At 38.8% G+C, this 121,896-nt stretch overlaps 1 protein-coding gene and 1 long non-coding RNA gene across 2 annotated transcripts; one reads left to right on the plus strand and one right to left on the minus strand.

The window, feature by feature from the left end:
- Window positions 1–32,613: 32,613 nt before the first annotated feature.
- LOC120306620 (heparan sulfate glucosamine 3-O-sulfotransferase 3A1-like) lies at window positions 32,614–121,683 on the plus strand. The gene is made up of 2 exons (XM_039340207.1): window positions 32,614–33,140; window positions 119,069–121,683. Exons 1-2 carry the CDS (start codon window positions 32,743–32,745, stop codon window positions 119,685–119,687), a joined length of 1,017 nt encoding a protein of 338 aa, XP_039196141.1. The 5' UTR covers window positions 32,614–32,742; the 3' UTR covers window positions 119,688–121,683.
- LOC120306621 lies at window positions 83,644–111,254 on the minus strand. The gene is made up of 3 exons (XR_005556359.1): window positions 110,958–111,254; window positions 106,355–106,534; window positions 83,644–84,239 (listed from the first exon to the last, which is right to left on the minus strand). It is a non-coding gene; the product is annotated as an uncharacterized LOC120306621 (long non-coding RNA).
- Window positions 121,684–121,896: the final 213 nt, after the last annotated feature.

A 121,896-nucleotide genomic window follows, 5' to 3' on the forward strand; every position in this document is an offset into this window, starting at 1 on the left:
AAGTATTAGAAGAAAATAAAGTGTCCTTTTATCAAGACCATCTCAAAAGAGCCATTGAATATTTATTTTTAGTTTATCCTAAGGCTATTACTAGGGAAGGTAGAAGAAATCTTCAAATTGTGATCTGTCCACATGGCATATGGCTGGAGAATATGAATATCAGATGAATGCTGTTAGAGGTTTGCATTATCCTTTTCAACTACAAGGATTAAGAGGAGCCCAGCAAAAACCTATCAATAGATAACTGGCTCTGATGACACCTTTATCTAGTTAATCAAATTCAAAATTCTGTGCAAAATGGGAATGAAGAGGCATAGATTTGATTGACGTGTTAATGTGAAGTTTTAATGTGTCTTTGATAAGACAAATTTTGCAACACTTTTTTTTTAAAAAAGGAAATGAAAATGTATGTATTCAGGAAAATGTACAAAGCCATGCTTATTTTGATGAAACTAATATATGAAATGTGTTGTATCAGAGAAACCGCTTCTCAAATTATGCGTAAGGAGATGTGCAAATGGAAATGCAGGTGCACAGAATTACATATGAAACTTTTTTTGTTTTTAAGTGACAGAAGTTGAGCAAAGAACAGAATACCCTTAAAGTTGAAAAATTTGAAAAACCAAAAAAGAAAAAAAAAGAAAATTTGCAGATTTGTATATCCGTAGCAAAACGTTTATGAAAAATCTTCCTTTATCATAAATTGGAGGAAGTAGTTTCTTAAAATATTTCTTTCTTAATGATCAGGGGACACAAGAGGATAGAACAGTGATGAAATGACATGATGCAATAAGAAGATCTGAGAGGAATCACCCATTTTAAAGAGGGATTTATTCAGTTTAAGGCAAGCTAAAGCTATATGAAGACTCAGCATTCTTTATTTCTTAGTTTTGCTGTCTGATTTCACAAGACATCGGAGAGTCAGTGTAGGAGCCATTTGTTTCTAGCAAACTTGAGGGGCTTTGGTGGATTCACATATGGGTCCAGAGGGACACAAAAAGCAAGAACTGGCTAAATTAATATATTCCCAATTTCAGTATTAATTTCATTTCTTTCTTGCTGGCCCACTGGAAAAAGTGAAGAAAGGAAGCTGGAAACTGTAGCTAGTTACTTAGCTAGTTACTTAGGAAATAGGCTCTTATTTCCTACAAATATAACCTGGGCTCACAATAACCTTTCCCTGAGCCCAGGTTATATTTGCAGGAAATAAGAGCCGGCTGATATGACAGCTGTTTCCACCAGGTATATTTCAGCTGTGGGGATCGGTTTATTTGCCTTTTTTTCCCCTTCCCCGGAAGCATCACGGCCGGAGCTGATTATAGCATCGAAGGGGACAGTGTATGTTCTGCAGAGCATATCGCTGTTACAAATATCACAAGCAAAATAGCAAACAGATGTCATCCAAGGGAGTTCATAAATTTTGGATGGTGAGTCATGAGCCATGCAGGGAAAGAAAGACATGGCAGTTGCCTGATGGAGCTACTCATTGGAGCTAATTGACTTGCTAAGAAATACAATAACATTACTGACAGTGGGGTACAGCACAGTCATTAATGCTTTCGTTAGTTTCCTAGTGGGGACCTTGAGCTTTTAAACCTCCTTCACTCAAGAAACATGGGCAGGCAGTATAATTCAGGCATGCTTTTCTTGCCTGCCTTTCCTTATTTGCTGAGAGTATTTATTTATCTATTCTAATAGTATGATCTCCCAGGCTGCTTTTGATGGCCAGATTGAAAACAAAAAACATCAGGACATGTGGATGAAATATGTGATGAAGACTTCTGTTAAGTCTTTGAAAGGGATTCAGTGTGGGATAAACTTTCCTTCAAAACCTTTCCTCCTCTATGACGAAACCTGTATCCAAAACATATCTTAAAATCAACCCATTTGGATATCTTATGTTTAACATGTATGTGTGTCTACTTGCAAGGAATGTTCATCAGTAGCCACAATGGCAGAAGGTTGTACGAAATCTCTTCAAATATCGTTAACTGTCCTAAGGCAGGAAAGAACAAGTGTGTTTAAAGTGTCATCTGCTTCCCCAAAGCCCATAAAGGGATGTCCCTTGGGGAACCTTGTTAACTACCAACTTATATGATTTTGAGAGGTTGAAGAGGATGACTTTAGTTAACCTAAGCCTTTTTATTTAATCAGGTCATTATTTTTCTCAAGGTAGTGTGGTTTTATTTTGATTTTTTGATCCTAAATTGCTTTGAAAGTTCACTAAGCTAGAAGTGAACTTCCTTTCTATAGTTCACCATCATTGGTCCATCCAGCCATCCAGCCATCCAGCCATCCAGCCATCCATCCAGCCAGCCAGCCTGAAAAGTGTGTTTGTGTGGGGGGAGGACTCTGTATTTTCATGAACAAAATGTTTGGGAATTTGCCTCTTGTTAACACATTTTTAAACCTAGAATGGTTCCTGATCACATGATCAACTGTAGGATTTGCTTTCCAAATTGTTGTGATGTGATAAATACATGCAACATTTCCAAGATAAAGTATAATTTTAATTTGGTGCATAAGATTTTCAGAGTTTTTTGGGTACGTAAGGCAGTGTGGAAAGGGGGGGGGGAAGAATGTCTGCTAGAGCACCACTGCATCTCACCATAGCAAAAGCAACATACTTGACGCATGCTGTAAGCTTTTTCTCTGCTGCTTGAGTAAACCATTTAAGTGCTGTTAAGAATTGCTTTATAAACTCAGGACAGGAAAGGGATGATTGATTATTCCCCGCTGGACATGACACGGCTCTCACTCTTCCCTGTATTTATAATATCTCTGTGTATGCTATACCTAGATCCTGCTATTACCAGTCCCACTTTACAGGGCTAAGATTTTGGAACAGGATGACATAGCCTTCATTTTTCTGGGCCACCAAGGGGGAAAGCCATTGTTCTCTCTTGTATTTCATCCCTAACCCTCCCCTTCTGCCCATCAACTTGTCCCCTAGTTACATTATTTCTTTACAAGCCAACTAGAACGGGACAAAATGTTTCACATCTGTTCACATCACCCAACCATTTGCATGAGAATCAACAGCTCACTGGTTGGGGGGGGGGCTGGAACTAGTTGAGGATCGTTCCTCATTCCTATGCCAGATGTGGCCACTTTTTAAACATACACAGACATATGCACATTCAGAGTGGGATGTGGTCTTATTCAGAATAGATTCATTGAGGACAGTGAAATGCTAGGCTGAAGCTATTATGTTTGTGTGTGTGTGTAGAAATACATACATACATACATACATACATACATACATACATACATACATATACACATACATACATGAATTGCCTACCAATCTCTGGTACAAATATTTTAATACTAGATTTTCCTTTCTTTCTTTCTTTCTTCCTTCCTTCCTTCCTTCCTTCCTTCCTTCTTTCCTTCCTTCTCTTTCTCTTTTTATTTCTTCCTTTCCTTTCCCTTTTTCCACTTTTGCTTTATGGATGTAATTCAATGACACCCTCAAAGATTAACAGGACAATGTAATTAATCACTGAAAATCATTTTAATAGTCTAGAATAGATATGATTTGGAAAGATGTTTGTTGAACTCAGATTCTGAACTCTAAAAATCTGATTGTAACAATAAAATAATAGTGCCAACAGGTACATTCCCAAGGTGTCATAATATTCAAGATGACACACATGATCATGTGAGTATGCAACCCAAGCGGTGGGGCTTTAATTGTATGTTGCAGCTGACATCTGGAATTTCTGGATGTTTCCAAATACAAAAATAATGATTCAGACTTATATAATACTTTTTTCCCTTTTTTTGACCCTGTAATCTGTTTTATTGGGGTGGAGTCAGGACAACTGATTGGAGTTGAGAATTTACTGGCTGGATGCCCTTCCTAATGCTTATGCAGAGTTTGCAGCAGATATTTTTTCTTTGTGCCCTGATAAACATCTGTCACTGCCTAGGATTGAATTCTCAATCTTCTGAGTGTCTTCACCTCTAGGTCACTCCTTTATGTAATACTTTATAGCATTGAAAATATCCCATACTGCACAAAATCTCATTCTAATTTCAAATCTATAGATGCTCCACATCCATAGATGAAGATGCTACTTCAATAAATGCTAAGGCTCCAGAATTCTTATATACAGTAAAATACTAGTAAGAGCCCCATCTTTATTAGCTTTTCTTTAATCCACTAGAATCAGCAAAGCTGGATCAAGATTTTTGTAAGCACTGTGCATTCTCCTACTCAGTGACCTTTAAGCTTCTATAGGCATGATCAACCTAAAAGTCCAACACAGCCTTAATGGATCCCACCTACTTCAGTAGGCCTTTACTATTTTTAATTAAAGAACTGTTGTAGTTTTAAATAGCTTTAAGATCACTCAATTTCAGTGAAAAATTAAGCATGTTTAAACTTTCTCCAGAGATGTAAACAGAATATTAACAATGCTTAACACTGGCTAAGCTGTGGACCATTAATCATAACACTATTCACATCTCATCCTGATGATATTAGCTCTAGGATATCTCCTGTATGATTTCCCTTAAAGGTAATGTTTGAGATATGAGTGATATAAAACTAACAACAAACATATCCTCTTCTCTAAAAATTCATGTATTATTAAATTTTTAAAATAGTTGTATAAAATGCAGGACTTTGTCAATCAAAGAATAGCTAATACATTTTCAGCCAAAATGGTAACATGGGTAAATTTTGTCAGAATAGCTGGACACAAAATGATCAGATGGGATCAAAATGAAAGATTCAATCTTCATGACTCATTGGACAGGGAGAAAGAAACAGTTTTGAGTGTAGTGATGTTTGCTATAGTTATGACACCATAGTTCTATTACTTTATATAAATTGTCAATTCACTACAGAGATGGGATGTCAGGTTATGATTTTGTCCCCCCCCCCTCTCTTTTATTTTTACAATCAGTAAAAAAAAGAAGAGATCATCTAAATTGGAAAGAAGTAAAAGTGCGTGTCCTTCTCTTTATACTCTCTCAGTCAAATGGTCTACCTCAGGTGTCTGTCTCCAAGGGACACTGAGTATTCTTCTATTGGGACATTGAATTGCTGCCACAATTTAAATCTTTGGAGAGCAGAGCTTCTCCCAGTCTGCCCCATCTCCAACCTGACATGTCTGGTCTTTAAAAGTGTTACTTGATTGGTATGTGGCTGATCAAAGGGTTGTTATTTGCAAGAGCTGGTAAATTCCCACCCAGACTTTTAGCTGGGATGAAACAACAGTGGGAGGTTTTAATCTGCTATTTATGTCTACTGTATGTTTCGGTCTACATGGTGCCTGAGTTTGTTGTTAACCATTTCAACAAGAGCATCCTGTTTCTCCTGAAAAGAGGAAACAACCTTGAGTTACTCCTTGTCTTTTCAGACACACACACATACACATATATATAATCCTCCCATGTCCTAACTATGTACAAAGTGTTATTGGCACCAAGAAAACAAGGCAAAGTGGGACTTCAGATAAACTCTGAGCTCTGTTCCAGATCAGTTCAGATTTTGAAGAAATTTCCACATGGGTGCATCTTAATATCAAATTTCCACTTCTGTGAACACTTACTTAACTGCTGAAATGGCAGTGTCATGCCTCTGTCCGAGCCTGATTCTGAGGATGACATGAAGTTCCCTGTTGAGGCCCAGGAAGAGGTGTCTGTGGCTTTGGAGGACTGTGGGGAGGAGCAGGCTGAAGCAGGCCAGGGCCCTTCAAGTTTAGAACAGGGAAGGCAGAGCTCAGGGGAGGAGCAAGGCCCCTCCCCACCAGTTCCCAGAGCAAGGAGAGCAGAGAGGAGGAGGGAACAATGGAGGCAGGCTCACTTGCTTGGGAGGAGAGCTTCACACCCCACTCCACAAGGCACACCTGGGGAGTAGGTATTTAAGGAGATGCTGTGGGGTGGGGCATTTGCCGGGAACAAATGTGAACTCTTGTGATATGAGCTCTTGTACCTGGACTCTTTGTATTTTGGATCAAGTTTGTTTCCTGCTGAGTTCTCCTTGCTGTTCTCAGTTTTGCAGTTTGCAGGTTACAGGCAAGCTGGGCGTTGAAAAGATCATACTTTGTTTGTTATCTGTTTTACTTTAAAGAACTGTTTAACTTCATTGACTGTTTTCTTGAAGTTGTGCCAGCATATGTGGGGGCTGTTGGGTGAACATTGGCAGTGCTTACAAAGACAATTGTTCTGACCAGCTAATTGCTTTGCCTCCGTTCGGGGCCCTGGGTCATCACAGGAAGCAGGGAAGCTAGAAAATTAATTTTACCAGAGTGTCTCTAATGTCAAAGTGTCCTCATTCAACAAATGGTAACTCACAACCATTCATGTTGTGACTGTTCAAAGTTATAATGGCACTGAAAAAAGTGACTTACGACCAGTCCTTGCACTTCTGACTGTCAAAGCATCCCACAGTCATGTGATCAAAATTCAGGTGTTTGGAAACCAATATGTATTTATGATGGTTGCCATGTCCTGAGTCACATGATCCTCCTTTGCGACCTTTGCAGCTAGCTTCTGATGGGAAAAGTCAACGGGGGAAGCTGGATTCACTTAGCGACTGTGTGATTCACTCAACAATGTGACAAAAAGAGGTGGTAAAATCAGCTGCAACTCACTTAACAACTGTCTTGCTTAGTGATGGAAATTCTGGTCCTAATTGTGATCGTAAGTCAAGGATTATCTATACAGGACTACAGATCCAGAGACTAAGGAACTATGCTTCCTGACTTCCCTTGTGCTTGTGACTTATGTAGGCCTAATGTAGACTTGCTATTGATTGCTGCTAATCCATACTTCAAAAAGACATTAAAAAGGAATTGAAATGTGGATTTTCCACCCCAATATTAGGCTGAGGCTACTTTCCTTGTTTGTCAAGTCAACAAACCAATATCATTTTTAAAACTAATCTTAGCTGAGTTTCACACAGTTTGCTCATTTCAGATTGGCCCTCCTTACTTTCTGAATACATTCAAAGTTGTTTTTTGAATAACAGCATCCAAGCCAGTGAATTAAAAAAAAATCTATTGTGAATAGATTTATATTTATATTTATCTCTATCTCAGATTATTTCGGTAACCAGAAGATGTTGCTGCTTTTCAAGAACAATCTTTTGTGGCTTAAATATAGAGAGAGCACCTTGCTCTGCCTTTCTGTAATGCTTCCACTATTGTTTCTGTGACTGGATGGGTGTTCATGCGGCTATGTAGCCTCTTAATATACATATTTGATCTAGTCATGACTAATGGGGCCAAATGAAATGTGCATCTGAATGGACATTTCATTAAAAGAAATGAAAAAGAACGATGCTTCATGAATTGAAGATTCTTCCATGAAGCACCATCAGCACTGTTACCATTTATGGGAATGATTCCTATTGTTGCATATTTTCAAGGGTGTTTTTCTTTTGCCTCCTGTACTAGCAACATTAGTAAATTAGTGGCTTTGCTGAAATGTCTTACTGAGAGGCTGTACTGTGAATGCATGGAGTTCCATGAAAGGCAAGAAGGATGGAAAAAAAAAACCCTCTATGGCTCTGCAGCAAACTCTTGTTGTCTGAAGTGCTGCTGTTCACATTGCCAGTCAGCAAACCATGTCCTCTTTCCAATGTTCTGTGCCATCTTTCCCCACCACCTGCTTTTGATTTTGGTGGTGGCTTACCTTCCTCACAAAGTAATGTAACATTCCACAATCAATAAGCATGATTATTAAGCACCCTGTGTGCTGCTTTAAGGGTACTGCTCATTTATTGGAGCAGTACTTCAATGTCAGGAGCCCTCATGGCACAGTGGTTATAATGCAGTATTGCAGGCTAACTCTGCCCACAGCCTGGAGTTCGATCCTGATAGGACTCAAGGTTGACTCAACCTTCCATCTTTCTGAGATTGATAAAATGAGGACCCAGATGGTTGGGGGAAATATGCTGAAATTGTAAACCACCACTATAAAACATATAAATCTACCGTATATTCCGGCGTATAAGGCAACCCGGTGTATAAGATGACCCCCATCTTCGGCGCCGAGTCGCATGCCTAGAAAGTCATCTTATATGCCAGAAGCTACTGTAATTTCCGGCGTATAAGACGACTCGGCGTATAAGATGACCCCCGACTTCAGTGCTGATTTTACCGCTTGCGAAAGTCATCTTATACGCCGGAAAGTATGGTAAGTAAAATTGCAATTGCTATTGCTATTGTCTCCCCACCCCAGCAAGGATTTTTTATCTTTTCCTGAGGATCATCTGAACAAGCTAATCCTATTTTCTTAGTTTTCAATAAACTGATTCTATTTTCACTCAGGAAGGAAGGAAGGAAGGAAGGAAGGAAGGAAGGAAGGAGACGAAGGAAGAAGAGAGGGAGGGGGAAGGAAGGAAACTGCAAAAATAAATTTTGTGCAAATTAAAGAAAAAAGAGAGACGGAAACATCTTTTCATCTCCTTTTTTTTCTGCTATTAGTAACTATGTGTCTGTGGAGCAAGTAACAGACAAGGATGTGTGCTGGGCTGTTGGACAGGGCATCTGCTACATGCTGCACTTCCAACCAGCTTTTTCAGTATCCTAAAGCAGGGAGCTGTGAGCTCTTTAGCACTATGGCACTGGGACTCTCAGTAGAATTAATTACGTTCAAATTGCAGCCTGATAGCAATCCGCTAATCGGCTTCACCAGAAGGATAATGATGTCTGACAAAAATCGAGCTGCCAAAAAAGAAGGCTGGGGGTGGTGGCGAGAAATGTAGCGTATTAAGTTGGAACAAAAGAAAGTGCTTTTTGAAAACAAACATTTAAGCGCTGTGCTGCTTCATTACTCAGTGAATGGGAGAGTCCAACTCCCTCCTCCTCCTGAAAAAGCATCAGTGCCTCTCGGGGTCTGCACAAACAGCCAGCAGCTGCTACAAGATCCAGAGCTAACAGCCTTGCATTATTAGTTCTTCTGCTCTTTGAGGGGTTAGGCTAATGAAGGACTGAAAGTTCCTTGAAGTGCTGGGCAAACACTGCAATTAAGCTGCACACCAAAACCTGGTCCCCTCTAGATGGCTTGGCCTGCCACCGCCATCATTCTCAGCCACTTGAGATTTGCAAATGGATGAGGGGACTTGCAGTATTACACAACTGAAAAAGGGTGAGGGAAGAATGGTCAAAATGTTCTGTAACTTTTCCGAAACTGTGCTGAAATGTCAGCATATTTCAAAATTTGGGCAGAAAGAAGTTTCTTTCATTTGCTTCTCTCATGTTGCTGAATACCATTCTTCTTGTCCCTGAATTCGGTAGGTTCTCCAGTGACTGGCTCCAAAGATTTCTTATTATATCCTATAGGTCTTTGTTACTCTAACTTTTTTGTGGTAGCGAAGTCCAGGCAGCTGTCATAAAAAAATATAGATTGGCAAACGGTACCATTTGATTATGGTACCATACTGATTAGTTTATTATTCAGATTTAGTGAATTAACTCAGATTTCAATATAATGGGGCTGGGGAAATATCAGAAATAATTTTAAATACATATGTGATAGATTTTACTTCTGCCCCAATTTGACTTTTTTTTTCTACATTCAAAATGTTGCAACCTTTCTTCCTAGGGAATGGCATTATCCTCTTAATAATTTTGATTATCCTTTCCTGCACTTTATGAAGAGTGGTGATTTAAAGTATGTATGGTGTGTGAAGAGTAAATGGACCATAATGTGTATAAAGGCCATATCATTCTAATTACTTGCTATCTTTTCCAGATTATTTCTCACCATTCCATGGATTTTGCCTTGTTTATAGCTGCTGTTCATTGAATTAAATTTTACATTTTGCCCTCTGCTACAATCCCAGAAGCTTTTCCTGGTCAGTCACTGCTAGTTCATATATGCCATCATATATGAAAATAGTTTTTTTTTTTTTTTGTTCTAGCATGCATATGTTTGTTCTTTTTTCTTTCATCCACCATTTTAATACACACTTTCTTTGGAAATTTTCATTTTTCTTCTTTCTTTTAAACACTCCATATAATTTTGCTTTATTAGCAAATTTAAGAACTTCTCATCAGATCACTCCCTCTCACTTTTAACTTCATATGTGTTCATTTCGATCATTTATGAACAAGCTGAGCAGTTTTGATCACAATATGTACTCTTGGGGAGACCCATGGATTATTTCCCTCTATTGTGAGTTAGAAAACTAAAACTATCCCATGTGAATATTCAGTAGCATTGGATCTCCACAGTTTGCAAATCTGTGGATTCTCCATAGAGTGAACTTGAATGGTAAGATTAGAATCTTTTAGTGATAGGCCTTGGACTTTTTCAAGTAATGAATTTGGCAGAATGGATATATAATTGTATGATAAACTCCTTTTATTCCACCATATACAAATATAGACATTCTCCTGCTATTTTGCATTAGAAGCATATCAAAAGTCCATTACGATTTATACATTCTGCCTAACGAAGAAGCCACTTACACTGTGTGTATTGCTAGTTCAAAAAGCAAAGTCAGGACTTGAAATAGTAACGATCCATCACTGCTTCTATAACATGAAATGGAAAGGCAGTTATTTTTGTGAACTTTGAGATGGATGGACCAGTGGTTAATTTTGTCCAATTGCTGCTGCAGCCAATTATATGAAGAAAACCTGGTTTAAGCTGCAAGGGAGCTAGTGGCTCCATTAATATTACCCATGCGGTTTTCTTAACTGTTAATAAAGGACAATATTTGTAACTGAGGGTTGAAATGAGGGGTCCTTGGTGCTCTCTGATCTTGATTGTTTCCTGGAAGCATTTCATTATTGCACTGATGATGTTACCTAATTTGGCTAATGAAACATCTGCAAGAAAACAACCAAGCTCCGAGAGCACCAGGGACCCTTTATTTCTCAACTGTCTATATTTGATCGGATGGCAAGGAAAGACCTTGCAAAGGAAATTCTCGTGAGTGAAATGAAATGGAGTTCTGGGATTTGCTTGAGTTACAAAGTCTCTTAATCTTGCAGTCTCTCTAACTTCGTACTTTCAACTCAGGTGCAGTTTTCAATTCAAAATACTGTACATGGCCAGACAGAGAAGCTTCATAAAGAAGGATAACATGCTAACTAGAAGGATCAGCAAGGCCAGAATCCTCTATCATCTTTGAATAATAAAGTAATCTTAATAACACCACATAAACAGAATAAAGTAGAAAAACAGGAATCTTTGAATAGTTGGAAGGGACTTTGGAGGATTTCTAGTAAAGCCCCCTGCTTAGGCAGTAGAACCTATACCATTTCAGACAAGAGACTGTCTAACCCAGTGATGGCAAATCTTTTAGAGGCCAAGTGCTGAAAAACCGGCCATGCCCCCACCCTGTCCCCCAATCCGCCCCCATCCCACCCATAGGGCCACCCACGACCTCCACAGCCTGCCGCAGATTGCCCAGGCGGCCCAGCAGCACCATGGTGTCCACGCCCTCTGCCTATGCCCCACAGCATTAACTGTGTGCGACGGGGCGTGAGGACGGAGTCTTGGCCCCGCTGCCCGGCTGCCATTCCTTGGCTGCACTGTCCACACGGGCCGCGCTCAGGGGTGACTCTCCTCTGGGGGGGGGCTGCTGATGAGGAGGGGAGCAGAGCTGAGGCCACAGTGTGTGCCCATAGAGAGGGCTCTGCCACCTCTGGCACGTGTGCCATAGCTTTGCCACCACTGGTTTAGCCTCTTCTTAAAAATATCCAGTGATGGAACGCCCACGATTTCTGGAGGCAAGCTGCTCCACTGGTTAATTGTCCTCACTATCAGGAAGTTTCTCCTTAATTTCAGGTTGCTTCTTTCTTGGATCAGTTTCCAACCATTGTTTCTTGTCCTGCTCTCTGGTGCTTTGGAGAATAACGTGACCCCCTCTTCTTTGTGGCAGCCCCCCAAATACTAGAACACTGCTATCTTATCTCCCCTATTTTTTCTTTTCTTTAGACTAGCTAAATCTCTTTGAGAAGAGAAGAATTCATGGTATAAAGTAATACACTCCACTGATTTAATTTTATCCCTTGCACATTGACATAGTTTTCAATTTTGTTAAATTTACCCACCAGTCTTGTGAGGATCAGATTCCCTTTTGGCCTTCTGGCTAAAGTCAAGCACACTATGAGCTACCTAAATCTGGTGGTCTGTAGGCAAAAAAAGAGACTCTGCAAGTTACATTTGGTGCATGGGTCAATAGATCCTCACCACAACATAAAATATACAAGGCAATTTAAGTGATACTCTTCCAATACCTTCAATTGTTTTGGTTAAAGGCTTCCTGATAAGCCTTATAAAATTAAAATTATAAAACTGGAAATGGAAAACAAGAACTTGAAATTATTTTAGGAACACATTTTAAAATAATAGCACGAGCTATGGCTCCTACATAATACTAACGTTTGTCCAAAATGTTTCTTATAGTCTAGGCATGCCTATACATCTATGCATGCCTACTGAAAAGACCCACTGAATTTACTAGATCTGACTGTCTCAACTAAATGTGGTAAGAATTACCACTGTAATCATTGTTGTAAAAATATGTGCAGTTGAAGAAGTGCAAGATAGGTGCTTTTAATCTCTGATGAGATCATGTGAGAATGCGCACTTTTAAGAAGGGGGCAAAGGCAGGAGACTAGAAAGCGGAAAGATGGGAAAGCAAATCTTGTGATATGGAAGATTGGGAACAGCTGGAGAAATCATTTGCTACCCAGTCATTCAGCTAAATGCTTGCCCAACCATATAGACACATTATGATTATTGTGATTTTATTTTGTGAAGCAATAAGGACCAGATTTTCAAAACATTCCAGTGTGCAATTGCCTGCACAAATCAACCAATTGAACACAAAGTCATGGATGCTGCATATGCAAATCGGGCGTGAAATTGCATCGACATTTTGTTGCCCTAAACTGTTGAACTACTGGCTGCAGCAGACACCCAGTCCCTTGAAAAGACCATTTAATTGTGGCATGTGTGTTTTCTCTATTGGCAGTGATCAGGAAATCTCATTGCCCTGGGGGGGGGGGGAGAGGAGGTTTGCAAGTTATGAGACAGAGAAACAAACAAAGATCCCATTTTGCTCTGTTTTTTTCCCCTTATAGCTAGTCATACATTTTTAAAATTTATTTGTTATATTTTTTCTTTCCCATAGTTATTACTTTTATAACTAACTCAAGGCAGCAAACAGATATAATATTTCTCCTCCTATTTTTCCCACAACAATAACCCTGTGAGATAGACCAAGCAAAGAGAGAATAACTGGTCCAAGGTTGTTCAGATGGCTGTCATATTTAAGGCAGGACTAATCTCATAATTTCTAGGCCAGCACCTTCACCATTACATCATTACTGGATTTCATACATACCCTTTGCCTTAGGAAAAATTATAAATATCATGGTTAGAATGTACGCTGACATATATATATATATATATATATATATATATATATGAGAGAGGGGGGGGGAGAGAGAGAGAGAGAGAGAGAGAGAGAGAGAGAGAGAGAGAGAGAGCATTTAACATGTTTTAAACAGCATAGAAAAAATAAAATGCAACAGAATAATACAAACAATCCAGTTCTAAACATATACCAGACAGAAGATTTTATCTGCCCTTGTCAGGGAGAAAGAAGTGCAATTTTTTCTATATTTTTTTCTAACATATAATCAGATTTTTGCAAAAAGGAATCCAACGTCATTACTAAAGGAAAACAAAACTTCTTACATTTTTTTGGCAAAATAGTTTCATATAAAGAAATAAGAGAAGGAAGATGATTAATATAGGAAGTAAAATATTGAAATAACACCAAGAACAGCAGTTGTCTCAAGAGTCAAAGAATTGGTGGGTTTTTCATTTCTAAGATCAGAAGAAAAAATGGTGTCAGAGGGGAAAGTCAATATTAAATTCTTCCTCTTCCCCTCCCTGCCTGTGGTAGATTCTTGTTAGGGTCATTAAATCCTTCCTAAAGGTAGAATGGAAGCAGGAGGGGGGAGAACAGCAGATCGAATAAATCCCTTCCTCCCCATCACATCCTCCACTTGGAGATATTGATCCAAATACATTCTTTCCCATTATATGCAGTGTGAGAGAAACAGCTTAATAAATCACCTCAGGAAGAAGATCAAGAGAAGCAGATGTCTCCTTGGCCTTAAATTCTTCCTTCCTGAGAACTGTTGAAGCATCCTAGTGTGACAGAGCATTCCAGATGAAGAATGGATTTCTCTGCCCAAGCTGCAATCAGGAAAAACAAAACAAAACCACCCCCCAAAAAAACCCAAGGAAAAAAATACTTTTGAATATTCACTGTCACAACACTTACAGTTGGGCTTAACGAGATAATCATGGCAAAATGAACACCAGCACTAAAGGGTCTACTGGGTCTTGAGAATTCTCATCACAACTCAGATGACTGAGAAATATGGAGTCATACATCAGATGCTAAGAGATGATAGAGGGAGGTTCATGGTGAAGATTGCTCCAGTACATCTTTCATCCAGAAGGTTCATGAGCCAATAAACAGGACGTATATTTTGAAACCAGTGATTTGGAAGTTGGGTTGCAAAGTCATAGGCAAAAGGACAAACAATTGTTAGAAGCAAAATTCTCAGCAGCAAGAATGACGATTATGAGACTGTAGAACACGACAAATTTAATTAAAATTAAATATTAGCTCTTTTGCACAGTCCTGGAATGTGTAAAACAGCTATAAAGGTAAGATGGCTTAAGAATAAACCAAGTTGTTTTCTCATTCTGTTGGTTAACCCATCCCAAAATGTAGTTATAGGTTTAATTATAATAACGATTGGCAATTATAAACGTACATTGAGCCAATTTAAAATGACATAATTTCTTTCCAGATGTTAAAGACAATAAATGAGTACTTGTTAACATTGAAAACAGCTAATTACGTTTTCTCTCAAGGTTGTGCATCTGTTATGAGAAAAGTGTACAGTGAATGTGCTCTCCTTTATTTCTGGGAAAACATTCAGAACCAAACATTTTTTCTGTGTGCCATTTCAGGATGTACTTAACTTTCATGGTCACTTAGCTTTATTTTCAAAAATAAAAAGTAAATGGGAGTTTCTTCTGCACAGCTTATTTTTCTTTAATCTTTTGAAAGCTGTTTTTTTCCCCCTTCTTCAGAAGAGCTAGAATTGATTTGGCTTCCAAAAGCAATGCACATAAAATTTTATAATACATATATTAATACAATTATAACAACCATAACCTAATTAATATCTTTTTTATATAAATATTTTATTATTTTTCTAGTTTTACAGTCAAATACTTAATAGACAATATGTTGTCTGGATCCATTAATAATTCAGTGGTATATATTAACTTCTTCAGTTTAGATCCAATATTACACCATCAAATGTTTTCCTCTCTTCCTCCAGTAGTACCTGTTTTCCCACACTAGGCAAATACAATTCTTATTGTTATTAATAAATATACAATTGAATATCAACATCTTTGTTACATCTTTCTCATAATATCAATAATGTCAGTTTTAGATAACTTTTCTAACCAAAACATATCTTAATTGTATTTGCACTTAATATCCATATGTTCAATCAGTATCCTGTTTTCACTTTTTTTTAATTTTAATTTCCCATCAGTGTTCAAAATGTCTCTATTGTTTATAACTTCAAAGTAAGTTATATTTGGGTAACCAAAAGCTTCTCTTATTCAAACTTCTTAGCATTTTCTGTTTGCCTTCTCATGCCAAAATCTAATATTCTAATTACAAATCTCATCTTTCTAGTTTTGATATTTCTATTTCTAGCAATTATCTATTCTCCACCATATTCAAACATCTAGTTAATAATATAATATCCCATCTAATGGGTCAAAACCTCTATTTTCTTCAGTCTTACTCTAGCTTTTTTCTTTTGCCAATTAACTTTCCAAGTCAATGCATTTGAATCATCAAGTAATTTTTCCTATGTTTTTGTGTATATTGTTTGGATTAAGAAAAACCATTTGATTAAAGTATTTTTGGAAGAACGAACCCATTGATATTCATTAAACAGCGTCCCTCCTTCTCCAATTCCCCACAGTTCTCCTAACAGCTCTAGGTTCCATTCAATCAGTTCTTCTTCCTTTTCCTCAAATGTGTTCTGAATTCTTGATTGGTAAGATGTCTTTTCCATTTCTGTTATTATCGTTCCATCTTCCAATTCTTCAGTTGTCTGAATCTGTCAATTAGTTCCTTCCTTTAGGTCCTCCATCTTTGGATCTGCTTCCTCTAGTTTCCTTCTATTTTCTGGGTTGCTAGTTTCTTCTTTGTGGTCATGTTCTGAGTTTGTAAATTTAGACTAGAAAATTGTTCTTTTATCTCCTTTGTGTTATTTCTAATCTCATCACGAGCTAAAGCAATAGTCTCTTGTATTGATTTTAACATGGAGAGAATTCCTTTCTGATCTTCATCCATATTTTCTTGGTGGTATATCAAACTGAAGACTTTGCAGAAAGGTGTTAGAGATTTTTTTTTACCATTTAAAGCTGAGTATGGGACATCCATTTCATTTTTTTGTAGGTGGTCTTTATAATAAAAATTGTTCATCAATCAAAGATTTGTAACCCAAAATATCCCATCATCTCAAGCAATGATGGGTGTTTCTCCTTCAGGGAAATAGTTCCACAGCTCTGAAAGTCAGTTAATATTTATATTCATAGTTCAGGCAGGCCAGTTTCAAAGTAGTTCATTGTCTCTGCTCACACCGATAAGCAGCCCAAAAGTTTGGTTTTTTCCCCTTTTCCCAGCTGCAGTCTTCAAAAGTGAAAGTTTCCAAGGACAGCAAGAGTCTTAACTAAATCTGGGCTTCAAGACAAGTTTCCTTTAGGCATAACAAATTGTAGTGCCATAACTCACCATTAGATGTCATTAGCACCATTTTCCAGCTTTTTAAATCCAAACTTATATTACAAGCTTTTCAAATCTCTTTTTTAAAAAAAAAGTCTCAAAAGCACTTTTAGTCCCCAAACTTCAAAGTCATATATGTGTATTAATTCCAAATTAATCTTGTAATTTTCTCTGTTTCCCCCAAGTAATTAGTTCGCCGCTTTTCTTTTCCTGAGGGAATGAGGTGGAAGTTCCCCTTGCCTCTCTCATCGGGGAGGGTGCTTTGGGCTATTTTTTTCAGGAAGAAGTCTTAAAGTCATAAAGAAAGGGTAGAGTCTCACCCAGTTTCCTCCATGTTGCTGAAAGGTTGCTTATTGGTGCTTATTGTCTTCCATTGTCAGCAGCTTCTGATTGGCTACACAAATGTAGCCAGTCTTTCCCCTGCCAGTTTGGAGGGCTTCCTCAGATCAAATGGAAGGGCCACCACCCTCCCACAGTCAATGAGGGTCCCATCCTTGCTTGTCGCCTCTATGGGGCAACTTTTGACCCTTTTCAGGGTCCTCAGCGGGGCAAAATCGAACGCGAAAGACAGAGCCCCGTCTTCCTGCATCTGTTCTGCCACGATTTCCAACCTAATTAATATCTTGATTGTTGTTAATTAGTAGGAGTTGAATTAGAAGAGAACATTCTTACTATCCCATAATTATACTTCATCTGCTTATTTAAGTATGGACTATACATGTAGTCCTTGACTTATGACCATAACTGAGCCCAGAATTTCTGTTGCTAAGTGAGATGTTTGTTAAGTGAGTTTTGCCTCATTTTATGACCTTTCTTGCCACAGTTGTTAAGTGGATCACTGCAGCTGTTAAGTTAATAGAACGGTTGTTAAGTGAATCTGGCTTCTCCATTGACTTTGCTTGTAAGAAGTTTGCAAAAGGGATCACGTGAACCCCCCCCAGGACACTGCAACTGTCTTAAATAAAATTTCCAAGTGGCCAAATTTTGATCACACAACTAGGGAGATGCTACAAAAGTCATAAGTTTGAAAAATGGTCAGAAGTCATTTTTCAGTGCTGTTGTAACTTTGAGCAGTCACTAAATGAACTCTTGTAATTCGAGGACTGCCGGTGTTGGTTTCTGGTTTTTAAATCACAAGTGCATGGGTATAGGGGGGAAGGGGAAGTAGAAATTCAAAGCAGGATTCATCTACTACTATATGTGAACACCCTAATGCAAATTATCGAGATCAAAAGCACACCATTCTTCAAACAAAGCTATGATTTGAATTTTATTTTAACTCTGGAATATTTGTTCACGTCTTACTTTTTCCTTCTCATTTATGTTATTGAAAGAGACAGAGGTAAGGAATATTATGGCAGAAGTTTCACAAATGTGCAATACTTGAAAAAAAAATCCTTTAAGAACTTGATTTCCAAAGGGATTTGTAGCAGGAGCACCATTGTAATCAAGCAAATGGCAAATGATATGAGGAGCATCAACGTTCATCAAAAAACTTGGTAATTTAATTGTCTTAAGTACCTGGTAGGAAAGAATGTTGAATAATATGTTCTTACTATCAAGATAACCTTGCTTTCTCAAGGTACAATTTTGCTTGTATTTTGCTTTTATTATTTGGAGAAGTTGTTAAGCAGTACATAAAGCTTTTATTATTTTTTTAAGATGAAATAGAGGGCAATCACTTAATCCCAAAGATTTGTTACTAAGTGTGGCAAAGGTCCATATGTGTGAGATCTTCATTGACTGCTCTTTATGGCTTGGGTGAGATCTTTTCATATTCTTTGGTCATAATTTAGAGCAGTGATTCTCAACCTTTCTAATGCCGTGACCCCATAATACAGTGCCCCATTTTGTGGTGACCCCCAAGTGGGTGTGGCCACCAATAAGAGGGAGTAGGACAGCTAGGGAAAAGGGAAAAAAATGGCAGACAGCATGGTTTGGTGACCCCCGTGAAATGGTCATTCGACCCCAAATGGGGTCCCGACCCACAGGTTGAGAACCACTGATTTAGAGCAACATATACGGTCACAATTCATTACAACTTTCTTCAATCAATGAAACAAATGGGAAGATAAGCAAGAATCAAGAGAATCCATTAATTTAAGTGGGAATGCATAATAGATATACTATTCTGTTGGATAGCATCCAATATCAAGCAAGCCTGGTATAACAAGAATATACTGTGGCATTTTCTTTCTTTATTCTGATTAATTTCCAAATTCTTGGAATTATGCCTTCATAATTAGAAACTGGGCACTTTAATGACAAGGTTGTTGGTCTAGGAAAGTGTCAAGTTATATGTAAAAGAAACATAGTCTTTAGATGATACTGGAAACTTTCAGGATATTAGACTATAAATCTTCCTGGTTTATATGTCAAAGGGAGTGATTTTCTTGTTTGGTGCATTAGTTTATTAGCACCATAAATTCTTGGTGTTGACTTGTTATGAGAAATTGCACCAGGAGATAGAAAAATAATTGGCCAGAAGCCAAACACAGATGCTTAACATGAAATGGAATGCTCAAGAAACAAAAAGGGTGACCCAGGGAGCCAAATTAATCTTAAGGTAGCCCTTTAAAAAAAAACGGGATTGATATGAATCTGTATTACACTTCAAACCTTCTTCAGATATTTTCCACTATTTTAAAAGAATGCATGGAATGAAGCAACATAGTCCAACAGTCCTGAGGATGGGCTCCAGCATGAGTCTTAAAGCTTGGAAGACTAAATATTTGGTCCCGGTGACTGACTCCGACTGGATCCTGCAATGCTGACAGAATTGAGTGTGAGACATTAAAAAAGGAAAAGATGCTACTAGCATGCTTATGTGAACCCCAGTGTATACAGGAGACAAAATATTTGGGGAAGAATCAAAAAAGAGATCCACTTTACAACCACCATGATAACCCAAAGAAATGCTTATAGTGTTCCAGAGACCCTAGAATGTAGAGTATCACCAGAAAGAAAAACAGAGAAATAAAAAATGAAAAACTGATGTGGAAATGAATTAGCACTTCAACATATTTTCATTATTGAAGAGCTGCTAGTGATTGGGATATAGCACAGTGACATCATGTACTGATACATCCTTCTTGTGCATGGATGATGGCAACTAGAATGCACACTCAATGACACTCTAAGTTGAATATCACATATAAAAGGATTTATGGTAGATATGCAATGCAGCCTAGGTCCTCTATGCCAGGGGTCTCCAATCCCCAGTCTGTGGACTGGCACTGGGCTGCAGCATGCCAGCAACCAGGCCATGCAAACAAGCAAAGCCCCATCCTCAGGATGCAGGCAGTACAGGAAACCACGGCTTCTCTGGTCCGTGGAAAAACCTCTCTCCACGGAACCAGTCCCTGATGCCCAAAGGGTTGGGGACCTCTGCTCTATGCTAGAGAAAAGTCTCTTGTTTACCCAAAGTAAGCAATCAAACTTGTAACCAGATCTGAAAGACATCCTGTTTTTGTGTGGTGCACACAAATTTCAGTTAAAATCAAAATGGACAGGACTAGTCCTACCATAAGGCAGAAGGAGATGAAAGTCTTGCTCAGCAAACTGCTATGAAAGCTTTTTCTGATCATTGCATTTTATTTCTATCAGAGAAAGGGAATTTTCTGCTTAATATCCTAAAACAACTGGGCCAACTTTCTTAATTGGGAAAGGTGGATGCAGATCATTTGCTGTTTGGCATTAGATAGTACAATGTTTCTTTGTTTTGTTTTGTTTTAATTTGGAGCTCAAAAAATATCCTTATTAAAAGAAAAAAATCAACTGCTCAGGACAAAATGCCTTCATTATTTGTGGTCTGAGTTTTTGCAATACAATATTAGGTTAATAGTGGAAAGATAGTTGGGCTTTACCTTGGAATTTTTATGGCAAATAATAAAGTTCTGCATTTCATAGTCTCACTGGGAAACAAAAAGGGTAATGTGTTCCAACTGGCTGGCACTGAAGAAAGAATAAAAACCATCTGGTAACCATCCTCCACCCAGACAGCAGCACCTGAACGTGAATAATTAGAATAGCAAGGAAAGAAAACCTGAATAGGATTCAAAGTCCTTTGTGATCCATGATAGGTATTTTTTTTCCTTGATAAATCTTGCTAAAGTGCATGGTGATGCTATTGATGTAAAGATCAGGGGACCATGTCTTTGATGGGAAGAAATTCCTGAATTGTGGAGGCTCACACACATGACAGAAAATTTAGCTGTATTTCTGAATCATGAGCCGCTATATAACATGAGCAAATGGTTTAAAAGAATTGATTCCTGTAAAGAAAAGCCATAAAATGAAGTCTACTCTACAAACAAACATTGGAATGAAAAGTGAGATAAGGCCAGAAGAACAGCATGGCTAAATATTTTTACAAGATACATCAAATTGAATGATTTGGCTTTTTTAAATATTTTATTTGAAGGAGAACTAGGACGCAGATAACAGGATGGAGCTACCAGAGATCTAATTTCTTCATATATATACATATACATACATATATATACATACATACATACATACATACATACATACATATATATATATAGTGATTTCCCTTATCTACCAAGTTTCAAAGGCTATCAGAAATCAAACTGGTAGTTATGTGGAGCTTCATTAATTCCTTTAGTCCTTTTTCTCTGTAATTTGAGAACTGGGAAGAAGTCAACAGAATGAAACTGCAGAGAAAACTGCTCAACTGCACCTGAAAATGTCAAATCTGGCTCAGTCTCTCAAATTTAAAGCCCAGAGAGATTAGTATCCTCTTTATTTTATTTCAGAATATTCATCAATTATGTTGCAGGTCTATATCAAAATAAAATATAACAAAAGAAATTATGTAACAGGTATGTAGGCCTGTCAAGCTATTGCCTGGTTTCTGCCAGCAACCAGAACTGGAAGTGGCTAATCCCAAGAACATATTTTCCAAGTTCTGATTAGTAAGATTAATTAAAAAGATTGAAGTAAGAACACACGAATTCTGGTATGTATTCTACTTTTGAATGAAAAATCTCTATATAAGCAATTTAGGAGAAGATTTGAACTAAGAATCAGCTCCAAATCAGGAGTCTTCACTCAAAAGTAATATTCCCATTTTCTCTTGCTTATCTAGATATTTGCCCAATTTCAGTGATAGTGAAATTATCTTTATCCTCATCATTCCAAATGTAGAAAGTAAAAGGGACAGATGTATGGAAATTAGTAAATTCTTCCCTACATATCCAAATCCTTGAAATCTGTTCTCCCAGCTTTCTTTTTCTCTCAGTAGAATTGTAAGGGAAGAAGGAAGTTAAGAAGATGAGAGTTATCTCGAAACTTGGTTTTTTAAAAAAAAATTGGTTGCCATTTGTAGCTTTTTAAACAGGATGTGGATATGATGGGCCTCTGTTGCTTTGTTCTCTAGAAACTAGTATCCAAATACATGTTCTCTTTCACTCTGACAGAGTGTTTTTTAAAAAAAATAAAAATAGTATTTTTGGTTGGAAATAAAAATATTAGATACAATGATTGACAGATAAATTAGAGGAATCCTTGAGATGGTCATCTCATTTGTAATCTTTTTCATAGATAGTGAGAACATGGAGGGTCAAACGATGGAGTTATATATTCAGAGTCAAAATCTTGACTAATATGGGCAGCCATAGAAATTGAATAAATAAATAAATATTAATTTTTGTTGCAATCATCCCAGTTACTTAGCTTCTCTTTCCAATGTGTGACTTCTGTATGTAATGGTGCCTGAACTCCTGCTACTGTTTTTTAAAAAAAACAAAAAAACAAAAAAACTCTCCTTGAAATGGTTTATTTATCTAAACTTCCTGGTCGTTTATTTTTCTCCCTTCCTGCAGGTTTTTTTTTTTCTTTTGTTTTAAGTCAATACACTTTTAGAAGTCCTAGTTTATGTAGTTTTTCCCCATCTTAACAATCATTCATTAAGTATTGTACAGTTTCATTTTACTGCATGGAAAATTAATAATCTAATTGTGTTTATCTTCTTCCGTCTTTTTTGTCATGCCAGCAGTATTCCCACCTGCCTGTCCATTTTAATCCTACCCTTAGATGTGTTTGTGTTGGTGTATTATGTAGTGTGATGAGGGCAGTTAAGGATGTGGAGGCTGAATATCAGTCAGAGGAAACGGGAGCTTGTAGAACCTAGATGCCTCAGGAATCTAGATGATGTCATTGAAAGGGATTAACAGACTGTAAGTGAAACTGAAAAATCACAACCCTTTTTGTCTTGCCATTCATCACTTTCACAAAATCATAGAACTTTAGTTATAAGTAATGACAAGCATCATCTAGTCTAGTCTAATTGTCAAGAAGCTACCCAGAGTCACTTTTTAGAGTGAGATGGGCAGCATAAAAGTGTAATAATAAACTAATAGTCTGCAAAAGTATAGACAAATCATTTTAACTATCCACAGAAAGTAACTATCTAAGCTCATCTTTAAAAATCTCCAGACATGGGGAATCCACAGCCTCCATAGCTAGACAAATTAATAATCAAAATGGGTTTCCAACAATTATCTGGTATAAATTAGGAGAATTTTCATCAACATTTCTAGTTTATGTAAAGCAATCCCTTTATCTTTTCTTTGTTATAATGCAATAAACATATTTTGGATTCCTAAAGGACTCTGCTATGGTACAAGTTACAGTAAGTGGCTGTGAAACAGGATTCTGATAGTATTCCTCCATGTGACAACTGATCAGTCCTCTTAAATGCTTTTTTTCCCGTTCATTATTTTAATTTCTACCTATAGTACAATCTGCCAATCATACCAAATATTTTCTCAAAAAGGAAGCTCTAAGCATTGCTTGACCAGCCTAGAACAAAACAAAGTCTCTTATTTTAGATTGGAGGAAGCACCATTAGAGTGATTTAATCTTTTCACAGAAGGAGAAATTTTAGCAAGGTCACCCACCTGATGTTGGTAGAGTTCACATTCACATCTGAATTGTACATTGTACAGTTAGTTTCCAAAAGTGTCTCTTCAAGTTTTGTTTCACCTCTAGAACCTTCTCACATGTGCTAGAAATAACACCAGAGAACCTCTGGGGTGTATTTAGTAATGAGGTTTTGAACCTGAATTTCTTTTGGATGAGGTGATCTGTTTTCCTTTAGGACCTGAGAGTATGAATAGATGCACCATCAGGATGCAAAGAAGAGAGATTTAAGAGGATGCTTCCCACTCCTATAGTCCAAACTTCTTGAATTGACTTCAGACAGCTGCAGTAATATGAACTATATTCTTTTAGCACAGTCAAGAGAGCCTATTTCATCTCTGAGAGAAGGGGAGGGAAAAAAATTGAATCCCCTGCTAGATTTGAAGCAGAAATGCTCAGGAAACTGTCCATTGTAAACAGTGGATATGAATTTTCACTTACTCTTCTGCTGTAGACTTTTGTGTATTGTGTGGCTGTTGGATCTTCTCATTTGCTACTGTTGTTCCCATTTAGTTTGAAAAGCAAAGGAGTTTTTGTTGCATAAACATTAATGTGTCAGATAGCCTCTTGCTTTTCCTCCCCTCTCTGTAATGTCAGTTTCTTTCCCTTTTTACTGCCGCATGAAAACAATGCCATATTTTCTTCTGTTTTTTTTTTCAAATAGAGGTGACTGCCTTTGGCTTTTGACCTTGTAATTGGTTGTAAGGAAGTGTTAGCCTAAGTCCCCTCTCACCAAATTTCACTTTTAACCTCTAGAGCAGTGTTTCTAAACCCTGGCAGCTAGAAGCTGTGGGGATTTCAACCTTCAGAGTTCCCAAGCCAGCATGCTGGCTGGAGCATTCTGTGAGCTGAGAACAGAATTTTCCATCCAGATTTTAGTGATTCAGGTTGACAAACACTACTTTAGATTCCTGTAAAGATCGCTAACTCCAAGAATGCAGTCAGAAAGCCTTGCAGTTTCCAGAGGAGTATGTAAGCCTTCAGCCCATTTGCACCGTTTTTTGCCTAAAGATCCCCTTGCACTGAAGGAGAAGGAATAAGGATCACGGTGCTTTACCATTTCTGTAGCAATGCTCTCTTCTGAGCAAAATAATCAGTGCAATGAGTGCAATAAACTGAACATCTCATTTTTGCCTCTGGTTTTGCGGCCTCCAGGGATTTGGCTCTTCTAAATATTCCAAACCCATGTGCAAAGCCTAAACTGGTGCCCTCCATTCGGGAAAAAGCTGCCAAAATAATAAACTGCCTTTGGGTTAAACAGATTCAGTACATTGATTTTTAATAAAAGGGGCCCCAAGTACAAATAGTTCAGTTTAATAGAACTGCATACAGAGTTTAAAACAACTTGTAGCTGTGCAAATCAATGGGTTAATAGTGGGTCAGGCAGTGAAGTGTGCAAGAGCAAGCAATACAGAACTTTTGCAGGGGAAAATCCCAAATTCTCAAAATAATTAGTGAATTCCATAATTAGAAGAATATGTTATACAAATATGGAGATATGAGTTTAATTCTCATGCAGCATTGCCTGTGTTAATTAGTGCTTCCCTTTCAATTAAAATTCACATTTATAAATCTTGCAGAGGCGAGTGACTACAACCACAGCTGAATTTGCCCCATGATCTTTCTAGTTGATAAAAAGTGCCCCAAATGATCTGAGGAGTCAAGGACAGTGGCAAATGTCTTCTTTGGAGATTACACTGACCCATACAAAGTTGAATATTTTGGTTCTTTGGGGGCATTTTGACTCCAAATTTTCCATGAAGTGTATGAATTATCTAGATTAGAAAGCTGAGGCCACACCCCAACAAATCTTGCCCTCTGGGCAATCCTTCAGTACCATCCTCAAAGTTTCTACAAAAACTGCTCTTAAACTCTAATTCTGACACTGTTAAATTCATGTGCAGTTTTCATACTATTTATATTTATTTCCTTTTCACTAAAATTTTTCCTCACCATTCCCGCTTTAGGAAATTTGGTAGTCTATACAAATTACTAAAAAAACAAGTATAGTACTCACCCCAGAATAAATGTTGTGTTCCTAAATGAGATTAACTTCAGTCTGGCTTTAATTAAAATTATGTTCTCAGATGGTTCTGCTATGGTAGTATTCAGCGACATTGAATACTATCAACTTTGGCATCTTTCCGGTCTCCTTAGTTGAAATGGGAGTTCTAATCCATCATCGTAGGAAAAAATGTGAGAGTGAACAAGTGAGAGAGTGAACATCTTTTCATTGATACCATCAAGCAAGAGTTGGACATCCATCTACAGGGGATGCTTTCAAGACAATCTTGCACTGATCAGACCCAGGGGCCCAAATGGCAGGTCTCTGTGACTCAGGCAAAATCAGATTAAAATTGCTTTATTTAAGAACTGCATTTATTAAATGACTTATTCATTTCACTTGGGAAAGTGTTAGGATTTAATTAAAATTTAATTTAAAATACCAATTTCTGCATGTGTCCGGAATTAATTCAGACAAATCTGATTCAGCTTGACAATTCAAATCAACTTTCTAACCAACTGGAGATTTCCTCAGGTAACCATCAAAACTGCAACAAATATTTACCCTGGTTCTTTCAAACTTCTTGATTCAATGGTTGTACAACCAGAATCAAAGTCAGAAAATAAAATGGAAGGCGATTTCTATTCCTTTTCTTAAATGTTGGCCTACAGCAGGGGTGGAGGAGCTATTTTGGTCCTGAAACATGAAACAACTCTGGGCATGCAATGCCAAGCATACATATGTATATATGATGATTTTATCTGTTATATATCTGTTTTAACTTATTTTTGTTTTTTGTTTTTAATTGCTATGAGCCACCCAGAGTCATTCAGATGAGATGGGTGGCCATTTCAATTGAATACATATAGACAGACATGGGTGCTGTTGCTTTTAAGAGCACACCCCTGTATGCTAAATTGTCTGCATTTGGTCAACACTATCATGTTTCTAGATTGGCCATCCCTCTACAAAATGTGTTCCAAATAATTCCAGATTCTGGAAGATAGCATAAGACCATTCTCTGACCTTGCAGCTTGTTCTCGTCCAGATTGTCACCATGGTAGCTGCATAACTGAGTGACATCATCTACTCAGTACTGCCACTATGAAACCACTATTCCCACATGTAAGAGCCTTGTCACATCCTGCTGTGGCCTACCCTGCACATGTGAAAAAGAATGTGGGTAAAGCCCTCAGGGGGAGAAAGAAGGAAACAAATCACATATTGATAGGTATGCTCAGGATATTTATAGATATTTATAGTTTATAGAAGTAGTAGTTTGGGATTTATAATTTATAGTAGAAGTAGTAGTTTGGGATTTGGGTGGTAGTTTGCAAAGGATTGAAGTCAAGAGTTCTACCTGTAATATATCATTTCCATTGTCAAATTCTCATTTAAGTATCCTCTCTTGGAAGCATTTTATTTTCCAAAAAGTATTTAAGTGGTTTATCCCTGAATCTTGATTTGAAACAATATTTTAATTCCCAAACTCCTGCACAACAGTATTTTACTTTTAATTTTAATTCAAAAGCATATAAGTGCTATAGACAAGAGCCTTGATCATCCAAACTACTATTTAATTGTAAGACTTTAGAACTGAAATCTCTCTTTTTTGTATTTGAAACATTGTTTTAAATTTTTTATTTTTAAATTTTTATTGTTCCCTTATATCCAAGCAGAAATCCAATACAAAAACAAATCACAAAACGACATTTACTTTCTTACTTTCTGAAGAGCGAAGGTCAGACTTCACCAAGCCATCTGGGGGAAAAAGAAGCACATGTGTAGGTATGCTTTTCATGAAACATGGACTTTTGATTTCTCAATACCTGTGAAAGTTTGCATGAACTGAAAGGTCTAAGTAGAGTGCGGCATAGGGCAAATGCATAAAATCAAAACAGTATAAAATACTCTGGGATGCTGGTCCAAGCCACAAAAGGCACTTTGGTTTCTTTTCTTTCCTTCCTTCCTTCCTTCCTTCCTTCCTTCCTTCCTTCCTTCCTTCCTTCCTTCCTTCCTTCCTTCCTTCCTTCCTTCCTTCCTTTCTTTCTTTCTTTCTTTCTTTCTTTCTTTCTTTCTTTCTTACCAAAGCACAATTGGCTATTTGCTACAAATGGCAAGTTCCATAAACTGAGCGGCAGAATGCTTCCAGATATCAAACAACAAAGAAAAATGCATGCAGATGGATAAAAGCCAATCATCCCATCCATTCCAAATGGAAAAAAGAACACAGATGCAATCCCAAATTTAACATCACAGAGTTTGGGTGATCTAAGTTTTTGACAAGGATTTCTTAGCTGCAGCATAGAAAAAAAGTATGTCCCATATAACAATAACAGAATAGCAACATACCAGATTTGGAAGGGACCTTGGAGATCTTCTAGTCCAACTTCCTATACCATTTCAGACAAATGGTTGTCCAATCTTTTCTTAAAAAGCTCCAGTGTTGGAGTACCCACAACTTCTGGAGGTAAATCGTTTCATTGATTAATTGTTCTAACTGCCAGGAACTTTTTCTTTAGTTCTAGGTTAGTTGTCTCCTTGATTAGTTTCCATCCGTTGCTTCTTGTTCTGCCTTCAGATGCTTTGGACAATGTCCAAATACAATTTCAGCCCTACTTTAATAAAAGCTAAAAACCTGTTTGCATCTGTTTCTTTAGGACTTGAAAAACCAAATATGTTCTGGGGAAAAGAATTAATAAATTGACTATTGCATTATATACAGCAAGGTTTGCCCTTATTTCTGCCCCTTCTGATCCTGATGTATTGCAGAGCTGAGAGTCACTTTGACAGAGAAAGGATGTTTAGCCTTTCCCTTCTGAGCAGTAAAAGGAAAGAAAGAGAGAAAGAAACCTCTCAAAAATTGCTCCCTGTGCAGCAATGAAGCATTCAGATAGCCTCTTTTGACAACAACTGAGGCTATTTAAAAGACTTGCAGGTCAGAGGAAAATTCTACTTTGATATCAGATGCTGAATGGAAATAAGAATGGCCCTTCCTCTTTTGGGGGACAGCAGGTTTGGCTAAGAGGTAGAGCTTCAGGAAAAAGGACGGACCTGAGCTTGGGCTGTCCTGTTGGTTTCATTGGCCTAAGAGCAAAAAGTTCTTCAGGCTGAGATGATGAGGATGTCACAGAGGATTCTTTCTTGCTCTTCATGGTATTTAACAATTGTGTGAACCACAGTGGCATTGGAGTGGAAGATTGCAAAAAAGGTTTAGAGTACTGTATCACTTCTCTTTCTGGTACTCCTTTCAAGAAGACCACCTGGAAGCTGAGGTGATACTTGACCTGTGCAGTGTAGAAACAGAAACAAACAGAATAGAATAGAATAGAATAGAATAGAATAGAACAGAACAGAACAGAACAGAACAGAACAGAACAGAATAGAATAGAACAGAATAGAATAGAATAGAATAGAATCTGGAAGGGACCTTGGAGGTCTTCTAGTCCAGCCCCCTGCTCGAGCAGGAGAACCTATACCATTTCAGACAAGTGACTGTATAGCCTCTTCTTAAAAACCTCCAGTGATGGAGCGCCCACGATTTCTGAAGCCAAGCTGTTCCACTGAAGCCAATTGTCCTCACTGTTAGGAAGTTTTTCCTTAATTTCAGGTTGCTTCTCTCTTTGGTCACTTTCCAATCATTGTTTCTTGTCCTGCCCTCTGATGCTTTGGAGAATAGTTTGACCCCCTCTTCTTTGTGGCAGCCCCTCAAATGTTAAGAAACTGAAGCTGAATGCAGAATTTTGGATGGAATAGTGCACTTCATTGGAGAAAAATATAATCTGGGGTTTCTTCTGGATCTTTGCATCTGGAACTGATAACAATGAAATGTTCTTCTAAGGCAGTGGTTCTCAACCTTTCTAATGCCGCGACCCCATAATACAGTTCCCCATGTTGTGGTGACCCCCAACCACTTATACATCACTGGGTGCCAGGGGCGTGGCCAAAGAAAAGGGGGAAAAATGGCAGACAGCCTTGTTTGGCGACCCCCGTGAAATGGTCGTTCGACCCCAAATGGGGTCCCGACCCACAGGTTGAGAACCACTGTTCTAAGGAGATAGGCCTCCTCTACAATCTTGATTATAGACACATGCTTAAGTCTCCCATTAACATCTTCTGGACCTTGAGAGGGCCTCCTTTTGACTTGTTTAATAAAGGAATAGAAGGTATGTTATTCTTTGATATTTTTAAAGCTGAAATAGCTTAAATTTAAATTGCAAATAAACATGAGAGAATCTAAGTAACAAATTTCATAAACATCATTTGTCTACAACTCCAGAAATTATTAGAACCATTTCAAGTGACCTTCCTGTAGGCTTTGATACACTTAGTCTGAATCTAAAAGGCAGTTAAATGTAATAGATCATTCAGTCTCCAAGAAGAATAGTTGAACAATGAGAAAAATCTAAAGACTGAGTGTATGAGCAAGCATGTACTGGTATGGGAATGGCCTTATAGGTGCAATGATTTGTCTGTGTTTTTACAGGTTTTTACAAATATAATCCTATAATTCTTTTGGATCTGTCCAATTTATGCAAAAGATTCTTGGAGAAAAGATTAAGAAAATGGTGTCAGCTCTAATAAATGCTACTCTATTGCAGGGATTAAGAATGAAATCCTGGTATGTGCAGGGAATCTACAATGAACTGCTTTGTGAAAATATCATGATTTTATATATATGAATATATGATTGAGAGAAGCTTACATTGTAAAACACTCCAGAAGTCGAAGCAAAATGTAAATCTTTGAATATGTATAGATGCACTTAAGGTTTTTTTTTTAACCTCAACAAAGTGATTCTACTACATTTTACTTGTGAAATTTTATTTTCAGCTTGAAGAACAACACCACTTGGGGGGGGGGGGGAATGTGTGAGGTGTTTTGTGTCACTGTTTACACAAGCATCTGCTTCCATCTGCAGTGCAAACTCTGTTGAAGTGCCGGTTGCTATTTTGTCTTTCTGGCTGGGCTGTTCTACGATAGGCCTTTAGCCAAGATGCAAAAAGCTTTTCCTATTGATTTACCAGCATCTGCTACCACACAAAATGTTAAAGAGACAGGACCCCTGCTTGGAAGTATAATCCTAACTTGGAAAAACAAGGTTTTTTTAAAAAAAGCTTCTTTCTATAGATTGTGGGCATTGCTTTGATTCTAACTATTTGTGGTTACTTTGCTCTAGCTTTCTTTAAATATTCGGGTTTGTTGTGTTCATTTCTCACTGGTTTTATTTGTCTTTATTTAAAGACAGCAGACTTAAATTTCCCTTGACTCTCCGTATGTCCCCACAAGTAGCCAGCTTTAAAGGAGGACCTTTACTAGATGTGTGTAGATCAGGGTAATTTTAATAAATTGTCTAGCAAGCTGGGAGTGAAGAATTCTCTTTTCAGCAAGCACCAGAAGTAAAAAAAAATCTCTTTCCTCCTCATTGCATTTAGTCAACCTCAAAGACGGTCCACTCACATGGTCCACTAACTAGGCAGCTCTCCCCACCAGGCTTTGCTTGCTCCACTGCCTCTTCTAAACAATTTGCCAGAGCATCAGACTCTGAACCAGTTTTATCCCAAGCCGTCACCCACACCGCTGCTCATTTTTGAAATCGGATTCCCCGTCAAAGATGTGGAGCACCCAGTCTTGACGGGCTAAAATACTGGGTGCTCCGCATCTTTGAGGGTGAATCCGATTGCAGAGATGGGAAGCGGTGCGGGTAGATGTATGCTCAGAAGGCATACACCTGAGCAAGTTTTTTTGTGAGAAAGACTGCACAAAAAGATCCAGAGATCTTCACACCAGTGACATTCAACCGTAACGAAACCTCCCTTGTTCTGAACCGCCAAAGCAGCCACTCCGGAACCTGGCGAAGGGGCGTGTCCTCATTAGTTCTGCCCCCGCCTCTATTCAGAATCCCCTCTGAAAGGCAGATCCGCCCCTCTCTCTTTTCTCAAGCTCTTATTGGTTTCTGGGTACGTCGTTAACAGCCCGGTGTGGGTGTGAGGGGGGGCGAGTTTGCCATTCGGAGAAGTTTGAGCTACAATCGAGAGCTCCACGTGTGGCAGCCGCCGGAGCAGCCGGGAAGAGAGAATCCCACCGGGAAGGTGACAGGCGAGCGCTTTGCGGAGGACTTTCCGTCCGCCTGTCCAGCCGTTCGCGCAAGGTGAGGACATCCTCCCGCCGAACTCCTTTGCAGGGGAACCTCTTTGGGACAGCGGGCAGCTTCTGCTGCCTTCCTGGAACCGACCGCCGCTGAGTCTTTCCATCTGGTTCTCCCTTTCCACCGGAATCCAGAAAGTCCCGCCAGCCTCGGTCCTCGGAGACAGAGTACCAAACCTGTGCTCAGTCCCATCCCATCCGGCACTGGCCTTTCAAGTGCCCGGCAGCCCAGATCTCCGCCTCGCTGGTCCGGAGAAGGGGGGAGATGTGTCAGCTGAAGATCCTCGCCCAGGTACTGAAGTTCCGCGTTCCGCCGCCTTCTCCGGATCCAGCAGCTTCTTAACTTCCCAGGATCTCCTCCCCCTGGCTGCAAATTCAGCAGAGCGGGAGAGCCGCTTGGAAGGCGACCGCCAGTTTTCCCACCGCTGAGATGCGTCGCTTCTGGCGAGTAGCTCGGCTTAGTATCCAGGCGGCCAACTCGACCCTGCCGAGACCCTCCCAGGCCCCCGCAGCCGGAGCGCGATGCTCCCGTCTCTGCCAGGCCTTCGCTTAATCCCCGAAAGGGAGCCTTCTCCCCCTCTTTCCCTCCGGCCCTTTTCGCCGTCGGAGCAGAAGCCCGCGGCTTCCCGCTAGCGCGCCGGAATGAGGCGCCCGTGAACCCCACTCTCCGGTTGGGAGGAAGGGACGACCCCACCTCTCCTCGCCATCCTTACGGCGGCGGGTCCGGCTCCAGATCGGCCGTCCATGGGGCTGTCCGCTCCCCGCCGAGCGCAAAGCGTCTGAGAGGAGGGGGCGATGGCCCCGGCGCGGGGGGCCGCCTAGCATGGCCCGGGGAGGGACGCCCCCCGTCTCTTCCTCTGGCCCCGAGCCCCTGCCCCGCCGCGCCTTGCGGAAGCTGCTGCTGGTTCTGGGCTCCGTGCTCATGTCTCTCTACGCCAGCTATTGCCTAGCCGGGGCAGCGCGCGTCCTCACCCGGGATCCGGCCCCGATTCCCGTGGCTCAAGGCGAAGAGGCGGCTGGCACGCCCCGGGATCCCTTACTGCAAGCCCAGCCGGGGGGAGAAGGCAACAAGCGGCTGCCGCAAGCGGTGATCATCGGCGTGAAGAAGGGCGGCACCCGAGCGCTGCTCGAGTTTCTGCGGGTGCATCCGGATGTGAGGGCGGCCGGCGCCGAGCCGCACTTCTTCGATCGGAACTACGGCCGGGGACTCGCCTGGTACCGGTACGTACGTGGCTCCGCTGCTCTTGAATGGCGCCAGCAGGGCAGGGCTCCAGCCTCCTTGGGTGTGTCGGGCGCGGCACGAAGGACGCCCGGGTTCCCCTTCCTCTCCCTTCCCGGGTGGTTGGGAGAGCTTGGAAAACTCGCTGGGAAACCCACGGCCTCCCTTTTGCTTTTCCGAGTTGCCCAGCTCTAAATTTAGAGCTTCGTTGACAGCCAGCCTCACACATCCAGTAGAGAGAAGACGCCAGGGTACACATCTGGGAGGAATTCTCTTCAACTCTGTCCAATGAATATCCACACTAAACTTGCGCACCCCGGGTATTGTTGGCCTCTTGGTATGCGAAACCGAGCATGCTGAGGGAACCAAGGGGTGAAGTGATGGGCAGTGCGATTGTTTCTGAGCATGTGCAAAGTACCTTTGGTCTCGCTTAGAAACGTAGGTGTGTGTTCCTGCATTGAAATAAGTTTGGTATTCAGGAAGAAAAGGGCATCTGGGTCTCTAAATATCTTGGGTTTGTGTATGTGTCTTTGGGATTTTTACAGGGTGTATTCTCAAGTAATCCAATAGAAAACTGCCTTTTACAACTAGGTCCTAGCAAGTTCCGCTCCCTCATATTTTGCATACTCACCACCTCCTTTTTCCTTGTAGGGTTATTCAGTCTGTAATCCTTTCTTTCCTATAGTTCCAGGGCAGCCTCCTCATTGGGATGATCTCTTATCTCTTATTCTTATCAAGTGGATAAGAAATCATCCCAATTATCAAGCTCCACTTGGGGACCTTGATTTCTAACCCCCCCAAAACACACACACACACACACATAACTTCATCAATTCTTCCCTTAAATTCAACTCCCTCAGTTCTCTTTGTCCTCTTGTCCTCTCCCCCCCCCCTAAGCAGTAACCCTCCCCTGCCACTGTAATGTCCTGGCACCCATTCTTAAACTCACCTTCATCTTCCTATCTAGCAACCTCCTTTATAAAAAATATTAGAAGAGGAAATTCTCTGCAATATTTATCCCAAACCTTCATTTCAAGCCTGCTATTTGGTCCATGATATTCCACAGGAAGAGAAAGAAGCTGTAGGCAGAGTTTATTTATTTTATTCTGTTGAATGAATTAGAGGTAAGAGCATGTTTAGAACTTTCTTTCTCTAACCCTGAATACCACCCTCGTAGCTATCTATGAACTCTTCAACCCATGGCTCTTAGTTCATTGTTGTGCCCAGTCTGGCCTTCCCTGCACACACAAGCACACACACACACACCACTCCAAATATTTTCCAAAACCAGTGCTTGATATTAGGGCTACCAAACCTGGGCTATAATAATTTGACCATGAGATGGCATTAAAGCAGGATGGGGGCATATCTATCTATCTATCTATCTATCTATCTATCTATCTATCTATCTATCTATCTATCTATCTATCTATCTATCTTGCCCTTTACTGGAGATTTGGATTTTTGGGGCACAGAGCTGGTAGGTCTAATAAAAAAAGCCCATGGCTCCACAAACTCCTTGTGTAAAGTCATTGATTTGCTTTAAGTCCTGCTGTAGCACTTTCTCATTTTATTGTAGTGGGTGCTTCTCTTACACACTGTTCTTACACCTTTTGCATGTATTTGGAAATAAACAAACTATATAGATTCCAATATAAGTTTTACCAGCTGAAGTGGTCCAACTGGTTTCAAATTGTCAGCTTGGCTCTTTCACCTACTCTGATCCTTTTGTATAAATACTGCAGACAAATTAAATTGACCTGCAGACTTGTCCATTCCAGTAAATAAATCCTTAAGTAAACTACATTCCTTCCACGATCTACTTTCCCCACCCCCACAAGCTATCAGCCCTCTTCATATCTGACTGTTTTCAGCATCGGCATTGGAAGTAACCTTGCATGGCATCTATCCCAAAGTGTTTTCATCCTTCTCTTCAGAGGTAAAGAAGAGGCTTGTGAGCATGAACAACAAAAAGAATTAATCAAGTCTCCATTGGGATGAGAAGGGAACAGGCAGAAAAAAAGATAGGTACTAAACAAATATTTCAGGGCAGGAAGTTTTCACCAACAATACAATGAGCGCCTGTATGAAATGACTTAGTACTTGGGAGGAGACTGAAGAGAGATGCTTTTAATTTGCATGTGTTTTCTAATGAACCAATATTTGTCCATATATATTTACATTTTGAGAGGCAGGCAATAGAGAAATCTGACTTTACATCATGAGCGGCTAGATTCACATCCCATAAATTACCCATAGTTTGTTCAATTAGACCAATTTACTGAATCATGCAGTCAGCTAAAAGGTGGATTGCATTTCAGGAGATGTTTTATGGAAATACAGCCAGTGTCCTCTACAAGAAAGATACTGTTGTTAATGACTCCTTCCTTCCTTCCTTCCTTCCTTCCTTCCTTCCTTCCTTCCTTCCTTCCTTCCTTCCTTCCTTCCTTCCTATTAGCAGAATAGCAAAGTTTTATATGGTTTGACTTTTACTCCTAGATTTAAAAATCCAAAGTAAGGCTTGCTGATTTTTAAAAACTGTAAGTGTAAAAATTAATTTATCATTTCAAGTGCCTGATCTACCTTACCCCTCCCCCTGCCTTAGAAGCTTTGGACAACATTTGGACAGATGGTAAGAAATTAGTGCAATTAAATGCCTTTCTTCTTCTGTAAATATTTCAGCAATGCTATTTGCTCTCTTAAGGTACTCAGAGTAACAGTAAAACAGACCTTTGCGGAAAATTTCTGCTACTTTCCATACTATCTTTCTAAGGATTGTAAAACCCAGTTTAGAGAATTTAATTGAAATCAGTAAAATTTAAATTAATCAATTGTGTCAGTAAAAACCAAACACTATTAACTTTCTTTGGGTTGGGACATATGGTTTTCAATCAATAATTGATAGTTGAGTCAGATGTTCATTTTACAAAGAACCAGATGTCTTTAAGAGCCTAGGAAACTGTTTTATAAAGAGGTTATTGGTCTAGTTAACACAGTCCTGGTTCCTCTACATTAACTAAAAAGAGTTCAGATATCAATTTTCTCAGCCTTCTATGGAAAGCTCTCTCTCTCTCTCTCACACACACACACACATACACAAGTCTGTGTGTGTGTGTGTGTGTGTGAAACTTGGGAATTCCTGTGGGTAAAAGACTTGCTTTATCACTCTCCAGTAGTTCTTCCTTATTTCAATTTCTATTTACTCAAGTGTCAATATTTTGTGTCTGAATAAAAGTATTATAATTGGGAATGGGTGTTTGTAGGGTACAATTGTAGAAGTGTTGCAATCCCACTCAGGGGAAAAAAATGATGGATAGTCCTGTCTCCATTTCCTATTTCTCATTAAGATTGTTCAGACAGAACTTCGCTCTGCAAGCTGAAGTAGCAACTTATGAGCATTCCATTTCACTTTACTCCACAGGTTGTCCTCATAGGCATCCACATTGTGTTCCTGTGTACCCACAGTGGTGTTAGTTTTCAGGAGCTTCTCTGCAGTTGAGCTAATCAATGTCTGACTCTAACTCCTGAGCTGCAAAGACAGTTTGTAATGTTATTTCCTAGAGTGGCAGCAGGTGCTTTCTCATTTGGTACATTCTCACTCCTTAACTCTTCCTGCTCTGGACTAAAGTCAGAGCACCATGCTGTTTTCTATCACTTTGCTAAGGCTGGCTTTATGTTCAAGAAAATAGGATACAGGGATCAGGCTGCAATCCACCTTTTACACTGCCCTGTTAGTCGACTCACAAAAGTCACGATCATACTTGGGAAGTACAGTCATAGAATCATGGGGCTAGAAGGGACAATTATGGGGCTGGAAGGGATCACAAAGCCAGGTAATCCAATCCCTTGCAATTTTCAGAAAAGAATGGCCTAGGTAGACAGTCCCAGTGTTTTGCTAATGTTCCTGTCACAATGTTTTTTCCTTGTATTAAAATAAATGGATAACTATAACTTAAGGCCATTTTTTCTATGCATTGTCTAGTGTAGACACTGACAAGGTAAAGTTTGATAGGAATGATCTGGTGGTGATCTGTAGTTACCCTAAACTTGCTATTGTTGTTTGTGTGTGTATGTGTATTGAAAAGATTCTTGTCCTAAATGTCAATTGCCTTGTACTTCCTAGTAATTACATGTTAGGAAAGCTGGCATAATATAGTACAGAATAGTTAACAGCCTTGCTGACAGAGAGTTGTAGTCTCAACTTCTGGGAATTCTAGTTTCAACATCTGGAATCACATCTGGATGGTTCTGGGCTAGAGCAGACTGGTATAGTATCTAGATTACTAGACTTTTCTGGGAATGTACACACACATTTTCCATCCATATTTTGAAGCCAAAGAGTAATGTAAACTAGGCACATGTTTATGCTGAGCCAAAAGAGAATGCTTTGAATCAGTAGAAAATGTTTTCTCCCAGGTTTTTTTTTTTTAAAAAAATAGGCACAAGTGATTTGAATGCTACTTTTAAAAAAATTACTAACAGCACGAGAGCTTGATTAATTTGCCTTGTCCTTAGGAACATCACCATGCAGCTTAAACATATTACCTGCAAATTATTAGACTGCTTTCCTGGTCCCTGATAATTGATTCAAAACACTGCGATTAAATGAAATCTAAGACACACCAAGAACTTGTCAGAACTCTGACTTACCATGACTAAACAACTAGTTGGGGTTAGTCACTCAGGGGCTCCTCCTATAAGTGGGAGTGGCTAAACAAACTGTAGAAGTACTTTCCAAGGTTTGCTTAACATTTCCTGGCTTGTTCTTCTCCTAACAAGCTTGTTAGGAAGTAACACTGCAGTCTTTCTGCTTTTGATGGCATGCTAAACAAACCACAGAAAGAGCTTCTTGGGAGAAGCCAAGTGGAAACAATGGAGGTGTTCACAGCAGCCGGAAATGTTGGCTTAGTAACATATGTGAATGCAGCCAATAATGAATAATGCCATGTAGTCTGGATGTATTCATTCTCCCATCACCTGCACAGAATTATCCTTTATAGTGTTTTATATAATTGTATGAAAATAATAGCTCAAAATGTTTTCTTGATTTTGTTTTTGAACATTTGGGGGAAAGATTTGGATAACTGTCTCTCTCTCTGACAGCTGATATTTTTGTTGCACTCTGATTTGGCTCACATATCATGGTAAGACATAAGGTAGTTGATTTGATATTGGCTTAGTGTAGTGTATGAATACAACTAATACAAATGTGTTCAGTAAACCATGGTTAAGCAATTCACAATTGATTTTGAGCCAGCCACAGTGAGTAAACCCTAGTTTACCATTTAGCATGTAATATAAACTCAGACAATTATGTTTATTAATAAAGTAATCCTTTAATTAAAGAAATCACTGTGTCAGTGTAATGCAATCGCAGCAAATGCATTCTTTCTGATATAGCTTATTTTGACAAAATACTTAAAGCTAGTTTGATTCACAGGTTCACAATGATGGGTTTACCAGAGCAGATCGAGGATTACTTTAGAGCTGAAGTGATAATGCTGGCTGCAAATTTAAGTCCATACTCTGCTTGGGAGGAAAATTGATGACTTCTAGGAAAAACATATTCATGCTTTCAGTGTTTCTGGAGATATTAACTACATATCCATCACTGTCTACACCAGAACTGCCAGCAAACTGATTACAGAGTGCATGTTCCAGTTTTCTGCTTTGCTTCCACTCTACACTCAGGTACATAACCAACAACAATCTTAGTACTCCCACTCCCAGAGCACAGAAGCATCTCTTAAAACATTCATATCTCTTATTGGTTTTGTTTTTAGCAAAACATTTGCTAGCCAATAAGTTTTGAGATCCATGTAACTCAGCAGGGAGGATACCTGGATAGGATACCCCATATCCCATTGATGAAAATGCTGTTTTTGACAAGAAACCATGATGGGATGGACTAGCAAAACTGCCATAAATGTCCCTGATAAAAGCAATCCCTGGTGGTTGTCTGGACTCAGAACGGAAGCTGTAGAATTTTTGAGTCCACCCAGGAAAAACATCCCCATGTTCTATTTACAAATCACACAGGAGAGAAAAGAGAAACTGTTCCCAAATCTTCAGCACACCTTGCAAAGTCCAAAAAGCAGGAGCCTAATTACTGTACCACATTAGACATCCTAGGACATGGGTGTCAAACTCACCACGTCACGTGACGTGTTGCGACATATCGTGACTTTTTTTTTGCATTGCTGGAGCTGGGGTGGGCACAGTCTCTGCATGAGTCAACCAGCCCATGGACCAGCAGTTTGACATCCCTGTCCTAGAACTTTCATCTATTTCCCCTATACATAGCCATAGAAGCCAGGAGCATAGCAAAGGAGCCCTAACTGGAAGGGATTGCTCATGTTTTATATGCATGGACCTGATTCTTTGAGGAAAGGAGACAATACTCAACTTCCTGGGTATACAAAAATATAAATATTCTCTCATTGAGATCAAGTGATATCCAAGTAGTTCTCTCAGGAACAATGCAGAAACGGTAGCCATTGCTGTTTTCAGGGATTTTTTTTTCAATTATCTAATCTATTCTACACTTCTGGGATTAAATCTGATGGTTTTGCTTGTTTTTGAGATAAGCCATGATCATCTAAACGCTTCCACCTGCTGCAACTTGCTCCCATACTGACCCCACTTAGGTCTACTCACACATGCCAAATGTGTCCTGCCCAGCAGCATGTGTGCCTATTCCCAGATCCATTTTGTGACACTGAAAACTACAATATATGTCCCTGGACCTGTTGTAGTAGGTCAGCTGCATTCTTCCCAGGAACACTGGAAAAGAAAGCAATACGGTATGCCATTCTACTTCAGCTCTTCCTCTCTCCCATTAGATTATCCCATCATGGTCATGAGATGAGCCTCCCTCCTGGCCTACATAGAAAATATACAATATGGGACCTAACTCAGTGGAAGAATTTGCCTCCAGAAGTTGTGAATGCTCCAACACTGGAAGTTTTTAAGAGACTGGACAACCATTTATCTGAAATGGTATAGGGTTTCGTGCCTGAGCAGGGGGTTGGACTAGAAGATCTCCAAGGTTCCTTCCAACTCTATTATTATTATTATTATTATTGTTGTTGTTGTTGTTGCTATGTCTGTGGATAGAATTGACAACAAGAATAAAAGATCAGGAGGTAACAGCTAGATTGCACATGTGCAATTGGTGATCATGGAGTAGAAGACCAAAAGAATTGGGTCAATATTCAGGCCTCAATCCCCCATTACAAGACACTGAGAAAGCATGGCTGCAGAAATAAAGAGATAGAAAATACTTCTTTTGGAAAGACCTTCCTCATTCCACCTCTGAGAGATTTCCTAGCTCTTAAAAAAAAAAAAATCTGAGCCCTCTTTTTGCCATTCCACTGGCACAGTGATCCTCTACCTACTCCTCACTTAGTGGTTCTCCTGAATAGGACTGTTCCTTCCATTTTCTGCAGCTGGAGTTCCAGCAAGTCTGCAGTCATGACCAATCTGGTCATTGATTTAAATAAACACTTTCAGAATGGGAGAGGGTTTTTTTTAAAAATTTAATAAGGCTTTTGGATATAGAAGTTACCTGAGAAGATAGCTTTAATCAAGTCCAATCAAATATTTTTAATGGGCTCCATTTTTCATTCCTCAGGAAAAAAAAAGAAGCCACAATGAGGAAATAAACATGAAAGCCATAGGGCAATTGCCTTATTTGCAATTTGCAGATGCTTCTCCCACGTGCTTCTATCATTTTAAGTTAATAAAGTTGTATCCTCTGGCAAGTTAATATGAAAATAGCTTGTTGGCTCAGCAAGCAATTTGTCTTTGTTGCATGGCAAAAATGTTTTGTTTCCTGTCAAGCACATAGGGGTAAAACAAAAGGGCTCCTGAGCTGGGATCAGTATACATTTAGCAATGAAAAGTCCATGTTATCATCAGAAATCTTTCACATTAGAGGGTGAGGACAGGAATATTTAGGTTGCAGTTGTATGGTTACCAGCTATGGGAATCAAACCTGGTGGAATGTATGTCGAAGTGAAAACGGGTGACAATTGTTTTTCTCCATAGAAATATAACCAATCTGCATTTACCAAATGATAAGTCAACCAAAAACGTGAATGCTGAAAGATATTTTTCAGAATTCTTTGTGGTTCATAAATATATAGAATAATTGAGTATTGAAAAAGGTCCTTACTGAACTAGAGTAATTATATTAAAATATGAACACAAATACATTTCATTAGATGGAAAACTCAGAAAAAGTGCACACAGTGAAGTTTGGATTAAGAAAAATGTGTGAAAAAATGTATATAAATGTCCTTCTCTAATACCAATGTAAAAAATGGAGCCCAAACTGGATTTTAGAAATTGGGCAACATTTGGGAAATAACAAGAAAATTATAGTGAGTATACTGATAAAATCACTATTAGTTTTCTTTTTTAATATTCAATTTTCTCTAAACCTTTGTTATAGAATGTATAATGATGGAGGCAAGAATAAAGTAAATTATGGGAGCACTATATCTTCTTTCTCTGAAGTTGGTACTCTTGGGTCCAATGGGACTTCACAATTGGACTATTAAATTCAATGTGATTGCAGATATAATCACCTAGCTAAAAGAAGGTTCTTGCAATGAAAAATGGGAGAGTGGTGTATGACTGGATGTCAATTTAAGTCCCTTCAATCCTACAGAGGCTGTGATATATAGATGATTTTTAGAGAATAAAACCTTTTTATTCCTGAAATCTGAGACTGTCTGTGGAATGATATTTTCTTAACTGTGCAGTTATCCAATTTTACACGCTTTGAAAGAGGATCAAAAAGGAAACATTTAAAGGTCTGAGGTTTTTCACATGTATTTTTAAGTATTTTTTCTAGACTTGGAAAATTAACACCTGAATCTGGAGACCCTGCATGGACATAATGTCTGGCAGCTATCCAATGAAACTGCTTATCTTGTGATCCTAAAGAAACATAGCATATATTTCATTGCCATCAATGCAATATCTTAGAGTGGAAATACTTTTGTACAGTGTGCAGCCTCAGAAATATGCCAGCAGAGAATGCAGAAGCAAATACACACTTAGTAAAATAAGAATTTTTGAAGTTTTCATGATTTTTAGATAGATGTATTTATCTTGAAAAAACATTTCAATGTGTGGGCAGTTTCACTGTGTCCATCATACAATAAAAGGAAACTCAGACAATAAGCCTGCTGTTAGAGTACACAACTCCATTCTTTCTTTACCGTAGGCTATAAGAACTTATCTTGAGAGAAGATGTTGTGTGACAATGTGATATAATTCATTACCAACACCACTACACATCAGGAATGTACATACTTCATGTGGCTCCTTTTCAGATTGTACAAGAGGAACAAAATGTGAAGGCTGTCTTTTGGCTGTATTTGAAAGTGCATTGGGAAGTGTGTTTTTCAAGAGCATTGATTTATTGGTTAAACATTCATTTATTCATCATTCAGGTTTCTTTTTAAGTTCTGCTTTTGGTCATGATCTTGTTTGTTCGTTGTTGGTACAAATACAGTGAGAAGCCAGTTAGTTGAAGTAGTGAAGATACAGGCTAGAAAGTAAGCGACTGTGAGTTCAAAGTTCCATGAAAGCCAGCTGGTGATTATGGGCCAATCTCTTTATCTCTCAGCCCTGGCCTTGGAAGAAGACAGGGCAAACTACTTCTGTAAATCTTGCCATGAAAACTGTAATAACTCATCCATGAAGTCACCAGAGTCAGGAATGGGTCATAGAGAAAACTGCCTATGGTAGGTTCTCTGATACCTGAGGCCTAGCTAAAAGATTTGCAAAATTTGGCTTGATTATTTCAACAGTGTTGTAACCTGCCTCTAGCTTAGCTTGTCTACAGATTGGATATTGATCTCAGTGGGGACGATATTTGTTAAACAGGTCTCTATGGAATAAACCACCTATCATGTTCGATGTGGTATGGATCACTTTGATGCCACTTCTCTTCTAAAATGCTGTTCCTGAAACCTCAGTATGAGAACATACAGTACATCTGCTAATGTTTTAGCGATTAGATTCCTGGGAATTGGAGATTCAGCTTTTTTTTTTATATAGGATTACTTTTTTAGGGGCCTGGTGTGCAGAATAAGTATGTACCTCTCTTCAGCAACACGCTGACTGGAATGAAAGAAATATATGAAAAAATATTATGATTTGAGATTCATGATTTGTTTTTTTTTTAATAAGTAGATAAGTTGGGAGACTACCATTTCAGTGGGTGCTAATTTGAGATGGACATATTATTTTCCTTAGTAAGTTCTGGATTGACCTTGATGGGACTATGAGGTTGAATGACTGAAGTAAGCAGTCCTATGCTACATTTAGCAAAATTAGCAAATCTATTTGACAAAAAAATTCAAAACCAGCCATGCATCAAAGCCTTTGCTTAACAGAATTCATGAAAGAACTCAGAATTCTGATGCTGGGAAATTCTAGACATACAATCGTATCCAGAGTTAAAATGCAAGCTTCGTAGAATGCCCATACACAAAATGAAGTGATTGCTAATCAACCTGGATCAGTTTGAAAGGTTTAAACAAATCCAGAGTGGACACACATATCGGTGGCCATCAGTTATACTGATATTCTTCAATATCAGAGGCAGTATCCTCCACAGTATTAGTCTGTAGGCATTATGAGCAGGAAAGCCCTGCTGAAATCCTGTCCTGTTTATGAGCTTCTTGCAGGGTTCGTTCTGGTCGTCTGGAGAACATAATCATTGACCGTTCTTTTTTTTTTCTTTTTTTTGCTTAGTGCTAAAATATCAGCTTCAAACATGGAGCACATCTTCATCAATTATCAACCTATTTTTTAAAGACTTTTTTCTCTCTCAAAATACAATTCTTTCCTTTTTTTTTAGAAAAAGATATCTTGTAGATAATTGAGTTGTGTGTATAGTATATAGTGTATGTATTCTATCCATTTTTCTTATAGATAGGCCTTTAATAATTGAGCCCAAAATGTCTGTTGCTAAGTGAGACATTTGTTAAATGAATTTTGCCCCATTTTATGACCTTTCTTGCCACAGTTCTTAAGTGAATCACTACAGTTGTTAAGTTAATGATACGGTTGTTAAGTGAATCTGGTTTCACGTGACCCTGGGACACTGCAACCATCATAAATATGAGTCTCCAAGTATCTGCATTTTGATCATATGACTGTGGGAATGCTATAATGTTGTAAATGTGAAAAACAGTCATAAGTCACTTTTTTCAGTGTCATTGTAACTTTTAATGGTCACTAAATAAACTTTTGTAAGTCAAGGATTACCTGTATTTGCCTTCATCTGTTCCTGGAGCTGGTATCTTTTGGTACATGATTAGAGTTTGTCTTCCAGTTTCCCAGTGTAGCTGCTATAGCAACATCTATCTGTAGTAACAACTACTGGGAAGATTGCCAGTATGTTACAATGTTACTTCCACAACTTAGAGAGGCTTTTAAATTCAAAGAGGGATAGCAGCTTAGTGACTAGGAGGTGACTGGAAATTTCAGTGCAATTGTTACATTTGTTATACCAGTATTCAATCTTCCTTTGTATAACACTCAAAGCTTTATCTTTGGTTTCTGCAAATCAGCATGCTCACAAATACATGGTTTGGAAACATGGAGGAAGTAATTAGCAATGTGTTGCATGCCCCTTAGATATGGAGTAGGAATTCTGTTACTTAACCATTGATGATATCTCCCAAGGCTACATCCCAAGGTAGGATGAGTATTTTTTGCTGTTGATTAGATGAAAGAGAAAGATAATGAATACCAGGAGAACTTGAGTGTTGACTACATTTTGAGGTTCACGAGATGACCATAGATCAATTTCAAACTTCTTTATCAGGGTTTAGGGAGTGGAAATTCAGGTTGTCTGGAGGAAATCTTAATTTATCAATATTTTTCAAGCGTCTTCTGCAATACATTTTGAGGATTGGAATTACAAAATGTGGGTTTTTTTTCCCCCTTCTTCAAAATCTAAAGACTGTTATGTTTGGAGTAATTAGATATTTTTAACATACAAAGAAAAAGGAAATTTCACAATTATAATTTTCATGATAAAAGCTAGAAATACCTCTTAAACAAAAGATGTTAAATGTGGAGGAGATCAACCCCATTTTCTTTGGGATATTTGGTATACTTTTTAGAATGATGATGATGATGATGAATTAAATGTATTATGGCTGCTCCCTCCAATAGACTCTTGGCAGCATAGTTAAAACAGTTAAAAACATAATAGAAAATGTGACAGTCCACATGAACAACAACACCAACAATAAAACTTAACAGGAGCCTCACAAACATACTAATTGCAGGCTTGTGAACAAAGCTAACTTTTAAAGGCCTTCTGGAATCCCAGGAAATTAGGGACTTTATGTATCTCATGGGACAGGATGCTTATTCCAGAGGTTGGGGGGGGGGGGCAGCAACAGAGAAGGTCCATTTCCTCTGTCCTGCAAGATGACAATATTTAATTGAAAGGACCTGAAACACATCCACACTGCCCAAATATATACTCTAGCTAGCTGACCTAAACTTTTTGCTTATTGTCTGTGTATCTTTCCAAACTTTCTGGTAGTCAGCACAAAAGACCCATTTGTAATGAGGCTCAACACAATTAAACTATACTAATGTAGTCTGTGCATATTTATGTTAAAATATATTAGCAGAACCCCGTGTTAAGAATATGCAATTAGAAGACAGCAGAGTCTTTAACATCAGCCTTTAGTTCACTTTTCTATTTAATTAGCAGAAGAAGACAACAGTGACCCCTACAGTTTTAAGCAGATTACGAACAATAGCTAGTACGACAAGGAAAGATGTAATAAGTTTTTTTAAGAAAAGGAAAAAAAAAAAAAAAAGCCCAGGAAGATCTCCATGTTGGAAGATTATAGTAACACTGGGGCAAAGACTAAGTAAATATGATTAAACTCTTTTCAGCAGCAACAACTGTAGTAAAATTGCTGTCATTCCAGCAGATCTTGCCTATTAGTCAATTAAAGCCTCTTTATTTGCTTACGGATCAGGAGAAGAAATGTAACCCATGTTGACTCAAGGGGAACAAAGTCTCTGGTCCCTCTTAAAATAAGGCAGATCGCTTACAAATACACTTCTTTAAATCCCTGACTTGTGATTTAGGAGCTGCAACACCTATAAGGGCAGTTCCATGTGGACTGAATATTAGAGGGAATGTGAAGGCCTGCAGCAGCTTCCTTGGTTTCATGGCTGTGAGTTCCCAGGTTCACAAGGGAGTTGGCGAGAGGGAAAGGGGGAGGAATGCAATTCACAATGGCCTCATTGATTTAAAAATGGAGGAACCGCTGAACAAGTCTATTGAGCAGACAGAGTTCAGTAGCAGGTGAAGTCTTCCCCAACCCTTTCTGTACATGTAGTGTGACTTGATATAAAACCTGGAGGGGGAAAGAAAAAGAAAATCTTATTCGGGTTGTGTTAAAGTGCATGAGAACAACACAGTACTCTGGTGCTGGTGGGTAGAGGAATTGTCTCAAGAAAGCGTATTAGATCAAAGGGCTGTTTCAGAAGGAATTGCTTTGTTTCTGTTCCTTTGTTGAACCAGCCATGGACTGGATTGGCTTGCTTATTAGAATTCCACGATCCTGTCAGTCAAACCATAATATCTATTTTGTATACAGGTATTTACATTTTGCCTTTCTTTTTTTAAAGCTGCCACTATTTACTGAAGGAACAAATGCCTCCAGCTTAAAGGCAATGTGAACAGTTGAAAACTGATTGGGTGCACTACTTTCATCTGAAACTCTGTGTGGGATTAACAGTTGCATTTCTTGAGATGTTGAACCTGGGAATTTGCACTATAAATACCAATTTGTCCACTAATAAAACTGGGATGGAAAGAATATGAAGAACATATGAAAAATGGTTGCAGGAATTGTATGTATGTCTAGTCTAGTGAAGAGGACTAGGGGTGATGTGATAGCAATGCTCCAATATTTGAGCGGCTCCTACAAAGAAGAGAGGGTCAACCTATTTTTCTAAAGCACCAGAAAGGAAGAAAATAAGCAATGGTTGGAAATTAACTAAGGCAGGGGTCTTCAAATTTGGCCCTTTTATGACTTGTGGACTTCAACTACCAGAATTCCTCAGCCAAGCATGCTGGCTGAGGAATTCTGGGAGTTGAAATCCACAAGTCATAAAAGGGCCAAGTTTGAAGACCCCTGAACTGAGGAGAGGAGCAACCTATAACTAAAGAGAAATTTCCTGAGAGTGAAAATAATAAATGAGTGGAAGAGCTTGCTCCTCAGAAGTTGTGGGTGCTCCATCACTGGAAGCTTTTAAAAAGTGACTGGACAGCCATTTGAAAGGGCATAGGGTCTCCTGTTTGAGCAAGGGATTGGGCTAGAAGATTTCCAAGATCTCTTCCAACTCTGTCATTGTATTATGTTGTTATTCTGAATCTAAGCCAAAGGAAAGTTCTTGGTTTCTTAAAAGGACTGGGAGGGAAGCCTATTCCAGCAGCTGGAGGCAGCTGTGGAATATTGCTTCCTGTGCATGTGGCTCCCCATCCATGATACTTCAAGCTCTTACTTATGTGGAAAATTGAGATGGGACTTAAAATTTTGGACATTGTTGTTGGTCACACATACTGTAACTGGTAGGATTTGGCAGCAATCATATCCTGAAGGCCACAATTATAGGCATTACTGCTTTGGATGAAACAATCGCAATGTGAGATAGTATTTAATGTGCCTCAGAAGGAAATGGTAATGTGCATTGCATTATTAAGAAAGGGATGTGGTTGGTTCATGTCCACATTTAATCTTAATACTTGAGAAAGTTAATATGATGCTCTCAGGATGCTTTGGATCAATTTCCATGAATGCTGAATAGTAAGGCATCTGACATAGGATCATTCAATCTGGTGAGACCAGACTGGTGTGACTGCCTTAAGGAATCTTTGAATGTTTATCATCAAGGGGATTTCTATCTAGGGGATAGAAATCAGAAACTGGTTTTGAACTAGTGTACTTACTACCCTAATAGTCTTATCATACTTTTTAAAGCTCCAGATTCAGTTGAAATTCTGCATTCACTCAACTCTTGGATTTTCCACTCAGACTGACTTTTTTTTAAAATCCATTTGCTTGGATATATGATTGTTTTTATCCACTCATTTTTCCTCCGGGGAGTATAATTAGCTTCCCTTAAATGCATATGCTTAATATTTTAAATAATTGGTTTAATCCAAGAGGGCTTTTTATGTTTTTCCCATCTCTCTCTCTCTCTCTCTCTCTCTCTCTCTCTCTCTCTCTCTCTCTCTCTCTCTCTCTCTCTCTCTCTCTGTGTGTGTGTGTGTGTGTGTGTGTAAGATACAAATAGAAAATCTCTGTGCAAAGCTTCTTGTGCTTGATCTAAATATCTTTACATCCATATATCCCTGCATAGAATTTGTTGGATGCAGTTGCTGAATTCTGGCAAATGGTATTAGAAATGCTGCTTTCTCCCAATGGAGTTTATGCTAGTATCTTCCAGAAGAGGATCTGCCTATGCATGTGAGATATCTTCCTTCAGCCAGATGGTGAACTCTTCGCCAATAGCCCTGATTTCAAACCACGGCATCCTATAAAAGCAGCTGTCGGCTCCTTGATGAGCTTTTGAACTGTGACCTGTGTTTGCAGGGGTCGGGCTTTTCACAGACCCGCGGCTGAGATGGTCGTATCCTTCAAATCAGACTGTAACCAGGACTTGCTGCAGCTGCAAGGTAACTGAAGGAATGATTCTGAGACTGCTACATAATACATCTTTAGAAGTCACTTAATTAGTTTATGGCAGGAATGAAAGGAGGTCCCAGCTCAGATGAATGTGACATCTGGGAATAAAATGGAGAAGGTAACAGGAGGTCAGATTTCATTACAAAACATTGGTGTTCAGTGTTTGGGGGCCTTTGAATATCTGGGTGTCTCATCATGTATTTACACATATATTTTATTTATAGCATAATAGTGGTTTTTGTTATAGCACAGAATAGGGTGAATCATTTTTCTATCATAATGTCAGAAATCTGGTAATTGCTCCAATTTCAGATGAAAGTAAAAAAATCAACTTTTTATAGTAGGAAACCTCAAAATATTTTAAACTGACTCTCACATCACTGTTGGTTCTCAGTATCAACTCTCAGTTGACAGAAGACTAGTGTAAAAGAAGACTGGATTGAAATCCCAATATGCTTTTTCAAGAGGCAACTGGCCTTTCTTGTAAGATATTTTGCTTCATGCTCCAAGAAGCTTCTTCAGCTCTGACTGGGCGGCAGGGAATGGAAGGATTTAAACTCCTTGTAGACAGCTGGTCATTTGCATTCTTTTAGAGAGTCCTTGAAGCCAGCTGGAGGTTTATACGTGTCCCCAAGGACACCTGAGCAATGCAAATTGGTGTGGAGCCTTCCTGGAACTGCTGAAAGGACTGTGTTGTGGAATACTTTCTGTGTGATATTTTCTGCCCTGTGTCCCTTCACTGCTGAACACAGGCACAGGCTCTTGGGGATGAGTCTGTGTTGTCTGCATCTGAAACTGAAGTACAAATGATTCCTGTAATCTGCAATTTTTTCTGGAAATCTGTTCATTCTCCTGCACCATTTGAAGGGTGTTCATCCCAAAGTGCATAGCTAAATTCCTCACTTAATGACCAGTCATCAGCCATTCAAAGTTACAATGGTGCTGAACACAGATACTTATGACCAGTCTTCATGTTTACGGCAGTTGCAGTATCCCTGCAGTCACAAGTTCACCTTTTGCGACCTTGAGTGCTAACTTCCAACAAGCAAAGGGAAGCTGATAGGACATTGTAAATAATGGCCACAGGATGTCTTTGCTTAATGGCTACAGTAATTTGGTCAACAACCATAACCAGGAGTGCCAGAACTGCTGTCATTAAGCAACATGGTCATGTGTAGTTAGACTACTATTGCATTGCTTGAAATTCCAATCCCAGTTACCAATGTTAAGTGAGGACTTCCTTTATTGCTAATTCCATATTGACGAACCAATTAGATAGTCAATATTGCACAAGCTACTGAGTCTTAACATATTGTTAGTGTACCCATCACTCACTTTTTCTTCTATGTGGAATAAACATTCCTTGGCAATAAAGGAAAGCTTTCTAGTTTGTTGGTGGGTTTAGAGCTCCATAATCGAGATATTATCTGGCATCTCCTTCTTCATTTGACATTAGTTAACCCAGAATTGCCACACTGTCTCTTCTTTTCCTTTGCCCATTTGTTTGTTTCCATATCATTTCTGACTCATAAGAAAGGCCCTCCCCCGAGGCCATTAGTATTTTTACAACTTGAAAAACCATATATGAACTTCTACATTTGAGAGGTGGCTGCCTTGCAGACATGGATCGATGTTAAAAGCCATGAGCTTGGCTGGAAAATCCTGTTGAAAGGGGTGCTTATCATGTGAGAACAGGACTTGGTTGACTGGGACCTTAGTGACCCCTGGGGCTGTCATCGCTACTCTGAAGTTAGATTTTGGGACTTGTCATTCTGCCAGGTGAAGTTGAGTGCCATCTAGTGCATATGCTTGGGGAGGGGGGAGATAAAAACCAAAAATCCAGCACACTGTAAATCCTGCTAGAGCTTACAAGTCAATCTGAGATAAATAAATGCTAGTGCTCTTAAATTATGAAAGTGCTATTTAGATATAAATAAACCTTGGGGTAGTTGCTTTATGTATTCAAAGTCTGTTTGGAATTAACTCATTGAGCATTTGAATTTTTTGGAAAACTCTGCAATTGTATGGGGTTGTGTTGTTCAAAATAAGGAAGTTGCAGTTTCTTCTCCTCCTCATTTGGTCTCTTATCCAGAAACCTACATGCCATCATTACAACACACATACTATATAAAAATCGGAATATGATATGCTTTGCAATCTGATCTGAAATAACTAATGTTAAAAGACTTCTACTAATATATAACCAATCTGAAAAATTCTGACCTGCATGAATTGTTATTCTGTACCTTTTTGTTTTATTTCAAGTAAAATAAAATAAAATAAAATGTACATTTGGGCCAGTCAAACAAACATTGTACAAGTAAACCATAGCTGGGGGAAAACACTTCATTTTTTTTTTAAAAAAATCCTCTTTTGGCATTATTGTAAATCAGTATGGTAATACTTATGTTCTTATCATAAGGAATTCTGAAAGTATGTACACATATTTCATGTTTATTGCATTTAAAGCTCTAAAATTCCCTAGAAATAGTCACACTGGGCATCATAACAGAACAAGGGGGAAAATGGGACCATACAAATCCACCCCATTGAATTTAGCCTTATCTACACTGTCAATGAGTTTTCAGTATTTCAGATTGGTTATATATTAGTAGAATACCACTTTACAATGCCTTGGTAAGGCCACACTTGGAATACTGCATCCAGTTTTAGTCACCACTATGTAAAAAAGATGTTGAGACTCTAGAAAGAGTACAGAGAAGAGCAACAAAGATGATTAGGGGACTGGAGGCTAAAGCATATAAGGAAAGGCTGCTGGAATTGGGTATGTATAGTTTAATGAAGAGAAGGATGAGGTGGGACATGATAGCAGTATTCCAATATCTCAGGGGCAGTCACAAAGAAGAGGGAGTCAAGCACCTGAAGGCAGGACAAGGCACCTGAAGGCAGGACAAGAAGCAACAGATGGAAACTAATCAAGGAGAGAAGCAACCTAGAACTAAGGAGAAACTTTCTGACAGTTAGAACAATTAGCCAGTGGAACAACCTGCCTCCAGAAGTGGTGAATGCTCCAACACTGTAAGTTTTTAAGAAGAGAATGGACAGCCATTTGTCCAAAATGGTATAGGGTTTCCTGCCTGAGCAGGGGGTTGGACTAGATGACCTCCAAGGTCCCTTCCAACTTTATTATTATTATTATTATTATTATTATTATTATTATTATTATTATTATGCAATGGATGGAAACTAATCAAGGACAGAAGCAATCTTTTAACATTAGTTATTTCAGGAAAGATTGAAAAATATATCAAAACCTCCTAGCCTATCTGAAGTTGCCAGGGATCTCATCTGGGACCTTCAATTCAGAAATCATTTACACTCAGATAGTCCTTGACTTATAATCATTTGTTTAATGATCGTTCAAAGTTACAATGGCACTGAAAAAAGTGACTTATAACTGTTTTTCACACATATGGTCACTGCAGCATCCCTGCGGTCACATTTTCAAAAGTCAGACAAAACTGGCAGCTAGTTCATATTTATGACACTGGCTTGCAGTGTTCCAGGGTCCTATACAGTGGTGGGATTCAGCCAGTTCGCACCATTTCGGCAGAACTGGTAGCTAATTTTTTGTTGCCCAGACCCAGAATGGACTTCCGAAAGTGGCATCCACACAGAGAACTGGTTGTTTACATATTTGAATCCCACCACTGGTCCTATGAGCACCCTTTGCAACCTTCTGACAAGCAAAGGAGGTCAGATTCAGTTAACAATTGTGTTACTAACCTACCCACTGCAGTGATTCACAACTATGGCAAGAAAAATAATAAAATGGGATAAAACTCACTTAACAAGTGTCTCACTTAGCCACAGAAATGTTGGACTCAGTTGTGGTTGTAACCTGTATTTGCAGAGCCCTTCAGATAGTAAGAGGATGTGAGCACAAGGACATTTATATGCTTTTAGGTGTATAGCTGTCAGAGAACCATCAACCAATAAGTTCCTGCTCTTTCTGATCAATAGTGGAGCACAAAGAACAATAAACTAATCTTTTTCCAGCATTCCCTTCCCCATAACCATGGGAGAGAAAAGAGCTTCCAGGCCTGTATGTGTCCCATACTTGCATAAAAGAAAAAGAAGTTGAACTTGTGGAGTTTGTGGAGTTTAACTATTCTAGTTGAATGACTGAATTATAGTCCATTATTTCACAAATTGCACCAGCAGGTAGCAACACCGAAATCTTGAGAGGCATTAGAGTAATTGAAATACCCTTATCTCTTTGCCACACACTGTAAAAGCTTGCTTCTCAAGATTCATCCACTTTAATAACAGTTTTACAAAGTGGTATCATTCTCTTATGAAATGCTCACTCTGGAAGTCCCAGAGTCAGTTGGCAATTGCAACAGAATTGGAAAAAGGGAAACTATGATACTGTGGATGGAGCCGATGGAATGTGTCAGAGATCTTCCAGCAATCAAGGAACTGCTCCTTCCTTCACCCTTTTATATCAGACATATTTTTTTATTAGGACCATTAGTATCAAATTTATCCACACACCCACACCCTGGGTCTTTTTGAAGTTTTCTATGCTTCTACATGATTCCCCAAGGGTGATTTGGGAGTTTCTCTTTAAATGGGACTCCCTGTGGGTAAAGATCTGCAGCCCTCACAAGGTCTGGCTTGTCTAAAGTAAAATAAAATAGTGCCTGCAGGAAACATTTGCAGTAAGGACTGGGGTGGGTTTTTTTGTTTTGTTTTGCTTTGCTTGCATTCATCATCCCTGTGCCAGTATTTCTGTTTTTGAAAATGAGCAGAGGAGGGTGATGTAATTTTGACTTTTCATTTCAGGCATGGAGCTGTTTAAGGCCAGCACTGAGTCCTTCTACTCTGATAAAGCTCCTGGGCTTTAACTGCTCCTTTTGACATTGCAAAGGAAAGCCCACACAGAATCTGAAAAATTACCTCAAGCACGTTTTTGTAAAAAATAAAAGACAGGGGGAATAGCAATAGCACTTAGACTTATATACTACTTCACAATGCTTTACAGCCCTCTCTAAGCAGTTTACAGAGTCAGCATGTTGCCCCCAACAATCTGAGTCTTCATTTTACTGACCTCGGAAAGATGGAAGTCAACCTTGAGCCGGTAAGAATCAAACTGCCAAACTGCTGGCAGCCAGCAATCAGCAGAAGTAGCCTGCAGTACTGCATTCTAACCACTGGGCCACCATGGCTCATAGTAAGTCGTTGTGACTTTGCAAACATTGTTGGCATTATTTGTAAGACTACCAGACCAGGCAGTCTGAAAAATCTTAACTCTTTGCTGACATCTAATGATTTTTCCAGCCTAGATTTTGCTAAAGAATTCTTACTCTGTCACTTCTTTTATCCTTCAGAATTTCTGATAATGAATATAATAATTTAAGAGAATATTACTTCTATTATGTGTTGCTAAGAAAAATGCTATAGATTTAAGGGTGAGACCATAGATTTTGCAGGTAGAATCCCTATCATCACTAAGAAGAATTGTGTTTGGCAAAGTCTGCATCTGTCCCAAATATAATCTGCACTGAAAATTTCCAGGTCTTTCAAAAATCAATAATACTGTCCTGTGGTCTAGCTCAACATAAGGGAGCTTACTATGCACACAACAACCGTTTGTGAATGATTAAGGTTGCAGTCTAAATCCACAGTTGAATAAACAGTTTAGGTATTTTGGAATACTGTGGAACCGTTCAGATGTTATGTATAAGAAGGATAAAGAAACATAAATTATTAGGATGGGAACTACAGTATATATGCAAGCTCCTTCTAACTACTCCGCCACTTCTTTATCATGCTGTGTTATAAGATTCAAAAGGACCTCTCACCATTCATACAGTTGGACACTGGCACAGGGAACTTCACTTGTTCTCTGGTTTCCAATAGGCTTCTGAGTGCAATTCAAGTTGATGGTTTAAAAACCCTACATAACCCAGGACCAGGTTTCTTGTGAGACTGCCTCTCCTCAATGATTTATGCCTATCTCATCAGATTGGGCAGTGTGGGCATGTTTCAGGTCTCATCAGTGAAGCAACATTGCTTAGTGGGTCCTTGGAAATGCATCTTTTTGTCATGCAGTCTTATAGAACAGTCTCAACCCTGAGATATGGATGACCCTAATCCTGATAGCCTTCCAGAAGATCATGGAGACATGGCTGTTTACTTAGACTATGGTGCTAATGGAGCTCAGATGTGAATCCCGGTGTATCTTGTTAGTGCAATTTCTTGCATAAGGGCCCTACATTTGGTGCTTGTTATGCTAGGCATTGTGATTTATTTTTATCTTTTGGCCATCAAGAGTGGCTTTTAGAGAGTGGTGGCCATAATAAATAAATAGAATAGTATAGAATAACAGAGTCAGAAGGGTCATCTAGTCCAACTCTCCCCCCCACCCAAGGAGGCGACCCTACACCATTTCTGACAGAGGGCAGTCCAGTCTCTCCTTGAAAGTTTCCAGTGATGAAGCTCCCTCAACTTCTGAAGGCAATCTGTTCCATTGGTTGATTGTTCTCACTGTCAGAAAATGCATTCAAGTAAATCAGACAGGAATCTTCTGCAGGTTTACAATATATGTTACGTGTATTTCTGGGAAAAATATTCTAAAATGTGCTTGTGTATGCGTTTGTGTGTGTGTTTGTGTTTGTGTGCATGATAAGTGCAAGGGTAATAGTGTTAGGAGTCAGACTATATAGTTCAAATATTTTCAGCATCTGAGGAACCTATACTCCATCTTGATATGTGGAGCCAATTTGGGAAGTTTAGGAGAATCCTAGATTAATTGAGCTGAAATGCCCCCATAGGGACTGATTTTGGAAGGACACTATGGGTGAGCAGCTGGAGATTTAGTAGTGAATCCTTGGAAAGAGAGAAAGAAAGAAAAAAGGAAGGAAAAGAGATATAATCCCAGTATTTTGGTTACATCCCACTCAGATAAGGCTATCCGTTTTCATGAAACTAACATGTAATTTCCACAAGTATTCTCTTTCCCTCTCCCCTTCTTTGCGTAAAGTATTTCCTTGTTCTAAGACTGCAAAAAGGCAGTTGGGATCTAGCCCAGTGGTAGCTGAATTTCAGTCCTTATCTTCTGAACTAGGGAAATTGTGAAAAGAGGGCCATGGAACAGAATACCAAGGCAGGTAGAATAACAGAAAAACAAGAATTAGAAGGGACCTTGGAAGTCTTCTAGTCCAATGCCCAGATAAGGCAGGAAACCCTATGCCATTTCAGACAAATGATTGACCAATCTCTTCTTTAAAACTTCCAGGGTTGAAACATTCACAGCTTCTGGGAGATAGGTTGTTCCTCTGATTAATTGTTCTAACTGTCAGGAAATTTCTCTTTAGTTCTTAGTCAGTGGTGGGATTCAAATATGTGAACAACCGGTTGTCTGTTTGAGTGCAGTTTCCGGAAGTCCATTCTATCGAACTGGTGTGAACTGGCTGAATCCCACCACTGTTCTTAGTTCTTAGCTCTTCTTCTTCACAGAGTTGAGAGCTAGGAATTAGCCCGAGAAATGCTTGATGAACTTCAGGATGCCGTCATTGACAATTTGAGAGAGTTGAAGGCTCATGGCCTTTGATGACACATGACTACTACAATGGCAAGAAAATTGAACAGCTAGGGATCTTATAGCTGAATCTGTATCCACGTAGTTCTTTTTTTCACAAAACGTCAAAGACAGTCAGTTCTGCTATCCCAAAGCTGCTTTCCCAAACTCTCACTACATCTTCTCTGGCTAAAAGTTAAGATGTTAGCTAATATCTACTTACAAGATTTACAAGATGCAGCGTCCATTCATTCCTCCTTGTACTCCTTTTCCTCCTAATTAACACACCCTCTGACATTAGTTGGGTTAGTAAAACCAGAGAAGCTGTCTCAGAGAAGGATGAGAAACAAAATGTAGACAGTGAACACCTAAAATGCCACCATTGCTATTTATTGTGCATTAAATAGTGCTGTCATTTGAACACACCTCTTCCTTTTGCTGGTATTTTCTTTCACAGATAATTGCTGCTTTCAGGGCTTGTGAATGTTCAACCTACTTATTTTACTGCAAACATCATGCCCAGTGTAATAGTTCCTCAGCTGATACTTTTTGGAAGAGGTTGACAGAGTAATCTGGTACTATGAAGAGTGGCAGTGTGCCCCTTGGTGACCTGCATCTCCAGAAATGTTTGTCATTAGGTGCCTCCCTGGCTCTCCTGAGCACTTGAGTAATGGCCCATTATCCCCTTTAATCCTTACAATAACAGAGTCAAAATGTCAATGGGGTCTCTCTTACACAGACCATTGAGCAGGGGGAGGTAGCAAACAACAATCCATATGACTTTAGTGTTTGAAAAGCCTAAGGAAAGTGAGAGCTACCAGCTGTCCTGGGACAAGTATTGGGCAGATCAAGTACATATATTGTAACCCAGATGTAGATTTAAGGAAATCAATGCAGCAGTGAAGATGCTGGCTTGGGTTTGAATGGCTCCAATCAGCCTTCTCTAAACTGGTGCACTTCTGATAGGGTGGGCCCACAGTGGACACAATTGTAGTATCAACACATCTGGAAGCTGTCATGTTAGGGAAGACTAAGTTTCAGATGATGTTCTTTGTATGAGGTATTAAAGCCATAGATGTTTTTCCACTGCCCCCAATTCTCTTTGGACTTAGTCTAGTTTCACTATTGGCCCTACCATTTCCCCTTCTGGTCTGGTGGTGAAATCATTTTTGCACACACCTGAAAACTGAACAGGCGCAGTTACATCTCAGATCTGCCTATCACAATTTATCAGGATTATTCCTCACTGCAAGATAAATTACTAGTAAAGTAGAAATCCTGAGCATGCCGCTACAATGGGGACTACCTTCTGTTTAGATCGATTTCAGACATTAAATTTATTTAGTTCCGATCTGATATTTACTTTGTGGAGTCAGCAGTAACCAAATTTGAATTCAGTTAGTTCTGAAGCTTGGGAAATCAAATTCCGAAAAGGGCTCAGAAATACTGCCTTCTGCTCCAAGATTAAAAAATAAACAGCAAGTAATGGATGTATGGCTGAAATTTTCTAGTTACCCTTATGATGCAGTTTCTTCTCAACACCTCACTTCAATTAGCTCCAATGTTTAGCTGTATGATCCAAGTGAGTGTGCACCATATTTGTCTGTAAAGCTTCCTGTACAGGAGTTGATGACATGCGTGGGCAACCTATGGCCCCAAACCACTATTTTTTGCAATCTTTTGGTTAAAAAAAATTAGAACTGTGGTTCTGAAGTGGAAAAAACAAAGGATGCAGTTTTAGATCCTCTCCCCCAAATACCAACAACACAAAAAAATCCATGCCATGCCCCCAGGTGTGATAGAGCCTTCACCAAAATCTATCAACTTGAACTTCATTCTTTATTATAGATGGCTTATCTTGTATTTGTGTTTGTAGCATCTTAACAAGTCCCAAATATCTCTTGGAACCTGGGCCAAAAGGAAGAGGATGTAGCTCTACAGCAGAATTGCCCAGCAATCTTTCTGACATACAATATGGCTGAGTTCACAAAATGTTCTAAGCCTTAAACCTGAATTTATATCTAAGTTCATTCACTTTTTCCCCACAAAATAATGTAATGTAATGGCTTGATTATAAAACATACTAAGACAATTGTTGGTCCACAAAACCAAGAGGATCTCTTAGCTCGGACTATTGCAGGAGTTCTCAGATTTTGTACCATAACTCCCTAAAACAATACATAAATTTGTGCAATAGCCACTTCCCTAAATAAAACTAATTAATGCATTAGGATTAGAGCGGGCAAGAAATAAATGTGCCATTACTTAATAATTACAATTGAATGTGCATAACATGTTAAAATGATTTCTTAAATATATACACAATTTTAATCTGTATATTGCAGTGGTACTCAAATTTACAATATCACAGTCAATCTCTATAGATTTGCAAGACAAAATGGGAAGCAAATCCCAGACTGAATTTTGATGGACCATTTGCTTGCAAAACAAGAGTGCTGTCAAAATTCGGTCTTGTTTTTTTTTCTCTCTCTCTCTCTATGCCCAGCCTGCACAGAGCAAAGTCCAGAGTGAGTTGTGCCAGTGTTCCTTTTTTATCTATGGAAGACCAATCAACTGTGATTTTTTTTTTTTTAAAAAAAAAAAGCGATTCCCCTCTAATTTGACAGAATTTGAGAACCTCTGGCAATTGTTATGGGTAGACTTACACTATCTACAATTTTGATCAGCAAAAAAGGGACATTGGACACACCCCATTTGTGCAGTGTGGCCCAATCTTGGAAGATATCCTATAGAGCATGAGTGTGAGCCAGTAACTTTCCAATTGTTACTGAACTACAACTCCTAGCCTTCCCATCCAATAGCTCCCTGGTGGGGGCTGCTGGAAGTTGTAGTTTGCCAATACAAAGAGGGGAAAGGATCTTTCTCTCCTATTGTATTAGAACTTGAGATGACAAGAATTTTTTGCAGAGTTTCAATTTGAAGATTGATAATGCACAATTTGACATAGGACAGGTGCAAAAGGCTGATTGCCAATAGATGTGTGTATATGGTGAACTTATCTAGAACATAAAACTCTCCTTTGAACAATTTTCATGCATGAGCTAGCTAGACAGCTCTCCAATCAGAAAAGATTACTGGCTTGCTTTTTAAATATGGATAATGGCTTTTTTAAAAACCAATCTAGTGATGTTTCCTGTACTCTGTCATCTCATTAGTAACTTTGAAGCCATTGTACAGCTGAAGGAATGCAAGAGGGAAGAAGCTTTATCCTGATATTCCAAATCTGTTAGCAGAACTTCAATCTGACAGTTTCACAATTTCATGAGTTCAAATGCCCCAAGTTAGAAGAAGCCTTGCCAGTTGCCAAAGCAACTGATGATGAGTTCGTTGAGTACTGTGGATGGGATTGCTCACTCACCTGCCTCTCCTCTGGCCCCACCTTATAAAGGCCCTTGGGATACCTTTTTTCATGTAATGTCTGCTCTGCAGCTTCTATATGGATTTTACTAGATCGGCTACTTAGGATAAAGCAGGAGGTGTGTGCCTCACATGACTCAGCTGTTACACTGTGCAGAAATGTCAGGGCTTTCTCTCTTTTTTTCTCCCTACACACTGATCATTGATGTCCTAACTGCAAACATTAGAAGCTATATGGCAGGCAAACTAATTGCCCAGTTTCTGACTCATATCCATATGGCCTTCCTCCTCTCATCTGTGCAATATAATACCTTTAATCTTGGCCAGTTTGGGGGTAGAGGTGAGAACATTAACAATCCACTTATTCCTGCTTTTCTATTTAAAAAAAAAATCATTGCCTTTTTCTTCCTGTCAGCTCTGTGAAGGAGCTGAGTGGTTGCTAATTGTGACAAACAAACAAATAAACAAATCCAATCAAATATGAAAAAAAGAAGTGCACTGTTTTGCTTATCAAATGTATCCACCTATCTAAGATCACATAGTCTTACATCTCTGTCTGTTGTAGGTAGACAGGCCAGGATAAAACTGAGAAATGGCTTTGTGTTGAAGTGTGAAAAATTATCCAGCTTGGTTCAGGAATGCCTTGACATGGCAGCAAGATCACAAGCAGATGTTTCCTGCTGATGTTGAAAGTGAAAGCTTTGGGGCTTAATAAGAAAAGGTTCACACTGAACACAGAGTATAGATTGCAGTCATATTCTCATTAAAAGAAATTAATAGATGAAATAGCATGCCTATCTTAACTGTAAAGATAAATATTTATCTGAGCTGAATAGAGCTAGACTTAGGAATAAGAGCGCTGATACGCTTAAGAGCAAAAAAAAGAGTTATCAAGGGCCACAGTTATTCCCTAATATAGGGAATATAAATCCTTACAAAGAACATAAGTTTATAATTACGATAAACGTGAAAAATATTTTCAAAAATGGCTGCTCAAGACCTGAGGACCTATCATGAAATTTGAAGGAGTTATGTTAAATTCATCTTTTGTTGATATTTTCTGTTATAAGTTAATGGTGATGATAATTTAAAAAGCTTAAAAAACCCCTGTGAAATTCAGAAAAAAAATGCATTACACTTTGGGCAAAAATTTGAGGGAAAAAATATTCAATGATTTAATTACCCATCTGGAGAAAGGAGGACCACTGACAGAAGATGAAACTTTGTAATAATGCGCTGTTGCCCACTTACTGTTTGTGTGATTTCTCAGTGTAGCACTCCTGTGATGAGAATACATTACGAGAATTGTGTAATGTTATAAATATGCACAACTTGGCCTAATTACTACAATAGTTGTAAAGAATTTTAGCAAGAGCCGTAAGAGAGCAGAAGTTGGCCAATAGAAGACTATGAGCAGTTCTTGTGAATTATGAATTTGATTTCTTCCTGAATTAATATAGGCATGGACTGAAAGCAAGATCTGTAGTAAATTTGAAAGAGGATATTAATACCTTGAACCCAAGTCTTCCTGGTCTTTGGAATCAGTTGCTCTTGGAAAAGCTAGTCATGCATCTCTCATGGTGCTCAATCCTTCAGTCTGGGTAGCCACTAACATAGGGAAGCTACAAGGCCAGCCATCACCAAAGTTTCCAGCTTTGCAGACCGGTGGGGAAGTGAGGGAGGGGGAGAGAGAGAGTGGTTACACGTGAAAGCAGGTGAGGATGCATGTGCATGCGCTCACCCACTGCTTCTATGACCCAGTTCCAAATGGGCCAAGACTCGGTAATGGGCCAGGACTTAGGGGTTGGGAACCCCTATATTAGGCTATTCTCCTGGGTTTCCTTTTTCTCCTAATTGGCTTGGCTCAGCTCCATTATTTGCTGTCTCTCAATTTGGACCAATGCAGACAGATAGGAGTTTCTGACAAAAAGCTGAGGAAAGCAAAGGCAAGGTGAGGGATAGAAGGCATAATCATGCATAACAGCTCAAATAGCCATATGTTTGGTCAGCTGGACACGGTACATTAGGGATTACCACCCACCTGCCCCCATCCCTGAATTGTTAATAGAACTTAATAGCTAATTTACATTATCCTCTGAACATGGCATATTCTTACTTTCAGCTGTTTTAGAAAGCTGTGGGGAAAATAGTTTGAATCAGCATTACAGGAACACAATAATCATGCCATTTCTGTTTATTGCATTGGAAATGTACACTCATCACACTGGTTTGGTCATGTAAATCACCCCAGAACATTTGAATATTTGTACCAATTTGTTATTACTTCTTTCTGGGTGATTCTGGCATAGACTCATAAACTGCATCAAATTTAAATGGAGGACTGCATGAAAAGATTATGTCATATAATAAAATTTATTTTCCATAGCTTTGATTACCAATGGATACTTTATTATTCTTACTCCCATTTCAATTTTATTCTTATTGTTCTTGTTATATATATATATATATATATATATATATATATATATATATATATATATATATATATATATATATAATAGCAGTAGGAACTGTAAACAAGACTGGGGTCTTAAGTGTACCATATTTTTTTTCCTCTGTGTTTGGCTCCCTTTTTTCCCTCTCAGTACTTTTCCATCAGTGCAAAAGATTTGAACCTCTGTCCATAAATCTTAAGATCGTCCCATGGGGAGTTATGGGAGGATGAAGTGAAGAGGAAGTAGAAGTCAAAGAAAGTTTTAAGTATCTTAAGGTCTCACATCAGGATTGGATTTCTTTTCAGTCTGCCTTACACACTGGACATTTTTATAGAGCCATTCAATCCCAGGATGTAAGAAAGATGACAGGAGGCAGGGCAGGGCTATAATATCAGGAATTGGATCAAATTCCTCTTTTTCCCTTCCTCCTGAGTCTTTTTGCACAACCGTGCTTGGTGACACGATACCTTGCATCTAACCGAATACATTCCGTTGTCCTTAATGGGCAAAACTGTTTTGAGTCCTGCTGTGTTTTTGGAGAACATTTCCTGCACCCTCTAAGGAGAGAGAAATGGATAATCACTTTGGTCAGGCTATGGCTAATTGTCTTCTGATTAGGTCATGCTCACTTGGAATAGGATACTTCATTCTATCATTCTCTTTACTTAACTGTTTTCAGAGCCATTCCTGGATATATCACTGTGTCCTTCTTCTTCAGCAAGTTTGATTTCACTGGAAGCTAGATCAGATTCCAGAAGAAGCCCATGTTCCATTCCTTTCTGACTAGAGCTGGGCTTCTCCTACAAAAGAAATATATGTCTGTGATTATAATTACCACTATGTGTTTGGTAAAACAGCTCCTGAAAGAAGAAATAATTTATTTTGATACATGAAACTTTGCTCTTCCTCTCCCTTGAGTATCTGTATGCTCTTAACCTCCTAATTACAACCATTTGAACTGAAAAATGAGTCAAACTATGCATTTAAAGTTATTGAAAATTGATTACATTTGTTATTATGATGCTATGGTATATGTTGTGCTTCCTGCCTCAAACATGGAATTTTACAGAAGTTTTGAGTGATGTCATTCTCTCTTTGTTCTTTCTGTCATTTTTCCTCCTCTACAACTCACAATCCTTTTAATTGGTAGAACTATAGTAGGCACAGTATAGCAATGTATTGTAGTGTAATGTAGTGTAAGCATCGGTTTAGCCACAAATAGATAAAATATAACATCATGTTTGAAATGGTTTGGAAAGCGTGGTTACCTTTTGCATTTCTATGTAGCTAATCTTGGTTAAGTGTGTTTTCTAAGAGGTAAATTAATTAAAATTGTGTTTATTGATAAATTTATCAGGATTTACTGATAAACTTTGTATAAACAGCTAAATGAAATGTAGAGGTCAAATATAATTGGCAGAGATCTGGAAGATTAGTTAAGAGCTTGTGATTGACAGTGGGAGCCCTGATAAGGCAGGATGAGGTTCCACATTGGCTCCAGGGACATATCAATGGCACTAGACCAAAAAGCTGCTCAAATGTATCACCAGCTCAACTTTAATGAGCATTTTTTGTATGACTACATCTGGATCATATTTTTGTTAATACTTCCCTCACCTTATAACCAAATCTGATTGGCCCTGATATTATGTCATCAGCCCTTCTATTACACAGCTGTCAACTGGATGGTTAAAATCTAAAACCAAGGTACAAAATCATAAGAGCAGGGAATTGTATGCAATCACAGAAACACCAATGGTAGAGAATGGGGAAGCAGTCATCCTTGTCATCTTGCATACTTCTCCATTGAAGTATGTATCCATTGGATACATAAGCATTGAAACAGAGGGAGAAAAATAGACATTTCGCTGCCCTTCACTCATTAAAACATAATTGTCATTCTTGAATAGGAAAAGAGATTCAACATCATCGTATTTCTCGATCTTCAAACAACAAAGTTCAAATAACAGAAACTGAAGCCAGATGCTCAGACATTATGAAACCAGAATGCTACCAATAGGGGTTTTTTTTCAAAGCTGCCTTTAAAATAAAATTATAAAAACTATGCAATCTATGTAGAAGGCAAATTACTGTAGAATGTCAATTGATATCAAAAGTAAACTAAACTCCAATCCTGCAACTGCAGACACTTTTTGTAAGGCATCTAAGGAAATGGTGGGAGATAGTTTCAGCCTTAATTTGCTATTTAAGGATACTCCTTGCTCATTTGTGAGCTTTTTGATCTTTTGTGGGTTATGAAAAATGGCAGCTATATTAGCCACAGACCCAATAAATTGACTGCATGGTTACTTTAAGCTTATTAACAATTCAAGGAGTCTTCTACTCAATCCCAGCTTAATTCTATGGGGCTCTCTGTTTGACATCTACTGTTAAGTGGCTAAGTAGCTCTGCCTGTTGTGACGTTGTGACAAATCCAGATTTCCCTTCCCTGAGACTGTACTGCTAAACAAAGAGCATGCTCAAAAGGAAACATAGCTGAATCTCCATTCCAGGCTAATGTTCCTACTGTATAGTTTAAACCACAGGTGTCAAACTTGATCGCATCACGTGATGTATCGTGACTTATCACAAAATTTTTTGCCTTTGTGGGGCTGGGGTGAGTGTGGCCTGCTCATGACACATCAGCCTGTGGGCTGCCAATTTGACATTCCTGGTTTAAACAAATAAGATAGGAAACACCAGGAAATTGCTTGATTAGATTATTTAAGATGTTAATGATCAGTCTGATATTATCTTCTTCAGATCTGTTCCTATCTTTTCTAAAAATCATGTTTAGTGAATTTAGCTTTGCTTTCAGGCTGTTGAAGATGAGTAAAGGCTGCTGTGAAGTCTTGGGGAATCTCTGTAAATATCACGAGTTTAAGAGTTCTGGTTAGATTTAGTTATCAAAATCTTTATTCCTGTCTTATTTGAAATAGCTACTGGCTCTTACTTGTGAGTCCTCTATTCTGGATTCTTTAATAAAGATACAAAATAGGAAATTAGACTTATTTTGTCTAACCAGAGAGTGGTTTCACCAATGTGCTGTATACATACACACAGAGAGATGGTATACATGAAGCTTGAGAAAAATGACCTGGCTTTCCCTTGAAATTCAACTCTAGATTGAATTTCCTAGATTCTCAGGTGTTTTCATTGAGATTTAGTAATTTTGGTATAAGGTATAAGCAGTGGCCTCATGTCTGCCTCTGAAATGTATATTTTGTATATTTCTACTTTGTACAATCAGAGATGTAGATGCTATTGGGAATGGGAATGGGATTGTCACATCTACCTTCTGTTATTCTGTTATTCTATTCTATTATCGTACAAGATTGTTTTAAGATTGCTGAGTTCAGTCAAGAACATACAGCATGTACTGTATATAATGTGAAATATAAATTCCTTGCTTATAGTGGTGAGGCAATGGCTGGGCTTCTGGATTGTACTAAAAATTTAATACTTAATTTAATATTTAATTTAAATACTAAAACTGGTAATAGATGTGAAAAAATTCAGGATGGAATAGGCGGGAGTATGAAAATAAAGAGAGTACAGCCATTTGTGAAAGAGAAAACTAGACAGGTTTGAGAGAAAGCATAGAGGGAACAGGAAATTCTTTGTGGAAGGATTAGCTATGTTTTGTTTTGTTTAAAAGTGGTCCTTAAAGCCAGGTGAAAGAGAGGAACACTAAGGATCTAGTTGAGAGACACTGAGTGCAAAGGTAAAAAAGGTGAAGAGACAATGGGCAGGTGGTAAAGAAATAAAAAGGCAAGGAGCCAGTTGGCTGGTAACACAATTCACATTCTGTACAATAGCCAGTCATCAGCCAGTTTTACAGACTATCATTAGAAGGAGGATATATCTTTACCTGGCTTTTACTGTATTTTAGATTTACTATACCTGAAATGTTCTCTTTTGACTGTGCTATGTTATCTGGCAGAAATAATTACTGGAGTAAACAATACTTACTTTTATTCCCCGATGGCTTTATGTCAATGAAAATGCCTCCTTGTGTTTTCCAAGTTAGGAAGTCCTTGACTTTTATCACTCCTCTTTGTCAATGCCTTTTGTGCTTCTAATGTTGGAACACTATATTTCCAGAATCTTGGTCACTAAGACTTCACATTTCAAGAAGATTTATAGTTGAATATATATTAAGATAGCTTTTTTCATATTTAGCATTAAATGCTTCTTGCCTCTGTTCGACAGCAGAATGCTTGTGCAGCCATGCAGATTTGGCATGCTGATTTCATGGCTATTTCTAGGTTACCCAGGCAATCCAACTATTATACAGAAAGCTGATTCATATTGAGCTGGTAACTTTCGTACGCGCAGAAGTTTTTTCATTTAAATGTATTGCAGAGATATCAGCAGGAGTTAGGGACATGCTGCTATCAAATGCCAACCTTACTATGATTCTGTCTTTCCCAACTTGTAAATTCTTCACTCCCGTAGTGCAGGCTTTAATTTCTCATTATTATTGCTTTAAAAATACCGATATTTACTATACGCTGCTCATTTGCTACTAAAATAGCATTAGAGCAGCAACTGCCAATTACCTTCCAGGCAGGGCAGCACACAAATCCTTCCATTAGCTTCTCTGAAGCCAAGGTTCAGAGCAAAGCTCTAAATAGGCTGTAATCGAAGAATACAGCAGGGGTGGGTAGCTATTCACAGCCTCCAGGTTGATGGCTGCTGTCTGAAGCCTGGGAATTAAAGTCGTCATGCTCAAAGCTTGTGTCCCAGTGGTTGTGTCATGACAGAAATGGATAACTGTCCCACTTTAGGAAGAGAGAAGGGGTTCAAATCAAAGTATGTGCATTTCTAAGCTACATTCCAATCAATATATGGCCAAATCTCTGGAACAACACCTCTGCTTAAAAAGTGTGGCCTGCATGCTCGTAAGTACCTTTTTTGTTATTTTTAGAGCTCCTCTTATGTGGATTAAGCAACAAATTTTGGAGCTCCTTTCTGGAGGACAACAGTTTTTAAATGTGGAAAATTGAAGGGGAAATTTTAAGGCACTCATTTACCTCTTAACTCTATCCCCACAAGTCCTGGCCCTTTTCCCATTTGGATTGGGCTATGACAGCTAACACAAAGTCTAGCACAATCTTCAGCCTAACTGAATTGTGCCTCCCTGGTTTTTGCCCGATTCCAAGATTCCAATTGCTTAATATTCCATCAAGGTTTATTGTTATCAAAGTCCAGTTCAAAACAAGGCAGTGCAATTGTTTTTAAAGCTTTCTAAAGCTTTCCCTTTAAAACATAATTAAAGCTAGGTTTAGACATGGTTCTAAAGGGATCTTACTAGGTTCTGTAGGAAATTGTAAATCTGATTGCAAAAAAGGCAAAAATGTGTTCTCAAATGAAGATGGACTCCATTCCTAGGTATCAAACATTCTTGTTTCTTAGACTAATGTTTCTTACGCTTATGTGCATGTCTGTCCATCCTAATTTGAGAACCAAAGCAGTAGAAACCTCAAGGCTGAGGAGAGTAGAGGCTGATTTTGATCTGTCTGTGAATCTGATAAAAAAATAACTCAAAACAATTAACAGATAGCTAACAAAGAGGATACCTCCTTGCAAACCAGAAGGGAGGAGATCATCTTTTTTGCTGGGAATGTACTGTAAGATGAGCAAGTTCTATGCCACCATATAGAAGCATTCCCCCCCTCCCGAATTACATTGTTAGTGATCAAGCTTCACCAACTCTACCATGGGGGGGGGGGTTGAATTTCAGCCTTGGGGGTCTTGCTCTGTGCCTCTCTCTGATTATTTATATGGAAGAGGAAACAAGTTGCCTAATACCGGTATAATTTCTAGTAAGCATAGTCCTACCGTAATTCAATATATTCTAGCTGTTTACCCTAATGTGTTGAGGAGTAAGAAAGATAGCAAGCATTAAATACTGTTATAAATAGTCTTCAGTGTACAACTCTAATGGAACCTGCCATTACAATTGTAATTCAAGATGGTGGCAAAGCAGCTCATCACGTGACTGAAACCAATTTTAAAATCTTTTTTTTTTTTTTGCAGCAATTGTTACATGAACGCCTCAGGTGTTAAGTGAACTGTTGTTTGCTGTCGGTGTTTTTGCCAAAACCTAGAAGCAAATGCCAGTTTTCAGCAAAAGAGTAAATATTGTGGTCATGTGACCTTGGGATGCTGCACATGGTCGTAATTGTGAGCCCAAAATACAATTATGTGACCGTGGGGGAAATGGCCTTTAGAACTGGGTCATAATTACTTTTTGGGGGGGAGGGTGTATCTATTGAAACTTTGATCACTAAATGACTGGTCAGAAGTTGAGAACTATCTGTAATCCAGTTGGGGATTGGTATTTTTTTTCTAAAACACCAAAATCTACTGGCTAAGAGTGTAGCAGACAGTAAGGCAGCCACTAACAGGCTGCCACCACTGACCAAAATGTCCCCCCCCCAATCCTTCACCCAACCTCTTATGTGTAGGATATGTTGACTGCCTTTAATTGATTTGTAAGAATAATAAAGGCAGAATGCAAATAAATAAATAATGAGGAATCTGATATCTGACTGTCTTTTTTAAAAAAAGTCTTTTATGATTTTTTTTTAAAAATATGTGTTCTGGCATAAACTATAGTTAGCTACACTGTCACACCTTCAGCTATAAACCATGATTACAGACCCTAGTGAGTAGATTCACTGAACATTGTCATCCAAAGTTAAGCCAATCATGTAAAGTATCCCTTCTCCAGACCTGATAGGAGGCAGAGCAATTATTCCAATAGTAAAGGAGCAGTGTGTTGTGGTTAGGCATTTCTACAGCCTCCCACACTACCATGGTATTGAAAACAGTAGTAATGTGGGATAAATACATGCTGTTAGCTACCTCCCAGGGCTGTGCTAGGGCTCTGTGGCTCTGCCTAGCATTATCACTGCAGAGTGCCTAATTGTTCATTAGATTGGCCTATTGAAGTAGAGCACACCTGCTGGGGATGAGTAAATCCAGCTCTATTTGTAGACACAGTACCCTAAATAAGCTAGCGAAGCTTAGGTAAATAGATGCCAAGATGGTAAATAAGCCTCTTAACTCCAGTGGCTGTTTGCTGGTGGAACAAAAACACAGGGTAATTCGAAAAACAAAGTCTGTGCCTCAAGCTCTCCTGGGGAAAAGAGCAGCGGGCCTGATAGCATCTCTGGATTGATGCTCTGGTAGAAAAGAGAGAGGCTGACTCAGAGAAGCAGATGGCTAGGGTGAAGAAGAGACAGGAAGGATTCAGTATGCAGAATGGCAAGAAAAGTCTCCTGCCTGTATCATACATAACATTAAGTCTCCTGCCTGAATCATACGTAACATTAAGCCATGTGGTAGTTTGTTTGTCTTTGTCTTGGCACTGTGTACAAATATATCCATATTGTTAATAATAATGAGTTGTATGTGAAAATGTCTAGCCTAGGCTTGCTGACTTCTCTCACTTCATTTGAGAGAAAGAATATCCTACATTTATCCCCATTGCCAGCAGCATTTCCATCAACAGGCATTTTTCAGTTTCACCCAGAGGATTTGGGACCCATACCTCAATTCCAATGCTCTGAGCCACAGAGATTGCTGGTAGAAGGAGGATGTTCAAGCTAGGATACTAACATAAAACTTGGTGCTGGGAACCACTACAGAGCCAAATGCATAATGTAACCTGATATATAGACCCCAATATCTAGGTTGCTCCAGCAGAGCACACTACTGCAGCTATTAAAAATCAACTTCAGACTTTCCTGTTCTTATAATATCAGCTATGTTCTGCAACTTAAGTCTCCTGCCAGAACCAAAAGATTGGGCCCAAAAGTTTAGGATCTGTCCTTTGCAAGCACAAATGTGCTAATGCTGCTTCCCAACCTTTGCAAAAGGTAGACTGGGTTTCCCAGTGCTTGAGGCATGGTTGCCAGATAATTGCAAATGCTCCTGAAATAACATTGCAAATCTTCCTGAGATAACATGAGGTGTTTTGAACAAACAAAAGTGATAGGTTAGGATGCCAAGCAAATTCACACAATTACATCCAATCATCTAGCAATTTCTGTGGAAGATGAATTACTATAGTGGGGGAAGGAGCTGCATCATCAAAACGTCTTCCATTATTCTTTTACACTTATATTGAATATATGGTTTGAGTTCATCTGATGTAATCCAACTTTGACGAAACATGGTGTGGTTCCTTTGCACAGTGCCCAGTGGCCAACATCCTGATAACCTACTTTCGTTGATTTTTGCTGGATAGATGAATAAGGATGAATTCTCTGTTCTATCATATAAAAATATTTATTGTTCCAAAGTATTTTGCTTGGTGAGTAAAAAATGTTATTGTTCCAAAGTATTTTGCTTTGTACCAAAGAAGTTAACTTGAGGTTACTGGATTTAGATCTTCTTGAATAGGGGTGATGTATTCCTTAGATGAGAAAATAGTCATGTGAAAAGAACTGCTCTATTTTTTTGAGAGCAGAGCTTTTTTTTGCCTCTGTCTGAAAAACAAACTGCACTCCTTGACTGAACATTAGAAAGCAACATGCAGAGTGGACTTACAAGTCATGCTTGGAGAACATGAAGGTGCTAAGGAGCCTTTTTTTTTTTTTGTGAGAAATGTCCCCTTAAGGGTGAGCCTTCCCACAATGGCCTGGTGCTTTCATTCATTATGCACATCTCTTTCCCCTGGCCTTCATTACTCACCTGCTATCTTATGTCATTAAGATATCAAGTTCATTTAGGTACATCCACATTGGCAGTTTAATTATGTCTGAGCATCGGTCCGTATTTTATTCATGGGCTAACCCATGGTGGTTGTCAGACATCAGGCTCAGGAGATAAAGGCAGAGTGGCTGTAGAATGCTAATGCCCTGCTAGGTCTTCTCTGCCAAGTCACGTCCTGGTTATTATTGCCCACCTGATTATTTCATTCATTAACACCACATACATCAGCTCTCTTTGCCCTGGATTATTGTGTACATTCATCTTCTGATAAACAATTACATGACAAGGTTGAGAAAGGAGGGACAGGGAGAAAGAATGCCCTGATGGGATTTGCCTGCTTTGGGTCAGGGATAAAATGCTGAGCACAGAATACCCTGCCACAATTGGTTCATTAATCAAATGAGGGACTGTGCAGCATCACATGTACCATGGGTTCCTAAATAACGCACTTGGCCAGGTTTTATTGTGTTGGGCTGGTGGCTTAGTTGAGATGGAAGGGAGGATATTTACAATTTGTTGAAACTTGGAACAAGGGAGGAGATCCCAGTGACAAACTTTGCAAAATATTCCCCAATGGGGGAAAAAAGAAGGACACAATTTCTTGCAATTCTATCCCCCATCCCCCCCACATAATTGGAGAGAGAATTCTTTAAGAAAAGAGCAAATTTACTTCACATCAACCAATTTGTTTTGATTTTTGTTTTTTAAAATCTAGGTTTTAAGGAATCCATGCCTGCCTGCCTGCCTACCTGCCTGCCTGCCTGCCTGCCTGCCTGCCTGCCTGCCTGCCTGCCTGCCTGCCTGCCTGCCTGCCTGCCTGCCTACCTACCTACCTACCTACCTACCTACCTACCTACCTACCTACCTACCTACCTACCTATCTATCTATCTATCTATCTATCTATCTATCTATCTATCTATCTATCTATCTATCTATCTAATCTTAATGGAGGAAAATGTATTTAGCTCTTCTGTGTCATCTGCGATTTGGGATGATGAATCTATCCATTTCAATTCATCCCCATTCTCATTTTATCAGCAACCAAGTTCTGCTTAGTCTAGTTACCACACCAGTTTAGATCTTTCCAAAAATTCATATGCATTTTCGTGAATGCTTGCAACATATGCACTCAGCATCCATGCTTCTTAACCTTTCAGCAAGGAGTACCCCCAATGCATTTTTGTATGCATGCTACTCTGAATGTATGAATTTTTTATTCAAACATTTCTGTAATATGTGCAATTACATATGCACTTGAGAAATGCACTGGTGCCATTTGTATGGCATTGCACTGCAGCATTCTGAGAACTCAGGATTCCATGAGTCTGTATATTCTAGTCCTTCTTTTCATTCAGTACTATATGTGTGTTTGTTTCAAAGCCTCTGCCCTTTTGGGTTTAAGGTGTCCCTTTTCGTGGCTTAAATAAATAAATAAATATACAGAAACAAACATGGGCACACAAAGGTGAAATAACAGGAACAGAGGTATGAAGAATGACTTCAGGAATATGAATGGGCCTGATATTTGTAGCCCAAGTTCAGAAGCTGTAATATAAATAAAGAATTTCTCCCCTGCTTTACAATAATAGAATGTATAGTATTCAAGAGTCTATAAAGAAGTCATATTTGAGAATAATGATATTCTCTAAGGGGGTCTCATGTGCTATAAATATGTCCTTTTTGATGAGACTGAGGGAACAAATGACAAATATTTGGCAATAAACAGTGCAGTTAAAATTATATTTTGGAGGAGAAGGAAGAAGAGGAACAAAATTTAGTTTTGGGTGGTCTAAACAGTCTGAGGAGCCACAAAGCAAATGCTCTGAATCACTTTCACAAAATAAAAATGGATGAAAGATGACTAATAATAATCTGTGGCTTCCACGCCATCTCCATAGAACTGTAGAGAAAACCCAATCCTACCCAGAACCTCTTGGCATAGTACATAAAAAAAATGTGGCAGGATCACAACATACTTTTGAAACTTTTACTTCTGTAAAAAATCATTCACTGAGAAAACATGACACTTGGCTCTATTTTTTTCTCTCCCTTTTTAAATGTGGATTTGGGTACATTGATACAGATTCAGATTAATTTTGCATCTGGCGGTAGTCTCTTTGTCTCAGCCCCTATGGAAAATAAATGAAATTATTCAAATTTATAGCAATAGCACTTAGACTTATTATATATCACTTCATAGTTGCTTTACAGCATTCTCTAAGCGCTATACAGCATCAGCATCTTGCCCTCAACAACCTGGGTCCTCATTTTACTGACCTCAAAAGGATGGAAGGCTGAGTCAACCTTGAGCCAGGAAGATTCGAACTACCAAACTGCTAACAGCCAGCAGTCAGCAGAATTAACATGCAGTACTGCATTCTAACCACTGCATCTCCAGGACTCTTTATCAGCATTATGTGTGGGACAAAAAAAGCCCTGCTATCACTCTTTATTTATTTATTTATGAAACTTATATACCGCTTTAAGTGCAAGCACTCTCTAAGCAGTGTACACTAGTAAGCAATGTATATATATATTTACATTGCCCCCAACAATCTGGGTCCTCATTTTACCTACCCCGGAAGGATGGAAGGCTGAGTCAACCTTGAACTGGTGAGATTTGAACCGCTGACCTGCTGAACACAGTCAGCTAAAGTGGCCTGCAGTACTGCACTCTAACTGCTGCACCACCTCGACTCTTGTTGTTCTTGTTGTTATTATTATTGTTACACAGTCAGCCAGATATTCAGACTGGGTTTGGCATTTTTGTCTACCTATTGAGTATTTACCAAGGACTTGAGATAGGCAGATCTGGATGTTTAATGGTGTTACAGATATTGTCCGCAGGATGGAAGCTGTTCCAAGTAAAGTTGCCTTTTGCAATTGACTGCTGGCAAATTTGACAATGCCAATGGTATTCAAGTGATGCTCCAGTTGTTTTAGGATTGCACCCAAGGTGCCTATTACTATTGGTACTACCCTTGCTTGCCTTGCCACAATCTTTCTATTTCTATTTGTAGGTCTTTGTATTTTGTTATCTTCTCCAGTTCTTTCTTGTCTATTCTGTTGTCTCCAGGCACTGCCATGGCCACTATCCAGACTTTTTTGTCTTTCTTATCAGCAGTTGTTAAGTCCGGGGTGTTATGTTGCAGGTGCTTGTCTGTTTGAATTCTAAAGTCCCAGAGCAATTTAACTTTTTCATTTTCATTTTCTCTATTTTATGGTCCCACCAGTTCTTACTTGAAGGCAAATGATATTTTTTGCAGATGATGATGATGATGATGATGATTATATTGAGTGCTGGCATCTTTCCTCTACAATACTGCATTCTTTGAAGAATCTTATTTAAATTTCCCCAAAGCCTGGTTAGAAATCATCATTAGGATCCTTTCAGGACATATTGAAGAATTCTTTGTGAGCCATTTGGTGCTTGAGATCAGTGTTACCTTTTCCTCTGTGGAAGATATCTCCAAGTTCCAGGAAGGCCCCGGTTGTCTTTAGCACCCGGAGGAAAAAATCGAAGGAAAAGCTTCAATTACTTGCATGAAAAATGAGTTGCCTAAGAGGAGGCCTCTCCACCAGCCAGCAGGGCTTGTTTTTAAAACTGAATTATAGAGGCAATTCTGTCTCCTCAGCCTCCACCCTACCCCGCCTCGTTCCTTTGTAGAGACAAATGCATTAATTTTTCTCAAAATAGACAAGAAGAAAACAGAGGGAAAATAAGATAATAAGAGTTTCTGAAGTGATTTATATGCCTTGGTGAAAAATAATGCAGACTAGAACGGCTAACGTTTTAGTACCTTTTGGGGGGGCCATGGAGGGGTGAAGAAAGGGAAGCATGGCAAACCTCCAGCTGCCTAAATAACATTGTTGTTCTGCACATAGGTTATCTTTGTAATGTACTTCTCCTTCCCCTGTACTCTTTGGGCAAGTACACTAATTGCAGGCATTCAATAGACCTGTGTATGTTTTCATCAATTAGCATCCTTTGCTTTGCAGCCATTTACTGTTTCATACTAATGGTATCCAGAGTTTGGAGATAATTTCTGGATGAGCAAGGAACAGCTCAACACATTAAACAGAAGGTAGAAGAAGACAGTGAAACAATCACTGCATGTTTATTATGTGATAAGATCCCTTTGACCCAAAGGGTGGTTAATAATAAAAGGATAAAATAGCAATCCATAGGAGAACAGGGCACCTTCAGGCCACATAACATAGTTAGAAATGGCTTCCCATCAGCTCAGATCAAACACCCACTGAAAAAGGAGAGGAAACCAGCAGCCCTGATTTCTGGGGATTCTGGATAATGGCAGGGCAACAGCAGACAACGGCTGTTTTTTTTTAAAAAACTCATGTCCCATTTAGGTATTGCAAGGAAACTTAAACAAGCTCTCTCTTTTTGCACTTATGGGGTGCAGAAACATTTCAAGTAAGGCAGTCCCTAATCTAATCTGTGCTGCACCATGTAGAACTTTATAAATAATAAGCAGTACTTGGAACTGTACTAGCAACCGGTGTAGCTGTGAGAGTGAGTTCTCTTCACAGGTAATGAAAAACAAACTGATAGCAAATTAGACTGTTTCAGAACAAAGCACAGATTGGGATTTTCCTTCCCATACAAAAGAGAGAATCTATTATGTAGCACTAACCCTCAACCCTAACTCTTACCCCAACCCTGCTCAGAGAAGAGTAGAGTCACCATAAAATGGTGCCTATAAATCCCAGCTTCTCCAAGAGAGGTACACTACTGTTCTTTGAAACTCCACCTTCAAGAGAGATTGATTACCTTTGTAATCTACCTACATGCCCACTCCTTGATTCTAGTCACCTGAAAAAGCCAGATTGAGTATGGATCACATCAGCCTGCAGGCATTTCATTACTCTGGTTCTTCTCCCAAAGGTGACCATGAACAAAACCACTGGGAAATCTGTGGACCTGGGCACATCTGTGGACTTGGGTGCCATCACATTTACTATAAGGTTTTGACCACCATTCCTCTTGATATAATTTTACTTGCTTTACTCTTCATTGAATACTTGGGAGCCATCCAGTATCCACTAATGAAGAAGCTTCAAAGGAGTTCTTTTTTCTAACCTTTTAGTTCTATCTTTATATCAGAAATTTACTATGCCCAGGTGAATGGCAACCTGTCTATCAAATCATCAACAATACTCTGCAGCCTTAAGATGAGAACAAACCATCTTAACAAGTTCATCCTTGCAGATGTTCCTGAGGCCTACAATCTGCAGAATTTCCTTTGGAGAGAGATGGGCAGCTATATAAATTTGATTAATAAATAAAATAAATAAATCTACAACCTGACCAGAAATGTGAACTGACAATAGGAAAGAACTGTGGTCATTCTCTTTCATTTAAATATGAGCCAGCAGTGTGCTGCAGCTGCCAAAAAAGCCAATATAGTTCTAGGCTGCATTAACAGAGGGATAGAATGAAGATCACGTGAAGTGTTAATACCACTTTACAATGCCTTGGTAAGGCCACACTTGGAATACTGCATCCAGTTTTGGTCACCACGATGTAAAAAAGATGTTGAGACTCTAGAAAGAGTACAGAGAAGAGCAACAAAGATGATTAGGGGTCTGGAGGCTAAAACATATAAAGAACAGTGCTGGAATTGGGTATGTCTAGTTTAATGAAGAGAAGGACAAGGGGGGACATGATAGCAGTGTTCCAATGTCTCAGGGGCTGCCACAAAGAAGAGGGAGTCAAGCTATTCTCCAAAGCACCTGAAGGCAGGACAAGAAGCAATGGATGGAAATTAACCAAAGAGAGAAGCAACCTAGAACTAAGGAGAAACTTCCTGACAGTTAGAACAATTAATCAGTGGAACAACCTGCCTCCAGAAGCTGTGAATGCTCCAACACTGGAAGTTTTTAAGAAGAGACTGGATAGCCATTTGTCTGAAATGGTATAGGGTTTCCTGCTTGAGCAGAGGGTTGGACTAGATGACCTCCAAGATCCGTTCCATCATCATCATCATCATCATCATCATCATCATCATCATTTTCAAATTTAATATCCTGTAAACTAAAGACCAGAGCAGCTAGATGACTGCATATTTACTGTAGGTTGGAACTGATATTACCTAAGATACATCATGGTGACTGGTAATTTGGGGGGGGGGCGGGATATGATCGGACATGCTGTATGATTGTATTATTTCATTGTTTTATTGTTAGATGATTGTTTTAATTTTGTACGCCGCCCTGAGTCCTTTGGGATTGGGCGGCATATAAATAAAATTAAATAAATAAATAAATAAATAAATTCACACAAACACTTAAGACATTCCTCAGTACCAAAAGAATGGGAAATTCCAATAGCAGCTTTGCAATGGTTATTTTTCCAATAGCCCAGTTGCACATACAGACAGTTGCAATAGTGCAATGGTACAGACATTGGTACATGGTACAGACAGTCATCTATAGTGCAATGGTACTAGTCACTTTCAAAGTCTCAGAAATGAGCACAACAATACCTCCTCTCCATTTTTGACATGGAAAAAATCTGGGATAACTTCCCTACCTTTGCCAAACTAGATTTCAATAATACAGGACTGCACGTTCATCCAAAACTGGATGGATGTGGTCCTTGGACCTGGAATTTACCAGCACAACCTGCCTGATAGGCACCCAATAATCTACTGAGTCCATTGGTGGGAACTATTGGGTTAGAAAAAGGAATCTGCAACAAGCTGCTTGTCCCCTTCTCTAATGATCTCTTGTGTTTCCCTTCCTCTATCAGCCACTGTCTCAATGAGAGCTATAATTTATTTGCCTCCAGCTCTCCTCTCCTCTCCTCTCCTCTCCTCTCCTCTCCTCTCCTCTCCTCTCCTCTCTTCTCTGGCATCTTGGTAAGTTTCTTTGCTCTATTAACTCTATAGGCTGCAGTGTATCCAACCTAACCTGACACTCACACTATCCTTTCCAGCTGTGCTTCATTGTGGGAGCCTTTTATACCTCCCTTTTTTCACTACTTCCACCTGTATAATTTTTGTTTTGTTTTTCTTTTGAAGAAGTGGGGGGGGGGGCTTTGTGAGAGAGCTACTTCAATTTACAGATGTAGCACCTGCACAGATTACTTAAAATCATAACAATACCCCTCCCCCAAATTAAAACTTGTTGAGTTTAATTTTTTCCTATTCATTTAATTTTTATTATTGAAAAATTAATGTAGCACATTCAATGTGACAATTGCTAATTAGTTTGAGTAATAAATGTTTTTAAATAGCTATGCTTAAATAATCACATTATTTTAATGAGTAAATAAAAGGGGGTTTTGAGTTATTGCAAATGGGAATTAAAAAAAATCTTTCCTTGAGAATTTGACACACAAATTAGTGTGATGGGAAGAGGCTGAGATCAACCAAATGGAGATTGAATGTGTAGGACTTTGGATTTATACACTGGAGGAAAGAACTAGTATGTTTACAAATATACACATTCTTTATGTGCCATTGGCTGCAGTATTGCACTTCCTGCTCCCATTTCTGGTTACCCCCCTCAGCACAAAAAACACACTTGACCCTAAACTTCTTTTATTCACAGTAACAGAAGGCAAGAGTTTGGGCCCAGTGGGTATATCTGAAATTAAACTAAATAAATCTCAAATTATGAGCACATTTCCAGGGACTGAGAAGTTTGTACAGCCGTGAATGGATGAGCTGGAATTTGAAGTTTTAAGATGTAATTGGCAAGGAAAAAAAAATAGTTATATATTTGGAAATGCTGAGTTTTGATGATGCAGAAATATACTGATTAGAATATAAAATAAAGAGCTTCATTTATTTTTTCCCCCTGATGCTACTATATAGAGAACAAAAATGACTCTTGAGTTTAGGAAATAAACCAAAGCTCTCCTGGGTTGAATTTACAATGAATTATGAGTTTATCACTGATTTAATTCAATTAAAAGTACCATTAATGCTCTGGGCTTGACATGGTACAGCCTCTAGAAAAGAAAATACAGAGAGATGATATGGAGATATTCAAATTAGCGGAGGGGAGGAATCATGGACATTCTGGACTGTGGTTAAGATGACCCTCATGTCATAGGAATGAACTTACGGGTTTTTCTTTGCACAAACCACGGCTTGTCCTATACAGGTGTTCCTCGACTTTTGATCACAGTTGACCCCAAAATTTCTGTTAAGTGAGAGAGTTGTTAATTGAGTTTTGCTCCATTTTATGACCTGTCTTGCCACAGCTGTTAAGTGAATCACTCAGGTGTTAAGTTAATAATACAGTTGTAAAGTGAATCTGACTTCTCCATTGAACTTTGCTTGTCAAACTTGATAAAAGGTGATGACATGACCCTGGGGCATTGCAACTGTAATAATAATGATAATAGTAATAATAATAATAATAATAATAATAATAATAATAATAATAATAATAATAGTAATAGTAATAATAAAGTTGGAAGGGACCTTGGAAGTCATCAAGTCCAACCCCCTGCTCAGGAAGGTAACCTTACCCCATTTCGGACAAATGGCTGTCCAGTTTTTTTCTTAAAAACTTCCAGTGTTGGAGCATTCACCTCTTCTGGAGGCAGGTTGTTCAACTGGTTAATTGTTCTGTCAGGAAGTTTCTCCTTAGTTCTAGGTTGCTTCTCTCTTTGGTTAGTTTTCATCCATTGCTTCTTGCCCTGCCTTCAGGCGCTTTGGAAAATGATCTTGATTCTATCCCTCTGTTAATGCAGCCTAGCACTGTGTTGGCTTTTTTGGCAGCTGCAGCACACTGCTGGCTCATATTTAAATGACTGTCCCATAGGACTCCAAGATCCTTCTCACAGTTACTACTATTGAGCAAGGTACCCCCTATACTATACCTGTACATTTGGTTTTTCTTGCCTAAATGTAGAACCTTACTTTTTTCACCATTGAATTTCATTTTGTTAGAAAGTGCCCAGTGTTCAAGTCTGTCCATATCTTTCTGTATCCTAAGGCTGTCTTCTGGAGTGTTGGCTATTCCTTCCAGCTTGGTGTGGTCTGCAAATTTGATGAGTTCCCCATCTATCCCCTCATCCACATCATTGATGAAGATGTTGAAGAGCACTGGGCACAGAACAGAGCCTTGGGGCACCCCACTACACACTTCCCTCCATGTAGATGTGGTTCCGTTGAGGACCACACGCTGAGTACGGCCGGTCAGCCAGCTACGGATCCATCTGGTGGTGATGCTGTCTAACCCGCATTTTTCTATCTTATCAAGTAGTAGGTTGTGATCTACTTTGTCAAATGCCTTACTGAAGTCCAAGTAAATTATATCCACAGCATTCCTCTGGCCCACTAATTTTGTCACTTGGTCAAAGAATGCAATAAGATTTGTCTGGCATGATCTGTTTTTGACAAACCCATGTTGGCTTTTAGTAATGACTTTGTTTGCCTCTAGGTGTTCGCTGATTCGTTGTTTGATTATCTTTTCCAGAATCTTCCTAGGTATTGAGGTCAGGCTGATAGGTCTGTAATTTCCTCGGTCCATTTTTTTTCCTTTTTTGAAGATGGGAACTACATCAGCTCTTTTCCAGTCCTTTGGTAGTTCCCAGTGCTCCAGGATCTTTGAAAAATATAGTTCAATGGTTCTGAGATCACATCTGCCAGTTCCTTGAGAACTTTGGGGTATAATCCATCTGGTCCTGGTGATTTGAACCGTCTAGGCTGGAGAGGTGCTCACTTACCATTTTCTTGCCTATCTTAGCTTGTATTTCTATTCTGTTTTTTATGTTACTGTTTTTGATAGGTTGGTCTGTTTTTTCCCTTTGTGTAAAGACAGATGCGAAAAACGAGTTAAATAGTCCTGCTTGCTCCCTGTTGCTTGTCACCTTATTGCCACTTTCCCCCACTAATAGACCAATTGTTTCCTTCACTTTTTTCTTGTTTCTTACATGTTGAAAGAAGCTTTTTTTGTTATTTTTGACTTTGGTCGCAAGCCTTACTTCATTTTGAGCCTTAGCTTTCCTCACTTCATCTTTGCAGGCTCGGGCTATTTGCTGATATTCTGACTTAGTTGTGTGTCCCTCTTTCCACTTTCTATACTTGTCCTTTTTGTCTTTCAATTTATCAGAGAGTTCTTTATGAAGCCATGCTGGTTTCTTTTGAGAACTGTTATTTTTCCTATTTGTTGGTATTGTGCTAGACTGGGCTTTTATTATCTCACTTTTCAAAATTTCCCAAGCTTCTTGAGTTGTTTTCCCCTGGAGGATTCTCATCCATGGAATCCTTCCCAAAGCCTCTCTAAGTTTATTGAAATTAGCTCTCTTGAAGTCCAAGACTCTAGTTTGACTGTGTTCTATTGCTTGTGCTTCCATAATGTTGAATTCCAATATTGCATGATCACTTCCTCCCAAGGTTCCTATGGCTTCAACACCTTCTATCATTTTATCTCTGTTAGTGAGAATTAGATCCAAAATGGCTAATCCCCTAGTTCCCTTCTCTACTTTTTGGGAGACAAAGTTGTCTGCTAGGTTTGCCAGGAATCTGTTTGATCTTCCACTTGGTGCAGAGTCTGTCTCCCAGTTGATGTCATAAATATGAACCAGTTGCCAAGCTGGTTTTGCTCATGTGACCACATGCAATGGTTGTAAAGTATGAAAAACAGTCATAAGTTGCTTTTTTTCATTGATGTTGTAACTTTGAATGGTCACTAAACAAATGGTTGTAAGTCATGGACTACCTGTACATAAGAAGACCATTCCACTGAGCACACTGAGAATTCAGCAAGCAAAGGAGTGGGTCTCACTCAAAAGTAAATTCCCTTTTGTTTAGTGAAGCTTTATTCTGAAAAATAGTAGATGCACACAATCTTATATAGAAACAAATCCCATGAAGACAGACATCCAGAGTAGACATCATCCCACACATTTTTCTCACAGGTCTCACTAACTAAAGGCATTATTAACCAAAGATGTTTAGCTTTTCCCATGCTGCTATGAAGGAAAGACTATTGATGAGACATCACATTTACATTCCACAAATGTAGGACTTTTAGTTTTGCTGTGGACCAATTTAAGTGACAAGGAAGAAAATGATCTAATAGAACAGAGATGGTTCCATGGTTTCAAGAGAATATGAGCATATAGAGTAGAGCTACTGGACTACAATTCATCATTAGAGAACTAGTTTCATGTAGCGGTTAAAGATACCATTTTAGAAAATCTTATCAAGAAAACTGCAGATATTTATCCAGGCAATCGCCAGAAATCAACATTAACTGAAAGGAACCAAAAATATAAACTAAATAAAATAATAAAATAAAATAAAAAATAATAAAAGAAAATAAAAAATAATAAAAGAAAAGAAAAAATAATAAAAGAAAAGAAAAAATAATAAAAGAAAAGAAAAAATAATAAAAGAAAAGAAAAGAAAAGAGAGAGGGGGGGGGGAGAGAGGGAGGGAGAGAGAGTACCAAACTAGTTTTGTTTTAACTAAAAGAAAATAAATATGGCTGAATGCCACTAATGTGTTTCCTAAACCAATAGAGGTAGCAAGGCTTTATATGACTTCTATTCCAAGTCATTTTTTATTTGATCCTCCTCTCCTGTCCCCTCCTCTGTCATCTTGGTCGGTTTCTGTAGCAAGGTAATCCTCGACTTATAATTAGTTTGTTTAGTGACCATTCAAAGCTACAATGGCTCTGAAAAAAGTGAGTTATGACCGGTTTTTCACACTTATGACAGTTGCAGCATCCCCACAGTCACGCAATCAAAATTCAAATGCTTGATAGCTGACTCATATTTTTGTTGGTTGCGTTATCCTGCAGTCATGTGATCCCCTTTTGCAACCTTCTGACAAGCAAAGCCAGATTCACTTAACCACCATGTTACTAACTTAACAGCCACACCATTCATTTAACAACGGTGGTAAGAAAAGTCATAAAATGGGGCAAAACTCACTTAACAGCTGTCTCACTTAGCAACAGAAATTTGGGGCTCAATTGTGGTCATAAATTGAGGACATCTGTATATGACTTTTATTTTTTTATTTACTCCTCTTCTCCTCTCCTCTTTCCCCCTCCCTTCCCTTCCCCTCCCTTCCCCTCCCCTGTAAACAGCATTTACAGGAAAAACTACATATTTGGTGACATGCTATAAATCCAGCATTGTGTCTTTTTGTCTGGAAGTCTTACCTAAAAATATAAGTTGTGGCATTTGGGTAATCAAGCCACAATGCCTTTTTCATCATTTGTCTCCATTTCTCCTCCATAGATGCCCATCTGACCTCTTCTTTGCAGCCCCAACTTTGTAATGCGAATGCTACTGACACATCTGATCACAGAAACAGTTACTTAAGTGCTGATTCATAAAGCTTGTTGAATAAGAAACTGTCTGATTGAACAGACCAACTTCCTGAATGGACATAATTAAAACCTAAGGAGATTTTTTTCACAGATTCATGGGTTTTCAGAAGCTAAAATTTGCATATTAATAAGAGCCTGTTCAAACTGATTGGCTTAATGTGTTTGGAATAAGTATAATTAAATGTCACGGGAGATATATTATAAAGTAATGAAGCTGGAAGTAATTTATCAGAAATTGAACTAAGACAAAGGCATTTCACACAATAAACAGTATGTGAACCTTCTTTAATAATAATAATAATAATAATAATAATAATAATAATAATAATAATAATAATAATAATAATAATCTATACTCGGACATGCATTTTTTATTTCATTGCCAAATAAACAATGGCACAATGATGTTGCTTTTATCATCTCCAGGATAGTTATTTTTTAAAAAGTATATTTTTTTAAAGAATAAAAGTTTCAATCCATCAGCCCTAGAATGAAAATGGCACCAATCATATTTGATACCACAGTGTATCATTCCCTTATTGCTCTCTCCTTGTGCACTTTAGAAGCAGTTCAGTCCCCAAATGTTACTGAGGTTTAATGAAAACTTCCAAACGGAGATTTGTTGGTGTTGACAATGCTTTCCCCTTGTAATATCTGTCGGGTAGTTCAGTCTGTTCTTCCTTTGTCTTATTCTGTTTTAGCTTTTTTTTTATAAAAAAAATACAAGGACATAGAGGAATGTTCTGACATTCTGTATTATTATTTATCAGAAGTAATTTATGCTTTCAATTCAGCAAGCTGGATCCAGGTTTTATTCTGCCAGTGTGGGCACCAAATGTGATCTTTACCAGTTCCTTCTGTCTTTATGACCCCCAGGACCTTTTCTTCTGGAAGGATCTACAACATTGTGCTGAAGTTTCCTGAAAAACAAAGATGATTGCACAAGAAGGAACACACATAGGCACACACACACAGAGAGACACACACACACAAACACACTTTTCATTTTGGCAGGGTTCCTCTACTGGATCAGAAGCCTTATAGGGCAAAGTAAGGTTTTCTATTTGTAGGAAGCTTTGTGTAACCAACAAAATCTTCACAAATTCATTTATAGATAAAACATCTTAAGAACTAAACTCCACTTTTCTTTTTAAGCTATACTAGGTATATCATTACTCCCAAAAAAATTTCTCACCAGATTTTCCAGCAGAAACCAAGGGCTAATTTTTCATAATTTCTAAAAGTCTATGTTTCACTTTTTTTATATAGTGTATCTTATACATTGATCCTCATATTTCTTTCCAAATAAACTGTGGATTCAACTTGGAACCCACCTATTAGCTGGTTCAATCATTGGATCTAATCCATTGTTTTATTTATGTTTTATTTTCATTTTTTATGTATCTAAAAATAAAAAAATGGCTTACACATGATCATCTTATTCTTAGAGAGAGGTGAGAAACATTGCAAAATGTTTATTGGTCTAGGCGCTGTACTGATACCAGAACAGGTGCATCTGTTCACCCAAAGAAACAGATGGAGTGATTTTCTACATTGTACAAGAGGATGTTTGCTTGCATAATTGGATTTGCACTTCCTTTCCCAACAAACTCCTAAAATCTTCTCCAAAGGGGGTTTATCTAGAGCATATTTGGATAGCACAGGGGAGGACTTAAAAAAGCACAGAGAATCTCTTCCCAACACGTTACTCATGGGAATATTTCTGCCAATGGAAACGTATTGCTGATCTTCCTCTTTTCCTTTACATGCAGGCTCACCAACGCACCCATCAAATAAAATGAATTTATGCAAGGAAGTGGGAAGCACTGTATCCATGCCAATTGCCTCTAATTCTTCAAAAAAGTATACACAGTTAACATTTACAAAAATCCTCATAATTAAACTTCTCCCAAGTATGGAAAGCACATCAAACAAGTAAACATAGGCATAGCCAAGAAACAAGAATAAATTAGGAAGTTAATTAGCCTTAAAATCTCCCCCCCCCACTGAAAACAAACAAAGAAAACCTTAAACAGCTTCTCTAAAACCAAAATATCAAACTTGTCCAACTGTCATGTTTTGATCAGTCTCCAAAAGCATCAGGAAAAAAATGCCTAGTGTTAAGACAAACTCATGAAAGCATCTAAGTTGTTATCATTTTTTTTGTTAATATTATTTATATAGTGACATAAAAGATGCTATAAGAAAACAGCATTCAAGTAGCCTCATCTCTTTTTATTCTTTCCCTTTTTTTTCTTCTTTTTTCTTCCAACTAGTAACTATTACTTAAACATTTTTATATTCTGCTTTAAACTTCTTTAATTATTGCTCATTTCTATTTGAATAATTTTCATTAGTATGTATTAAGCAATTCCTCTTTTTTTTCCCCAAACCCAGGATTATAAACATTTTAGCTTGTCTGTGTTTCCCTTATGTTGATTTTTTACCCAGAAAAGCAACCAAAACCCTTGATTACTTTCATTAACTGAAATGAACGGTTTGTGGTGCATAACTGTTAGTACCTCATTGTCTGCATAGCATTTCAAATTGTGTTCATCTCTTTGAATTTTGATCCTAATTATCTGCTTGGTTTGTTGTTTTTGTTTTGGATCTTGCTGGTCAAAACATTTAGGGGGATAACAAACAATAAAGAACAGAGTACAGATCTTGTCTTTTCCCTTTGCTTATTGAATTGCAGAGAGTGTTCCATTCACTATCTTCTTTGCTCTTTGCTATTGGTATCTATTCTCCACCCACGTTTTTAATTTTTCTCTAGGATTAATTTTATTTAAGACTGGCTGTAAGAAAAGTCCATTCCAAATTATCAAAAGCTTTTTCCACATCCAGGAAGATTTACATCTACTTTCCATTTTCTTAATAATGATGGATTCTTGTGGATTTATAATAAAACTGTGGTTTATTTATGGAACATCACCAGTCTGATTTATGTGTATAAACTTCCTCATTTCTTCATCTAATATAGTTGTGAATATCTTCAGTAAAGGAATTGGTCTATATGACTGTTTTCTTCAGCTCATTCACTTCCTTGTATGTTGTCATCATAGAGGACTCATCTCACATCTTTGTTTATTGTTTTCATTGTAATTTCTAAGAAGGCGTTACGATTATGATTTTTTTTGCAAAACCTGTTTATAATAATGCATGTTTTTCTTGCAATTTTGCCTATCTTTGGAGATATATGCTTGCAGTTGGGTATCTTGGGGCCTGCTTTTCACCAGTGATTGCTGCTCATAGAATAGAATAATAGAATAGAATAACTTTATTGTCACTTTGAATGTACACTAATCGGCATACATTAAAATGAAATTTCATTGCCTACAGCTCTCAAAGGGTCACCACCTCCGATATACACTACATAAAGATGACAAAAATAAATCAATAAATACAGAGTTATGCATATACCCACATATATTGTATGACACAGAGAAACAGTCTAGTTCGGGTTATGTATACATGTGCATGGCGAGAAAAACGAATCATCCAGTTAGATTTAGGATGAAGGGCTCCCTTTGAATCCCTGTTCTGGCAGAGGGCAGTTCTTTAAATCCACAATTTGTCTACAAGGATGGTTCTATGCTTCGTCTGCCCTCCCTGCTTTCGAATGGCATTCCTCTCATACTTAGGCTGTCACTACCCTATTAAGATTCAAGAAAGACATTAAAACGTGGCTCTTCCAAGTCTTTGGCAGACCAATATGACTGAGTTCCCTCCCTCAGTAAGACTGTTGGTTAACATTGGCTTGGCTTTGTTAGCTGTTGTTGGGAGGATAAGCTGCTTAGAGTTAGTCAAGAGTGAAGCAGCATATGAGCATAAATAAATAAATAAGTGCCAAAATACATTAAAAAGCTAGTGCAAACTTTAAAAAAAATTCTCAGATTCAGTGAACTGCTTCTTATAGTTCTAGACAAATAAGAAACCCCAAAATCTCTGACCCTCCCTGTAAAAGTAACATGATCAGATGTACTTGTTAGCTAGTCCTTTTCATCTCCCTTTTACCACCCCCACCCCCGCCACACAAACACAAAGAGCATACAACCACAATGTTGTAAGGTCAGGTAATTTGCTAGCCTAAAACTGGAGCTCCTTAAAGTTGTAAGACAAACAATGAGGCAGCACTTTTGTCCAGTTTTATTTTCTTGTTGCGCCTCCTGAGCACAGGAACGAAGAGAAGACTGCAGGAAAAACTGCCTAGCACAGGAGCTAATACTTCTGGCAGCGGGAAGCGCTTTCTTTGCAATCAAGTCCTGACTGAAACAAACAGAGTGGACAATCCCTAGAGATGTTTCAGAATGAAAGGTTGTTGTGTGTCAATTTTCATTAAGAAGAGTCAGAGTTGAGGGGAGACGAGCCCAACTTAGATTAATTTAAGTAGGGCTCACCTGGGAATTGAGAAATCTCTTCTAATTTGGGAGCTGCAGTGGCAGCATTAAGTAAGCATTCTGTGATGGCCATTGCTTTATTTACAAGAACTTTCCATCACCACCAGGGATGAGCAAGGTAATCTTGAGTACCTATCAGACTACGGCATCTTAAGCACTGAAGTTAGTCTAAGCAGATTTTTAGAGAATGTTTAGGATTAATCTAGGCTGGGGAATTCCATTTAATTTGTTCAATTTAGATGCTTATGACTCCAAATGACTCTGAGGGGCTCACAGTCTAACACCTCCCCCCCAAATACAGTACAATTCAAAAAACAAAAGCCAAAACACAGATAAGGTAAAAAACAAAATAATAAATAAGCAAAAAACACCAGATGCCAACCACTATGTTCAGACTGTTTATATTTCTATATATTTTGCTACCTTATCTGACTTCTTTTTGAATGAAGTATATAATGACATACATGAATTGTGACTATTTGCAAAGTTTGTTTGGAACACCAAAACCTTCTGGAAAGGTCCATTTGTGGTGATGTCACCAATTCAAGATTTATCTTCCTCCTAACTGAGTATAAAGATAATCTAAAATCATTGCCAAGGAAGACAGTTCTTGCTCAATATGGAAGCATGTTGGGCATATCAGAGACTTGACCTGATTCTGGCAATTTACAGCCCAGAATGAGGTTTCACTGGAGATTTTCAAGAAGAGGTTAGCAATCATTTGTCCAGAATTGACAAACTGACAAACTTGAACAATGGGCCCTATCCAACAAGTTTCAGTGTGGAGAAAAGCAAAGTTTTACATGTAGGCTAGAAAAATCAAACGTACAAGTACAGATTGGGTGAGACTTGGCTTAAAAACAGCAACTGTGAGAGGGACCTTGGAGTTCTGGTGGACAATCACTTGACTATGAGCCAGCAGTGTGCAGCAGCAACCAAAAAAGCTAATACAATCCTGGTTTGTATAAACAGAAGCATAGAATCAACATCACGCAAAGTATTAGTACTGCTTTATAAAACCTTAGTAAGACCACACCTGGAATACTGCAGCCAATTTTGGTCACCATATCACAAAAAAGATGTTGCAAATTTGGAAAAAAATTCAGAGAAAAGCAACTAAGATGATCAATGGCCTGGAGACTGAAATATACCAAAAATGGCTGTGGGACTTGGGTTTGGCTAGTCTAATGAAAAGAAGAAATAGGGAAGACATGATAGCAGTATTCCAGTATTTGAGGGGTTACCATAAAGAAGAGGGGGTCAAACTATTCTCCAAAGCACCAGAGTGAAGGATGAGAAACAATGGTTGGAAACTGATCAAAGAGAGAAGCAACCTGGAATTAAGGAGAAACTTCCTGACAGTGAGGACAATTAACCAGCCTCCAAAAATCATGGGGGCTCCATCATTGGAGATTGTTAAGAAGAGACTAGACAGTCACTGTTCTGAGATGGAATAGGTTCTCCTGCTTGAGCAGGAGGCTGGACTAGAAGACCTCCAAGGTTCTTTCCAGATTCTATTCTATTCTATTCTATTCTATTCTATTCTATTCTATTCTATTCTATTCTATTCTATTCTATTCTATTCTATTCCATTCTAAAGTCTTACGCAAGAAAAACCAAAAGTACAGATATAGATTGGGTGAAACCAAGCTTAATAGCAGTAACTGTGAGAAGGATCTTGGAGTCTTAGTGGACAATCAATTAAATATGAGCCAACAGTGTGCTGTGGCAGCCAAAAAAAGCCAATGCAATCCTAAATTGCATTAATAGAGGTATTCAATCAAGATCATGTGAGGTACTAATACCACTCTATAAAGCCTTAGTAAGATCTGGAATACATCTAGAATACTGCAACCAATTTTGGTCTACACACTATAAAAAAGATGTTGAGACTCTAGAAAAAGTGCAGAGAAGAGCAACAAAGATGATTAGGGGACTGGAGGCTAAAACATATGAAGAACTGCTACAGGAACTGGGCATGGCTAGGCTAGTCTAGTGAAGAGAAGGACCAGGGGAGGCATGATAGCAGTCTTCCAATATTTGAGGGGCTGTCACAGAGAGGAGGGGATCAGCTATTTTCCAAAGGCCAGACAATGAATGGATGGAAACTGTTCAAGGAGAGATTCAACCTTGAAATAAGGAAAACTCTTCTGACAGTGAGAACAATCAGCCAGGAACAGTTTGACTTCAAATGTTGTAGGAGTTTCATCGCTGAAAGCTTTCAAGAAGACACTGGACTGCCATCTATCAGAAATGATGCAGGGTCTTCTGCTTGGGTGGGTGGGGTTGGACTAGATGACCTACACCTCTCTTCCAACTTTGTTATATTCTGATACACAAAGGAATAGTATAAGGTCTCCTGTTTGAGCAGGAGATTGAACTAGAAGATCTCCAAGATTCCTTCTAACCCTGTTATTCTATATTCTATCTCCTGGATAGTTAAGATAATTTGGTGAAGTTCTTCAGTGGAGCCAGATGAGTAGTATTCCAAAGTATTTGGAGATAGGATCCAAAAGCAGTAGCAGTTTTAAAGTAACTACAAGCCGCCTTTTGGGCAACATACTCAAATGCATTAGAAGTAAAGAACGAGTAACTGCTTTGGGCCTTACAGAACTATACAGTGAAGTGAAGTTCCTCAGACAAAGGAGTGGAGTTGTCTGACTTAGAGGCAGCCCAACTCCCCTCTACTTTGTGCAAGGCCAGTATAAAGTTATTGCAGTGACTGTCTTGCTCGTGTTAATATTTATTGCTATTAGGGATCAGCTCAGAGCAGAAAATCATTCAGGAGGAAGGTGAGTGTTCTGCAAGCTAAGTGCACAATACTGACTGCAGAAATAGAAATTGGAAAGAGTTAAAGACTTTTGAGTATTCAGATTGTATAAACTGTAATGATTTCCTTGTTAAAAAAGAAAGAAAATCAATGAGGTGCACAGCTAATGGCATCAAAGGGATCCCTCTTGTCAATAACACTTAAGAAACTGACAGCCTCCAGGAGAGTTGCAGATGTGCTTTTCGGAATGTCTTCCATCTGGGATATTCATAGGTAGGACATTCATAGAAGGATTTTGCTGTTCTGCTTCTTCCCTAACCAGAGTTAATTCTCTAATTACACCCCTTCCCCCAAAAAGGATTAGATAAGGCCTTCTAATATAGACCTTCTTAGGCCTGGAGCTCTCATCTCACATGGTATCCTACAAATAAATGTCTTCTTGCATCAATAATTTATCAGGACAATTGGGAGAAGGCTTGCATTTTGCAATTAGCTGTGATCTGTGTTGATTTCACCCTTTGCCCTGTGGTCCAGCTGGTCATTTTGACTCAACACCTCTGAAGGCCAACTGGCAGCATTTCAGAAGCTAAAAACATCACATCTATTAGGAAATAGCAAAGGAAGGAAATCATCATCATCTTCTTCTTCTTCTTCTTCCTCTTCCCTATTCATATCATAAAGTATCAGTTGCCTTCAGCTTATATAGACAGGTGACACAATTTTGTGCAAAGAAAAGATAGGAGGAATTCTGATTTGCTCCGAAATACATTGGAATTGATGCCAGGTTAATAGGCAAGGGAAAGTAGATAGTCATATCTAGCTTTATTTTTGAAACCCTTATACACAATATTTTTAGTGATTGTAGAGCAGCAAGCTCACATTTGAACAGGGTATGTTTCTGAAGTTGTCATGATTTGAAAACCAGTATGAATTTGCTCAGCTCATGTTATTTTGTTGTCTTACAAACAGAGCATCATTCCCCCCCCCCAAAAAAAATTCATTCTTGTTTAGAAAGTAAAGCAGTATCCTATATATGCCCAATCAGTGACCAGACTGATCAAGCTATTTTGTAGAAGCACATGTCAAAAAGACAAACATCATCTTCATACTTTACTTCAGTGTCTGGTAACATATTACCAATACACTCAAATTGAACACAATAGGGAACAAACAGCTTCCATACAAAATGAGCCTATGTATGTACCTAAAGAGAAAGACCAAAGAAATCATGTCACTTTTAGAAGAAAACAACCCAGAGCAAAGTCCCTGCTATCTAACCTAGCCCACCCCAATGAAGCCCCTCTGAAACTGAACAATTGCTTTCATAGCCTCCCCTTGGAAGACAATATGCAGACACCCACAAAAAAGCATTCATCAGTAGTTTATAAAAAAGAGGCACAATCCAGCATTCCTGCAACAGGAAGAAAAATATTCCAGACTTCCCTAAGGAAAAAAGGGTGAATATTGATGATAGCAGATTCAGTTCTTAGGAGAACAGAAACTATAGTCTGCAGACCAGGCAATCAATCTAAGGGAGATGTATTGTCTCCCTGAAGCAAAAATCAAAGATATAACTGAGTACCTTACTAAAATAATCAACCTCACAGATTACTACCCCTTTCTTCTCCAATACATAGGGACCAATGACGCAACAATGAATCTGAAAACAATAACATTATGAACAGCTAGGGAAGAAAGTTAAAGAATTAGGAGCACAAGTGGTGTTTTCATCTATACTTCCAACATCCAATGAGGGAACAAAGGATTTTAGAAACAAACTACTGTCTTAAAAATTGGTGTCATCAACAGAACTTTATCTTCCTAGACCATGGTCTGCACTTACCTACATGAAGAGCTACTACCAAGGGATGGACTGCACCTCACAAGAACTAGAAAGAGTATAGTCCAAAAACAACTGTCTCATCTTATCAAAAGGGCTTTAAACTAAAATTGAGGGGAAAGCAGAGCCAATTAGAACCTAATTCCAAGCAAAAATGGCTATATAACCAATCACATAAGGAGGTAGGGAGTAAAGAGAAAGAAGAAATATAAAAGAAAAACATAATGAAGTAAAGAGTGATGGGAAGGATGGAAATCCCAGTTACAAAATAAGAGATATAAGAAACATATCCCAAACCCATAAAGGATTCAAATGCCTATACACTAATGCTCAAAGTTTAGGGAACAACCAGGGTGAACCTGAAGTATTAGTACATGAATGCAGATATGATATAGTTGCCATTACTGAAACTTGGTGGGATGAAACTCATGACCGGAATGTACTGATGGAAGGATGCAAACTATAAAAAAAAAACAAATCTAACAAAAGAGGAGGTGGGGTTGCATTATATATAAAAGATCACTGCATCTCTATAGAAATACACAAAATCAAGGAAGAAAACCTCCTAGAATCCATATGGGTTAATATAAAAGGAAAAAAGAATGACCCTGTTACAGGGTCATCCAAAAGGTAGAGAAGGGAATTGGAGGAAAAGCTATACTGGACCTAATTCTTACTGATTGAAAAGAAGTGATAGACGGAGTTGAAGTTGCCGGAACTTTGGGTGAGAGTGACCACATCATATTGGAATTCAATATAATGTAAACACGAGCAATAGAATATAATCCAACCAGTGTCTTAAACTTTAAAAGAGTTGATTTTAACAAACTCAGAGAGACTCTATGAAAAATTCCATGGATAAAAATCCAAAAGGGGAAAACAACTCAAGAAGTCCAACACAATACCACTGAAAACGAAAAACAAGAAATCCAAGAAGAAACCAGCATGGTTTCACAAAGATCACTTTGATAAACCTTAAAGACAAAAAGGATAAGTACAAAAAATGGAAAGAGGGAACATAACTAAGGCAGAATATCAACAGATAGCCCGAATCTGCAAAGATGAAGTCAGGAAAGTAAAGGCTCAGAATAAAGAAAGACTTGCAACAAAAGCCAGAGATAATAATAAAAAAAAGTTTCTTTCAACATAAAAAAAGGTCAAGGAAACAGTCGATCCACTAAAGAGAGAAGATGGTAAGGAAGTAACAGGCAGTAGAGAGAAAACAGAACTGCTTAACTCAGAGCTTGTAGATTGATTTCCAAAAGTTTAATTACTAGGCTAGGTAACATCTTCAGTGGAGTTTAGAGGACGTCATAGTCAGTCTTCTTCTGTTTATAAGGGCTTCATGTGGTCAGTAGGTCTTGTGAAGGGTCAGGTGTGGGTGTGTCAAGTGAGGGTCTTATAATGGGTCTTGTGATGGGTGAAGTGTGAGTCATCAGTGAGAGTCTAGTGATGGGTCTTGTGATGGGAAAGTTACATCAGGTCAAGATCATTGGAAGGTGAAGTCCTGGTTTGGGGGGGGCTTGTGTGGGTTGGTTGAGGGTCAGTGCTGTCTCTGGCTGGCTGTGCACTTGATTTGGATTCTGAGGGGTTCATAGGCTGGTTGTAGGTCAATGTGTCTGTTGAGGGAATTGCTTGTGGAGTGCCAGGCTTCAATGAACTTACGAGCGTGGCAGGGGGTGGTGTGGCCGATGATTTTAGTGTTGCTCCAATCAAACTGGTGCTGTTTGGTGTCGGTGTGTAGAAATTAAGGATTTGGGATCATGGTGTTTGATTACCATCCGGTGTTTGTGGATTCTGGTTTTTAATTGGCACGATGTTTGTTCCACATAAAATTGGTTGCAATTGTTACAGTTGATTTTGTAGATTACATTGTTTCTTTAATCCTTTGGTATCTTGTTTCTATATAAATCCTGGCGGAATGTGACTGTGGGTTTGTGGGCTATTGTTATTCCTAGGGGTTGGAGAATTCTGGCTGTCATTTCTGACACCCTTCTTGTGTATGGAAGAAAGAAACAATATAATTAAACTGATCCAGGCCAAGTAGATAAAATAAAGTTGGGAGGTTCTAAAGAGAATCTAAACATTTGAACACCATATTTTATATTATGCATAGTATCTGTGCTGATTCTAACAACAAGGCTTGGATTTTTATGGTTCGTTCTGGCCTTATACCTTTTCATCTTGTTTTGGTATGTAAGTTGCTCATTGGGGGGGGGGAGGCTTGTTTTCTGGTCTTGACAGAAATCATGATTTTTAGCTAGCTTGTGGATTCTAAGAAGTGTCACCTGTTACTTGTAATCCACATTCCTCAGTCTTTTAATGTCTCCCTTTTGAGCCGTTTGTGTAGCCAAATAGAAGAATGCATATAGAAGGCACATAGAATAAAAGGATATTATACACCAGAAGAATGTGTACCGAGAAAATAAGGTATAGCTATTGTATATAAAAAAATATAAGCCTATGTTTTATATTAGTGCTCGGTTTTGTTGTTCAGTTTTAAAAGAGATGTACTGTACTTCATGTTAATTGTGGCATACACATTTATATCACAAGACAAGCAGTAGTGCTAGGGAAAGGACTATGTCATAGCCATTTGTGAAAGAAATTTTCAAGATTGAAGTATTTTCACAAAGCTATCGGCTTCCAAATTTGCATTAGCAACCATCACAAACTATATTCCCACTTTCCTAATGTAGTGTAGCGGGGTTGTCTGAGTGTGTTTGCAGGAGCTCGGTGGGAAGGGAGAGATTGAAACAGCTGCTGCTGGCTTTGAGTGTGGCCGGCGTGGAAGGATAGAAAAAGGAAAGGAAAGAGAAGGGACGGGGTGGCTGTTGCAGTTCGCCAGGTGAAGGTAAAGGGACTGAAAGTTTTATTTGCTTTTCTTCGTAACGAGGATATTTTAAACAGAGGCTAGAGAGAGGGGAGATGGAGTTTTATTGCTTTCCTTCGTAAGGAGGGTATCTCAAATGGAGGAGAGGGAGAGAGTGGAGTTTCTACTATCATCTGGAGCTGGGGTTTTCTTCCATCCCACTTGACTCTGAATGATTACTGAGGAATCTTTTATTCTGGCTGCTACAACGGCCTTGGGCTGTTGGATATCATCATAGCGTTGACTATCATGACTGGTTATTTTCATTCCTGGAAGACCCTCCTTGACGACAAGAGCCTGCTACCTACAAATTCTGCATGAGCTCCGTGTCAATGCTGCAAATACTGTATATTTTTGCTTTGACAATATGCAGATCTGTCTGGTATGTTTAGAGTTAATGCAGAGCAGAAAATGGTGGAGGGAAAAGAAACAAGTGGATCTTTGCCCTCCAAGTTAATTGGAAGATGTGAATCATGACCCCAAAATAGGGGAGGGGAAATGCCTGGAATGTTATGTGCAAAGGAAGGGAAATTCAGATCTTAGCATTCCACCATGCTGTGCTGACATCTCTGTAATACTAATAAAGGCTTTTTAGGTTAAAAAAAATGCCTGAAAGTTCTTTGAAGTGTTTCGTTAATCAGACACATGACATCATGATAAGATCTGAATTTCTGACTGGACACTTCAGCTGGAAGAGACATCTTATCAACCCCTAGAGAACACTACTACAGGGCTTGACAAAGGGGGCTGGGGCTGGGAGGGCCTGGTTTTTTGCGACCTCTGAGGAGGTAACGCTACATGTGGGGGCTCGTCTGGGATTTCTTGACTGACCCCTCCCCTTAGTAAGGAAGTGTTAGTCTTGTGTAGGGATATGAGCCAGGAGAACAATATGGACACTAATGTGGCCACCAGGTGGTGTGGGGAGCAGAATAGTGAAGTAAGGACAAGTGTAGTAATTAAGGTCCCTGGTGATGTCTGGTCAGAGGAGTGAGTTTTACAGACGTTAAGGGGTTTTGTCCCAGACCAGAGGGTATATGTGATAGATATGAGGGTGGATAAGGATTCTACCCATTTTTATGTACTGCTGGAATGGAAGGAGAGCGTCCCAGAGTGCTTTCAGGTTCAAAGTTTGAAACTGACAGAAGACGCCAGAGTGGGGGTGATTTTCCCTACTGTATGGGGTATACCTTTGACCAAACCACTAGGCCAGAAGAAAGAGAAGTGCGTTTCCCTATCTACAGGGGTAGCAGAAGTAGGGGCTGCCCAAGTGAGGGGAAATTTGGCTTCTGTCCAAAATCTGATTGGAGGTTATTGTATAGGGGCCAGAAAAGACTTTTAATTTAGTAGTGGATCGGTTCTACTGGCCCGGCATGAAGAAGGAAGTCAGGGACTATTGTAGATCTTGTCTGTGTTGTATTCAGAGAAAAACTCTGCCATCTAAAACTACGCCAATGGGCCATTTTCAGAGTCATGGGCCCTTGGACGTGGTCTGCATCGATTTCCTTTCCTTAGAACTGGATGCCAGTGGACAAGGAAATGTGTTGGTGGTGACTGATCACTTTACCCGTTATGCCCAGGCCTTCCCAATGAAAGACCAGCATGCTGTTACGGTGGCCAAAGTATTAGTGGAGAAATTTTTCATACACTACGGGCTACCTCAATGCATACATTCTGACCAAGGGAGGGATTTTGAAAGTAGGCTGGTCAAGCAACTGCTGGGCTTGTTGGGTATTCAGAAGTCCCGCACCACCCTGTACCACCCGCAAGGTGATTTGCAGCCCGAGAGATTTAACTGCACTCTCTTGGACATGTTGGGAACCCTCACCAAAGTGCAGAAACAGCATTGGACCCAACATATCTCCACCGTCGTGCACACCTATAACAGCACAAGGAGTGACGTCACCGGGTATTTCCCGTACTGGCTAATGTTTGGCAGGGAAGCCCGCCTGCCGGTGCACCTGGCTTTTGGTACCTCAATGGATCAGACCTCTTTTAAGTCTCACCGTAATTATGTGGACAGGTTGAGGAGGAGCTTAAAGGGGGCTTATGAAAAAGCCGCAGAGGCCCCAGGGGTCCAGGAGCAGCGGAACAAGAGAAATTATGATCTGAGAGTGAGGGTCCAGGATTTACTGATGGGGGACCAAGTGCTGTTAAGAAATTTGGGCCCCGCTGGGAGGCACAAATTGGCTGATCGGTGGGGCTCTCAGTTGTATGTGGTTAGCAAAAAACTACTGGGGCTGCCAGTATACCGAATATGATAGGAGGGAGGCACAGGACCTTTGAAAGCATGGCATCAGAACCATCTATTGCCCTTGCACGAGGCAGTACAAGCTACCCAGCCAGTTCCCATAGATGAGCCCTGTGTAGTGGGAAGGGGAGTGGGAACCAGGGCGAAACCCGTCTCGTCTATAGAAAAGGAAGCAGAAGATTCTGAAGAAGAAGAGGGGGGCATAGGTTGGTTATGGTTATCAGCGGATATGGGGAGCATACCCCAGGCTGTGGGTGGTGAGGTGGAGTTAGAACAGCCAGGGCCTGATGATTTGGAATTCGTGCCTAGAGCTTGCGAACAGGAGGGGAACCCCCCAGAGAGTTGAGGCCAGGGATCAGTCTAGGCAATGGTCAGAACAGGACGGATTGTTGCCCCCAGACATTGTAGAGCCAGGGGAATTGTTGGAGGCAGATCAGGCTACTTCATGGGGTCAGCAATCACCAGTGTCAGAGGTGGAGTCACCAGTCCCGGGTACCTCCAGGGGTGGGGGGTCACCAGAGGACGGTGCCCATGATACTGTTGAGTCTAAAGTGCAGAGACCAAGGCGGGTGGTACGCCCGGTGAAGAGGCTAACATATGATGCCCTAGGGCACAGTGTAGAGAAAGAGTGACACCTGCCCCTGATAATATAGACGCTGAGCAGAAAAGTTCCCTATTCTTTGGGGGAACCAAAGAAACTGTTAGGTAGGGGGAGTATGTAGCGGGGCTCTCTGAGAGTGTTTGCAGGAGCTCGGTTGGGAAGGGAGAAATTGACACAGCTGCTGCTGGCTTTGGGTGTGGCCGGCATGAAAGGATAGAAAAAGGGAAGGAAAGAGAAGGGACAGGGTGGCTGTTGCAGTTCGCCAGGTGAAGGTAAAGGGACTGAAAGTTTTATTTGCTTTTCTTTGTAACGAGGATATTTTAAACAGAGGCTAGAGAGAGGAGAGGTAGAGTTTTATTACTTTCCTTCATAAGGAGGGTATCTCAAACGGAAGAGAGGGAGAGAGTGGAGTTTTATTGTTTCCTTTGTAAGGAGGATATCTCAAATGGAGGCAAGAGGGAGTGTGTGGAAAGGAGTTGGCTGAGGCTCCTAGCCTCAGATTTTAACAATAAAGATAAGGGGGGAGGGCTTTGATGCTGAAGCCTGACTGAGGAAGAAGCAATAGAAGGAGAGGAGAGATTGATGGTGGCTAATGTTGCTGCAAAGCCTGGAGGCTATTTGGACTATGACTATTGCTGTTGGTACAGGTTTTGGACATTGTAGGGGAGTTGCCCTGGGGGACGAGCTATTGCTACAGCACACTACCTGTTGTTGTTTCTACTACCAACTGGAGCCGGGGTTTTCCTCCATCCCACTTGACTCTGAACGATCGCTGAGGAATCTTTTATTCCGGCTGCTACAACGGCCTTGGGCTGTTGGATATCATCATAGCATTGACTATCGTGACTGGTTATTTTCATTCCTGGAAGCCCCTCCTTGATGACAAGAGCCTGCTACCTACAAATTCTGCATGGGCTCCAGCTGGAAGAGACATCTTATCAACCCCTAGAGAATACTACTGCAGGGTTTGACAAAGGGGGCTGGGGCTGGGAGGGCCTGGTTTTTGGCGGCCTCTGAGGAGGTAACGCTACAGTAGCAATCTTAATGTCCTGCCAAAAAGTTATGTATATAATTTCCCTTGGTAATTTCCTTCCTCTGCAGCTTTTTTGCAACAAATAGTAGACAAATTAGCTGTTTCTGCACAATTCATTTACTAAATCATATACTTTTTCAGATGAGATAAAATTTGCTTTGATATATTGTGGTAATATTATGATTTACATACAGTGCCAATCCTTTCAAGTGATTGAGTAGGCTGCATCTGCCTAAAGGATGGACAATTTGAGTAACTAACTTCTTTGGGGAGATGAGCTTTAAAGTATGCAAGGAGGACTAATAATATTTCCAGCAGAAAAATGAGCCTAATGAAATCTGCAACATTTCCCCGGCAGTCTAGGAACATTCTCCTATTACTGGAGAAATGTCCAAATCTGTAAATCACCCAAATTAAATACTAAACCATACCTAATTGTGGTATAGGCAATGAAAAATTGGTCTGATGATGAATAAAATAGTGATGGCTTGATAATAGTGACATAAATATTACCCCAGTTTCCTCCACATTTTCCAAGGTAAAAATCTAAAGTTTTCAGGTCCTAGAAGAAATTTGTTTCTCCTTCCCATCCCTTCATCTCTGGTAAAAGTCAGAAATTCATAAAACACAATGACCGCTAAAACATTATCATTATCTTATACTGAAGCCAGCAAACTACCCTGAACTTCATTGGAATCAAGATTTATTTATAATCTATCAAAATTTAAAGCCACCCATCTCCCTCTCAGATGGACTCTATGCAATAAAATAGGAAAAACATAAAAAACACTACATAAACTTTCAAAGAGGCAAGCAATGTTAAAAAAAATAGTTAAAAGGTTGTGGGGGGAGGATTTTCAAGGCAGTAGCCAGGCCCATGGCTGGGTGCTCTTCTCGTCATCTGACACAAGGCAAATGAACCATGTTTCTACACTTTTCCAGAAGGCCACTGAGGATCTGTTTCACATCTGGGAGAGAGGAATCTTCCATAGGGCAGGGGCAATGGCAGAGAAGGCTCTCTCTACACTCCACCAGTCAGAATTCTTTAGCTGACCATGGTCTTCAACATATGTTCCTTGCCTGATCAAGTGGGAAGGGCTGATGTAAAGGTATGAAGAGGGTTCTGTAGGTAACCTGGCCCCATGCCATGTACGGCCTTAAAGGTCATAACTAACACCTTGAACTGGACCTGGAAGCAGACTAGTATCGAGTGCAGCTGAGGTGTCACATGCACCTTTCTTTTGGCACCCAGAATTGCCCATGTGGCCTCATTCTGTACCAGCTGAAGCTTCCAGATACTTTTCAAGAGTACCCCCATGTAGACCCATATAGAGGCTCCATGTAGATTTATTTTTGGATACCCAGTGATTGAGAAATATATCTATCTTTCCAGTTCTTTATTTAGGGGTAGGGATTGGGTCATTAATCAGTTGTTATGCATACTGATAAGCTAATAACATTAACAAGCAACAGAGCTCCTTTATTCTGCATACTAATCCATACCTCCATTTTAAGAAAAAGTCATGGCTTCATTGGTTTTGCAAACCACTACAGTTAATAAAGTTGAGTATTTTGTTTTCTTACCTGTCATATTTATACATTTTACCTGTGAAAATCATAGCACTAGAACAAATAATTTCAAATTTTAATGAAACATTGAGTGTGTCATAGTTTTATATCTATCTATATTTTCTTTTCCATAAAGACATAAAACTCTAATTGACACAATCCAGCTTGTATTAGTTGGCTCATGTGGCCATCAAACATCATTGCAAAGTTGTGAGGATGATTTTGGGATGGTGGACTGGTAATAGAAAATTTGGGGAGTTTATTGGCTCAATTGTAAAGACTCCCCGAGATTCTTTACAATTTTAGTTCAATATTAAAATTCAAAACTGAGAGTGAAAGACTGTTTCCCCCCAAATAAACTAGCTGCAGAAGAGTCAGTAAGATTTCTTAAAGGGTCAGGAGTCAGAAGGTAATGGTTACAAAGAAGACCATTGTGAATGACCTACAAATAACACTGTAGGAGCATAATCAACCATTTATAATCACCGGTGGCAAGATGGGTGGGTGGGGAATCAATTTGCTGATGGCATAACTACAACCTAATTTGGAAAGTTTGTTAGAAAAAAGGATGTTGACTAGTGCAAGAAACTAAACAGTCTGTTATTAACAGACCAAAGCAATTGGGCTTCTGGTTCTGCCCTTAAGCAATTACTCTCTTATAGCCTTGTCGATTTTACTCTAAATAAAGTTTTCCTGTGATTGAATTACAGGAACTACATAGGCATGGGAGCTATCCTCTATATTGCATGGAATATAATCACATCTGCTGATGGGAAGGGGCAGAAATCTGGAGAGGGAATGTGGATACAATGAACTTCTGGCTCTCAGAAAAGAAACTAGTTTCCTGGAGATCATGATAGTTGACCTGGAGAGGGTAAGCCAGAAAGAAGGGTGTTTAGATGAGTCTGTCAAGTAGCCGTCCCATTCTTGGACTGATAGTCACTTTGCTATTTTGAGGAAGGGAGAAAACGTTTTAAGGAAATAGGGAAATAGATTAATATATATATATTTAAATGAAACATACCTTGATGTAATTCTTTTGTGATGTTGGTGTGCTTTCCAGAGCAAGGAAGGATAGAGAGTGATTCATAAACGTATGTAGGAAAATTGATTTGTGATAGTCATTTTGACTCTCCAGTGATTTGTCTGTTGAAAAGAGTGCTAATAATAAATAGGCTGATAGATTGTACATTAGGATAGCTAATTGTGTTGTCCTGAATTTAAAATGAAGGTTTCAGGATAAGATGCTAAACATCCAGGGATATCCAAGGTTGAATTCTCTTAAATGTTTCCCTGTTCGATATGCAAAAGAGAAGAGGTTTCAGTTCATGGGTAGGTTAGTGGCATCAAGAGATAAGATATAGATTTGCTAGTTCATGGAGGGTGTTTACAAGAAGAATAATCTTTATTGAGTCCAAGTGTGACCTAAGTGCTAGTGCTTAAAATTCATTAGAACATACAACAATCGTTCAAATAACTTCTAAGAAAAAACTGAGTGAAGTTGGGGAGCATCTTTCAGCTCAACCTGTCTCTAAGGAAGGGGGCTGTAAATATTCACAGTTCACAGAAATTATAACAAAAAAGTGTATAGTACAATAATATTGCTTAGCCTGGTGCCTAACACTAATGCATAAGTGTTCCTATACAGTGGTAGAGGCCTCTTGGCCAGATTAAATAAACTGGAATGTCCCTCAAAATACAAGTTATGATGGACAAAATATAACTAATATCCAAAGAGAAATGTATTTTAAAAGATTTAAATAAAATTAAAAAATAAAACATTCTTGTAACTCATGACGAAAAGACTGAGAATGAACTTTGAATGAATAAAACCACCAGGAAGGCAATAACAGGAGGTTTTAAAATACAGTAAGTGGTTCTGGTTATGTTTACATATATTTGGTAAATGTTACAGTATATGAGTCATACCTGTTTAGAAAATGCTAACATCCTAACTTTGGAAGGGAATGCTAACATCCTAACTTTGGAAGGTATTCCCAAAGTCTTCTTCCTAATCTTCATCCACCTAATCTCCAGAAGAAAGTGGATCAGAAACATGTCCTTCCAGATTAAATGTACAGGATGAGCAGACTCTGCTTGCAGACGACAGTTCCAAAGGTGAAGTCAAAAAATCCCTAGCACTTTGAGTGGTATAAGAAAGCCTGCTAAGAACCAATGTAGCCCCTGCAAACAGTTATAATTCTGCAGCAATTCCCTTCAGCAGCCAGCTGAATTTGCACCGCCTTCAATTTTCAAATAGTCTTCAGAAGCAGCCCCAAGTAGATCTCTTTGCAGTAAACCAAAAGTGAGGGCATAAGAACATGAGCAACCAATCCCAGAGCATGCTATTCCACAAAAGGTTTTTTCTGGGGCACCAGTAAAATTTTTATAACTGGCCATACGTTCTACTTAATATCAACCAGGACACTCTATTTTTTTATGGTTTTAAGCCCTGATGCATTCAGGTAAACACCATACACATCTGTGGAACTTCTGTTTTATATCTGCTGATTGTTTTTTAAATAATGCTGTATATACTGCTCTTTATTAGGATAGATTTATGGCATTTTCACATGAAAACATCAGCATTTGGAGCATCTCAACTTTCCAAAATTGACACAGTGATTCTTTGGTTTCTTTTGTTTAGAAAGTAAAGGCCAAGCTGATAGACTCTATAATGCTAGCTAGGGTGAAGCCCAGAAATTTGTTTGCAGTTCAAAATTGTTTATTTGCTGTGAACATCCTGATTGTGATGCACTTCTTCACTAGAAAGGTCACCTTTGGAATAATAGCAGCTGGTTGAGTTTCAAAGCAGCACAACTAAGCTACAGCACAGTATTCCTGCTTTATTAAAGTTAAATCACTGTATGCTTGGCTTTCAGATTTCACCCTCTCAATAAAAGTGTGGCAATGCCGTTGACCTAAGGAGGAACTAGCAGGGTACTTAATATTCTTGGGTGCTAACACTGCCTTGTCTTCACAACAGTGTTTCAAAAGCTTCATCAACCTTTACTTGTTTTTATATATATATTTTTCATAATAAAGCATGAAGGGAGTCACTGCTGCAGCAGCTGTCTCCTGATGTTAAATCCCAGTAGGTGGAGTCTCAGGAATGTAGTGTAGGGAGCTCAGTTCTGCTATCCTCTTCATATTCCAGACATCCATTTGCAAAGTGGGTCTTATGAGCCTATGGATGTCAAATCTGCTCAAGGCTTTTCATTTTACATCACTACAGGTGATATTCTAGAATTGTAGAGACTGTGCATTCTAAAGATTGATTTCTTTCTGCATGTCAACTACACTTGTTAAGAATTTCTGCTGTTCTAGGTGATGGGCAAAACTGTCCATACATTCCAGCATTATGCAACAAGTTTGCTTCTGTTGCATTGAGTATGCTAATCAGAGATCTCTAGCAGCTCATAGCACCCTTTCTTCTTCCTTTTCCAGCCTGCTTGCCTAGCTTTGCCTCTATCTTATTTTGTAATTTAAAAAGGGCTTAGAATAAGCGTCAGGTTACTTATCAGTGAGGTAAAAGGAGAAGCAAGATCGCAGAGTAGAAAAAGGAAGTGCTTCTGTGATAAGATGCAGCTTGACAGACAGAGCATAGAAACAGATGCCACAAGCTGCAGATATAACGGGATATATAAATATTGAGACCTGCTTGAATAAATGGAGGCATCCTCTCCCATAAATATATTTGCTACAGCCTCGGCCACATCAGTGGATTTTCAGCATCAGTGGTTAGATCTGTTTGATTTTAGAATCTGAAAAAGATGTTTTGCTTTGGGATTTTAATCAGTCAAGTTTTATTTTCCAGAACACATAGTTCTTAACAAGTATTTGAGATACTCATTCAAGTCTGTGTGACCGAACAGAAACTTGATGAAGTTATACAGGCAGTCCACCCTATGCTCCCTCAGATTTCTCTCTCTCTAGGGAAACAAAAATATCTTCCTTTCTCTGTTACATCTTTATCAAAAGAATGTTAACCACATGGCTCCAGGAGCACCAAGGTTGGAAAATAACACCTCCAAATGTCTTATTTCTCATTTTCTTCAGATTGCCTGCCAAAAAAACCCTGTGTGATGTAAAAAAAGATCTGAATTGGACTCCAGCTAGCTGTCCACAGGAGAGAAGAGTAGAGTCACACTTTTTATTTGTCTTAAGTTTTGTTAGAATATTTGACTGCTGTTTGTTCAAATAAGATTTTCATGTGTTAGTAAGCATGTTCACATTTCTGCAAGTCATGGAATAATGGGCAAGTTGCAAAAAGACAGATTCCCATTGAATATTGAGAGTGGGAAGCCCACTTTCATATAGGGCTTCATTGCTATTTTCTGAATCAGGGTAATGTGGCTGCACATAACTGTCTTCCTTAGGCATTTAGGGCTAGGGTGAACCATTTGCCTTTCAACGGCAGATTTGTATGGAAAATAAAATTTCCTTCTGAAGTGACCATTCAAATATTTGAGGCCACCTTATTGTTCCATTCTCAGAAGAAAATTTTACTCTTTCTACTAAAGTAGAATTTGTCTAATACTACAAGAAGGTACTTTAATATAATGAAGGGGTTTCCTCAGAATTAAAGGCTAACAACAGCACTGAAAAGCAATGACGATTCCTAAGGTAACACTACTCATGTTTACCCCAGAGTAAAGTATTTAATTTATTTATTTAAAAATATTTATATAGCCACCTATCCTCTAATCACCTTTGTACATCTGTATCAATATTTTAAATAAATAAAATAAGTTAATTAATTAGGAGTAAATCCTACTGAATTAGGCAGTGCATATTTCTGAGTAGAGAAGTAGATGGATTACTACTGTTAGAATACAGTTCAATGTAGCTATCTGTAAAACATTTCTTCTTGTTGCCTGGTTTTTTTTTCTTTTTGGCAGAACATTGAGGAGTTGGTTCATGTAAACCCTTCCATCTTTAAATAATAGCAAGGATATTATTTTTCTGACAGGCATAGTTGATGTGACATAAGGACTTGATTCTGATTCAGCTAAGCATGTGTGCTCAAAACCTTGAACACAAAGATACTTTCATTAGAAAAGAGGGGAAAGCATTACTCACTGATATGTCAAGAATAAGTTGGGTACTTCACTGCAATTCTGTTGGGCACTTCACTGCAATTCTATGTTTCATTCAGCAAAAACAACTTAAATTGCTTTCTTCCCAACATTTTGCATTATCCTTAAATTCACTCAATGCCCTCAAATAGATGTTTTATTGGCAAAATAGAGATGAGAGAAAAAGTTGGATTTGATTATCACTCTTTCTTTCCATTTAAGTAACAAGCTACCATGATCACTCATCAAACTGTCCCAAGACATTTGAAGCCAACCCAGAAGCATCTTCACTTTTGCCAAACTCAGATTACTGAAAATAATCATGAACCAATCAATGTTTCTTTCAGCTGACAAATTGGAACACAAGGAATGGCATTCAATCAGTGCCCTCTCCCCTGAGCCATCAGAGGTCTCAGCCTGGCAAACTCATTGTCTCACTTCTACTCCATACAAAATGGAAAGAAAAAAAAATTGCTAACACCCAGACTAAACCTATTCATGTTGTGGTTATTTGTCTGATTGCATTCTAATAAGAAGCCACCAAATCACGGGAACTGAAACTGAGCAACTCCTCAAGGTGAGAGTCCTGAAACTGCAAAGGCACATTTGCTCTGTTGTATTTACCTGTCCATGTGAACAGCGATAGGACCATGTGTTGACATGTTTGCAACTTGGCACTTTTCTCAGTAGCTGCAAACATGGCTGATCTTGCAACAATTGGGAGGCGATTAGAAGGAAGGAGAGATACATTCCACACAAATAGGATACTGAAGCTCAGAAGGCAGGTTGACTTCAATTTAGGAGCTGGGGTGAGGAAAACATTCTCATTAGTTGGAATTCAGATTGACCTCAAGTTCCACAGAACTGCAGTATTGGCATTGTTCAAATAAATCTCAGTGGAGCGAAGAAAACTAGCAGGCTTTATGTGATCAAGAGAGCTTCGGAGCCAGTTTCAGACTTCAAGCACAGATTCCTTATGCTGTGTAGTTTTATTGCTGATAATAAATAAAAGATTGAGCTAAAGACTTGCTGACAATAGGTAAATCTTATAAGATTTGCATAAAAGAGACAAGTACATAAGGTTGGCAGTTTATTAATGTCTTGTTAAAAAAAATGGGGCAAAGACTTGCACTTTTCTTTTTATGGTTCTTTAAATTTAAGTCAGATATGAATGGGACAAATGGGATTTTTTTTGTTTGTTTAGGAGAATGTCCTAGAACAGCCTTTCAAATAAACAACATCTTCCTGCAGCTTAGGACAGATGCCATCATTTGTTTCACTTTCTTGTATGAGCCATTTCTTGGAATCATTCATTAGTTTATGACGTTGGTGTAAGACGAGGCACGCATTGTGGTGGCTTCCAGAAGTTTTAGATCAAGCTCCCCCTTCCCCAAGGATGCTGGACTCTATCCCACAGCAAAGATTATTGGGGATAGGGGAGAATTATATAAAGAATGTCAAAATCTATCCCAACCTGCACACATTTCAAAATATAGACCAACTCCCCATTTTTCTGCAACAGCCATATTGGCTAGGAAATTTTAGAAGTTGAAATCCATACATAGAAGTGTAGCCAGGTTGGAGAAGACTATATTAAATGATGTCTAGCCATGATCCATTTTGCACTTCTAGCAGTCATTCTGAATAATCAGATCAAATCAATTCTTTAATCTGATCTTTGACCAACTACTTTGAATAATAGGAGTCCCTCTGCACACCTTTAGCCCAGCATCTTTTTTTTTTTTTTTTTTTGGTTATTCAGTGCCCACTGGAAGAAATCTAGTGGAATACCAAATGAATCCATGCCAGTTACTGGAACTAACAAAAAGACCAGTTTGCAAATACAAATGTAAATTCAAACCTGTTTGCACTTTACTCTGACCTGAGGGGGGGGGGGGAATGCTGTTAAAGAACTACTGTTGAACAGTACCCAGCAAGTGAGAGATCTAAACGGATTGCAAAGTCGCTCAAGATGTGAAACCTCCCTGACTAAAAAACCACAGGTATTTTGTAGAGTTGCGAGGAAGCCTAAAGAAACAGGCAGAATTCATGACCTGCAACTTCTTCCAGGGGATGGAAAAACACTGGAGTGACTGCTTGCTTGCTGGATGCTCCAGCAAAGACATCCACATTGACCTTAACAGGGGAGGAGATATATGAGCAAAGAGGTCAGAGGAAGTCATTTCTGGATTAAGGCAGTGTTCTTGTGTACACACTTCCATTTTATTTCTGCCATTTTCTTTCAGGGTAAACATGGGGCAACTCCAGATATAAATCCTTTCTTCTTACAGCCCTGTTGCAAAATTGAATATGACTTTTGAAATCAATGCTCCACAAAGAAGAAATTTGGTTTTCCAAAGAAGTAGTGATATTTAATTTTACTTGTTCAGCGTGCGACACTTGATTGCATCAAACCAATTTCCAAACAGTTCATTCGCTATCTCACTCCATCCCCTACCCCCCAGAGAGATTTATTGGAATCACCAACCGCTGTTTTTAAAGGTTGGTTTCCATACTGCTTGACAGGGCTTTTTTGGTCATAGAACACACGGAATGGCATTCCGGCACCTTTTTTCAATGGAATTTATGGAACTAAAAAAAGTTCAATCAGACCTTCCAACTTCTTGCAAAAAAAAAAAAAAAACTCACAACGAGTTGGAAGGTCTGAATGAACTTTTTTTAGTCCCACAAACTGTTTCCCTGCAGCAGAAGAGAAAACACGCCAGGAGGAGAAGTGGCAGGAAACAGAAGAGAGAAGGGAGATGTGGGGCAATGCAGGGCAGCAAGCAAGTGCTGTTCTCCGCTCTGCATCCCTGCGCAGAGCTGCTGTGTTCTCCATTTTCCATAAGACAGGGGACAAAGGACTGGCAGAGGGAAGCAGCGGGGGAGGCTTGTGCCACCCAGTTATGGCGCAAGTCATGGTAGAGTTGGCCAAGGACGAGAAGGCAGTGGCTGTGCCTGGGCGGGTGATCTGCGGGGTGAAACTGTTCATTGTCACTCCCCCCTGGCTCCAAAACGGCGGAGGGGGACCAGACCTATCCCGCCCATCCCATCCACCTTAGCATGGCAGTGAGGCCAGTGAAAGGTTGCTGATCAAGGAATGGCCTGGCGGGGGGAGGGGGGCTGAGTTCCGGCATCTTTTTTCTTACAAAAAAAGCACTGCTGCTTGAAGTGTGGAACAGATTAAGATTGGGCACTAATTTCCCTCAATCATCACTTTAAAACAGTGTTCCTGTGCACACACTCTCATTATATTTCTTCCGGAACTTTCAGCAAAGTGTGCTTAGAATGTCACAGTGGATTGTGGCCATAACCAACAGATGTGGTCAGTTCCATCAGGGTGGCAAACTGACTTTAGTGAGACTTAAAAGCAAACTATGTTGTTACAAGAAACCTTTTCCTGGAGACAGTTTCCTGATTTAGGTCTTATTACTTTTAGAACTTTGACTTTGGGCCAGATCCTTGCTGTGCATTTTGGGATTCATCATAGCAATTGCCACATTTGCCCCGGCCTAGCCAAAAATTATCATATCAAGTTCTGTTTCTTTTCCCAAATAGAATAATGGTTGTCTTAATGCACAGTAGACTGTTTGTATGAAATTTTCAAACAGGAAGGCACAATGTCATTAAATATCAGAAGTGAAAAGGCTGCAAAATTTATTATACAGAAAAGGACTTTCACATCATTCCCAATTAATCCCAAATCTTATGGAACAAAAACATTTTTTCTTTCATAAATTGTTTGAGTGGCGATACAGATTCAGTTCAAGTTTATTCTGGAAAGCAAATGGTGCCTTTCAAAAAGAATAATTGGCTGGTTATTCTAGGCTTCATCTAAATCCCTCTCAGAATATTTCCTTTTTTCCTTCTCTTTTTTATTTGTGAATATTTTTATTTTGCTTTTACTGTCAATCAATTTGCCAGCTGCCAATGTTGGAAAAAGCTTGATGAATACATGAATACTAATACTTAATAACAAATTAATACTAATATTACTAATTATGATTAATAGAGCAAATATGCAGTAAGTAACAGATTGTAGTTGCAATGTTTCCTAATATTAGTTGGATACTCAGGAAACTCTGGATCAGGGTTATAATTGTAAATTGCATTACTTAGGTTTGTTCACTTTGATTCAAAAATTTCTCTGTGGAGGGAAAGTGCCTTTTTTAAAACGATCCTTTACAAATAATGATTTGGGATTCATCTGAAGAGGATCCTTGCTTGCTAATAAGATCAAAGCTAGGATACCATTGCCTTGGCATTGCCTTCCTGAAATTTTTTTCAATTAGTTTTATTAAATGTTACAGTTGTACAGATCAAATGTAGTACAAGCTACAACAAATAAAAAATAGAAAAAATAAAGTGCAGAATATAAAAAGAAAGAAAAAGAACAATGTAAATGAAAGAATAGAGAAGAAAAGAAAAGATTACAATATAACAAAAAATAACTATTACCCCTTCATCTCAAAAGGAATTCTCAGATCCTTAAACCCACATCACTCAGTCTGGCATGATAAAGAAAATGTCCATTTCGTGATTGTAGAATAAAGTTAACTATTTTAACCCTGATCAAATAAACCCACTTTATATTCCCTCCTTTTGTTTTTACAATTTTGATCTTTAATCTCTTCAAATAATGTCCTAAATCTTTATGTCTATTCTTTTCACCAAGTCTTTCAAAACTTTAACAGATGTCCTTTGTATACCAATATAAGAAAATTAACCAAGTCATGTTTCCTTTTAATTATTAAAATATCAGCCATTTCATTTGTATATCCAGTATTTCATTTATTTTCCCAAATTATTCTTGTAGCCTGTCACTTTAAGCCCAGGTCTAAATCTTTTTCCATCTTATCCATTAGAACTTGTTCCTCTCCTGCAATATCATTTATACAGAGTCATTCTATGATGGCAGATATTTTTGAAATTAATGTCTGAGGTCATTGTTTATACTTATACACACATAATTTAGTACATTTGATGTTAAGATATTTTGCTCCAAGTCAATTTTTTAAATTCTAGTCTTTACTTCCTTTATCTCCTTCTAGTGTCCACCTTTAAAATCCAGTCTTTTTTTCTTAAAAATCAAAACACAGCCCATATCCTTAGTACATTTATAACTTTTCAGAAATAACAGTCTAATTTTGCCATTTATTACCCAATTTTGCTATGTCCTTTAAGTTACACTTAAAAATTATTTTGTTAAGGATTGAAGGAGACTCACCCAGTGAATGCCATCAGCCTTGTCATTCCAAAGGTTGCTAATGTTTAAAACTAATTGTCGGGCCGTAGGAGAGGCCGTCCGGCTTACTTACCCCAGCGAAGCCTCTACCGCATGGAACGGTGTCCGACCGGCCCGACATCCGGCTGATCGGCGCGCATGTGCAGAAGCCATTCTGACGCCCAGACCGGCCCGACAACCAGCTGGCCGGCGCGCATGCGCAGAAGCCATTCTGACGCCCAGACTGGCCCGACAACCAGCTGGCTGGCGCGCATGCGCGGAAGCCATTCCGATGCTCAGATGGAGATGCCGGAGCCGCACATGCGTAAGGAATACCCTGGACAGCATACCGCATGCGCAGTCGGTAACCCTGACTGTGAGGACATTAAACGGAAGCTGCGTTTATTAATGGAGGCTGGTAGGCTGTAGAAGCATCGGGAAGCGGCCGAAGCGTCGGGAAGCGGCCGCGGCGCCGGGATGCGTTAGGGGGCAGCTACTGCAGGTCATGGTAATCAGATGTATTGCCATATAGGGGCGTTGGGCAGTCCGGATGTGGGTGGTGGCGCATGGGTGGTAGAATGGGTGTGGGTTAGGCGGGGTCTTGTGTTAACTGTATAAAAGGGCCATGAGTGTAATAGTTGTCAGTGCTGACTTTAATTCATTACTTTACTAAATAAAATTTGAAAGTTCTTCGTTCCTGACGTGGTGAGTTTGATTCAGTTAATTGTGTGTCAAGACGAGGCAACACTAATAAAAAAGTAATTCAAAAAGTAATTAAGAAATGAGGCCTAGCCACCTTTATGTCCACATAAGCCACATTGCAATTCTAAGCATACAGGAAATCCTTCAGCCCCAGCCACCCAGTTTACCAACCAACCATAAAACTGTCAGTTCTTGCAGTCTGCTCATGAGGAGAGCTGTTTGGAAAACCTGTGGGCAATCCCACAATCTCTCCTTTGTCTGGAAAGATTTTGACATCCAGGATCTGTCCTCTGGTCAGTGTTCTCCCCTATAATGATGTCTCTGTTCCTTTATGGGTATCTAGCTCACCATGTCCTTATAGGTAGTCTGAGAGCTCTTCCCTTTTTTCTTAGTGCTGTTGTAAGTCATAGTGACCATAATAACTGTAGGCTGACTCAATACAGATTTCTTAGTTTCAAAGGTTTTCCACCAAAATGTCTATAGAGTACAGTAAAAAGCAAGATGGAGACTGCAATGGTTTAATAGAAGCTTCAGTAGTTTTTTTGTCTGTGTGTGTTTGTGTGGCACATTAAAAAACAGATAGAACTTTCATTTCACCAATGCATTTGTGAACTTGACTTTCTTTTTTAACCATATTCTATAAACATCCCTGCTTCCCTGATACCTCAAATCTCATTTCATTTGCCTTGTTACAGTCAGTTCAATACATGTAATAAGTAGTATGCAAGGCATGCAGGACTATCTAGGTTTCATGATTTATCTTCTGATTTCCCTGGATTTTCCTTAATGATATTGTTGCACCATTAACCCCTTCCAAAGGAACAAAAGTGTGGCCTTGGTAAGGCCACACTTGGAATACCACATCCAATTTTGGTCACCACGATGTAAAAAAGATGTTGAGATTCTAGAAAAAGTATAGAGAAGAGTAGCAAAGATGATCAGGGGACTGGAGGCTAAAACATATAAGGAACGGTTGCTGGAATTGGGTATGTCTAATTTAATGAAAAGAAGGACTAGGGGTGACATGATAGCAGTGTTCCAATACCTCAGGGGTTGCCACAAAGAAGAGGGAGTCAAGCTATTGTCCAAAGCACCTGAAGGCAGGACAAGAAGCAACGGATGGAAACTAATCAAAGAGAGAAGCAACCTAGAACTAAGGAGAAATTTCCTGCCAGTCAGAAAATTTAATCAGTGGAACAATCTGCTCCAAAACTGGAAGTTTTTAAGAGGAGACTGGACAGCCATTTGTCTGACATGGTATAGGGCATGGGTATCAAACTTGTGACATCACGTGATGTGTCGTGATGTATCACTACTTTTTTCCCATTGCCAGCAATGGGGTGGGCGTGGTTTTGGCATGACACATCCAGCCCGTGGGCCTGCAGTTTGACACCCCTGGTATAGGGTTTCCTGCTTGAGCAGGGGGTTGGACTAGATGACCTCCAAGGTCCCTTCCAACTTTATTATTATTACAAAATAAAGAGTTTGCTTAGGTAGAAATAATTTGTAAAGGTGGAGGAGTAGCTCAGTGAGGTGGACATCTACCTTGGCTGTGCAGAATCCCAATCCGATCAGTTCTTAGATTTTTTTTCTTATCCGTAAAGTTGAAATGGGAATACAGTTTCAAATGAGATCACTGAATGAAATAATGTGACATCTGTGACATTTGTTTATGTTTAAACAAGAATAGAATTGCACTGTAATTATATATGTCTGTGGTTCTATGTGGTTTTGTCTGCATGTCTATGCAAATGCACACACATATACACACACACACGTGCACGCACAGAGAAACACAGAATTCTCTAATTAGTTTATATGCAACCAGCCATCATAATATTGTGGGAATCATCTTCAGATATTTGCCCAGACAGCCATCTGTCTATCTATTTAGCAACTGAAAATTCCTTTGATTTTTTCTCCTAAATGGACATATAAACTTGGCACTGGTGTGTGTTACTTGTAATGTACAATACTCACAAATGAACAAATTCTGGAGGCAGCAAAGCCTGTGAAGTAATCGCAAAGGCACCAGGAAACCATGATCCATGATGAATTGTGGCTTTCATCAGACCTGCCCACCTCCGCCCCCTTTTTCTTCCTTTTTAGAGTGTTGTTGACTCACACTGTTGGTGGGAACATGTTTTCATTTAATTTCCTCCTGCCCACATATGCAAAAAATAACAAACCCACAATGATAACTCTGCATTAACAAACAGCTTTCGTATTTAACACACTGTCATCTGAACAGCAAAACATCTCCTGATAAACCACACCTAACTAACTACACGATGTCTGGCTTTGTTGCTTTCTGGAGGGTTCTGTTGTGTATACTTTCCTGGCAGAAAATGGTAGAACCAAAAATAAATTTTTAGTCAAAGACTACCTAGCAATAATGTCACACATGTCATAACTCAGCCTAATTACCATACTATTCAATTGTTGCCTCGATTCTATAAAGCTATAGCTGGCTGAACTATGTACAGTATGTCCAGAAATAAGGGGCTGTGGAAAAATCTTGCTTCATTATCCTCCACTGAGATGTATACTCCAGAAATGAACTCTCTCTGCCCTGTGGATGCCCTGCTCCTCTTTGCATTCCATAGAACAATCAAAGCCAGCCATACTAGCCTCCAAATCTCTGGGATCTTTTAAGATGGACTACAAAGAATAGTCACTGCAAGTCCAAATCTCAGTGAAATGGTATGACAAGAGAACAGATCTAAACTTTCGCACTTTTAGAATGCCATCCTCCTTTCCAGTGGACAAAACCAAATCCAGAGCATGACCTGCCACATAAAAGAAATAAAACAAAACGTTATTCTGTCACTGACTAGCTGTCTTTTCTCTAGAGGATGGTTATAAGAAATACAAAAGGACACAGTTGTCTTCTGCAAAAAGTTTATTTTTAAAGTGTGAAGAGCTATGACAGCCCCAGGATGCTAGATGTTACCTGTATTGTGATCTGAAGGTATATCTGTCCTTAATTAGATTCTAAAAATTGGATGAATGAATTTGCTTAACTTCCTTTAACAGACTTTTTTTAAAAAATAAATTAATAAATGCATTCTAAAAAAATCTCACATATTTTTATAAGTGCTAAGCTACCCAAGAACATTTGCAGAGTTTAGGATTTTGCATTTTTCTTTAGTTCCTTGGAGTACCTGGAAATAATTATTATGACAAATGTTTCCAAATTCATTGAGGTAAATATTTATAATTGTCTACCAGATTAATATAAATATTAAAAGGTAGTTAAAATACTTATGAAACTTTGGGAAAGAAGCTGGAAAGAACCAAAGTTACTAAAATAAGAGTCATTCAAAGACTGCTATGTATTTTGAGTGATACATTTAAGTTTTTAAAATTCAAATTTCAAACAATTAAACAATTATATATATAAAATCACATCAGAACTCCAGAATTTAAATTTTAGGGTGTTTTTTTTTAACCTCGTCTTTCCACATTAACAAATATTTGGCCCCACAGCACAGATGTATTGGTGTAATGTTCTCACTAATCTGGGAACTAGTCCATGAAATGTCAGCTCTATTCCTAACATTCATCATTCTTGGATGATGGCCCCATACTTTTTCTACATAGTATTTGCTTGTGTCATTTCTACCTACTCATTCATGTCACAAACAGAATAATTTCCTCAGGATTGCATACCTTCAGACTGTTGCACAATTTTCCACCAAACTCATATTTGGTTCATCTATTATTTATTTATATTTCATTTTTCTAAACCGCTCATCTCCCTCATTACCATCATTTACTCCAGCTTAACATATAGCTATCACCTACATGGTATGGATTTGTACTTTTCAATGTACCTACAGAAACCTAGTTGACATCAATTCGTTCTTTCTTACATATTTTCTTACATAGCTCTTTCATTCATAAGGAAACCTACAGCTTAATTTCCCTGGATGCATTCCTCCATCCCTCATGGCCAAGCCACCTTCATTCAGATCTATTGCCTCATTCCCTCTCATTTAGTTCCACAAGCACACAACTTATTTATTTTTCTTTCATTAATTTCTTGACTTTCTAATTTATTCTTATAATAACCCGGGCCAAAATCTTCAGTATGACGTGGTGGATACCAGGTGAACCCATTATTATTGACTTCCAGAGAAATGTGAAAACTGAAGGATGATTGTGTTCCAGATCATGTACTGCCTGTGACTGAAGGTGCTTCTTGAAATGTGAATTGATACACTTTCTCTGCTCCTATTACCTCTCTGGATATGTGTCACCATAGAACATCTTTGGATTGATAATGACAGGCCATCTGCAGATATTCCATAAGTAACGTCTTTTTAATCAACAAAACTGTATAAATTAATATCTGAAAGTATGGTTTGTACATGTTGTTTATTTTGCTTCTACAAATGAGACCTCAGCTTTTGGGACTTGGCAACTTGAACAGAGAACTGAGTCTCATTCTGTAGGTTGCAACTTCTACCAAGCTTTGTGTTTTGTGTGTGTGTTTGTGTATGTATGTGTGTGTGTGTGTTGGAGTTTACTCTGGCACATACTTAACGGCAAAAAAACCAACCTCTGAGAATTATGGCTAGGTTAAGATTAAGGCAACTAAGGATCAGAATAAACAACCACTATATGTCCATAAGTGAGTGCATTCAGAAATGGGTCTGCTGCACCGGTATGCTGTGATATGGCACTCTTTGTTCAGTGTGATCAAGGGTATCAACAGGAAAGCTAAATCTGTGCTGTTTACAAGCTTGCCTACTGCTGCTCTTTTCTTTGTCAGCTGAAAAAGTCTATAGATAATTTTCCATTCAGTAAATCACCATCAGCCACTGCAAAACAACAAATAAAAACTCCCCAGCATGGTAAAGAGGAATGAAAGGTGTTAGATTAAGAGGAGCTACCATATTATATACAGTTGTATGTATATGCTATAGCTATCTTGCTGAATGCAGGTCCTTGGGTAATACCCATTTCAGAACTAAAGTATACATACTGTATGCTCTGGATAACAAATCCATAATCCATAGGGAAGATACATAAATTTGCTATTTCCATGAAGTCCATCCTTGTGGAATGGTCAAATCATCGTTCATATCATTTAGTGCCAGTCTCAGTGCCACAAGTTCTTTGAATGTGACTGATGGACCAACTCAAAGCTTTTACTGATTCTCTTTCAGCCCTATAAGGTCATGTTGTTGTTAATTGCGAAGTCGTGTCCGACCCATCGCGACCCCATGGACAATGTTCCTCCAGGTCTTCCTGTCCTCTACGATCTTCTGGAGACCATTTAAGTTCACACCTACTGCTTCAGTGACTCCATCCAGCCATCTCATTCTCTGTCGTCCCCTTCTTCTATTGCCCTCAGTCTTTCCCAGCATTAGGCCCTTTTCCAGTGAGTCCTTCCTTCTCATTAGGTGGCCAAAATATTTGAGTTTCAAATATTTTGTTTCAAACCCCATGGACAGTACTAAAAGGATAAGGTCATACAGATCAGGAAATAAATTTCACAAGAAAACTAGTACTATACTTTATTGCGAAAGGCCATGGTAACAAATATTTCAAGTGATTGTATTTTCTATTCCTTTCCTCTTTTACCCTAGGGACTCAGGAGGATAGCCAGCTTGAGTCTGTTTCTAATACTTTCTCTATGTTTTCAGCCAAATCATGCTTATGCACCTGTTTTTAATGGATTCTAGATAGCTTTTCCAAGGTCATCTCCATGGCTTCCCACACTCTTATGTAGAAGCTTCAGATGCCTGCTGGCCTCACATCTAACTATTTAAAGAACACTTAGTGCTTAATTCACGATCAACAGTCTATACAATTACATTACACAATGAAAGCTCTGTATAATGTAATTATATATAAATCCATTCAGCATACAAATATGTCACTACATTGCTTGAAAGTAGCACCTGTAGGACAGACTTTTGTCAGATAGGGGATGATCTTCATTATGAGAAACATAAGTTGAGTCTTGAAACAGCCAAGTGAACATGGATTTCAATACTGAATACTAAATTAAAAGATACAGCCAAAAAGGTACTCCTCTTTAGAGAAGTTGTCTTCTTTAAGTAATTAAGCCAATGCATCCTCCGCTGGCCTACAAATATTAAAACAACAAACACCCTTTTATCTGAGCAAATGACTCAATATTTTGCTGTCGCCAAAATATTTCTGTAGCCCTGATAGTTTGTATTGGCAATTTTTTTTTCAATTAAATCCAGATGCCACCAGTCCATGCAGTCTTATGTTTATGAAAGATGTCTAGGTCATTAGTTAATCTCTCCAGGGTTGTGGCACAACATTCCTAGTGGCTCCCAACAATATACAATCAGTGGTTTCAGTCTGCCAACAAAATGAATATTCATTTCTTCAGCATGTGAAAAAGATCATTGTGCTGCTAAAATGCCAGCTCAAAGGTTCAATTTTCCAAGTAAATCTACTCATGAACATATCATTCTTTGGCATTGCTTGGTAAATGGTTGTTATTCATAATGTTCAACATACCTGTATCTGACCTTATTGTCAATTTTTCTGAGGAAATTTGGAGGAGCTAAATTATGGTGGAACTCTCTCTGTGTGCGTGAACTTTATTTTTAACAGGTGACAGTTGTCGATCTTTCTTTTAAACAAATGGTCCTGCCAATGCTTAGCTTCATGGCTTAGGAAATCAAAGCTAGATAGAATTATGAGATAAAGGCATTTCCTATATAATCATATATTAGATTGAAGTAATTTTGAAATGTGCTGAGATCTTTTGATAAAGTGCTGATAACTGAGTGGTAAATATAGGAAAATAATAGCTCACAAGACTCGTGAATTAGAATAATTTTCATATGCACTTTTCTCCAAAGATCATTTAAATGTTTTAAAACCTTGAAAAAGTCCTTCCTCCTAGTCTCCCAAATTTTTAAACTAACCAATGTGATGTAGAGGTGACTAGAGTGCTGAATTTGGATGTAATTCTCAAATTCCCATTCAATTAGAGAAGTCATTCAGTGTTTCTGATCCTGGCCTAATCTACATAGATGCCAATTGGTCTGCCATTTACCAATATTTCCATGTTACAGAATAAATGGGGATTCTAATAAATGGGGTTCCAACTTTCCATGAATTATTTGGTCTGATATAATATTTGTTGATAAGATATTGTATCACTCACTAACTTTGCTTGCTCTCAAAAATCTAAGTGGAATCAAACCTGAGAGAGACCATCCGAATGTACCAGGCTTTAAGAGTTGATCTCAACACAAAAGACATTCATTAAAAAAAATCCCTGGTGCTCAAATGTTTCAAAATTTTCCCCATAGCTAAGATTGCGTATATGAGTTCCATTATTTTCTATGATTGAGCTGAAGATAGGCATGTACAAATGTGCAGCTTTGCAAATACTCTCTTCTGTTTTTCATTAGGGAACTGATGCCAAGAACACTCGATGGCCAGATCACCATGGAGAAAACACCCAGCTACTTTGTCACTAAAGAAGCACCAGCTCGGATCTCCTCTATGTCAAAGGACACCAAGCTCATTGTGGTGGTGAGGGACCCAGTCACCCGAGCCATTTCTGACTACACACAAACCCTTTCCAAGAAGCCAGACATCCCATCTTTTGAGAGCCTGACCTTCAAAAACAGGACTACGGGTTTGATCGATACCTCCTGGAGTGCCATCCAGATTGGAATTTATGCCAAGCATTTGGAAAATTGGCTCTTGTACTTCCCACTTGGGCAAATCCTTTTTGTCAGTGGGGAGAGACTGATCAGTGATCCAGCAGGTGAGTTGGGCCGTGTCCAGGACTTTCTGGGCCTCAAGAGGATCATCACAGACAAACATTTCTACTTCAACAAAACCACGGGGTTCCCATGCCTGAAAAAGGCGGAAGGCAGCAGCAAGCCCCACTGCCTGGGCAAGACGAAAGGACGGACCCACCCCAATATTGACCAGAAAGTAGTACAAAGGCTGCGAGAATTCTATCAGCCGTTCAACATGAAGTTTTACCAGATGACTGGCCATGACTTTGGCTGGGATTAAGGGTGGAAAAATAGTAATTTAATCATATTAAAAGGAAAAAATATATATTTTTGTACATATCAATAGAGATGGAAATCTAATATTTGTGCTAAAGTCTAGTGATTCCAATTAATATTTTTATTTTAATGCAAACATATATTTACTTCTTTTGTTATTCAAGATTTATGATATCCAGTTCCACAAATCCAGAAGACTGCCACTTAATTTATGGATAGAATTGTTGACTATGAGACCTCACAGAGACAGAGACTTTTATTTTCAATATGTTATTTTTGGAGTTTTTATAAAATAATTTGGTACCTCAGTCTGTGGATTCTAATATCAGTGTCCAGATAGTTTTTGTTTTTTTAAAAATAGCTTTAGTCAGTCATGTTGGTAACCAAATAATCAGGACTGAAAGACATTTTTTCCTATTTGATCTATTCTACTTGGTCAATTCATATGATTTAGACATCTGCATTGCTAAAGTGGATGACAAGATATTTTCAATGAGTTTCAGGGTAAAAAAAGTCACTAAACATTTCAATTCTTTGTAAACATTACAAAATTATTTATGCATTGGATCCTCATTTGACTTAATAAGGACATTAGAAGAGCAGCCTCTGACTCTCACGAAACCAGATTTTATTCAAAGCTGCAGGAACAGCAGATAACATTTTAGCTCTGCTGAAACATTCTAATTTCCTACTATGTAAAGATGCTTTTCTGTTTGTATTACTAAAGCTAATATACACCCTTGAGATCGGGTCATTAGGCAGTTACTGAAGAGTGATGTGAGGCCTTTTCCAAACATGTGACCCCCCCAAATCTAGATGTTTTCTCAAAGAAGATCCAATATCCAAACTAATTAAGATAAAATATCTTCATTATAGTTTGAAATGCATTTCAAAGCATTATTCGACTCACCCACCTGTTGTCTCCATAAAGCCTTATATTGGCTCAGATTTCCCTGCCCACAGTTCAGTGACAGATGGGCTGAGTTGATGAGTCAACAGTAGGGAAAAAAAAAGAAAGCCAAGTCATTTTCCCTATCATCTCTCCCACTTAAGCTCAAGAGGTCATTGGGTCATCAGTCGCTACCTCCAACCAGCCAGGATAACTTTCTCTCTCAGCTCAGAGTGCCCAACTCTCATCTTTTTTCTGAAATTGTACCATAAAACACTTGAGTAAATATTTTATAGCTGCCCCAACAAAGAAGGGAGAATATTTTGTTGTATCTCCAACTTTTATGTCTTAGGTATTTCTGAGATTATGATTAATCCCAAATACAGTTATCACCCACTGGAACAGCTGTGGCTCTAAAAGACAAAACACTAGCAGCAGGAATATGGGCAAAACCTCTATTACCATATGTTGCTTTTTCTGGGCTCAAACTTTCAAGTCCCATAGAATGTATGCCACCCTACAAGCACCAGGAACTATAGCACTTGTTTAAAAAATGGTTCATCCCACTGTTCCCTTCTTCCACCTCCACCCCCCAAGGACTGGAGCAATGAAATTATTCTCAATTAAAATTTACCCCACCAAAGTAAATTGAATTTGCAATTGGCCTGGCACTTCTGTACCAAATCCTAGACAATTGTTTGCTGACATGACAATCTACAGTAATTACAGATCTAGAATAATTAATTGTCTCATTGTCTCTGTGATTATTTGTACCATTGTACCTTTCCACATAGAATGATGCATCTTTTGATAGTTCTGTCAGGTTCATAGTTGTACTTGTAAAGCCAATCTAGAAATGACAGTGGCTGATACATGTCTTATTCCATTTCTATCACTTTACTGCTAAAGTAAATGCTGAGGAAACATTCCCATCTCCAACACCTTATTCTTCACCAATCTATTGCTCCAGACTGTTTTCTTTCACCTCATAGTTGGAACTAGAAAGGCTTAAAAGCTGATGGAAATAACTTTCAGCAAAGTAAAATGCAGATTAGTCTATTTGTTTATTTGATTATTAAAGGAACATATACCACATTCTGAAAGCAAATGACCGACAGACACTCCGCTTCATCTAGCTTAGCCTTAATTTGATTTTTCAAGTGTGTCTCACTTTTGTTAAAAAAAAAGTGATGTGTATCAAGTGAGCATGTGTAGCTCTCATGCTTGCATAGTATATCCCAGCAAAACAATTTAATGTCATGATGAAACATAGGACTTCACTATGTAAGAGTCAGAAATTGTAATTGCAAATGAATCCCTGTTC

Source organism: Crotalus tigris, unplaced genomic scaffold (assembly GCF_016545835.1).
Source record: "Crotalus tigris isolate CLP2741 ecotype Arizona unplaced genomic scaffold, ASM1654583v1 scf7180000017742.2353718, whole genome shotgun sequence".
Classification (NCBI taxonomy): Eukaryota; Metazoa; Chordata; class Lepidosauria; order Squamata; family Viperidae; genus Crotalus; species Crotalus tigris.

Bases quoted from the DNA above. Each gene is read 5' to 3' on its own strand.
- LOC120306620 (XM_039340207.1), top strand. From the start codon at position 32,743: ATGGCCCGGGGAGGGACGCCCCCCGTCTCTTCCTCTGGCCCCGAGCCC. The intron at 33,141-119,068 runs GTACGTACGTGG...GTTTTTCATTAG, and splicing joins CGGGGACTCGCCTGGTACCG to GGAACTGATGCCAAGAACAC.